Consider the following 144,179-nt stretch of genomic DNA (forward strand, 5'->3'; position numbering starts at 1 on the left):
AGATGTGGTAAATAACTGCTTTCTTCACTTGTAAGTTTTGTCCTGCAGAACAATATCTGTGAGATGTAATGGAAGATATAGCCTTAAATGTTCATGGCCTTTGTCAAACCTTCTTAACAGTGAAATAAAAGGCCACAGGACTTCACTTCTTATAAGTGGAGCAGTTTTTAGCTTCTTCCACCCAGTATCCATCCCAAAGGATCCAGTACATGGTCCTTGATAGTAAAAGGAATCAAGTGAGACCAAGAGTTTAAGAAAAGAAGCCTCTAAATATGCTATTTGATACTAAGCTAATACACAATTTGGTGTCTCCTCAATGCAGCTTCAGGCACTTTAGTGTCTATCTTTAACATCAACTGTGTAAAACTATAAATGAAACTATATGAAGCATATAAAACTATATGAAGAATTTAGCACGGTAACTCTGAAAAACAGCTGTACTTCATTCACAACATCTAGCATAATATGTCCTTGAGAAAACTGGGTGAGTCAGGCAGTTTATTACTGTTTTCTAGCAGTGCTGTTTTAATTGACTGCCATATTTTGAAAGGTAATATTTTTTGAGGGGATTGTTCATACACTTTCTTTCAAATACTTTGTCTAATGGTCATGCAAAAAATAAGATTTCCAAGTAGGCAACCCACTATTTTTTATCATATGTGACAACACTTTGTCATTTACAGTTTTCTGCTGTTTCAGTGCTGTGCTATTTTCATCATTTATTAGAGAAACCAAGCATTTTCTCCCTAGATCTGAAAGAGCTCAGTCTCAACTTGTGCAATGCCCTCTTTTCACTGAGTGCCCCATAGTTTTGTTACAGAACCAGCACACTGAGCACCTAAAAACTTAATTTAGAGATGTACAGTAGCATTAGTGCATTAGTTAAAACATTTCCTGTGTTTTATATAAGTAAAACCATGAAAGAGGAAAAAGAACAAAGGACATCAGAGGAAAGTAAGTCACTGAAGTACAACAGAATCAATTGCTTTTTACTCTGCTGTAAGTAATGAAGTGGCTCACAGGATCCTTCAACTTTAACTAATGGAAGGAGAATCTATTGTATTTACTGATAACTGTTTGCCGAAATTCAGGGTTTTTTTCCCTCCTAAAAACATTATTTTGATCCGTAACAGGGAGGAAATGTGAAGTATCTCAAGTATGTTTGGGTGAGATCACACATTTTTCAGCATGAAAGAAATTGAGAAGACTGTAATCTGAAAATGGCTTGGAGATCATACCTATGGATCTATTTGCACTTAGACTAATATTTGTATTTTCTTCTTGAAGCATGACTTCTGGAAAACAAGAGGCAAAGATGTTACAAAAAAACACTTCCAGACACTGGAGATCTGTCTGAAGATCCTGTTATCAAAGAAATACAACTCTGCATTACATATGTAGCTGGCAATAAAATATTTTTTATTAAGTGTGTTTTGTGTTGCAGCAGGGCTGACTGGCCAGCATGGTTATGCTTTCGTTGGCTCATAACTTCCATAAGATTATGTTTGACACTAAGTCTGAAAAAGTGTTACAAAAACAGTTCATTTGAATGAGAGTGTCAGAACTTAGTGGTACTAACATCTCGCTGTATGAAAGTTTTTGTTTAGAAAATGGAAAAATTAATTTAGGGGAGGAAAGGACAATATTGCTTGACAATAAAACAAACCATAGCTCCTCTGCTATTTAATATTTAGGAGAATGTTTTACCTTCAAATGATGCAAGATGCCTGTGTAAAATTCAAGAGGCATGGCAGATCACAAAATTTAGCAAGAGTTTCCTATCTGCAATATGCTATGGCAATCTGCCCTCAAAAGTCTAATAACCTCTTTCAAAAGACTTCTGTGATTGTGCAAGCTGCACACAACTTATTGCTAATTCTTTTTCTTCAGGGTAATAATGATGATACTTGAAGAAGGTTCTTGTTATAAAATCAAATGGAAAAGCATTTGAACAGTCAAAACACTGCTGTGGGTATCAAACATGTGTGATACACCCTGTTTCCCAGGACAGATGTTGCCTAGACTAACCACACAGTGATGCTGGTTTGTTGACTGAGACACCATTGTCCTGATTCAGACCAATTTACAAAATGGAAACACAGCTTCTTCATCCAGACCATTTGGTCATAATGTGTCACAGGCAGCATTTTGTTATGATGAACACACACCATTACAGTGCTCCTGAAATCCCTATTTATATCACCACTAGAGGCTTACTCCCCTTTGCTATTCCCATAGCATTCTATTCATGCTGCCAAACCACCCCTCCAAGGCCCTGCAGCACTTTAAAGCTTGTTTTGCAGGCTTACGTGCAGTCCACGCAGGAGGGGTGGGGAATGTTTATGTACAAGCAAGTGCTTGTGTCATCAGTGTGAGTAACTTTGGAAAGTGAGTGCCATAGCTAGCTCATGTTCCTTTTAAGAGACATGTCATCATGCCTCTTAAAAGTAATATTACATGTGAAGACATTGAGAAATAGTGAACTTTAATGTGCTGTCTCAAAGTTCTAATTGACCTCAACATTTTTGATCACATAAGTAGACACTACATGCATAAGAAAACATATAAAATGAGAATTTATCTTGTTTTCTACCTGCTAGCTTCAAAATGTAAATGCAAAACATTCGTCTTCACAGAAGTTACAGAAAGGCCAATATGATTCAGTTTAAAACTTACTATACATCTCATTTGAAAGATTACTGTTTTTCTGTGAATTGCAAAACAAAATACCTATCTGCTTCTAGAAGAATTATTTCTTGAAATAAAATATTTAATGCCAGAAATGGTGTTTAGTTTGATGTCCTCATGCAGAGAATGATGAACACAAAGTACACGGTAAAAAGCCTAGAAACCTTATGGTACTGAGGCTAAAATAATTTTCAGGGGGGAATATCTAGATTTAAAAGTTGGTCATTTCGTGTAACTTGAAAATGAGCATCATATGAAAACAAATGATGCATATTTATTTATTAAGGCTTATGACAATTGAGTTTCATAAAAACACATAAAATAAAATTCCTTTTTAAAAGTACAAAACCCAACAGCCAAATAAAGAATTATGTACAAAATAGAATAATCAGGTAGAATATTCTTAATCCAGAGGACATGGGAAGCATGGAGGATATGAAGAATGTAAAGTATTTGTAGGTGACAAATGTGTGTGTCTACAAATAATGTAGACATTATGAACCTACTAATTCAGACCTGTGATGCCTACATTCACCTTTGAAGCAAAATCATTTAAGCAGAAAGTATTTCAGCATTAGGAAGCCATGAATTTAGTTTGCAGAAATCTGTTTAAATGATGAATTGTTTGGGCCACTGGCTTCTTTTATATCCATGTATTTCATTCAGCTGCGTACAAATCTCAATGCCAAAAAAAATCCAAATTGTCTGCCACCCTTCACTTTTCCTAAAAATGTTGACAGTCATAATAATGATGGTATTTATTGAAATACTTTACTAATTCTGATAATTCAGTATCTGATTCCTGTGTTCTCTGGTAGGATGAAGAGCTAATTCTCTGCTGTTACTCTGACTGCACTATTAAACTATCAGAAAGGTGCTCTGAAAAAGCAGCCAGCAGTGCCCATGTTATCCCATACTGTCCCAACAGTAACAAGGGAAGAATGTGCTAGCATCAAGATAAGTAAATTAAGAGGTAGCCTTCTACCAGGGGATACCAGCTAGGAGTTGATTCAAACTGGTAGAAAATAAATGATAGTTCCTAGGTAATTTATCAAAGTGCTTGAGAGTCAGAACACCTGAGTATTGAAAGTTTAAATCACAAGTGATCACAGCTCCATGGTACAGTCCTCAGGTTCATCTTCATTTGGGCATGGAACAGAACTTTTGGGGAAAACATTATAGTCACACTCAAAGTCTCTGTGCTTTGCTAAAAAAAGCAAAGTAACAGCTCCCAGTGCTTTGTGCTGTGCATCAACACTAAGAAAACCATCCCTCTGAATATATTTTAAAATTATTTTAGCTCAATCTTGCACCTTTCTCAAGTAGGAATTTTGTACCTTATTAGAGGAATGACTCTTACACATCATAAGACTTTGGCAAACAAACCTTGGATATTGCTGCTTTATTTTGGTAAAGTACCATTCTGTTTGGTAAATCATACGTGAACAGACCATTATATTTGATGGTAAACTGTTTCCAGGTTGATTTTGAAAAAATTAAATATGCATAGTGGATTACAAGCTTTTCTCAGTACTCCTTTCTTCTGTAGGCACTTCATCTCTTAATTGTAACAGATTTCCATTCCTGACAATAACTTTGCATGACAGTAAAATATTATTTTGGATTTCAAAAAGCCGCCATAAAAGATAATATCTTTTTCTCCTAAAGGCCTTGAATTCTGAAGATTAGCTTTAATTTTTGAAAAGCAAAGAATCCCTTATCCTACTACTGCACATTGAGGGAACAGTGCTATGAAACTCCTGTGCCAACTATTTGAATTACAGAGTGAAAAGCAGCATCTGGGGAGTCAGGGCACGAGCAGGCTCCTCTCTCTGCCTGCCAGCAAGCTTGGCAGTGCAGCTGCACCAGCACAGAGGGATATTTGTGTGCTAAATCTAAACCTGCTGTAGGATTCATTCCCTGATCTTCCAGTACCACAGGTGGCTTCTCAGGGCAGTCTACAGCCACTATAATATAATATACCCAGGATGTTTGGCAAAATCTCCTGGTTGTCCTCCAATGCTTTCTTTTTTTCACATTTGTTTCCCTGTGTAGAGTACAACTTCAGAGCCCTTAAGACTTAGACATCTGAGAATGTTCTGATAGTCTATTTGGATTCTTTTCCAGAAACACTTTATGTTCATGACTCCTCTTTAAACTAAGTTATCAACACTGGTACTTGGTGAGATTTCCATTTTCTGGATAAGACAACTGAGGTGGAAAAGCCACACCATCTTATCTTCACTTCAGGACATTAAAAAGGCAGAAAAAATTAAAGCAAAATAATAGCTTCTCTCTCTCTCTGCTTCAACATCTATAGCAATTGAGGAGTTATGCATCTACCTGAGACTCCAGACCTGCTCTCCTGAGCTTCCTCCATCTGCAGAGGTCATTCCCTTCAGACTGCAAGTGACCCAAGGAAAGCACTTGCCAAGAACTTCTGCTGGCCCCAGAGCAGGGGGACAGAGGGTATCAAGGCAATCCTTACATCAGACTGGCTGGGCAGGGTGAGGTGAAGGTAATGTTTTACTCATGTCCAGCTTGGTGCCCCATTTCCACAGTGGCCAGCAGCACGTGGTAATTAGGGAAAGAATTTAGAAGAAGTCAAGTATGAAAGGACATTTTGCTGATATTTCCTCTGAGCTTTAGGCAGTCTGTGGCATAGGGATTTCCAGAAACCAGAGTTTGCATTTGAATTCTTTGGCTTATTGGGTCTTGATGGGCTTGCTATGAATTTTTCTAATTACTTTTTGAACCATTCCTAGTTTTGTCATACACAAAATTCTGTGGTAATGAATTCTGTGATTCAGTTATGTTGTGTAGCAAAATGCTCCCTTTTAAAAAATCTTCATAGTAATTTCATTAGGTGCCCCTACTTGTCTAATCATGAGAAATGTGAATAGTTTTTTCTATAGCTGATCTATTATTTTTTGATCTATTTTCTGCTTACCTATATTCTATTTTTTTCTCTGCTTTCCTAGAAAGCAGGAGCTCAACACCTTCGTTGCTTTTCGCAATACATTTTTTGAATACATTGCATCTTTTTTTGAGGCAGTGTGATCAGCAGTACAATCTATATTCATTTGAATATAGTGAAACTATATTTTTTCTAATAATTCATATTTATTTTGCCTTTTTGATGTTTATTGACTGATATTTTCATATATCTCTAGTGGATAGCTCACATAAAGCTCATCACTGTGTATGTAGATACATGTTTAGGCACTTAGAAGAAGACTTGTTTTTACTCTGCATTTCTCAACAGTGAATTTACCTTGCTACTTTATGTTTTGTATTATGAAACAATTTTTAACTCTTTTCAGCATATTTTACTTTTCCACATAATTTTGTACCATCAGCAAACTCCATCACCTTCTTATTCTCTCCTTAAACTAATCATGCAGTAAGTTCAAAAGCATGCATCTCTGTTGGGCTACATTGAGAATCTTTCTTCCTCTGCTGTGAAGTCTGGGCTTTTGCTTACTGTACTTTAAAGGGTATTAAATGATGAGCCATCTTGTCCTACAACAGCTTCATTTCCTTGCTGCAGGACTTTGTAGAAAACTTCCTGAAAGTACAAGTACACTGCTATCAACAGATTGTTCTTATCCACATGATTGCTGGCTCCTATAGAAAGCTATAGATTTGCCAACCACGATGAAAACAGTTGTTGTTTTTTTCTGTTTTACTTACTCCAGATTTCTTCTTACTTTATTATTACAATTTAATTTCTTCATGAAGTGTTGAGTAACTCCAAAGCTCCTTTAATACCACAGAGTCCATCAAAGCTTTCTGTGAATAAAAACAAACAAACAAACAAAAAAGGAAAGTTACTTATAAAACAAGCCTAAATTCTTAAAAGGTTGTGGTGCTGGGCTTTTTCAGAATTGCTTTACTGATCCTGTCCTGGCTTCAATAGGACAGAGCTCATTTTCTTAGTAGCTGGTACAGTGCTGTGTTTTGAATTCAGTATGAGAATGATGATGACACACTGATGTTTTGGTTGTTGCTGAACACTGCTTACTCGGAGTCAAGAACTTTTCACTAACTCATGCTCTGCCGGTGAGGAGGTGCAGAAAAACTGGAAGGGACCATAGCCAGGGCAGCTGACCTAAACTGGCCAGAGGGATATCCCATACCCTAGAATGTCATGCCAAGTGTATGGACTGGGGGAGCTACCTGAAGGGGGCTGATCAGTGCTCGGGAAGGGGGTCTGCAGGTAGTGAGCAATTGCATTGTGCACCGCTTCTCTTTCCTGGGTTTCACATTTCCCCCTCCTTCTCCTTTTTATTATAATTATTATTAGTAGTCGTTCATTATTATTTTTACTTTGTTTCAGTCATTTAACTGTTCTTATCTCAATCCATGAGTTCTATTTCCTGATTCCCCTCCCCATCCCATTGGTGGAGAGGGGAAGGGAAAGTTCAAGAGAGGATCCTTTCTTTCTAGTGGTACAAAGTCTGGTGCATGTGCCTCAGGGATGGTAGAGACTGTCTCCACCTGTCAATCTCCTCCTCAGAGCCCCAGATTCTTTTTAACCTTTCTATCCCCTCTATAGCTCTGCTTTAGCTCTGCTGGAGCAGCCTTGGGGGCTTCTTCAATGACACTGAGACACCAGCCATACCCAAGGCAGAACTTCAACAACAGATTAGTAGGAGCTCAAGCTCCAGTTCCAAAAACTGAATTTTTCCTTTGTATTTAATACAATAATAGATCAAGGATAGACAATAGTTATTTTTCCCTTCTCACTGAGGTTTGCTGACCTTACTAAGGTTCATGACTAAACTAGAATGCTAGATATATTTCCAACATAGCATAATTTATTAATATTAAGACCTATAGTTGGAAAAAATAAGCTTTTGACTTCTGAGAAATACATCAGCCTGGTTCCTTGATAAAAAGCATGTCACTAGTGCTTCTCCCTTAAACCCTGTCAGTCAAATTACTTACAAATTCCAAGTCTTGATCCTGAAGCATTGGCATAAAAAACCTTGACAGATAACCATTAATTACCTATGAAAAGAACTGTTCTTTTGAGATTTTGTACACAGTATATGTTCACAATATTTCATCCTTGGATGAAAAACAAGGGAATAGAAGGCAAGACATGCCTTTAGTAATTTAAATGAAGTCTACAGAAGATCCCATCTAAACAAATAGAAGGAAATTAATAAGAGACAAGTAGGCAAGTAGGATCTGTAAAGCTGTGTATGTGCACAGGTTCTCAGTGGTGTGTACAGCCTTGCAGCTTAATGCAGCTGAACACAAGAGAGACAGCATACTGCAAATCATTTCAGGGCAAATTGTGACAGTAATCAAAGCCAAGATAATAAAATGTGGGAGAGACGCAGGAGTTAAGATAGGAAATCTCAGGGGAAAAAACTACTGAATAAAGGAAAAAGTTTCTTAATTCAGAGATAATACAGTAATGGACAGCCTTCAAATTATTTAGCTAGCTAGAAGCAATGGATTTGATTTTTGAGGATAAATTGTAGTAATTATCTCAAAAAGGACAGTGAATAACCATCCACAAGTTTTCTACATGATATTATGGGAGCAAATGAATCAGGCATATGCTTGTGATGTGGTGCCAGTGGGGGAGGGGAGAGACACCAGATGTTCCTTAAGAAGCAAGATTTAACAGGAAAGAAAAAGCAGAACTTCCTCCTAGTAAGATTAACATACTTCTTCTGTGTTTTCATTCAAAAGAAAATTTCAAGAATGTCCTGCACAAATTTAGGTGGCTCAGGAAAAGGTATGTACAAAAGGCTTTCATGTGCTTACTTTACTTAAGGGAAACAACCACAATAAAAACAGGTAGCAGAGATTGGAACAGAATTCAGTCTTTTTTTAACTAATCCTTAATCCTAGAATGCACTGCCTAAGCAGGAGCAAGTAAAATAGAAAATCAGTAACTGTTATTAGAAAAAAAAAAATTCCAATCAGAAGCATCAGCTGTTGCCATTAGCCTTATTCAGGTTTAAGATAAATTCTAATGATATTCTGGACCCATTTTTCTAGTAAATATCCGTGTACTTTAAATGGCATTTCTACACAGAACCAACTGCTCATCACTGCTCTTAAGCCTGTGTTTTCCAGGTGTCTGAGAAGAATAACTTTGTTCTAGTGAATTGAAAGAATCTTGTATCTTAGATACCTTCAGGTCTAAAGGTTGCAATGAAAACACATAACCTATTACTAAAAGCCATAATGCTTTCTGAACTGGAAACTCATTTGGTGCCAACCTAACATAATGAGACTATGCGACAAGCAGTTAGTTATTTCTTCAAAAAGACAGAACCAGTTCATTATATCACTTTAAAGACATTAATTTGAAGATTATTAGAGTTATAACCCCAAGGACTTTGGATTTCTAAAGTATGTGGCTTTTCCTATAAACATGAGGAATACAGCTGGTTATGAGGTGGTGAGATATCGATCACAAAACATTTTTCATGTTTTTAAAGTACTGAATCAAGGCTTTCATTTGAAATCTGACTTGTGTTATGATTGCTTAGTCTTCAAAAATGGTATAGAACCAGACTGAACGTTAACAGCTGTACTCTACCAGAGGGACATTCTATTTTATCATGAACCAGTCAGTCAATGTAAAAAGTGAATTGGAATCTGGCTCTATTGTTTCTGAGTAAGTACAAGCAACCTCCTTACAGGAATACAGTGCATTAACAACTTGATAAGCATTTAGTGAGTGTTAAGGAAAAAAATAGTTGCACTTATATGGCAAAAAAAAAAAAGTTAATACTGTTTGCTTATGATGCAAATACCTGATGCATAATCAATTTTCTGTACACCTTTCATAAGCAATTATTTATCATTTGCATAATTTATGCCTCTGTGGAGGATGAGATTAGCTGGTAAATACTACGGAGTCATCAATTATATTGTCAGTGTTTTCCACATTCAGTTGCAAAACACATGATGAAAGGAAAAAAATGTCAGTGAGTTGATGACACAAAGACAGAAGACATGTCTACTGAAAACTGACTCTGTTCAGCAAGTGCCATAACTAGTGAACATCCTTAAACTGCAATGGGTGTCTCTATGAACATGCATTCATATCACCTTGGGTCCAAATTCAACTTCTTACAACTCCCCGAAACAGAATGTTCTGTTTATAATAAGCCACTGCTGACCAGATAAATATGAACTGAAGACCTGGAGGTCATTTCATGTTTATTTGATAAGGTAGTCTATATAAAGAACTGTGTAATTGCAGCTGAAACTAAAGGTCTGCTGTGAACATGAAGAAGTCCCCATCTGATATGCATTTGTTCTCAAAGCCACGTTTGAAAACTTCCATGTTGATATCACTGATATTCAAACAAATGTTGACATGTTACTGTGGAATGAATAATTTCAACATCCAAACATAAGTATACTTTGGGAAAATAAGAAAAATACATATATAGTCTTAGAATATTCATTTTTGTAATGCCAGTTCTTTCACTGTTTTATAAAAAAAAATCATAAATACAAATTGGACGGTGACTATGATTCTATAATTTTACAGAGAAGCTGTGTAACTGCAGGCAACAAAGCTTGTTATTTACCTGAATCTCTGAAAATTCAGACCACATGCAGCTGAAACTGGGGACATCCAGAAGTGTCAAAAATTGTGGTGTGTTTTTGAAATCTGATAAAATTATTTTGCAAGATGAGGTTAAATGGAGTAAAATACCCTTAATTTATACTCACTTCTGCTGGGTTTCATATGCTTAGTATGCATTCCTGTAACTATGCTATGTATGCCAGTACAGGACACTTGTGAATTGATTAACATTTTTCATTTATATGTGTTACAGTAATGCCCCAGATTTGATTGAACATTTTATTTGCATGGTGTTTCTGTCATTGCTGTCTAAATTTAAATTACTGTATGAAGATATTTGAAATCTGGCTAGAAAAACAAAAATTGCTTTGCCCTTAAAGGTGAAATGGACTTGGGCTGTTCTAATTATAGTCTCTCTTGGAGTAGATTAGATACCAAACAAACAAACAAACAAAATCATAATATTTATGTATTCAACTTATTGGTAAGAAGACAAAATCACACAGTGAATGTTACAGTGCTTAGTTATTATGAAATTAGACATATGGAGCAGTCCATCTTTTGATGCTAAAATATATTGTAAGGGTAGCTGAGAAGCCCAAGGTCCAAATGTTCTCCTCAGCCTGGAGAAACTTCCCATCTAGATGTGGTACAGCTTCTTAAGAAATTAAAACTTTTTTGAGCCATATTTGAAATACTAACATAGCAGGCATTTGATTCCGTTTTCTACTAAGAAAACAGCTCTCCTACAAGAGATGCTCTTGCAGCTTCCTGGTTTTTTCAGTGTTGTTTCAAGAGTAATTGTATACAAAAAAATAACCTATACTTGATGTATCCCAGTTCAGAATCAGGGACTGCCAAATTCCCTTGTTGCCCATGTTTATTCTGTCTTGTCCCTTCAGAGTGACATTTTCTGCTGAACAGTGAACAGCATCAGTGGTCAAGATAGAGAATGTAATTTCAATCTTACAGGGAGCTGTAAAATCAGAATTTTATCCCTACCTGCTGAAGTCTGAAATTCCAGCTTTGCCATTTCTGAAGCTAGTATGCAGATGTGAGTTTCTTTCTTGTTGAGTGCCTAATCTGAAAAGAGAACGTGGTACTGTGAAACCTTATGAACAGCCAAACCTAGCCCACAGTTTTCTGTGAGGAACCAGTTTCAAACACACCCATTTACTTAGTGTCACCTACTGGTTATCTCTTTTTGACTTCTCCCAAATTTATACTGACACTGAATTGCCCTATGGAATAATTTGAACATTCTTAATCACAAAAATAGATCTGTGCAAATGTTTTTTTTGCTTCTAGAACTGTGTACTTCCATTCTTCATCATTCCAATTAGTTTGCTCCTAGGGAAATAGGCCTGAGAATGTGGGAGTTCTGCATGCCCGAGTTCTGGTCCCTCCTTCAGGGACTGCACGTGCATTCTGCATTCTGTTCAATTTTTACTGAAACAGCATTGGAAACAGAGCACAGTATGTTTTTCTGTGAATTAAGAGTTTACCTTTTTCACAAGGAAACAAAACCCCAAACAAATCCTGAATTATTTTACAAAAACAGGTTTCATTAAAAATTAAGAAAAAGGTTAAGCTTTTAAGAAGGTCTAATTAAAATTCTTATTTTTGCCAATTGTGGGGTTTGCAACACACAAATGGTAGTGTCTTGACCAGAGGTAGTAGTTTAGAATACTTAACAAAGGCATGCAGCATCCTCATAGTGTTACATGGCAGTCAGTGCCTCCAGAATGACTAAGGAAGCTTAAATGGGCCATTTGGTTCAAGCTGCCAGAATTACATACTTGCCTAGAGGCTGTTTATATACAAATGAACGCTGACTAATTGCCAAATGACTGACACCAAGACTGTTGCCTCCAAAAGCATGTACAAACCTCCTTTCTCACAAAATGGAGTGAGGGGTTTGTGTTGCTGCCTGCTGCACTTCTGCCTGCAGCTTGGTTGCACTGCAAATTTGGCAAGACAAATTTATTGAAAGAGGCCCATATCCTGTACACCAGGCACGTGAACTGGCCCAGCCCTAAGGAAGCTGAACAGCATCTGTTGGCATTTTGCTGGACTAGTAGCTACAATTTGCACTTATTTTCAGAAGCAACAAATCTGTCCCTGAAGAAGTTATATCGCTACCACTTGCTATGTTTTAATCTTTTTATTCTCATATGAAATACTTTTATATATAACTATATGCGCAGACTTTGGAAATACTCTTATCCCATTGTATCCTTTTCTATCTGACCAAAATGGATCCTTGGTCTCTTTCCCATCTTTTAGGATGCAGCTCAATCAGGAGCACTACCTGCTCTGGTTTAGGATTTGGAGATGTAGCTACAAGACCAGGTTGTGCAACAGATTAGCATAATGTGTTATGAAATATTACATCATAAATGCAGACATATTCTGTCAGACACTTCTGCCTCAATTGAATGTAAATTTGTGTATAATACCAATATGAAAGCATTTAGTTAATTTTTACTAAACTAAAAGGTACTTTTAAATTGATCAGCTTTACAACAAAGTTCATGTTCACAGTTCACCTGCCAAATGAATCCTTGTGCTTACACTTGCAGCATGGAAACAGAAACAAGCAATTAAAAGCAAGTAGGACCAGTTCCTTTTTTTTGGAGGAACAGTTTTAAATGGCTGAGTTACAGAGACACTCTTTTCTCCACTGATACCACAGGCCAGAAGATAAACCCAGAAGAGATCCTTGTTGCACATTCAGAGATCAAACACAGATTTATTAGTCCTGCTCAGCAAAATCTGGGCTGTTTCCAGACATTTTGAGGACAGAAAGGTAGAATGATCTGTAAAGGTGCTCAAGATCAATGTAAATGTAAAAAAAAAAAAATAGCATTTAGAATCCAAATTTAGATTGGATGTTAGGGAAAATTTCTTCATCAAAAGGGTTATCAAGCCTTGGAACAGGCTGCTTATGGAAGTGGTAGATTTACCAGCCCTGGAGGGTGAGGAATTTAGGGACATAGTTTAGTGGTGGACTTGGCAGTGCTGGGTTAACAGTTAGACTTGATGATCTGAAGGGTCTTTTCTGGTTCTATAAATATAAACCTGAAAGAGAAAACAAACAAACAAACAAAAAAAGGACTATTTCAAACCACAGAAGAAATACATGCGATCAATACAATAGCAGAGGTGTGTATGTGGCTGGAATACTAGTGGGAAACTGATCTGGAAGTTTCAAATGTGCTGATCGTCACATTTGCAAACCCATTTCTCGTGCAAAGGTGTAATAGATTTTGTCTAAAGTATAATCAGCAGGGCAAAAGACCAATCATAACTTTTTCATGGCAGAAATCCTGTCACATAAAATGAAAACTAATTACAGTGCTTAGGGCAAGACATATCTGGTTGACAGAATTGTTTGCATTCTAAACATCTAGTGGTACTTAGACCATGCAGTGACTCTGCAGTTCCAGATTTATTCACTAGTCTTGGAACTGACAGATTACTCATCCATTTCTACCGGCAGATCTTGGGGAAAGGAAGGAGGAGCTAAGTCTGTCAAAATTTTCTTGTTCTCTTTCAGCGAAAGGTTTTATTTGAAAAAAAGTCTTGAACATCATTATCTCCTGAGCAAGAACTGATTTGAGTAGTAGAAAGGTTGATTTGAGTGTACTGTTTAAATCAAGTAACCCTCAGAAATCAGCACTCTAAAATGCTGACGTTAAACTCTGATTTAATTGAGCAGCTGCTACAAGTGAATAGGAGTTGAAATAACTCAGCACTTTGTTCGACTGTTCTGCATGTACACAATAGATTTGGCTCAACAAGAGCATTTTTTATTAAACAATGCCTTCATCTGCAGATAGATGCAGCATATAATTGCATTGTATCATATCAGAATATAAGCACGTTAGCTTATAGCTCTATGTTCTCAAGGTCTATGGCACAAGTATAAATATCATTATATGGCTGTTCTTTCAGCCTCAATACATGCAGAACATGTCGTAAGGGAGATCTTAGTAATGAGATTCGGTGCCTTAGGTATTTCGTTTTCTGTGAAATTGTTGGATCATGTTTCGATTAGTTTTTTCTTTCCAAAACTTAAGACGTTTCAAGAATTATGGGGATGAAGAATGCAAATTAATACCACAAATCAAACGTCTTTTTAAAAAAGAAAGTAAAAGTGCATACCTAGTAAGTTTCGCTAGAAGTCTAAGGTGACCTAGTGGGTTCAAAGGTTGAACTGTGTCGATGTCGGGTATGGATGCTGGCAAACACCCGAAGGAGGGCAGGGGACACGGTGCTGGCTGGCACAAGCAAGGACGATGGCATCCCACGGCAGGGACACTCGGGAGAGAGGCAGGGCTCGAGCACAGAGCAGCAAAACCACACAGTGTCAGTGGCTGTGCTGTTCTACACTTACAGCGCAAAACATCTTCATATCCACGACTGCGAAAAGTGTTAACACTAAGAGATTGCCTTGATTTTCACGCTCGGGAATGCTGAGACAGGAAAGCTGGAAGTTCATAGAAAGCGTTGCAGCACGTGGTTGTAAAGCACCGAGCTTCCACGAAACACAGCCAACACCCCGAACCGTGGCTGAGTCCATAAAGACGTACAGGTGGCCGTGAGGCTGCCCGAGGCCAGAAGGAAGCGGTGTCCCGGCTGTCCCGGGTGTCCCGGCGACATGCGCTCGGCCCCGGCCCGGCCCCGCCCCGCGGCGGCGCGGCCCCTTTAAAAGGGGGCGGGGCCGCGCCAAAGTTTGCCCAAGTTGCGGCGGGGGCCGGCGGCGCGCGGGTCCCGGCCCGGCCATGGCGCCCCCCGGCCGGTAGCGCCGCCATGGACTCGCTGACCGCCCTCACCGGCAAGGGCGGCCGCCTGCTCCGCGGCACCGCCAGCCGCCTCTGGGGCGCCGTGCCCGGCGGCTTCCTCCACGGCCGCTGCCAGGATGGCCGGAGCCGCGGGGAGCCGGGCCCGGCCAAGCCGACGCCAGGTACCGCTGGGGAAGGGGCCGAGGGTGGCCGGGGGGGCAATGGGCGGCCCGGGCCTCCTCGGGCAGCGGGCTCGGCCCCTCGCCCCCTCCGAGCCTTCTTGGGGCGTGGAGCTTCGGGGGCGAGCGGGAGCAGCAGGGGGAGAGGGTCCGTTCTCAGCCGGCAGCTCGCAGCCGAGCCGGCCAGGGGGATGGAGAGCGGCTGGTGCCCCGCTCCCGGGGCGGCTCCAGCGGGACGCGGCGGGGGAAGGAGGCGCGGGGCGGGCGGGGAAGAGCCGGCGCATGGGCCGGGGCCGGGCACTGCCGGGGCCGAGTCTAACAGCGGGAAACCGACTGAGCGTCTTCCTAGTATTTGTGACACAACTCCTACGCTTCCTTTGCTAACTTCCCTCTCCCGGTGTTTTTACAGACCAGGGTGTAGAAAAGCACCTGGAGCACGAGCTCCTCGACTAGAGATGTCCTTTGTGTACGAGTTTGTTTCTGCCTCTCAGGTGCTCCTGAGGAACGGGCAGCATTACTGGGAAGTAGACTCGGGGATGCTAAGGATACAGGTAGCACCTCTGCCGCTCAGTGGCCAAACTGGTCAGTTAGGAGACAGGAGGTGACTCCTTGTCCTGTGCCTGGGAGTAAGAGGGCTGCCGTTGTCACCCCTGCTCTTGATGCTGCCGTTGTCACCCCTGCTCTTGATGCTGCTGTTTGGGCTGTTGGTATAGGCATTGTTAAGTATCGGATGTGAGCACTTGTATTGGCAAAAAAACCCCATGAAAACTGGAGGGGTGATCAGTGAATGGACACACACTTGTTTATGCAGAAGAGGAACATGCAGTGAGAACTCTAGAGAGGAAATGCTATTGTTTGGGAGTTGAAAACAAGTCATGACATAACTAGTAAGAGCAGCATGATCTAATGATTGCTTGGAAGGAAAAAGGCATGAAGTTTAGTTTGTGGAATTGTTTTGTAATAAATAAAGAGGGGTATATACAATGAATAGTAAGCGCTGTCCTTTTTTCCCTGTTTTGAGAAGCTGTGTGAGGTGGATGAATGAATGTTTGTTATAGTCTTTAGATGAGGTTGAAACCAGGTCTCTTCTGAAATTAAATATTTAAATACATTAAGTTTTTCTTACTATATGTTATTTTGGAAGAGTAAAATAGTTGTTTTCCCTGAAGGTGATTTGCAGAAAGAAGGGAAACTAGGTCTTCTACTCAGTGTAACAGGCAAGGTAATAGGAATGCCCATACAGCCAGGCAGATGCAGATGGTGTTTTCTTGTGTGCATTAGGTCACACTTCTTGCACAGAAAGGATAATTGGCAACTGGCTATATTTACACTGCCACTCTTTATTTATTTTATGTCCCTCCCTGCCGCATATGCAGGGAGAGAAAGGGACAGTAACTTGTTTTTCAGCAGTGAAATGAAGTACCTTGAATAGGCCTCTGCAAACAGTTAAAGGCTTTTTGACAAAGATTACTTACACTCTTGTGGAACTAAAATGGCAGTAAAATGCTTTAGCATTTTCTGGTCTTTTCACCTCTTACGAGGCCTTGTGTTCAACTGTTAGTATAAAGCATCTCCTGTGATACATGGAATTTCTTAGAGAGAAACCCTCTACTTCCCCTCTTCACCCCCCCCACCTTTCTTCTGGGAGAAGGGATTAACTTAGACTGCGTTGTAATGTTCTGGGGTTTTTTTCCTCTAGCTTTGAGCGGCAAATGTATTTTCTCAGATGCTTTCATAATGTAATGCTTAAAATTTGTGCTAATGACAAGTTCTAGAATTCAGGGTGAGGTTCTGTGTATATGGACTTTAATGTGCCTTTGTCCTCCCTGGGCAAAGCGTGCACAAGGCAAGTAGACCTTGGCCCTCCCATGCTGCCTTCCCCTTCACAGGGTTTCTGTCAGTTATGGGCAGAAACAAATTCTTGTGACTGTGAAATTCTTCTGTCAAGTGTTTTGCTGGCTTTCACAAACTACCTGTGCCCTGGTAATTGGTGCTGTGGAAGCTGTAACAATGATTACAATGCTTCATTTGAAATCAAACTTCTGTATTAATTAGAGATGGGTCCCCTGGCATTAGCTTAAGACTTAATGGAGATTCTAAACGCTTAGTCTCTGCAGTGTTCTGGATCTAGGCCTACCTATTGCTGTAGTTTTCCTTCGCCATTTAGGACTTTCAGTGGTGGTTTGGTTTATTTTGTGCATGTTTTTGTTTGTTGTTGGTTTTGTTTTTGTTTTTGCGTGGTTCAGTTGTGATCGTGCATTACTTGTTAAGAGACTAGTTCTTCGTAAATGCCTTAAAACCATGTTTGAACTTCTCTGGAACAAAACCCAACCTTCTTTAGCTTGTACAATGAAGTATCTTAATGCAATTAATGCAATATTAGTAATTTTACCTTTACTGTTCTCATGCTCATCTTTTTGAACAGTTGAACAGCTTCTCTATCACGTTTCCAAGTTCAGGGAGGCAAGTCTATTCAAATGCTGTGCTTTAAATCACTTATTTGGATACATTCAGAACAATCTCTAGTATTTCTTAGTAGGGAGAAAGGCTGCACTGGAAGACTGAATAGTGCCATAGGAGGCTATAAACCTGTTTATCTGGTTTACACTATGTCAGCAGCCTAGTCAGTGAAAAAACTTCATAAAGATTTTCTGTCTTTTAATGGTTGTGATAGAAGATAAAAATGCAAATATAATCAGAAAGTCGAGAGAAAGCATCTGGCTTTAGTAAAGACTCTGTGTCAGTGTGTAAAGTTAGTCTCGCTTTAAAAAAGGTCTGTAGGCTTTGAAATATAACTTCTGATATAATCTATTGATAATTTATAGGAAGAGCTAGTATGTATGTATTCAAGCCTGGATTTACCTAGAAACTTTAGCTAGAACAGTGTCACTTTCTTGTTTGTTATGTACTGTAGGTGTTAGCATGCTGAAGTTGCCTGTCGTTTTAGTTGCTTTAAGATGCAACTCGAGGCTTTAGGGAATGTGTGATTAAGAACTATCTTTTCTACAGAATTAACTTGAATGTTCAGTTTAATTTGAGTCTCATTTATACAGACCTTTTACTTAAATGAGCCAACAGCACATCCCATAGTTGAGTCTGCTGTTTGCTTTGCTCTGTAAGGAGAGTGTGACCAGCAGTGAGTGACATATTTTTGCATCTTTTCCATGATACTGCTGAAGCTATACATTGAATGTACACTTTGGTTTGTGTACCCCTGTTAAAGAGACCTGAGGGACTACGGGGGTCCAACCAATGTATTTAGGGGCACAGGACATATGACCTGAGAGGAGGGGTTGAAGGAGCTGGTCCTTAGTGATGTAGAGGGAGTCTGACTCAATCTAATTATGGCCTGCATCTACCTAGAGGGACACACTCTTCTCAATGAAAAGAGATCAAGGAGGAGCAGCAGCCACCAGTTTTGGCATAGGATGTTGAAATTGGACAATGGAAAAATACTTCACATGGAGTGGTCCATCACTGGGATAGCTTTAAGCTGACCTGATTTGATGTTGATAATAATTCTACTTCAAACTGGAGGCTGGAGTAAATGTATTCAAGAGGCTTCTCTTCTGGATAACCCTTTGATTCTGTGAGGAACTTTCATACCTGGAGTCTTATGCTTCTTCCCTCCTACATATTTCCACCTCACTTCTCTCTGTGGTCACTTCATGGAGGGATAAGATATGCTGCACAGGTAGTGCTGACTTCCTACAGTGTGTCTCATTAAGTACAGAAGTTAAATAAAAATCAGTGATTCAGACACTCCTCTCAACCAGTCTGTCAGGGAAGTTCTTCTAGCTGCTTTCTATTGAAACTTTTGTTGTTGTTGTTGTTTTTCTCCCTCAGGTTCAACTTGATTGTTCAGTTCTGAACCCTGTGGCCTGTGGGCTTATTTACATTTCTTTCATACCAGCTTTGGAGTCTTGATTGGTAAGGCGACCATACCCAGTATATCCAGTAAACTGTGTGGCTTGTCAGTCCTCTGTACGATAGTCACGGTAGCAACAGTACATTAGAAAGATAAATATACAGTGTCAACTTATAATACATTTCTCAAGTCCTGCTGTAAAAGTTAGTATCTTTCTTTGTAAAAGTCTGTCTTAGAGTAAAGCAAGTATAAGAATAAGGCAGATTGTTTTTCCTTTCATCCTTATTCAGTGCCTCATTTTTAAGAAATTGCCAGGTGTATGATAAAATAGCGAAGAGGATTCAGGCTGGGGAGATGCACTTCTGTGAGTTTTCTTGTACACACTGTTCCGGATGAAGCACATATGAAATGTACCAACACCCTTTACAAAGGCACTAATGCTTCGCTTTCATGTCTGAAAATAATTCGGTTGGTACAGGCATAAGAAGCAAATGTGATCTTGGAATGTATCAGGCTGGTGACTCAGTCATCTTGTGATATGTTAATGTATGCACAGGCTCTTGTTCAGGCTTCTGTGCTACTAGTGTGCAGGATTTCTTGAGTATTCCCTTGGTACATGTGATGTTAAATGATCTTTTACTTCAGGTTCTGCTCTGTACTATTGCATCGTTCCCTGCTTTTATTCCTCCAAGCTTTGGAACTTCAGAATTCATTGTGTATTCTTTTGCCCAGCCTTTGCTTTGTCTTTCTGAATTTGTCTTCTGATGTGCAACTGAACTGTGTTAAAATCTACTCCATTGGGATCTCATTAATATATCACTCCATTCTCCTGATTTCTAGTTTTTTCTTCTCTTTACTGAGTTTTTTTACATATTTTACAATTCTTTATCCAGTTTTTGCTGTTAAACAGGATTCTGATGTATCAAGTGTTTAACTGAAGTTTAGTTTATAACCTAATCTAGCAGATGACTGAAACATATTTTTTCTCTGGTATTCTGGTATCCTTTGACTGTATTGCCTTTTTGTTCTAATGTGCCACATTGGTTGTGTTTTTATCTTAATTTTTATGGCCAATTTAAATTCCTAGAATGCAAACAGTTTAAAAGGTGATATTTTATTGAGAACCTGCATACTCATGGCAGCATTTCAGGTCTCTGCATGTATGAATAATAAGCTTCTGTTCATCAATAAGCAGCATGCCTTGTGTTTTATGTATAAATCTCTCTGGCTTTGTTTGGTGGGGTGGCCTTATGTATCTGTGTTGCCTGCCAGAAAAATGGAAGGAGTCATAGTTACAGATAACTCAAATTGCAACCAAGATCATTTAGCTCCACTAAAGTAGCAGAGATAATGACTTCAGGTTAGGTTTCTCAGTACTTTATTCCACTTTGGAAATGTCCACAGATGGAAACTGCACAGCTGGACTGGTCACTTAGGGCTTTTTGCCTTCTGTCTACTCAGAAGTGTGCTTATTTCTTTGTCTGTTGCCTTTTGTTCTACTATGTCACTGAAGAAGCTGGTTCTGTCATCTTGACGCCTCTAGGAAAGCTATGGCTGCTGTTACAGTCCTTCAAAACCACCACTGCTTCAGACTGGAGAGGCTCTGTTTTCCTGGCCTCTTCTCACAGCCCCCAGCTACCTTGGTGTCCCTTCACTGAAATAGTTTTGTTTATCTGTGCCCCCCTTATAATGAAGAGGGGCAGGGAGAGGGACACTAAAGCCAAAAGCAATTGGAGTGCAAGGATAATAGATATGCTCTGTCTGATAACCTCTGTTTGTAGTAATGCAGCTGAGGATGCTGTTGGCCCTCCTTGTTTCCAGGTCATGCTTCTGGCTCCTTCCTACCAAGACCCTTTGGGTGGTTTTTTTCAGCAGAGCTGCTTCTTGGCTGAGCAGCACCAACTGTACAACAGCAAGGGCTCTTCCTTCCTGTGCAGAAAACTGTTGTCGTGCTGAATTCCTTAAGGTTACTTTCAGCTTGCTCTCCAACTGTCCAGGTCCCACTGGACAGCGATCCTGCCATCTATGTTGACTAGTACCCCCAGTTTATCTGCAAACCTAAGACAATAAACTTGTACAGTAAGATGTTTACTAAGGCTCTGTAAATGACTCCACATCCACAGCAGTTCCCTTTGCATGTGGGCGGAGCAGTTGTAGTGCACAAGTCAGCAGGATAAGCTGACTGATTTTGAACTCTTAGAAGGGATAGATATCATGGGCTTAAGTGTGATAAGGCAAAGTGAAAATTCTTGAAGATGTGCAAGGCTGTAACTTGATATTGCTGCTTGATGGTCAAACTGCTTGTGTGGTATTGAGTAGACTTGAGTAAGTACAACTAATTAGGCTTAAATATTTGAAAGGGGTGGAGAGTTGTTACTGGAGAAGTTAACTTGCTGTATCAATAGTGAGACAAGATTTTTGCGAGTTTCCATTGGAAGATGTATTTGCACTGCAGTAAGATTGTACAGAAGGCAGAAAATGTAGTTGGGTAGTTTTTAATGTATTAAAGTATATACATGTATATTGCAAATGGAACAGGAAAGGAAGTTTATTGTTGGTTAACACATACGTGGCATAATCTGAAAATTTGGTAAAGTACTTCTGTTCACTTTGTGAAATCTTATTTTAGAAGAAAGCCCATGTGATGCACATACCAGTAGTGTCATGCACAGAGAGCTTTGTCTTTGAGACATTTGAAGAAGTGTCCTAAGTTTGTCTTCAGTTGTTTTTATTCCTGAAATCATAAATTTAATTATTACTCCTACATGCTCTGCATCTGACTGGATAGCTGGATAGCAGTGTCGTGTGTTAGGGGGATCACAAAATGAACTTGGATTGATGCTGTTGCAGGAAAAAGCTATTTTGATGTGTTTGAAGTGCTAATGCACTGTTAGCAAGGTCTCAGATTCATTGAGCTTGGGGGTTTGCTTGAGAAAAATGTGAACAAAAGCATCATATGAAGAGCAATGATAAGGATCAAGAGTTTGAAGAGCATGACTTGGAAAGACAATCACAGAATAAATAGCAGTTGCTTAGCAAGAAGAGACTGAAGGAGGCATTGACATTGCCTTGGTCTGAAAATCTACCTTTTGGGCCTAAAAAAACCTGCAGACTACAAGTATTTTGTAGGCTACTGTTAGGGCCTCTGTTTCTGGTTCCTAAGACATTGGAACCTAACTGAAAATAATATTCCTGTAATTATCGTAAGCATATCTAACTGCAGTAGGGGGAGAAGGGTTAATGAGATGGTTGTTGACTGAAATGGAGTCCCTGCTGTTAGGAGAGTCAGGACACCAGGTCTTATGGTATATAAAGATTTCCTACTTTAATCTCTTTCAGTTCTTTATGAGTAGATTATAATGATCTAATTGTTAGTGAGCAGAGCTAATCTAATAAAGATGTAATATCTGTGCTTCCTGTTTTATCAGTTAGTGAGTTGTTTCCACATACTGCTAAATAAAAATGTATTTGAAAATATTTCAGACTGCTTTTCTTATTTTGATTAATTACCCCATATGTGCTGCACAAGATCCTGTGAAAAACTGTCCTAGACAAGAATTTGACAAAGTTGCTGCCTTTTCCTTTTTTTAACACCTGTGAATCTGTTGTACAAATGTGTGTTGGGGGGTGAGAGGGTAGATGAATAATCTTGTTCTTAACTTCTTGGTCATAATAAGTTCATTTATTAATTTTAAACAATTTGCAATAATCATGGACTTGTCCAGCTTCTTTGCTTTTTCTTACAGGATTCTTGTTTGGTTTATTAATTGATTTGTCTGGGAAAAATTACTTTTGTTACTTTTGTTCTATTGAAAGTAATAGAATAGCTGCTGAGAAACGTTGCAGGTTGAGATTTAATCTTATTGTGCTGACGTGAAGGATAAAGGAAAGTGCATATGTTTTGCTCTATGCAGAGCTTGGAAAACCTCCTAAGCAGTTCTTAGCTTGTATCCTTATGTTTACCAGCTTTTAGTGCCAGAAGTCCAAAGAATGTGCTATAACTATCAATAAACAGCAAACTGACGGTCTACAATTAAACTCAGATGACATAATAAGAAATGAGAAATGCCACTCTTGTTATAATAATTTGAGCTAGCCCTGCCACAAGAATATTTTCAGTTAAGCAAAATTCAGTGGCACAGGGTCATATTGAGGCAGTTAATAGAAGCCCTGCTATAAATGTTGGAATTTGACTTTAGTTGTTTTCATTTGAATGCCACTGACTATTTCATGTTTTAATGTCAAAGCTGCCTTATTGAAAACTGCATCTTCCTAAAACATGATGTTCATAAACTGACTTTTCCTATCATGTATAAGTATGTTGGAGCAGTAAGTCCTCCTCTCTCTGTTGAATGATTATATGTAATTGTTCTTATGCTACAGTCATTTAACTGCAAGATTCTGAGCCCATGCTTTCAGACTAAGCATTGGTCTAGTGTCATTTTGAACACTGTGTTCTATGTCTTTCTAATTCTAGTCTTTTAAATCCTAGCTGAAATATTTTCCTGTCGTTTGTGGATCATTGCATGCACTTTTTCACTTCAGTGTTTCAAGCTGTTGTGGAAGCCAATCCAGTCCTGTGAAAAGGTAGTTGAGAATTAAAGCATGAATCCTGATGTTACAAAAATTCTTGTCCTCTCTGTCTTAAACAGCCCAGTTAAGAGCTCTGATAGCATAGCACCTCAGATCTCATGTTAAACAAGTTACTTGATTCTTCAGGTTGTGTTCAGTGTGGTCAGTGGTCTCAGGTTTTTCTTGGTGTGGGCTGAGAGCATCAGCCTTTGTTATTCTCACTGGCTTTCTGCTGGGAAATGGAGGAAGGGTTCTGTGTAACTTAACAAAATTAGCTCCTGTGCAACAGTTACCTGGAAAGTAAGTAAAGTGAAAGCATCAGACTGATTCTTGTTGGGTGTAAGGACTTTTCAGACCACTGCATTCTATGTTGGCAATTGTTTCTGCTTGCATGTGCTTCCTAGAATACCAGGGGTGCTGGAATGGCTGAAAGATGCATTTACTTTGCCCTCAAAAATGAATAGCCTGCTCATTTAGTAAGAGATAGAGGTTTTGTAGTGTGTCATCAGGGGGGTTGAATTCGTGTTTCTACTACTCTGACCTATTTTCACAGCTGAAATACATCCTAGTTTTCTTTCTGAGAGGTTAGGTCAAAACTGATGTGTTTGGTTTGAACAGACAGCTCGAGTGCTTGGGCTGTGGGCAGAGGTGTGGATTTTGATAGCTTGGCCAGCTGGGTAGTGAGCACACATGGAGCTCAGTGTTGCCTGCCTCCATCTCTTGTTGACTCAGGAGACTTAACATCGTGTCAGGTTATGAAACACTTGAATCCTGTATCCATATAGTGAGGGGGAGGTAATGGTTTCACAGACTGAAGAAGTGGAAGTGGGCACTGATAGGAAGGGTAGCATTTACTGCCTTAGCTATGGGATGGGAGGACATCAAAAAAATGCTAACTGTAAACTCCTGGGAAAACTTGTGGTGGGAGTTTTCCTGGCTTTCCTACAAGGTGCCTTCCCTGCCCCTACCCTCTGTTTGATCTTACTTTCCTGAACTTACTAGAGTTCTTTCAAATACCTGAAGATGGTGGAGGGTGTAGAATGGAAACCATATGAGACGTGACTGGGGTCACTTGATCTGTCCAGCTTGCAGAAGAGGAGACCTCAAAGTGATCCAAAGCTTCTTCAAGAAGGGAAATGGGAGACAGTGGCACTGATCTCCTCTCTTTGACCAGTGATAGGGCCTGAGGGCCATGTCGAGGGAGGTTTAGGCTGGGTATTAAGAAAAACTTCCTCAAGCAGAGACTGACTGGGCACTGGGACAGTCACCCCAAGGAAGTGGTTGCAGCACCAAGACTGCCAGAGTTTGGCCAATGCTGTCAGGCACATATAATACTTGGTGTTGTCCTGGGCATGGCCAGGAGTTTGATGCAGTGATCTTGTGAGTCTCGTCCAACTCTGGATATTTTATGATGATTATGTGATTCTAAGTGTAAAGCAGCAGGTTCTTTTGCTGTGAAGAACAAATAATTTCCCATTTTTATTTCTGGCATAAGGAATAGAAGTGGGTATTTGTGCAAGATGTCATTCTGCTGCTCAGTTATTGGAGAGGGAGAAGATAATTTATCTTGACCTCTTAAGTCATACCTGTCTGCAACCTCTTCAGACACTTGAACCAGTAAGAAGGAAAAGTTAAATAGGGATTGAGGAAAATGCCCCACAAACTAAATTGGGCTATATACAATGGAAGTGTGTGTACATATTTGTAGTATGGGGCTTCTTTTACTTTCCTCCCCCTCATTAGATGGAAATAGAAGACATCTTGTTCTGAAAGAAGGGTTCACCATTTGTAGATTAAGGCATGTATGGGATCCTCGATGAGGTCAGTCTGTTTTCAGTTGCATTCTTGGACTTTTTCTTAGGATTATTTGACTCAGACTGCTCCTGGAAGAAAATGACTAGAGTATTGGCAAAGCTTTGATAAGGTCTGAAACACTTGGAACTGTTACAGTCAAGCAACTGTTAGGTTTTCAGTAGGTTGCTGAGCTGGCACCTGTTGTGCTGCAAGTTTAAGTAAAACCTTTGGTAACAAAATATTTGACCTAGATGAGGAGAACATGGCTGCTGCAAAGCCTGCGAACAAACTTCTGGTGTTTTTATTGTTACTGAGTTGGCTTTATTTCCCTCAGACATTTGTAGTATGTTTAAACTCTAAGAATATAATCAGAAATTAATGTTTCTTCCAGCTAAGTTTTAAAAAGCTGCTATTAGTAAATAAGATGTTCTAATATATTGAATGAAGATAGCAGTGTGCAGAATTAACATATAGGTTTTTAAAATTGCTAGAAACTTTTTAGAAGTAGGTTTAGTCTTGCATGTCATTCATAGCTATAAAAACTTAGCATAATTATTACCACTGATGGATCAATTTTAGGTATGGGCGCATTCTTCCTCAGGCTTTTTTCAATATATAAGAAAGGATGAATTAGACCAGAGTTTGTCTTTTTTATCTATAAAAAAGTACCACAGGAGATTATTTATGTTGGATCTGCTAGAAATCACTACTTTGTCCTGTGCAACTTGTCCTATTTAGCAAATGTAAAATATTTCTGAAGTAGGTTTCTTCTGGTTTTTTTTGAGCTTTGTTTCCTCTTTTTTTAGCAGAACTTGCTGTGTAATTTACATTGTGTTTTCCCTGCCCTCTATATCTTTATACTTTTGACTGTCCATATAGAAATTTAGAAGTGGGTGTATGAAAGTTGTGCTAACACTTGTCTAGTTTCTTTTCCAGTGTTGCAGTCGTGACACTAATTAAATTAATAGTTCTCTAAAGATGCTGTTGGTTTATAGCATGTTTCCTTAGTACTTCAGGTGAGGCTTAAATAGATTACACTGTTTTCTATTATCAATGTAGCCATGCTAAAATATTTTTTAAAAATACGTTTTGAAACATTTAATGCCTCTTGCTTCTGTTTGATTTGGCTTGCAATATTTTAGCAAATTATGGTAATGAGTTTGAATGTATCAAAATGGGCATATAGTCAGTCTCATTGTAGCATGAAAACTTAATGCCTCATTCATTAAGCATTTTGAGTTCCTTAATAGTAGATATTTAACTGCTGAAGGTGGAGGTCGTGTGGTGAATGAGATTCATCTAACAAATCCATGTGTGTGTATACATGCAGGTATTTAAACACTCACATTTCTAGAGAAGTATGTGCTTTTTGTTGAACTGTATCACTACACTGGTGCATAGTGATTATCATAAATATCAAGCCAGTTAGTATAAAATAGTCTATACTTTAGTTACAAGTGGTTGTTTTCTTGGCCTGTGAAACAAGTCATAAAATAGTGCCCTAAAAAAACAAACATGGTTATTTGTGTTATTTATGTAGAATCTTTTGTGCTTATTTGCTAGCTCTGTGTTTGCTACAGACAGTGTAATTATGAATTTAATGCTATTTATTTTATAAAAAAAGCTTTCAATACTTATCAAACAGCGACAAAAATCTTCAGTGATTAGATAAAGCACACAGGAACTCTAGATCATCTCCCCTCAGATGAAAGCAGACAGGGTATGATACAAAATCAATTAAACACATCAGTTCCAGAAGTGTTGCTTGCCTAATGGAGTCAATGTCCTATTTAGTCTTCATTAATCGCTTCCTGGATAGCAGCAGGTACTTTTGCAGTTAGTTGGTCTCCAGTTATCAGTTGTTTGTATTGGTCAAATTCTTAAAGCATTGCAGAGGAATGAAGTCCCTATTTTAGCAGCTGGTGTCTGTTGGAATCAGCAGGAGTAAGCTGTGTAACTGGTGGATTAGATGTCTGCCCACGGGGCTGTAGTCAGCAGCCTGTGACAGTATTGAGAGAGGAAAATGAATTTAACACACGCATTGCCTCAATTTTTTTCAGATGCTGGCCAGAAGAAGACCCCAGACAAGAAAGATGGGCGACGAATGTCTTTTCAAAAACCTAGAGGGACTCTTGAATATTCTGTAAGTTACTGCTTTATTGTTAGAATGTTACTGCAAAGCAGGTGCAGGCTAAAAAGTTGCGTTACAAAATATAAGCAAAACTAATGTGTATTGCCTTTAATGTTAGAATCCTATGTATCTGATAGTTTAGTTTGACAGTCATTAAATCAGGGAATTAGCTGGTAGTACTAATGCTGTCTTTTCCCTTTAAATGCTTTTTTTTTTTTTTTTTTTTTTTTTTTTTTTTTTTTTTTTTTTTTTGCTTAGAAATCCCAAGCTAATCAAGCTGTTGACTGGTTCTCTTTTGGGTAACTAGTAAGAACAAATAACAATAGTTATATAATTATGTGCACATTCTTTGCTTTTGGCATTATTAATAAACCCCTGCTGTCAGGGGAAGTAACAGAATAAAGTTAGGAAAGGACGCTGTATCTTGATACTGACTTTCTGGTATTCTTCTAATAATTGCTGTAGATCTGTGCCTTTTACTGTATAACTGTTTCTGCTTCAGTATGTGAAAATGGAGACTTTCTCTCCCTGTTCTGTTCTTGAAATGACCCTCAAACTGTGCTGCAGTCAGCTTTCACATTTGTGGTTACTAAGGGAAACAGAAGTGGGAAGTATCTGTCTTGTGTTATGTACTGGAAATACAATTAAACCTATAAATAATGCTTACAGAGTTTGTTAAAACAGGGAAAGTCTGCCATAGTTATCTTTGAATGCTTTTGAAGCTGGACATGATAAATAAAAATGAGAACTTCTTTATGCAAAGTCTTCACCTGACCTCTTGGTGTTCTCTTGTTCCAGGAATAAGAGACACGGGGAAGACTTAACTCTGTTACATTAAGCCAAGCTGTGATTATTGCTTAAGTATTGAGAAGGCTGTGATAGTCTTTTGGAGAGAGACAGAGTATGTGTGTAGTGGATCAGGAATCATTTCGTTATCATATCTTTTATTGGAATTTGAATATAATTCTAGCCTGCTCTGAAGACTTCCTCGAAGCTGAAATTCAAAACAAATTCTTGCTGCTTAGGTTCTATCAGTTGAAGAATGTTAATGTAAGTGTGGCTGTTGTTGTTATATTAACCCCATTTGATCTGAAATACTGAGAAAAAAACAGTCAGGTATAGCTCTGTATTACTGGCATCCATACTCAGTGAATTCTGTAATTTGCCTCTTGCCACCATGTGAGTGCTTTTACTTTGGTACTAGCATTTCAGGCAAAGTAAAAGCAACAAGCTTTCAGTTTTTTAATTTGGTGTGTGTTTGTCAGGTTGCCATGTACTTTGGCAGGTTTTTGTGTTCCAGTAGGTGGAGTTTTAGATCCAAAAATAGCTTTCTTAATATGTACTGAAGTATGCATCACTTCCTTGTGAGTCAAAAAGATGATTCACAGGAATCAAAGGCTTTTTGTCCTTAAACTTAGCCCACCTTCTAAAGGAGCCTGTTGCATGGAACATGGTGCATTTCAGCTTCACAAATACTGTGTTCTTTCAGGTCATGCTGTACATTTCACTCATGAAGTACCTGAGTAGCATCATGGTTAATGTTGGGTTAATGTTTTGTGCATATATTTTAATATAATGTGTAGTTATAACCTTTGGGAACTGAGCTCATGCTCACTGTAAGAGGGCTCTGGTAGCTGTTATGGTAATTTGCTACTGTTGTTACTTCACTATATGTGAAGAGGTGCACTTGTGTGGTTTCTGACTTAGCATTGTGACAGGAAGTAGGACTGAAGCATGTGTACACACGCATATACCTACATGTGTTGCTTCTTTGAGAAGTAGGAGCGAATGAAGGCAGAAGCCAGACTCCCTCTCACCTTCTAGCATTGTTGAAATTAGTGGGGATTTTTGCCTATTTAATATAATAATTTGGTACGTTAGTTTTTCCAGTAGCTACATGGTTTTTAGGAAGGAAGGTCATATTTGTGAAGTTCAGAGTGAGTTGCCATTTCACTTGTGCAAACTGTGGGATTTTAGTATGGAGTAGATTTCACACGATAACTTTTTAGGAAAAAAAATTACTATGGGACAAATAATAAAAAAAAATTTACTTTAAAGCTAAAGACAGAGTGCAGTTAATGATCAAGATTTTAATGTAAAATTCCCAAGGCATGAAAACTTGAACCTGCTGTTCTGTATGTAGCAGCAGCAGAAGAATTCAACATATATGGTACTAATTAATGGAAGTAAGTCCTGAACTTCTTCGAAATGTTACAGAAAAAATGGGTTCATTTTTGCTAATACTGCTTAGACAGGGAACAGATATCTTTTAATAGTTTCTTTTTCTCAGTGTCAGTCAGCATATTAGATGCAAATTGATAGTCTTATTTCAGAATTCACAGTTGCTGCTGAAGCCGTATGTTTTCCCCTTCAGCCTTTTGTATTCCATGTTATAGGAGCACAACTGGTGCCTTCCTGTAGGTGTCAGAAGAGCCAGCTATGGGTGAATAATGGAGCATGAGCATAGTATTGCCTACTGATCACCAGTGATTGCAGCATGCTAGCAGTCTTGTGACTTCAGTGAAAGCCTTCTTACTGCTCTTATTTTTGAGGAGAAGATAGAAATAACTGTGGCTATTTACAGAGAGGTTTGATTTTTGTTTAAAAATGCATTTGTAAGTAAGCAGTTGAAATGGATGATCTAGTTAATCAGTGTTGGAGGCTCTAATGTAAGACTTCCCTTCATCTCTGGGGATTGAAGGCTGTGCTCTTCTGAAGTAGTGAATAAGTACTTAATAAACAGATCATGTTGTCCAGGTTATTGGAAAGAGCCCAATATCTATTCCTGAGGGTTAAAGAAGCCTTTAGTAGACCATAGCCTCAAGACTGAGTTTTCAGCCTGTATATAGAGAGTGCTGAGGGTTCTCTTCTGGTGCCACTAGTTCTATTGCCATTGTGAGCTTTTACGTGCTATTTAGAAAGCTATACACTTAGGAATTTTGTTTTTTTATTTCTTGGCACTTCTATTTCAAACCTAAGGAGTGTGTTCTTTTTTGGCTGACACTTTTCTTTGAGCATGCCATTGCCATAATCTTTTAAGTTGTTTTAGGGAATATGGGAAATGTAGATAATAATGGTGATGTTACTTTATCTGTTGCCTTTTACTGATTATTTTTAAAGTTGGCTGTGATATTTACAAGGTTTGTTTTACTGGTGTTGCATATTATATAAAATAGGTGTGGTATCAATTAATTAATGTAGTCATAACTGGTATTTCTAAAGGCTTGGGTACAGTGCCAAGTTGTTACTTACTCCCTTTTGTTCTCACCTTTTTTTTTTTTTTTTAGTCTTCCCATCTGTTTAATTTGTTAGTTTTTTTCAATGCCCTTAAAATATTGTTTGATTGTTTTCTGACTCTTGGACATCTAGTGCTGAAATAAAAAGAACTTTTTTCTGTACTCTGATTTATATGTATTTGATGTTTAATTTTTAATGGAGGAATCAATGAATTGACAGTTGAGATGCAATTACAGTAAAGTTCATTAAAATACCAGTAGACAATTTGGTTTAAAATAAAGTTATTTAAAACCTATTCTAGCTGTTGATCTGAGGGAAATGAAGGTGGTTTGAACCAGAGACAGTAGTGGCTGAAGTTCTGTCTGCTGTATACATAACTGTACCTGGGAAACATGGCTGTATTCTCAATGAAGATTTAATATTCAAATATTCATATAAGATTTTTAACATTCAGAATAGTATTTAAGTAGCTAATTCCATGTATAGAAAGTTTTTTTTCTGAAAGAGAAGGAATAACTTCTTGCTTTCTCTTACAGTAGTGGAATGATAGGGGAAAAGCTGGGGGATCCATGGTGTGTGGTGGCACTATTCAAAACATATTAGTTCTGTGCTTTTCTGCTAAGTTATTATTTGATATTTTGCCTGTTCAGATGCTGCTTTTTAGAATATTAGAGGCTGTGAGAACTGGAAAATAGGCCTTTGAATCTAGGAGGATACTTCAGGAAGTCTCTATTACGTGAGCAGTGTCTGTTTTGAGAAGATATCTCTGCTGGTCCCTGAAGACCCATGTAGTGTGGAAATTTCCCTGTGCAAACTTGACAGCTGAATAAAAAGGAAGCTTATACTTGCCATTGTGTTTACCATAAGTGAGATAAGTTGCTAAGCTATCTCACAAGATGTTTTTATTTCAGAAGGCTGTAAAGAGTAAATGCACTAAAAGGGATTAAGCTTTGTGGTTTGAATGCTTTTCATTTGTTTTATATCATAAGTTAGTCTAAAATCTCAATTGCTTCAGTCATAAAGTGATGCATAAGAAATACCCAGCAGGTAACTGCTGTCCCTCAAGGTACATGAGAGCATACTTAGGCAAAATGTTTGAATTTCACTTTACAGTTTGTTTTAGAAAACTTTCTGTATTATGTAGAGCCTCTGATGGAAACATTACTGTTAAATGATTTGGTGATTAGTTTTGTTATGGTCTGTTAAGCACATAGTATATATCTGGTCCCATTACAGTTCTGTTTTGATTTCTGCATTAGTACCAGTTAAATGTGGCTTATGAAAATAGTTGTATTTTTTTGTATATCTGTCATCATACAGTACAGAATAACTGGGATCTACTGCTGGAACTACTACTACAGTAGTCTTCCATACTGGAAATACTAGTGTAGAGAGATGTTTGCTGCTTTGTATAGTTTATTGGCTTCCTGTACAAATAATTCTTATAATAGGCTTCAAATCCTGTCTTAAAAAAAAATTGCCTTTTCTTTGGCAATACTTACATCTTTTTTCTTAGTGAATCTAGGTTGACAAGTGCACCTTTATATGGAAAAGAATTCTCTAACTCTGCTTACATTTAGCTGCAGATGTATCTTAGCTTATATAGCTTCATGTTGTCTTAACTGATAAAATATTTTTTTTCCTGGTACAGTGTTCATGAGGCCTTGTGCCATCATGCAGTAAATCTTTTGGTTGTTTGTTTCCTTGTATCACTATTATTCCTAAGGCTATGAATTCTTTATTCTTAAACAGTCTTTCTGTATAATACTTTTTTCCTTTTGCTTTCATCTGGTAGCTCATTTTGAATACACTTTGGGAGATGGAGGTCTCCAAAAAATCTGAGCTCAGAAAAAAACTTTCCTTAGTTTGGAATCACTTTCTCAAAATGCTTATGCTCCATCTGCTGTCATAGTAGTCAGCCTGCTTTGCTTCAGCGTTTTTGCATTTTTACAGTGATGGATTTTAATTGAAAGTCAGAGTCTAACAGAAGCTTATTTCAATAGTAAAAGGGTATGTTTATAGAGAGAACTCTTCAGCTTTTCTGTTGGTGAGGAGTGGAGAAAAGCAGTTGAAGAGGGGGAATGAATTCTGTGAACCCAGTCAATGGTGTATTGCACGGTAGTATCCAGCAGTGAATTTGTAGATCAGAAGTTCTGGTGCAACAGCTGAGCCTACAGCTCAAAATGTGTGACTGGTGCTTCTGGCCACCTGGAAACATAGTGGGAAGGCAGGTACTTTTACATGGGGTTGCAATAGACTAATATTTAGGGGGTAGGTATGTTTTTTGTAGTGGGTTTATCGTTTTGGTTTTTTTTTGAGGGGTTGGGCAGTTAGAAGAAATTAAGATATTAAAGTTCATCAGAGTCTTGGTAAATCTACACATGCTAAAATATGTTAGACACTATTTGAACTAACTGCTTACAGATTTGTTTTGTTTGTTTTTGGTTTTTTTTTCCCAATTGATACAGGTGGAATCAAAAGATACTTTAAACAGTATTGCCTTGAAATTTGATACAACACCCAATGAACTGGTTCAATTAAATAAGCTTTTCTCGAGAGCAGTCGTTCCTGGACAGGTACTATTACACTATATGTGTTACTTATACAACAAAGTCCTCTTTTACTGTATTTCCCATTCCTACCAGAGTGCTAGAGTACTTCTCGTACTGATTTTCTTATTGGCTTTGTCTAAGAGTTTTTCCTTTTTCTCTAGTCCATTCCATGTGCCTATGAAATAATTGCCTAAAAGGAAACATATAAGGAAGCTTCCTGTGTCCTTGATTTAAGATCAGAGGGCTTTTAAAACTAGATGTACTTAATGGTACAATAATAACACTTTGCAAATATTGCAGGCTGTTTACCAACTCTAGCTCAGCAGATACATTCAGGATACAGCATTCCGTGCTTTATTACATTACAAACAACATTCCATGACCGCATATTACTGCCTGCAATTCTGTTTTAGTAAATTGAATAATGTTTCTGTTCTGCTCTGGAAATTTTGTTTTTACCAGCGGTATATGAATTACCATTCAATTAATATAGGTCCATTATTGCCTTTTTTCCCCTCCTGTTTTTGCCTTCAATTTTCACTTCTTGAAAGCGAGGCCTGGAAACAAGTGTTAGGTAAACTGTAGTATAAGCCACTGGCCATTTGATATTTGCTCTTTCTTTGATAAAGTTATGTGTTCATTTTTGATTTCTGCAGAACTTTCTCTAGACAGGTTGAATGCCTACCATGGCAGAAATAATGTGTTAAAGGTGTGAATATGTTCAGTTGAAATTTTTTTAATATATTCAGTGAGTCTATTTCCTCACTGCTCAGATAGTAGAGTCATTGCAAGAGAAATAATTGGACACATCTTCCTTGGACACTCTTATTTATAGCATGCTGTATACTTTTAATGCTTTCTAGCTGAACATCTTCCTTGGTTATGTCTGAAAATCAAATCAAAATTATATCAATATAGCTTTTAAAAACTTGAAATGCTAAAATTTCAAGTAGTGGTGGTTTTTTTTTTTCCCTTCAACTCAATTCTTTAAAAACCAATGGGAGCAGGAATGGTTCTGTGTAGCTTATTTTGAGAAACCATAGTAAACATACCTTAACTGGTGGGAAATCTAAAGTAAATCTGAAAACATAAATAACTTCTAACTGCATTATATCTTCTTTGTAGATTTTGTATGTTCCTGACCCAGACTACATTTCTAGTGTGGACAGCTCCCCCTCTCTAAGTCCTGTAAGTCCCCTATCACCTACATCTTCGGAAGCAGAGCTTGACAAGGCTGCAGTAAATGTAGGTATACTTATTGTCCTTACAATTAACTTTCCCTGACAAGATAAATGTTAGAGATACTATGCTTTCTTCTTAAATTATCTTTTTGTTTTGGGGAGAAAGTATTAGCTTAGAGTTGAAAGTAAAATAGTTCCTTTTCAAAGGTAAAGATTTATAAATATGAGATTTTAATCTTTGTAAATTATAGCTTTCAATGTGAAAACTTGATTTGAAGGCAAATTACTTGTAGCAAAATACTGTCATTGCACACTGAGATTTTAATTAGTTACTGTTGGATTTCTGTATTTGTTAACATTTCAGAGCTTGTTAAGCATTTGTCTGTAATCTTACTGATAGTTTTTGTAGAAAAGATGTATTGGCAGGAATGCTCAGGTTCCCCCTGCTTGCTCTAGAGTGTGGGAGCAGCTTCTCTAGTTCAATGTTGTGCAGTGAAGTTCACAAAGAAAAGGGGGTTTCTGTGGAGGACTAATACAGAACTAATTGTAGCTGACTTTTAATCAGTAGTTCTGCATTTTTAGACTTTCAAAATGCTAAGAATGTTTAGCCATCCACATTGCACTGTAATTCAGATTAAATGTAGATTTTTGGGTAGGAGCTGGCTTTGTGAAAGCATATCTTTGCAGGAATACTAGTTTGCTGTCAGCAGCATTCCATAGGGAGCAGTCCAATCAGGAAGATTCAGTATTTGACCCTGAGCTTCTCTGCAGTTCTTGCAACTATGTTCTTATTTGGATGCTTCTTCATGCATCACCACTGTTCTTGTCCCAGTTACTATCTTCTCCTCTCAAATAAGAAATTTTCTTAGTAGCATATTTTGACAGTACTCAGTCAAGCTGTCAAACATCTATTCCAGAATTGTGTGCTCAAAATTCATGAAGGTTTGAAACAAAGCATTTATTTATTTACCTCTATTACTTGGTCCAGATGGGTTTAAATAAAAAGGTTTTGCTTTGTTGCTGAACAGGTTCCCAAACTGCATTGCGGAGTCCGATGGCCCTTCTACTGAAAATTACTGTTTGTTTTTGATACCTTTTTTGTCTTTGTATGCCAGTTCTTATGTCTGCTGTCATTTGTGCTGAATAATTTATCTTATGTTTGATGGCAAATTGAGGGTGGTGTCGCACAGTAAGCAGACTTGGCTGCAAGAATACATTCTTGTATCATATATCTTGGATCCTTATCAGTCTCAGAAACATGTAACTACCCATGTAACATACATTGTGAGAAGTTACTCCAGGGAAAAATTACCAACTTTGCTCTTGAAAAACAGAGCTTTTCCTACGGATTCCATGCCAGAAATATAGCTAATTCTTTTTGTCAATTATTTTGTGTATCTCTTAGCAGATAGTAGATAAGGAGATACTTGTAATTTGTTTGAAGACTTTTTGACCGTATGCTCATATTGGAGATAAAACTTGCAAATGAAAGCACTAAAGTGAAAAACCTCCTCTGCAAAAGAGGTGTAGTCAGTCCTGTGTTAGCAACAATTGGAATGTTGAATTTCATGTAACTGACACTTTATTTTGTGCCTAAGATTTTGTGCATCTTGTTACATGTCATGGATTGTTAAGCAGTTCTTAAATGCTTCAATGAAAGTCAGATTAACAATGAGACAATATATAATAGTGGTTATTTTGTTTCTGAGGCTTTTCAAAGTACATCTAAGGAAAAAAAAATATTTGTCAAAAAAATCAAGGAATAGAAATCACAGTGTGGACTGTGGGCGTTTGGTTTTGTTTTCAGTCTCTCCAGCAACACAAAAGGAGCTCAGCTTCTCTGTGAGCACTTAAGGCTGGAGGATTTTGTTGTTCATCATAGCACCTGTCTTTCATGTTTTTCTTCTCTTTTTGCTGATTGCTATCATTATGAAGAGAAGAAATACAAGTATACATTCTCTAATGCTCTCTTGATACCTGTCTTCTTTGATTGTCCTGCAGTTTTGACTGCACATTTGCAGTTTAAATTTGAACATGCTTCAAGGTAAAGATGTGTTCCTCTGTGTATATAATGTAAAGGAGTCTTCTCTCTGCGCTGGTCAATAGAATTAGAATTTCTTGCTACAATTTAATAAGAAGGCTAAAAAATATCTGAATGCCTGTTCAGTCAAAAATAACCTGCCATGTTCTCTTCTTGTTCCTCTGTTTTATTGAACATTGGAGCAGCTTAACACAGCTGTGTGGCTTGGTACAAGCCCGCATGTAGCTGATATAAAATCTGCATAACCTTGTTCAAGTTGGGGTGGTTTTGGTAGGTTTTTGCTTGTTGGTTTTTGGATTTTTTGTTTTGTATTTTGTTTATTTCTTAATTTTGCTACACTTAAGGTAAGATTTTAGTGGTTTTAATTATTGTAAATTTCAATAATTTTGTTGCTGTCAGTGTGCATGTAAGAACTAGCCTAGATTTGAAGATTTTCTGTTGCTACAGAGTTTTGGAAAGATTTCTTCATTCAGCAGTCTTAGGCACATATTTGAGAAGATCCTATATGCTTTGCTACCTATAAAATTTAAAATCCACTTCAAAACAAGAGTGTCATCATTAAATTGGAATGTCTACTATTGTGATAGTGCATTCCCTCTCTGCCGCTTCCTTTCCTAATCCATACTGGGATCTGAGTTTGTGTCATGTGGCAGTATGATAACTAGCTGGTTTATTCAGAGTGGGCTTGGATATAGCTGAGCACTTTCAGAGCCACTTGCTGATGTATGTGTCACAAGAGTGACCCTATAGTTTTTGGTAGGAAGGCATATGTAGAAGGAGAATTAATCTCTAGGAGGTTTATTTCCTAATTATACCTTGATTAGCTTTTTCAGCAGAATTCAGTTTTGTTTTGTGTATTGCTTTGGGGTTTTTTTGGTTGATCTATAATAAAGGTTGAAAGATTCTAGCAAAGGCTAAAGTAGTGCTAGAGAGATGATGAACTGAAACACTTGTGCATAATGTTCCTAGGTATGGCTAAAGGCATTTATATGCAATCTGTACTAGTGACTAGAACTGAACAGGAATAGCAGAAAACCAAAGGGAATGTGGAGTTCCTGTTTTCTAAAAATAGTAGTATTTTATTAGTAACAAAAAAATTGCAATTATGTATGAAATTGAAGTCTTTAGATGTGGGTGAAGCTCCAAAACAGGGTTTCTGTGCCCATAAAATAGGCTTTGGTGAAGTCTGTCTGTTTGTTTAGTTCGAAAACAAATGTTTTTTTGTTGTCTGTGCTGTCCTTGGTAGGGTTCCATGTTCACTACTTAGTTGGATATAGTAGACAGTGAGGTAGATAGCTCTTTCTGTTATTTTGCTGGGGAAATAATGAAGGAAATCCTCTGAAATCCAGGAATGTGAATGACAAACATGATTGGAAACAGCCGGAGAGTTTACCAAGGCTATATCATACCTGACAGAACTGATTGCATTCTGTCAGGAAGTGACAAGCTCAGCGGATGAGGGAAGAGCAATGCATGTTTGTTACCGTGACTAGAGCCAGGCCCTTGACACTGTTCCTTGTTAAAATACTGGAAAAACTTGAACTGGATGGGAAGAGTAGAACATGGGCCTGAAAAATTGCCGGGATCATTGTGTTCAAACTTATTCAGCATTTGTGTCTGATTTTTTTTTTTTTTTTTTTTCAGATCTTATGTAGAATCATTGAATAGGTTGGGTTGGAAGGGACCTTAAAGATACCCAGTTCCAGCCCCTCTTCCATAGGCAGGAACACCTTCCACTAGACCAGGATACTCAGCTCCCCATCCAGCCTGGCCTTGAGCTCTGTTTGCTGTGGTGATGGTCAGTTTCAAATCCTTGAAAGTCACTATTGGGGCAGTTATTTTATAATCTGCTCATGAGATTATGGTCAAATTACACAGCAGAAAGTCTCCAGAAGTGGATATTGAGAAAAGAATGTTAAGTTCTTTGTTTCTTTCTATTTTTTTTCAGGATTCAGATGGAGTCCAACAGAAGGAGTCAGCTGTTTCACCAGCGCATGCATGTGTTCGTCCTTCAAGAGTGGTATCATCTACCTCCGAAGAGGAGGAAGCATTTACAGAGAAATTTCTAAAAATTAATTGCAAGTACATAACTAATGGCAAGGTACTGAAACATTGGGGTTTTACTGCTATTGTGCAGGATGTAATAATAAAGCATGTTCAAAGTATAAACATAGAGTAGACTTTAGGTAGGGATGAATAGATGAATCAACTCATGTGCATATTCCTGTATAAATATACTCATTTTTTTACTCACTGTTTCCTTTGAATTCTCCAGGCATCTTGTTCAGGACATGATGCAAGCAGTTGATATGTGACAGACATCCCTGATGCTGTACTGTTACATAATTCTTGTATGTTGAGGGCATGAGGTCTGTTTGTTCCTTAAGATAGTATCTCTCATAAGTCATTTTCTTTACTTAGAGTAGAGAAAAACCTGCCTTAAACTGTACTAGGAAATGTGCAGTTGCGTAGCTTTGCTTCCTTTCTAAAATCTTTTTAAAACAGATCAGGGCAAGCAGAAGAAACCTGATTCTGCAAACAAATTCTGTATTGTTTGTTTTTTTTTCTTTGAAGCAGTTACAGTTCTCTCAATAGCATCATTGCGCAAAATTACTCCAAGTTAGGAGTAACTTAATTGACCTCTGTTCAGTTCATAAGTGCATAAGTCCTGCGCAGACTTCTAGGGACTAAGGTAAAGTGTTTTGATACTATCTCAGAACACTTGACCAAAAATTCAAAATTTATTTCTCCCCTACCTCACAGAAAAATTACTATTAGACACTTTGTCTATGAAAAATGCCTTCAGTCAATGAATGCAGTAAAATTCAAAGTACTTGTAATACTTCCTCCTTTGCCTGAAATTCAGGTGTGTATGTAGAGCTATCAATGTTTTTGTTCAGCAATAGGTTTACAAATAAGGTACACTAATGATAAACAGATTAAGAATCTCCTAGAACTGCAATTTTTGTTTTTTTGTCTGATGGAGAAAGGGTTGCAAATCTGTGTGTCTAGGCTTGAAGCCTTTTGACAATGTGTGTATTGAACTACTTGTTAGAAGTTGATGAGGCAAAAGCTGCTTTGTTTTTTGATGAGGCAAAAAAAGCTTCGTTTTTTACTTTGTTCTACTTTGCAGGTAATTTTCTTCGCTTACTGTATTGTCTGTAGGTGAATTTTTTAGGTTGATCCTAGGTACATGCTTATTTACCAGTGTTAAGTGCTGTTATACAGAGGAATTGAGACCTGTGAGCCTTTGTTAGAAAGTGGATGTACTGGAAAAATCTGGGGTTAAAATTTGCAGCATATTATTCATCTGCTGTAATTTCTCCTCAGAATATTACAGGGATTATTAATAGCATCTGTCTTTGATTTGCAGCATTACAGCCTATATTCTGTTTCTAAAAAGTTTTATAACCCATTGCAGTGTCTATCCATAGTTGGGGAGGTGGGTGGGAGAAAAATGTATTCAGACTTGCTCAGACCGGAGTGTGAGATCTTTTAAGTTTAGCATGTAATTTATAAGAATGTCCTCTTGAATATTGTCTTGCTCCTTAATATATTTTCTCATGATGCAGAATAATAAACTTCCAAAACCTTTCTGGAGGAAGCTAAAAAGATTCATCCTCTGCTTCTGAAAGTGATTATTGAAATTCATAGTTAGCCATTCTTTACGGCTTCAGCTCTGAAGTCCATCATCACTGAGTGCTGCTTGTAAACTGAAATTTAGTGAAAGCCTTTTTTCAGTTTGTCTATGCAAGAAGGCTTTCATTAGCATAAGATAGTCACGAGTGTGACTAAATCCACCTCCAATCATACACAGAAAAGGCAGTCTTAAAAAAATGGGACTATCTGAAGAAGCAGAGAGGAATTCTCTGAGGAGCAGTGGTTGGAACCCAGCATGCTTGCTCTGTTCATTGTACTTGCTCCGTGTTAACTGGTTCTGGCTGCTGATAGAGGCCTGTTGAGTGCAGTAAGGGACAGGGTTATGTGAATGCCACATTTTGTACAGACAATAAATCAGTGCAATCTGTATGCTGCAGTCACATCTTGACTCACTGCTTCCTGCATGTGTAGTTGTGCCCTGCCTTACAGCTGCACTGTTGGCTTCTGCTGTAGAAAAGTGTGCTGCTCTGGGTTTTTTTCACTCTTTGTACTGTTCCTCGAGGTGAAAAAGTACCCTGCTTGATTGTAACTGAAACTAGTCAGGAAGGTTTGGAATTCTTTTACTTTTGCTAACTTAGTTATCTGTTTTGGAATGTAGTAGTTAAAGAAAAATTACTAATGCTGAGACTTGAAAAAACCCAAACCACTAACCTGGAAATGAAAGCACAGAAAGCACATATTTATTATTCATTAAGTGGAAAGGACACTGAGGTTCAAAACTTCTACAAGAAACAAAACATAAAATAAATGTTAATTTCATTATAAAAGCTTAATAAATCATAAATTAAAGTTTTTATTCAACCTTGTGTGTGCAAGAATTAATGGAGTTCTTTAGAGTACTTATCTTTGAAAATGTCTTGTTTGGAGTCCTTTCAAACTTTCTTAGTGCTTCACTGAACTGCCTAATCTTAATGTGTGGCCTTACCAGTGTGATACTTTAGCTCTAAGCCTCCCTTTACATTTATATTTATAAGGATTGTTCAGATTTCCATCTCATGTACTGCATGGGAGTTAGAGCTTCCATTTCCTGAAGTGTAAAGAGTTTTAATGGTAAGAAGACAAAACTGATTCAGGACTTAATACCTGCATGTGCAGTTTAATCTACTTTCAATATGTATGTGTTTATGTATCTGGATTAATATTTTCTGGACCAGCTTTAAGACCCAAGGGACCTATTTTTTTAAAAACCTAGGATGTCCACATGGCTTTTAGTAAGAGTGGCTTTTCCTTTTGAGGATCTTAAATCTGAACTTCATCTGAACAGAATTTTACTTCATGTCTTTTAAAGTCTGTTATGTAGCGGAAACTTGACTTGTCTAAGTGCTGTTTTGGGGAGTTTTGGTCCAGAACCAGAACTTCCTGTTAACAGTATCATGTTGAACTACTTAGTAGCTACATGCAGAGTCTAATTTGTATTTCATTTTCATAGACAGTATTTTTAGTATTTTTCTCTCAACAACTACTTAGTAATTATGGTCCAAGAGACACAAGTAATTGGCTATTTTGTGGAGGATGTCCTAAAAATCTTTTTTCCAAAGATTCTATAGAAAGCTGTTTATAGATGTTCATTTTTTCCTTTTTTTCCTCAAGGACTAGGATATTAGGAGATTAGAGCAAACATCAGTATACTGGAGTCATGTAGCAGTTGGTAGTGTGCATGCCATTGTCCAGTGCTTTTACTTGGACTTGTACTCTCATTTGCAGACCTCACTCTTTAACAATGCTGTTAGCACAAATAATTAATGTGGCTATTTTGAAAAACTGAATTTGTCAAAAAATAAAGTCAAAGAGCTGTTTCTGAAATGTTAAGTGAGTATTTGATTTATTTTAAATGGATCTGGGCTGAAGACCCAATGTAATAATTCACAAAGGAGAAGCTGGATTCATCTTCTTGTCTTAATAATGGTAGACAAGGGAATAGAAAGGGCTTTGTTTTTCATAAACAAGCCCCCTTGATATTCTTCACTTTGAAGAATATATTCATACTGAAAAATTAAGTAGCCCTACCAGGTCAGAGAAGGAGCTTTTGGAGCTTTTTTCCTGCTCCAAAAGCAAGGAACCAAAAAAATTAGATGGGAAGCAGACTAGGTTCTCAGTCATCTTTGGTGCCTGTAAGATAGCAGGGGCAGTTAGCTTGTTGGAAGTAACTTATCCAGAGCAGCATTACAGAATCATTTAGGTTGGAAAACACCTCTAAGGTTGAGTCCAGTCTTTCCCTGATCACCGTATTGTCAATTAGGCCATGGCACTAAGTGTCACATCCAATCATGTTTTGGAATCTCCAGGGATGGTGACTCCATGTGCAGCCCATTCCAATGCTTAACAATCCTTTTTGTGAGGAAACTCTTCCTGATGCCCAGCCTAAAATTCCTCTGGCACACCTTGAGGCCATTTCCACTGATCCTGTCCCTGGATACCTGGGAGAAGAGGCCAATGCCCACCAGGCTACAACCTTTTCTCATGTAGTTGTAGAGAATAATAAGGTCCACCCTGAGCATCCTCTTCTCCAGGCTGAACAAGCCCAGATCCCTCTGCTGCTGTTCACAGGACTTCAGTCTCTAGACCACTCACCAGCTTGATTGGCTTTTATGGACTTGCTCCAGCATCTTGATGTGCTTCCTGAATTGAGGGACCCAGAACTGAGCATAGTGTTTGACATGTGGCCTCACCAGTGCTGAGTACAGTGACAATCACTGCCTGGTCCTGCCAGCCACACTAATCATACAGAGATGCTCTAGGTTTTTTTTCTGGTGTCACTGTCATTACCCATTCCTGGGTATTTTATGAGACAACTGTGGCATCTGCTGCCCTAGTGCATAACTGTATGAGTAACCAGCCAAGTTGTTTTAGAACCTTAAATGATACTAAAGTGCTCGGGAGTTCATCATTGTGTACTCTGATACATCAGTTGTCTGTATATTTTAGGAGTGCTGACATAGAAATCTGTCTGATACTTGCTTAATAGCAAGCCAACAAGGAAGTGAAGTTTCAGGTACATAAAGAAGCACTTCTCATCTTGACTTATGCAAAGCTGTGGTGTTCGCTCTCAAAGGCTAAATTTGCTGCAGTTTCCATCTCTCAGGGAAGTCTAGCATAATGCAATGAGCCATTCTTAACCAATTGGCTAAAGTGCTCCCACTTGTATGTTTTGTTCCCATGTTATCCTTTTTTTTTTCCTCCCAGAATAGCACTTGGTTTCTGTCCACACTAGAAACAATATCTATTGAGTAATAAGTTTTAAGGAAGCTTTTACTCCTGCAAAGAAGTTAGAAGGTAGTAAATACAGAAGGTATTTGTCCTGTAAGAGTCACAGAAATTGTAAGAGAAAGTGTCAGAAATGTTGGCTTGTCTGAAAAAGTGATTAAAATCTGCAGCCAAACCAAATGTTTATTTAACTGGCTCTTACCTGAGCATTACTTAGCTATCTGGCTAAACATTTGATGATCCTTTAAAGTAATAATGAAAAGTGACAGAAATATTAATGCTAATTAGTGTATTAATAAGAATTTAATTTTTATTAATTTGGAGCAGCAGTTCTCTAGAAGAGTGTCCTGAAGTGTTCATGTTACTGTGGATCATGTCTTGTAACTTGTGAGCCAGAAGTGCTGCAATGTTTTGTAAATAGATAAGATGGAAATAGGTCATATCTTGTAAAGACGCTGTAAATCCATTGTTTTGAAGATCTCTATAATCTTTCACTTCCTTATAGTGATAGCAAGTAAAGTGTTTGATCAGCTATACAGATAAGTCTGATAGGTCTGGGTGTTTAATTCTCAATTTCTATTTCTGTAGTAAATTTTACATGGAAACATATTTTCCAATTAATTTTCATGTTGAATGCCTGCCTACCTATTGGTGTTGAGTGTTTTTTCTAAGGTCAAGATAAGCTTTTATTATTTCTAGCAGTGTCTTTGAGGTTGCAGAGGTAGGCTTTAGGAGGTTTTGTATGTGCTAAGGCTATGTCAATGTACCATTGGGATTCTTTGCCATTAGATGGATTGTCAGTCTTCTCTAGGAAGCTTCTGTTTACAGTAGGATATCTCAAGCTTTTTATGTAGTGAGCAGCCTCACACATGCACAGATTTTTGTCCTTAATGTGATGGTTCCTTAAGATATTAACAAGCCTGGCTTGTGGGCTTTGGGAGGGGCACGTTGGTGTTTTCTGAAGTGCTAAAACTGAGTTTGAAACAAGACAATTGAAATGAGTGGTTGTAGGTTCTTCATACGTATTATTATGATGATGTGACTCTTCAGATAAGCAATGTCAAACATATGAAGCTATTTTTCTTTAATCAATTTTGCCTGTGCTGTCAGCTGAAGCAGTCTTATCTGTGCTCTTGGAAGCAAGTTATAAAGCATTGGAGCTTGTTGACGTGAATGATATCTCAGTTTTGAGAGCATACCCCTTGACAGAAAAATAAAATCTTTATTGCCTCAAAAGCTTTAGCTCTTCCTGTGTACTTAATTTATCAGGAAGGTCCATGAGATACTGAACAAATGAAGACAATATTATTCTAGAAATTAAGAGCTCTCTAATGAACTCAACCACCTTTTTTTTCTTTCTGAGTAATACGTAATTGTGGAACTTGGTGTTGACCACGTAAATCCTTCAGATAGAGCAGTCATACAGCCTCACTATTTTTTCTTCAGCCTGGCTGTTTGAAGATCCACATGCAGTATATGGGCAGCGAAAGAATAGAATAGGATATTTGGTTGGAAGGGATCTACAATGATCATCTAATCCAACTGCTATCAAGGCCATGACAATTTCTGGGTCAGATCTAGAGAGTATTAATAAAATTCCATTTTCATGACTATTAATGAAAGAGCTCAGATGTAGAAAAGATGTTCCTTTTTTGTTTTAGTTATGTACTCAATTTACAGAAGTTATGTTTGTTTAAAGAGAAGCAGTTGTTCTTCTCATAGACTCAGTGACTTCTGCAGTCATGTTAAATTTGTTTCTAGACTACACAGATGTAAAAAATTGTTGACTTTTCTTGGCAGCTGTCCTCTTGGAGGACAACCTTGAAAGTCTATTTCCACAATACAGTGCAAGAAAAGAAATGCCCATAACAGTCTTGTTTCAGTACTTTAAAATCTTGGAAATAATGTAATGTCTTCTGCTGACTTCAAAGTCTTCAGCACAGGTATTGCTCTCTAAGAGATGTACATAAAATCTGATTAAGCCCTGAACAACTAAGAGACTCAAATACAGATGCTTGGGCTGCTTTTGAGACGTATCTTCATTTTTCCATATTAGAAATAGCCTTGCTCATTGTTGTAGATGTTAATATTTTTGTTTTGGTTTGTGTTTTTTATAATTTGTACTTTTCTTTTTAGTCATTGGGATCTTTGTTTTCCTACTGTGAAGATCATCAGCCATAACTTGGTAACAAAATTTCTTGAGTTAGGAAGAACTGTATCCGTGTTTGCACTGTGCTAATGTCTTCTTGAAACAAAATTGAAAACAATCTCCTCCAATACACACTGTTTGTAGTAGTTGTGAATATTTTATCAGTAAGATAAATATTTAATTCCGTCAACAGCACGTGACCTGAGTTCTTGCATGGAAGTTTGGAATGTCTGTCCAGATTTATAAAGTCTTTGGGAGTCAAGATCTGTTACTGAAGTATTTTTTAGCTCAAACTCTACTATTCTAAGAGTTAAATGAATTTCTGTAGCAGGCAATTGTTGTTTGCATGTGTTTCTAACTTTTGTTCAAAAAATGTTCAGCATATTGTAAATTAACTTCATTTTTTATACTTGTGTTTTATAAGAACCCTACAATTCATAGTATGAATATCAACTTCAAAGCTTTTCATATTCAAATTTTAAACTCTGCTTGCATTCATATACTGCAGTAGTATCATTGTGATTAAAACCATCCAAAGTTTCGTCATTGATAATCTTAAGTATTTTTTATTCTAATTTCTTCCTGTAAGTGTTTGTCCAATCAATGTGTCAATTAAGTTAGAAGGACTTGAATCAACCTCTCTGTTACTTTTGTGTAAAGCAATTAAGGTAAATGACAGGTTTTGAAGGTCTCTCTAAAATACTAGAAAGTGAGAGAGAAAAGAGTCAAGTTTTAGACAAAAAATGCTTTCAAACTTACCAATTTAGCCCTTATCTGGGAAGGATGTCTCCTTATCTCAGAGGAGCTGTTTAGTGTATTCTTCAGTGTGTAAGGACTTCTCTTACTTTACTAAAACCAGTTATTCTTTAGTTGTGAGGAATAAAACGGTTTTCTTTTTGGAAAGCAGGTGGTTTCCCAGAAAATGTTAGCTTCTTGTGTTTAACGGTGTCTTAGTAACATAACAGGTTGCTTAAATATAAATAAAAAATGGCTTTAATTTAAAAAAAAATTGAAAACATCTTTTTCCTACTGAAAAATGAAGAGTAAGCTGGAATTTGAAGGAGGAAAATTACCACTTCTTTTCCCTCTCATTTTAGGGTACGGTCAATGGTGTGCTGCTAGTGACGCCAAATAATATAATGTTTGATCCTCATAAAATGGATCCTCTGGTCCAAGAGAATGGCTGTGAAGAATATGGCATCATGTGTCCAATGGAAGAAGTGATGTCAGCTGCTCTGTATAAGGAAATTGTGGACAGCAAAATTAAGGAGTCATTAAGCATGTAAGATAGAACAGTATTTGTAAAGCTTTGAGTAAATCTGAGCTGTAACCATGTTATTGACTATACAAAACTAGCAAGCCAGCATTTTCCTTCTTTTTCCTGTTAGGAAAGAATATAAAAGATTGGCTTGGAAAGAACCTATGGAAAGTTTACCTTTAGTTCTCACATCCTGTATATGAGAGAGGATAAATCTTCTTTTATATACATGGGTTCTAATTTTCTCCTGTTGTGTCTTGTAAAGATCTGTGGTGGTACATCGTTTCCTCTGCCCCTTCCCCACTATGGAAACAGTAACAGGTGTTGTTTGGTTCTTCAGTAATTTAAAAACTGATGTTCACAGTAATAAAATGCAGCTTTGACAATTTTAGGTATAAATTTTTATTGTTTAGCATTTTTCCCTTGCTTCTAAATCTGGTTGCTCTATCAAATGGTTTAAACTGGTTTTCCAAGATTTATGTATATTAGCATGGGCCTAGGAGTATATTTTTCTCCTTTTGTGGCTAGGGGAGAGACTGCATGGTCACCTTTAGGTGTAGGCTTTTTTTTTTTTTTTTTTTTTTGGAGTAAACAGTGAATTTGGATTGGTGAGCTCTAAGCACTGGTGTTTATTGCAGCAGGCATTTAAAATCAACTTTGAAGAGCGTTATGAAAAATTTTTCTTCTATTCTGTTTTTTATGCTGAGCTTTTATATTGTCATCATAAAAAGATAAATTTTTTTGAAAACCAAAAAGGATTAGAAAAAATCATGCCACCTTTACCTATCACAGCCCATAAAGCTCAAACATTTGCAGACTGCCTCAATTATCTAGCTGCAGGGAACTGGGCTTCTTTAACCAAGAGAATGTAGAGCTATTTACTTGATATGTGACACTATTACCTACTTAAAATAGCTGCATTTTTTAAGATACTTAATAATGCTTATAAATGCCCTCTTACAGCTCATATAGGTAGTACCCTAAGCACCTCTTTCTTGATAATCTTAACTAGATGGACACTCAGAAGTAGTAACTTGCCTCATACCATTTTTAAGCTCAGTTTTGGCATAAACCTGAGAGTGAATTGGTGTCTCGGTATGATCTTGTTTGCTGCCCGATGTCACATGTCTATTGAAAGGGCAGCTGAAGTACATGTTGCTATAGTGCTACTTTTGGGGGTTTGGATGAACAATGATGATGCCTTCGGGATGATTTCTTTCTGGAAATTTATTTTCCAGACTGAGTTTTAAAAAGTTGCTCACAGTTCCTGTTTCAGTTGATGCACAGTAGCAAGAATTAGGTGATTCTATGCTGGGATCATGATATTGCAGTTGCAAAACAAGTATTTTTCTAAAATGTTTAGTTTGTTAATGACTTTATAATGCCATTGATTTTTGTGCTCCTGTAGCACATGCATTTTCTATTTTGTTTATAATATGAATGGAATGGAATGGAATGAAAATGTGTCTGCTAATAAAAGGTCACACTCTGCATTCAGAGGCCTGCATGTTCCATTTGATTTATCTTTCTTGTCAGCTTTATAAACTAGTGGATGGAGCTAGCTGCTAGCACTTTCTTCAGTCCCTGTACTTCTTTGCATTAGCCAAGTATGTGGCATATTTGTAAATCTGGGGGAAAACAAAAATCAAATATTTTAAGCCTGTAAACAGAAGTCCTAGCAACTTCAGCTATATCTGACAAGACCCAAGTGTCTTGTGGTATTTGATACTTAAATCATGTTTTCGCACTGTTTTTTTTTTTTCCCTACATATTCCCCTGTTTTAGTTAACCTTCTTCCACTCTCCCAGTTTTGCCAATTGTCAAACCTGCTTAAACTTGGGAAAGCACTCTTATGTTTCAATATTCAGACTGTTGATATGGAAAATGGTCATAAGCCCAATGGATGCTTTGGTTCTTAAAACTGAAATTTTGTGCTGTAGGGTTTCTAAATATAAGCCACAATCTATGCTGCAACTGGACGAAAAAATGTCTGACTACAAAGAGAAGTTTTACGGATTTCATGAACCTTGCATTGTGCTTGTATAAGAGCACCTATAATGAGCATAATCCTGAAAATTTAAAGAAATAGCCTAGTCTAATGGGTAATGAATTCTAAAGCTGAATCCACATGCTTTGTAAGCAAAATTACACTGTCAGCTAAAGCTTATTACAAGTTTTATGGTAACACTTAGATAAGAGGGTGCATATGCTTTGCAAACACTTTGCTGAGTTTTAGCAGCATGTCAGTAATATGATGTAACTGAATATAAAGTGTTGTGAGACTGTGGAATGAATTTGTCCTTAAAAACTGATTAATGTACAAACTTTTTAAAAGCATTTAGTACTAGGCAATGGAAGAGTTGGCGTGCTTCTGATAGCAAAGAAGTTGACGTTGAGAACTCTAGTCAAGAGTGCATTTCAATATGAGAATATTTTGTGATGGCTGTGTACTGCCCAGAGTTTTTTGATAACAGGGAAAAGCTTGAGTTATGTAGGTCTACTTGAGCATGTTTATAGTACCTTTCTAGTCTTCTTCTAAAAGTCATAGACTTGGTAGTTAGTTTATTTTGAAAGGCATGTTTAAGCAAGATTATTTCCTTGGGGTAAAATACATTTTTATGCTTGCTCTTTTTTTGCTGATAACACTGTTACCAGCATCTTCAGTTGTATCAAGTAATTTGGGATTGATTTTGCCAAATAGTGGTATCTTCAAAGTTAGGTACTTGCCAGAGACACTAAACACTGTTTCAGGTATTTTCTGTGGGCAGAATAGTGAGACATAAATTGATAGTTCCTGCTGTTCTGCATTTACTGTCTTTGATATCTGAGGTTAAACCAGATAATTTCTGCCATTCAGCTCTTACCTCTGAGCTAGGTGTCAGCTTCCTAGTAGGGTGGGACATGTCTTTACAATTGTACTGACCTGTTGGGGAGACAAAACTTAAGACTGTGGATGATTTTTACCTTTAGGGATTATGGTTGTGTTGTTTTTTGTTGTATTTACTTTGGCTTTTATTTTATTTTTACACTTCAAGTGTCCCTCACAATCTTGTTAGTTTCATAGGAGAGTTTCTTGTGAAAGTCATGTCATAAGCTTGGGAAGTCCCAGCTATGTTACACTGGCAAAAGATCAGACATGTTTGCCATTATGCGATCACATTTTATGTTTGTTATTACTAATTGTTACTAATGCTCTGGATTAAGTTGGTTTTTAGGGTGTTTATTTAAGAGCTTGATCAAAAAGCATAGTGAAGGAAAGAGCTTGATACTTTAGAGGTACCTCTTTTAACAACATCCTTATTTTGCTCAACAGAGATGTAGAACAGCTGTCAGTAAGAGAATTTGGCCATTCCAAGAAAGCTGCGAAGAGCAATACAGATGACACGGATTCCAGGGTTCGGGACACGGGCAATGACAGTGCTAGTACTGCCCCAAGAAGCACAGAGGAGTCTCTCTCAGAAGATGTATTCACAGAATCAGAACTCTCTCCAATACGTGAGGAACTTGTTTCCTCAGATGAGCTTCGACAAGATAAATCTTCTGGAGCGTCATCAGAATCTGTCCAAACAATAAACCAGACTAGTGCTGAATGTTTAACAGTCATTTCAGACTCAAATGAAGCTGCCAGTGACTTAAAGCCCAGTGCTGAAGTGGTTGGAGATGTTAAACCATTTGGAACCCACTTAGGTTCAGAACATGCTAAAAGGTCTATAAAAGGGGGACAAGAACCTGGTGAAAATACTGCAGATGTCCTCCAGCAGTCTTTACAAAGATCACAGGGTAGTGAGGAGCACAGCAAGGAGACAGAAGTCGCCAAGGATCACAGTTCCTCAGTAGGAAAAAAAGCAGATAATGAGATGGAAGAGGAATGTCTGGGTTGCGAAGATACTGCAGATACCACAGACTCTAAAAAGCAAGAGACACCTAGCAAAAGAAAAGCAGTAGGAGAGCAAAGTCAAGACTCAACTTCAGAGGCAGAAGTTGAAGAACTCCGCAAGCTCTGGAAGACTCACACTATGCAACAAACAAAGCAACAAAGAGAAAACATGCACCAGGATTCACAAAAAGAAATCAGTCAGAAAGCTGTATGTGTAGGAGATGGGCGGTCAGAAGGTGAGTGAATGGGTATTTATGGATATAGTATTAACCTTCAGATTTGTAGTGTATCACCCTCCAGTTTAATAGAAGTTTTGGATTTTTTTCATTCTGTACAACATCTCTGTGTGCTGGTTGTATTATCTTGATTTATAATCTTCAATGAAGGTAATCTTAAATTATCTTTATTAGCTTGAAGATACTCCAAAGTGAATTTCTGCATAAACTATTGGAGAAAACATTGCTTAGGAAACTGAAAACATTAATAACTTTGTAATTCTTCCTCAATGAAATTATATTTATGGTCATATTAAATCACAGTATCTTTGTAGGAGACTTGCTAAAAAATGTGCTTTAGCTATCAGTTAGCTGTTGCTTAAATTTTGATCCCAGTGTACATGTGTGTGACTGAATTTTAGGGAATTAATTTAATGTTGTTTGTGATACGTCTGCTTTGTCATGAAGTTTTATGGTGTGAGCCACAAACACTGGAGTTTTAACGCTGGGTTTGATGCTTTCAGAATGTTCTTTCACTTGTGTCTTGTCATACTTTGATGCTGACTAGAACAAGGTTAAGAATCCAGAAATCTTAGTTCAGGACAAATAAGGGCTAGATGGTAGGAAACTAGTGCTGTGGATACAGGGAAGGGCTAGGTTTTATTTCTTGAGCACCTTGATTCTTGTGCAAAGATCAGAGTCTGGGATTATTAGTTGGAAGTTATACTTAAAAGTCTGTTAAAGTTTTTATTGTAGAGAAATATGTGCTTCTCGATGAATTTGATTTGGCTTTCTAAAAAACTTGCAGATTATTTTCTGATGTCTTCCCATCTGACTAATGGAGATAACTGAACTATTTGTTTTAATTGTGCCATATTTGGGAGATTAGAATAGAATCTATTAGTGTGTGACAGGCATTAAAGCGAAGTGCATTTGAAGGTTAAATTCATTATGTTAATTATTAAGGTTGAAATTATATTGAATTGAATTCAGTTGTATAGAATACATTCTTTGATTAACAGAAATTCATCTACACTTAAAAATCTTATATAATAGTTTTTGCTTGTTAAATTTTTTGGGGTTTTTTTGGTTGGTTGGGTTGGGGTTTTTTCATTCTTCTTTTAATGACACAGCTGAATTTTGAAATTTGAAGTAGATTAATACTTGAAGCATTCTGTGCCAAGTTTCTTTTATGCCCTAAATATTAGAAGTAGTCCTCTGACAAATGTCATCTAGCAGTATTTGCTGGTTGTGACTTTTAAAAAATTCAGGTACTAGGTGTTCGTTGGCACAATTGCAGCTCTTCTTACAAATGAATATTTGTAACTCAGTTGCATGAAATACATTAGTCTTGGATTTTTGTTAGAGTGTATCATTGAATGACTACAGGTTATTCACGTGTTGTGATCTGTATATTTATAGAGTAAATACATATATAACCAAAAAAGTGTCTGCATACAATCCTACAGGAGAATGATGCCTAGAAACTTCATATGCACGTAGTGCTGCTGCCTCACTCAAGGTTAATGGGGTAAAGTACAGTGAAAAATACATAAGAAGCACAAGATCCTTTTTTGGAGATTTCTACCAATTCAATCTAACTTCAGTAGGAATTATTACGTTTGTTATTCTTGCATACTGTATTAGCAGAATGCAAATAAATGAGTAAATTATGAAGTAATATTTCTCAACCTAGATAGATTTGGTGAAGCTTCTACAGGCACAATTAAACAGAGCCAAAATAAAAGATTTGTTGTAAAGCTCTTGGAAACAATCAGACTGAATATGACATCTGTTAGCAGTAGGTCACTAAAAATGCCAGGTCATTTGAAATATAGTAAGCATTTTCAAATAGCCTTTCTCAAAATAAACTCTGAAGTAGTCATACTATGAGTCTTGGATCAATAACTTATCTAGACAGTCTTTGTCTCTTTTATGTAGCAGGAACTTAGCTGAATTTTTTCTCTTTCGGGGTAGTTTTGAGACCTACTTTTTTTGAATTTTGCAGAGGTCAGATGTTTGTGTTTGGAGTTAATTATCTGAATGTTGAGCAGGTGATGCAATGCAAGTAGATACTTATGAGTAGACTAGAATAACTGAAAAGGTCTTGCTTGTGTCTTTTATTGCCCAAGCTTCTGTTTTTACGGACACCTTTGTTAACCACTGGACTGAAATAAAGCTAGATGTGGTTGATACTTTGGAGAAGTTGTAACAATCTATAATTCCATGTGTGTATAAACAAGCTAAAATATAATTAATGATAACATGTCAAAATATTTGCTGCTTATCTTAATATTGGCAGAGATTGAAAGGAAAGACAAGAAGCGAGACACAGTAGCCATTGCTGAAATCTCATTAATTCTGTATCAAATATACAGGAAGATATTGGAGAATTCACAAAAAGGCATCTGAAATAGTCTTTTTGAAACTTGGAGCAGGGCTCAATTTATCTTATCTAATAGCTGGAACCTTAATCCCACTTCTCTGAGCTCAGGGAAGTCCTAATCTGCTGCCTCTGAAGGACCAAAATCACAAATAGCAAATTGTTTAAAGAGTATTTATCTATTACTACCGCAGAGTTTGCATGTTAGTCCTATGAAACAGATTTTTTTGTTTATTTTTGTTTCTTTTTGGTGTTTTTTTCAATCTGACAATTTACCTTAGAGCTTCCAAATAATGCATGTTATTACAGCTAACTTAGTATACTGTATGGTACAGATGTAATTCTAAAATGTTGACTGAAAACATGACTGAAAATGAGTAGGCACATGTTTAAATAGTTACTAGAAAAATAGTCGTTTGTGGAACAGTGCTGTTCTAAACTTCATGGTGAAGATCTCATTGAGAAAACATAGTTGCAATGTTTATAGAGCAAGAAGGTGATGTTTTCTGTGCCTAGTGGATCTGGTCTGCATAAACACTGAAGGAGAACTTCAGCTGTGAAGAAAAGGTGTGTCCTGGGAAGCTGAAACTTAGTTGTATGTACATGTAATACCAGAGCTAAGATAAACCCTTCAGTGTCATAACTGATCATAATAACTCTTCAATTTACATTTTCCTTTCTTGCTTTAAAAAAAAGTCTCTTGTGGCTGGAGAATTGGACAAATAATCTAGTAAAGAAACAATTTTAAGAAGGCTTCTTCCTTTGCCTTGTGCTGACTTGACAATTTGGACCTCGAGGGTAATCATATAATTCTATTAGCTCAATTAAATACACTACCAGAGAGAAAAATCCTGTACTGCAACATCCAGTATACTTCATCCTGAGGTGGTGTTCTTACCACTAAGGTGTTTGATATAGCTAGAAAATTAAAATTAATCTTAATCCTGTATCAGTAGGGCCAGAATGTTTCCCTTGTAAATTACAAGCAACTAACAGCTCTGACACGGGTGAATCAAGCCAAAACACATATTTAACACAATATCATTTTCATGTATGTGGGATAGGTGTTTAATAGTGGGAGGGTGCTGGTTCAATGTTGGGAGTATGCATCAAGAATACCTTCTGAATACTTACAAGCATGGATGAAATGCTGTAGTAATGTTGTCTGTAGCTGGAAGCAGAAATGAATTTTAGAATTATTTAGTGTGTTGTACTCTGAAGTTAATTCTGCTGATGTGATTTTTGTAACAAAAAGGGCAGGTTATTATTACTACTTATCTTACCCCATCTCCCATTACTTATATAAAAGTCCTGTATCCCTCAATTGCCTAATATAAAATTGGTTAATTATTTTGTGAAGCTCTTTAGTACATTGTGGATAGCTTACTTTGTCTTTATTAATAGGTTCTTCTGTTGTGAAAGAAAAGAGACGGCATCGTTCTCATAAGTTTCTGTGTCTCAGGGTTGGAAAACCCATGAGGAAAACATTTGTTTCTCAAGCAAGTGCAACAATGCAACAGTATGCACAAAGGGACAAAAAACATGAGTACTGGTTTGCTGTTCCACAAGAAAGGTAAGAAATGGGTAAACTTTAAATCACCAACTGACAGTAGGTGTTTGAGCTTTTTATTTTTTTTCTGCACCATTCAAAATTTTGCAGTGACTGTATCTCTCTAAATAATCACAAAAAAGGATCAGTGTCTGAGAATGCTGTTGATTGACTTGTATTATATTTGCCACTGGAGTACCTCATTACCTTACTGGCTTTTTATTGATTTTCTTCAGTTACTTGTAAGTTTGGCAAGTAATTTCTTATTATATCATTTAGACTTTTGTTTGTAGCAAGTAAATAATGAAAGAAAGATTCAAGTGCTATCTGGTGGAGTCAGTAAGTTCTGCAGCAAAATTTCTGTCATTATCTGTGCTTCCTATTATTTGAAACTTTCTAAAACTCCTCTCTGAGTTCAGAAGAGCTCGCTGGGGTTCTTTTGTCTTATCTTTGTGTATGGAACATAAAATCTTTCCATGAATCAACTTAAGCATGTCTGCTGGAAAAATACCTAAATTTGTTGAACTCATTCAAAGATCTGAGATGTTCATGCTCACTCACTGGTACAGTCTTGTATTCAGAAATTATCTTTGCTGCTCTGACTTCTTTTCAGCCTGAAAGTGGTTTTTAGGGGTGTTACATCCTTGTCATAGAGCTGCGGGAAAAGAAAGAAACAAAAAACTATCAATTATCTGGTATAAGTACCTACCCACCATGGTCAAGTCACTTTTCCATCTTTCCTTTTCAGCTGAATAGCATAGAATGTCTGGTTGGGGCACTGCAGTTGAGGACAGATATGGATCAATTGGAGAGTCCAGAGGAAAACAGCAAGACTGTTTAATGCCTAGAAAGTGTAGCATATAAAGAAAATTAGAAGTGAGTGGGGTTCTTTAATTTAAAGGGAAAAGGTTGATTGCAGGCACAAAATTATTTTATACTGAAGTTGGATGGAACAAGAAATGCAGGGTTGTGGGTTTTTTTTCATGTCCACTGTGCATGGAAATGTGTGATGGGCTGAAATTGCATCCAAGTGTTATACTTATCCAATAGGTAGAATTGAGTCAGGCAGTGCATCACTAACCTGCTTTTAAAAATCACCCCTGCTACCTCTTCAGTGGTAGAGAGAATGCGGAGTTTTGAGTCAAAGTTTGTCCCACTAATTCTGCTGCTGTTAAACCTGTCTGGACCAGGAGTTCTCTTGTGGTTACAATCAACTCCAATCTGCTCGTTGTAGTAGTATCATATTTAATTTGAAAAATATAAATGCTTCATATATGGCAGTGATATCTAGATTAGTTCATGAAAATGATTACTGTCTCTTTGGTTCATTTTCTAATGTAGCAAGCACTTTACTTTGGCATAAAGCAGAATTGATCACCTATTTTTGAAGAAATGGTTCTTATTTTGCAGTCTGTAGTGATCTCCTTGGAAATTATTTCATCTGTGAAGGGTGTCTCTCTCTAACTGAATGGGGCAGTATAATATCAGTATCAGTACTTTACTCATTTGACGTGTGTCCTATGTTTTTTGTAAAGAAAAAGCTATGTCCTCTTAGTGGGGTGTTCATTTTCTTATTTTGGTATTAGTCTTGCTGAGTTGTAGTCTGCATAGGTGAAAATACTTAGCGCCACTCCCTTAATCTTTGTCACCGAGTAGTAAGAGAGAAAAGTAGGTATCTGACAAACCAGCTTTATTTTAATATTCTTAGTCTCAAAGGAGCCAGTCTGGGAAGGTGTGTCTTAGAGTTCCTTAAGAATCAAGTTTCATGTACTTTTTTTTAACTGCTGTAATTATATATAACTCAAAGTTCTTGAAAAATTAAAATCGGGACCTAAAACTTTCATACTTGTATGACAATGTAAAATTGATGCTTCATTCAGTGCATGAGGAGTCTGCAACTTTTTTTGTTTGCACTTCTGTGATAGAATTGACCTAACCTTATGTTTCCAGAATGTTTTATTCTTTCCTACTGCCAGAGAGATTTGTTCCCCACTTTTTTTCCCTTTTATCATTGTTATTCACAAACCTCAGCCTTAACAAGGGTGACTTTAGGTAACTGACCCTGTTCAGACACTGTTACTACAAACCTGTGTGTGGCATTCTTTTAGGTGGAGGCACATGAAAAACATAACTACACTTCTGAGAAACTTTGCAGTTCTGTATCTCTTGCTGTTCAAGTGTTCAGTTTTTCAAGGATTATTAAGGAAGGAAGAAAAAAGGCTCAAATATTATTCTTCATGCTAATATGGTCCGCAGATATAGCAAATATCTGAAGACATAAGGAGTATCCAAACTCTTGTAGCCAGAGCCATGAAGCTCTAGCTCTGAATCTCTTTTCCACAATCAAGAGATGCTAGTGGATGCATTGAAAGTCCTTTTCCTGAATGCTCTGTCTGTGCACTTGCAGCAAATACAGGATAGACTGACATCTGTTAGGATTGCAAATAACTTCCTCCTGTGAATTTGGGTGATTTTGCTCTTCTAAACTGGAGAACAGTGCTGTTTGTGGCACATTATGTAAAAGGATGTAACTTTGAATCTTGGTACTTACTATAGGTGGAATAGTCTGTATTTTATGGTTTATATATATATATATATATATGTGCATGTTTTTAGCTGTATATCCCCACATCTGTAGTACTTCCCACAGTTTATATAATTCTCATTAAGTCTTGGAAGTGCTCAGCTGTTCTTCAGGAGTGAGGAAAACAGATATGCAGACATTTTTTAATTCTAATTTTGTTTGATTTTATGTAATTCTTTCTAAATAAAATAAAAAAAAGTCTTAGTGTTTTGTTTTGGGAGTTACTTCAATTTTAAGCAGATGTCCAATGGGACAGAAGTGGTTGAAAGACCATACTTCTATATGAAATCACAGTTAATCCATTGCCCACTTGTTTCCTGTTTGTTTTTTTTTTCTCCAGAGTCAGCTTCATATATTTGAAAATTAAAAAACAAACAAACAAAAAAAAAGCAAAAAACAAAATAACCTAGCTAGTTTTTTCAATTATGTTTCTAGTATCTAGTAAAATATGAAATAGTATTTTTGTTTTAACTTAATATTATTAGACGTGACCGAAAAGATCACAAACTTACCTTATTTTGCTTTTGTGTGTTGTGATTTGTCTTTTCTAGGACAGATCACTTGTATGTCTTCTTTATCCAGTGGAGTCCAGAAATATATGCAGAAGATACTGGGGAGTCTCTTCGGGAACCTGGATTTATAGTGGTAAAAAAGAAGGAAGAGCCTGAAACTAGTGAAGAATCAAGTACTGAAGATGCTGCTAAAGAATGGGAGGTAAGGAAGAACAGTATCAAAGATTTTTTTTATACATTCACAAGAATATATTAAAATATTATTAAATATTTTCCAAGAGGAAAATTAGGATTTTATCCACTTTATTAGAATTATTATCATGATCATGGCTGTTCAATTTATGCCATCCTAATGCTTTGCTCTAACATCAGATCAGGGCAACATTTCACAATTCCAAATCATTTTTATGTGGAGCAAATTGTAATTTAAAACTCTTAAGGAAAAGAATGTGAATACAGCAACAAAGTTGGAATTTTGGTGAAGCAGACTTAATTTTCAGTCTCAACTTGTTTTCTTATTTTGATTATTCCTGTATCTAGAGTGTTTAGTATTTATTGACAAGACTCTAAAAAAGGGATGGGACAACAAAAGCAGAAAGGAACATCTATTAATGACCTCTTTTTCAATAATTTAGTGGTTACTTTCTCAGTTGTAATTTATTCATGCATTAAAATGCTGAATTTATTTTAGAAATATATTGTAACTGGGACTATCTCTTCTTTTTTTTAATAATAAGTGCATTTCTCTCATGTGAATCTGTGTCCACTGTGTTTCTATGGACACATCTTTACACGTCTACGTGGTTTTGTTTTGTAGTGTACATGCAGTTAAAGCACTTGTAGTCTTGTACAGTCAAGTGTTGGTCGAAAGTTTGATTCTTGTCGTATATATCTTGTAGAAGTATCCTATCAGCACTGTCTAATTGAGTCTTGGGGCAGCAATTGCAGTCTCTGACTGTAAGATTTCATTTTGTTTTTCTTCCCCCTACCCCTACCCTGCAGTGGAACATGTTGAAATTAAGGAAGTCTACACTGTTTTATGTAGAGCATAAAAGAAATTTTAAAGAACTGCAATAGTCTAGCTACAGGTTTTCTGCTTAGCTCCAAAACTTAGAGCCATAGAACTCTGAATTCAGAGTTGAAATGTAGCTAGTTGAAGTATTAGGCCGTGGTTGCAAAACATTCCCTGCAACTGAGTGATACTGCATGAAGCATTTTTGCTTTGAGACATTGAAATTAGTATCATAAAAACATAATCTCTTTCATGTGTGTATTTTCAGCATATATATTGCTTGAGTTTTTACCAGCAATGTATTTTGGTGTTAATTCTTGCTCAAGTTTTAAAACTTGGCCTTTTGGGGCATGGAGATCAGTGGATAGTGATCTATATTATGGTTTAAAGCATAGTATATCTCTTTTAGTGAGCTCTTCAGTAATTTAGCACCTTAATATAACTGCAGAATAATTTCCATAGAATATACTGAAAATGGTTTTTTTCCATGATGGAATGTGGTTGGTTTTAGAACCTATTTCTGAAAGTAGTTGAGGCAATATATTTTATGCAAGGATTAAAATCTAAGTTATTTACCACAGAATGAGACCACACCTTAAGGTTGTATTTAGGTCTTTTCTGTAAATGGTTGCAGGAAACATTTTGAAAATATTGTTATTTCTATGTGTTATGTGAAACTGTTGAACTTGGTTCTCTTAATATTATCAAATAATAATTTTCTAGATTTGCATGTTAATGTGATTAGTGAGATGGATAACATTATAAAAAAATGTTTTGCAAGTACAAGAAACATGCTAATGTTGTCTTTTTTGCATTTTAATTTGAGTGCTGTGACTTCCATGACTGACTTGTAGCACAAATCTGAAACTCTTAAACTGTCTAATTAGAAATGCTTGACAGTACTGGATAGTTTGAGCTGTCATTACATAAAACTATTTTAGTTGCTTTTAGCATGTATGCTAGAAAACATGAGTAAATGTGGGGAATTGTAGCCCTTATTACAGACATCATACGCATTATTTCCACTGAATTTGGGTTGTCATTTCAATCAATATACTACCTTCAATGCAACCAGCTTTTCTTCTGTCAGTTTTTGCTCCGGGGAAATCTAAAATAGCAGATGAACTGTATTTTTCTGGGTATTTGGCTGAAAAACAGGCTGCCTTTTTCAGATCACAAGGATGGGAAAACTCTGGGTGAGAGGGAAGTGGAAACGCATGACAAAGTACTGTTGATCTACCAAAGGATGAAGGTAGTGGAGTACCTTTCTTTTCCAAAACGTGTTCTCCCTGCTGTCATTGTACAGTATCTTAAAACTAGAAGAACAGGGAAGAGGATTAATGGGTAACCCAGGTGGTGCTTTGAAACAGCTTTGATTTCTTTGCTAGTTCTGTTAAAACATTCAGGTGCAGCTGCAACTTTTTATCAATAGACTTTGAGAAACTGTATGTTAGTTTAGTGGGAAAGAAATGGGAGGAAGTAATAAGCAAAGGCAAAGATCAGTAACATGAAACAAGTAGTAGGTGTTGGTTTATTAAGTTTATTAGTAAGTAGGACCAAACTCTTACTCAAACTTCAGTTTTTGTCTGCTTGCTTCTACCTTGATCAAATACGGCATTGTACATAGTGTCAGGAAAAAAACGTCCAGCCAATCCTTTAGCTTTCTCTTTTTGTGTTGCACCCTTGATAGATAACTGATTTACTAGAAATAACTGAATGTACTGCTGTCTAACTGTAGGGTTAGTAAAGGTGGCTAATTCAGGGTTAGAGTTTGAAGCAATCTATCTGAAGCACCTTGTAGCTGCAGTTACTGGTGTTGTTGCTTAGTGTGGGTCTTCCAGAGAGGACTCTGCCTGTGTCATTTGCAAAGATTTATGAAAAGGATACTTTTTTACTTAAGATCAGTTCATGCTAAAGACTTGTCTGTGGTATCCACTAGAAGCGAATAGGCAGTAACTTTATTTAATATGCTAAGAAATGAAACTGTGATGCTAAGTTCTCAGTTGTGTTATCCCCATCTATTTGTCTCAAGTATCTCTTATCTTTTTCTTTAGTGAATGGGCTTACACCAAGGAAGAGGCTGTTTTGAGTCATGTGGGATTGTTGGGGTGGTTTATTTTTGTTGTCTTGGCTGTGTTTTGTGGTTGTTTCCTGTTGGTTTTTTTACCATCTATACTGAGCTACAAGGTATATTTATCATGGTATTTTTTTAGTTGCTCTAAGTTCAAATGCTAATGGCTTTCTATATTTGTTAGTACAAATGATGAATACTGTTGTGTTAATAAACAAAATTGTTCTAAGCATATTCTCTACTTGCATCTAAACGTGGCAAGACTTGACAGCAAGCTGATGCCTTCTGTTGTGCAGTGTCTCAGAAGCAATTTCCATTGGTACTTACGGTCCAATCTTGTTTCCTTTTTAAGTTCAAGTTGTGTGTATAGTAGGCTCCTATTTAAACCTGAAATCTGTTAAGGAAACAGTTGAATTGCTCAACCTTAGAGTAATTCTTGTTTAGTGTTGATTTTTCCTTTCCCTTCCCTGTTATCTGTTCTCGTTGCCATTATTCAATATTGAGTTATACTTAATGTCCATATAAATGTAAATACTCATTCACAAGATGTTTGAAAACAGGAAATTTCTTGTCTTAGGACCCACAAACTGGTCTTAAAGTACTTGGAAGCTCATCAGTTTCATTTTTTTCATTAACTTGTTCATTTTGGAAGAAATAATGAAAATTTGTTTGATTTAAAACTGTCTAGAAGTTAATTTCCAAACTGAAGCTTGAGTTGATAGATAATTGCAAATATTTTTCCTAGACCTGATAGGTCATGTTCTGGACTTGCATTTCATAGTAGTTATCTTTGTTTTTGCCTGTTGAATGTCTGTTGAGAACACGGATACAACGCTTCTGGAAAGCAGTAACTCGCTTGTCCAGCTGAATTTCAATTAGCACTTAAGATGTGGTTTGAAAATGCCTGCTAGATCAAACCATTAATTGCAATTGAAGTTCTGTCTTCCGGAAATGTTATTTGACTTGGACACTCAGAAATCTAACATTCTTCCGAAGCTGTAACTTCTGGAGTGTCTCAGAATTCTATTTCTGTGTATTTATGGAAATGTGAAAGTCACGAACAATGTTTGTCTCCTGGTCAGATAAGCACCTATGTCCAATATCCCAGTCTTGAAACCTTTTTCAGATGTTAAGTTCTGTATTGGATCTGAACTGGAACCTACATTCTGTATTGAAGTGGATACTGCAGTTTTAGAATGCACTGCTGTCTTAAATTTTTGTGTTCTTAATCATGTTCCTTCTATAAGTTTGCTTCCATTCTCTACTGTGTATTTCAGTGCTTGGATGCTGGTGCAACATCTGCTTGTTGTGTCTTACATTTTAAAATGTGATATGAACATAATGCTGTATGACAAGCTGGATAACACTGGATCAGCAGAGAGAAGAGAAAGCCTGGAACTTGTAGGCTTCTTGAATGAAACATTGCACAGGATGTGTAAGGATGTACCGTGCTAAGTCTTCAGAATAAGAATATTTTTTCCAATATGTTTCTAGAAAGGCTGTCTATGATAATGAATTGGATATACAAGCAAGATGGTTTAGTTGGTTTTCACATCGTGTGTTGTCAGTTAAGAGATTGGATGTGTCACTGTGCATGTGTTGCTGTGCATTACCACAGAATGTTTAATAGGCTTTGCTCTTGTACTGGAGGATGAGTCTCTTCAATTCTAGCAGTCATGTGCTATACTAGAAATGTTTCTGTCAATTTGTTTGTGGTTGGAAAAGGACTCTGTCTATTTACATAATCCAGTGCTCTTTGCAGAGATTGGTAACTTTCATTCTAGCTTTTGCAATTAACTTGAGTGGTATTGTACTGTCTCTCAACTTCATGCATTAGGGTATTTCTTGATTTGCTGTACTACTTAATCTATTTTTGATCTGTTGTCACTACTTAATTGAATCTATTTATAACTTGTAAGTGGGAATTCAGAGGTTTTGATGATTTGGAGCTGTCCTGTAGTTGGGATAATGAATGTGCAGTTGTAATTGATGACTATTTCACATATCTAATAGAGGGATCTGGGATGGTCCCTCTGCTAAGAGTTAAAGCAGAGCCATTCAGCTAAAAAGCTTATGCCTTTGACATTCTTAATGGCTTTCAGCATACCTTTGAAAATCCCCAGGAAAACTTTGAGATGGAAAAATACTTCCTTTCCCCCCCCCCTCCCCTTTCCCCAAGTTGCTGACAGGAAACAAAGGATGGCTTCTCAAATTAGACTTCCTTTCTTATGGAAACTTTCTCAGCCAACTAAGAAGTTGTGCCAGTCCATGTTGTAGTGACACTACAGGAGATAGCTCTTCGTCATGTTTGTGTTTCTTGTAACTGTAAAGGGAAAAGGGGTCAGACCTTACTTAGCTGTAACCCCATGTTAGCTTCACTTGCAACGTTTTTTACAAAGACACGCTTGTTCTAGAAGATAGAGTAGTCATTTTATATAGAAGCCATACCTGATTTTTAATTTTTATTTCAACGGCGTTCTGATGTCATTACGCCTGAACTTGACACTTATGTGGAATCAACAACAAGTTGTAAATAAACTGAGTAAATATGTTCCCCTGCCTGTCCTGTTATCCCGCTCGGCTAAACTTTGTCTCTTAAGAGGGATGGAGCATGGGAAATATATTGTCTACTGATGTAACCTTACTCAGAAAGCATGAATATTTAGTGTGGGGATTGTAGAATTCTGTGTCATGACTTTTCTGTTGCTGTGGTTGGTAGCAGGACATTGTTAGTGACTATGGAACAAAATAGTTCCATCTTACCCAGCTGCAAAAACCTTTTTCACATCCGGTGTCCAGTCTTCCTAATGAAGTTGAGGGTTACTATCCTTACTGCCCTGTTTCAGTGTTATGTAATCTTGTCATGTGATAATTTGAAATCTGGTATGACAAAAGGTCTAATCCAGGTAATTGGTTTGGAATAGAAATGACATTCTGTAAGTTGTACCTTTATTTGTTGTCATTCCTTTTTCTCTGCTTACTACTGAAGTATTTTTGAGGTGGTTAATTTATTAGAAGAAACAGCATTGGGAGGTAAAATTACTGAAAGGATTATGCACGTGGATTGTGTAGAGATCTTTATCTTGGTTGTAAATTGACAACGACAATATTATCATTCAGTGTAATTAGATACATTCTGTTGCTCTATTGTCTATGTAAGAAATAGGTGGATGCTCTTAAGTGTTTGCTGCTGTTCTGCACAGGGGTCCTGTGTGAGCTGGTGCTCCTCACTAGTATCTTTTATTAAGAGCACTGATGGCAAGGCCAACATTAATTACAACAAGATATGAGATTCTGATCCCAGTTAACAGATCAGTACTGTAATCCCCAAATGCATGAAAAAAGTAAAACGGCAGTTTATTCATCTTTAACTAAGTGTTGCTTAGTTGTCAGATTTCTCATGTGGGCTTCTTTCTGTGGCTGGGGTGGAGATCTACCACAAGTGACAAGTTTTGCAACTTTCCTGGGTGTGCTGTGTCTTGGTGCTGCTCAGGTTCTCCCACCCTCCCTCTGCAGCAGATGTTCCCAGCTGAGGGCAGCTGCCAGCTCATGGGGGCTGCTGCTGCTGCTGCAGACCTGAGCAGCAAAACACGGTCAGGGCATCTCATAATGTTACTTGTGCATTCATTCCTCTTCAACTTTGCAGCTGTAATTAAATGGAAAAACTGAGTTGTCAGATTGAAGAGAATTTTATTGCTCTCTTTTCTTTTGAGCAAGTTTTCAAAATCCTTTTGAGAAGGTCTGGGAAAAGTAATTTTTATTCAGAGAGAAGCCTGAAACTTCTAACTGAATTGTTAGAATTGTTTAAGATTAAATGTTACAGGACAAAAAAGGGTTTGATTCATCAGATTCTATTCTTCCTTCCCAGCTTTGGAGAAACAATGCGTTGGCTCTTGTTAGGGAAGGGAGGTTTTTTTTCTTTCTCTGAAGGGCAGGGAAAAGATGACTGATAAAGTAGGCTGTGGAAGAGTTAGTTGTATCACTAGCTTTTGCTTTCTTCCTTAAATGTTTTGTTTCCAGAGAAAGTTTGAAATATTTTTGCTGCATATTCTCCATTCCTTTAAGATTCCCCAGACTTGGCAGAGAAGGGGGTGATGTCTGTAGCTTGTTATATTTTTATGTTGATGGTAATTCCCATTTGAAACAAGTTTTAAGGGTGTCTGGTTTTTGTTCTTGTTTTAGCCCGTAGTATTAGTTGACTTGTTATTGAAAAATAAAAGCAAGCAAAAAAACCTCAAGCGCATAAATAGGCATATGGCTTATTATTGTAATCATACACCATTTGACTATATACTTAGTCAAATCATTGTTACATGTTTGAATTTCTTAAATACTATCTTCAATGTTCCAGTGATAAAAATGTTTTCACTTGCCACCTTAATAGTTCTGATAAGTTAGAACACTTTTACTTTTAGAGATGCCAGCTCCCAAAAAAGTTTTTACTGAAAATAAAAACATTTTATCCATTGGAATGTTAGACTCCAGTGCAAGGTGTTCCAATACATAGCTTGCAGTAAAATACAAGTTTTGATCCTGGTTTTCTCTGCTTGGTTGTCTTGGCTTTTAGATCACAGTGCAAGAGCCTGAGTGAACAATGATTTAATGTTCTGTTACTGTCCCTCACACTTTCGTTAAACTGTGTGAAAGTTTACTACTTTCACACAGAATTTGGAGCATGGGTGCTCTGGAGACTTTTTGGTGGTTGTTGTTTGTTTTAGGGGATGTTGGAGGGGGGAAGGGAGGCGTTTAATTTTGAGTGTGGGTTATAAAGACTGCAAGTGCTACTACATGAAGATTCTTACTGGGCTGTCATGCTTTTTACTATTGCACATGCCTGTTTAAATAAACATCCCTAAGGGAGAGAATAATCATGACTCCAAAAATACTTTACTGAGACTAGCGTTTAACCCATACAGCAAATTTAGCTTATAAATAAAGGATTCATTTTCTTCTTGTAGCTTACAAACTGAAAAGGCTGAAATGCTCACAGTTTCCAAATGCTTTAAATAGGTCCCCCCCAAATCCTTTTTTTCTTATTTTAATATTTTAAATCTTCACTGACCACTCTTCTGTTTCTGGACCCTAAGAAATGACTGACAGGGTTTATATAAGGTGGTCAGCATAAGGAAGGCAAACTATTAGTTTAATATTGAATGCAAGCATTTTACCAGTAGAAATTGTTTATGAACCATTACCTTGTAACAGAATACTGCAAGCAGTTCTTGGGGATTATTTTTGTGTTCTTCAACATTGTGTATGAAAAATTAAGTTCTGTATCTTTAAATATTTTTGCCTTTTAACAAACTAGTGCTCTGCAGCCGCCCTTGAGCACAGGAAGCCTTCCTCCTTGTGTATCGTCATCGTTTGCGATACATCCCCCTGCTGAACACTCCCTCATTTGCTCCCTGCCTTGTCAGTCAAATGTGAGCGTCCAGCAAACTATCCTGTCACGGCATTGTGGGGCTCTGCCTGTGCCTGGAACTGACAGCAGGTACAGAGAATGCTTCCAAACAGCCTTCAACCGTGGTTTTTGTTTCATTTCTTTTTTTAGTCTCATTTTATTTTTGGAAGGGAAATGTCTCGTCTCTGGTATGGGAAGAAGGGAAGAAAGCACCAGCCAGTTAATCGTAAATGCACTCTGGTAATTTTAAGTGTAGTATGTTCATGTCTGTTATTGCGGTCTTTAAATTTTGTGGTGCAGGAGCAGTTTCTGGAAGTTTAAATTTTTAATGTGCAAACAGGATGCTAAGTCACAAATTTTGATTGTTTTTGGAACATAACCTAATTACTGGTATTCCATTGGCATTAGATGAGAGAAACTACTTTGAGCATTAGGGGGTTCAGCAGTTTTAAGGTGGGTTTTTTTACTTTCTTTTCCCTTGGAGTAATGCGGTTTTTGTTAACAAAAAAAAAGATGCTTTATGGCGAAGTACCAAGAACAAGAGTTTGCATGGACATACAATTAGAAGTGTAAATTTCCTGTCTTACAATTACCTTCTCAGAAGTCAGTCAACCGTATAAAGGTTGCTAATACTTCTAAATTCATGGACACGAGTACTGTAGTCCCATTCTCATGTTTATAGTGGAGCAAAAAACATGGGCTTTGCAGTTTATTAGATTTATGAGAGGAACTGGGTTTTTTTCAGTGTTGTTTTCTGCAAACAGGCTTTTTGTAGTACTGTTTAATACGTAGTAGTATCTAAGGGAAAAGGTTTGCAGTGAGACTTGCAAAACATCTTCAGGATAGCAAAGAAGTGATCTTGATGATATATTGTGCTTTTTACCTGCTGGTAAATTTGGAAGATAGTTTTCATTTAAACTCTCCTTGTGATAGGAGAGTCTAATTCTTAAGAATTACATCTTAATGGGTTTTCAAGCATGCTTCTTTCAAGATGCTGTTGAGTTGGGGTTTTATTTTTTCTTTATTAACAGGTTTTTGTTCTTTGTCTTCTATGTATTTTTTAATCTTTATTTTTAGCCAGGATACTTGCAAAATATGAAATTGACTTGTTGCAACAAATGGTTCTATAAAATGTGTGATCCTAAATAAGAGCCTAATACTTAAAAAATGTGTTGTTAACTTTCCGCTGTTGTAGTGGAGTAGAATGGATATATAATACCTAAGTGAACTGAAATGTTATGCTAGCATACCCTGTAGCAGTGTGAAAACCATCTGAAGCTCAGTTTACAAAGAATGTGGTTTTTATCATGTATATATAGATAAATAGCTATAACTTGCACAGAAGTTTAAAAAAGTATTAGTATCCCTTGTTACAGTAGCTTCCCTTAGGATCAATACTGAACTTTAGCCAGAGTCTATGTTATTAAAAACAATAGCTATCAGCTTTTAAGGTCAATTTGAACTAAAAAAGATTCTGTGAGAATAAGAATCAACTTTGCTGTGAGAGAGGTAGTGAGCAGATCATTTTAACATGCAAAAAATCAAATTGGAAAGAGGGTACAAAAGTATCTGCAGATGGGGTTATTTTTAAAATATTGCTATGTTGATAAGCTCTTTTCTTCAAGCTGGGATTTTTTCTTCAATTAATCTTCATAAAGCTAATGTGCAAGTGTTATCTTTTTAGAGAAAGGAAGGAGTATTGGTCTAATTATTTCTGTTACACAAGACCAGTGGCAAGAATATTGAAGAGACTGGCAGTATATAAAGTATACATGTTTCTGACTGAATCTCATTAATGTTTGTTCTGAATTTGAAGGAAGGCTCATCTGACATGAAATAACAGTTGCTGGCCTAAATTAAGTGATACAATAAAAGAAAAATGCTAGATTGAAGCAACTTAGTTGCCTTAGATTGTTTACATGAATGGCCTTTGTTACTTTCCTGATGATACTGTTAATTTGAGCTGAGCCTTGAAAGGGTTTGGTACTTTCCCAGGGTAAGAAATCAAAATTTTGATGACTAATTGGTGTATTATGCTCCCACTTTAAAAAGCCAGTAATGTCAGCCTCCCACATTTTAGTAAATGTTTGGTATTCACTGTCTCTATTTTATGGCAATACAAGGGATGCCAGTAAGTTTTTAGAATGTCAAGAATGCAGGCAATGGTTCTTCCTGTTAAAGCATTTCAGACAAAAGACATCAGACAATGCAAGGGAACAAAAGGTGGATTGCCTTCTTTGGGAATGCTTGGCTGTGCTTTGCACAGCTTGGATAGGGGGCATGGCCAAAGGGGACAAAAACCAATGAAAACTGCTCTTGGCTTTTATATTCTCGAGTTACTAGCATGCAAAGAGAATTAAAATGTTGGTTTTAATGGCTTGATTTGTTTGAGACTTGCACAGCTTCTGACATTCGAGTTACTGGTTAACTTTATTTGGTAAGCTAATGCCTGTATTACTTTGGCAGTTATGAAGGTGTAATAATAGGGGCTTACATGTGAAAGATGAGAAATTAGTATTTCTCTGTGGATGTCAGAATTGCAAGGCTGCATCAATTCATTAATGCTACTGAAATATTTTCAAATCAGTTTTCCATATTAAGCTTTTAGAGTAATAGAGTGAACTAATTATATAATTTCAATAATAAAAAAGCAGAGTGAAATCCAGTGCTTTCTTATACAGGTCACTTGGCTTAGAACCTTTCTGTGATGACAGATATTTGCCATACCTATTGTCCCAGGTAATTTGGGGGTTTATGTATCATGTTTGTGCTTTTGCCATGACCAGAACAAGTCCAGAGGAGGGCCAGTAAATTGATCCAAGGGCCCCGTGTTTTGGTATCAGCTGGGCACCTCTGCTAGGACTACAGGCTGAAAGAATTGGCACTGTTCAGCCTGGAGGAGAGAAGGCTCTGGGGAGGTCTTATGTGGCACCTTGAAGAGCCTACTGGGGCTCTCTTGTAAGAGAGCTGGAGGGGCATTTTTCCCAAGGGTGTGTTGTGATAGGACAAAGGGGAATTGCCTTAATCTGAAGGAGGAAAGGTATAGATTAGGTACTATGAGAGTGGTGAGGCACCGGAGTAGATTTCTCAGAATTTATGGAATTCCCATTCCTCAAAGAGTTCAAGGCCAGGCTGGATGGGGTTGGAGTAACCTGGTATACTGGAAGGTTCCATACCCATGATTGGTGGGAGGGGGTTGGCACTGTGTGATCTGTAAGGTCTGTTCCAACCTGAACTATTCAATGATTATAGTTCTTCCATTTAATTATTTGGTGTTTTATTGTTTGCATTTTTAATAATTATGAAGTGTTAGTCTACTTGGACAAAGTCAGCGTAGCAGAGGAGTTTTTGAAAAGGTTGATTGATTAGAAGTTAAAGGAATAAAATGAGTAGTAAAGGGTTATATTTTTCCTGTATGTTTTCAATGATCTGTGGAATCTGAAGTTGATCCTTAATTGACTTTCTCTGCTTAAAGCAGGACACAACTATTTTCATACTGGGCTGTTATTCAGTATTTCTAGGCCTGCTTAATGCTTTCTTGTCATACCTTAGAGGATCTTTTCAGGGCAGTATAAGAACCAAGATGTAACCTTGCTCATTCTGCCTTCTCCTGTAGTGGTGGCTTGAACTCAAGTACCAGGTGCTGTGGTTTCAGCAGTTGAACCTCTGGTTTTTCTGCTTGCAAGTGCTGAAACTTCCTTAAATATTTTTGCAAGGGAGCTGGGTTTTATTGGTCATGGTGCTACAGATCTTTTTTTATTTGGGCAAAATTAGTTGTCTGGCCTGCCTCGTTAAGAAAGTTATTTTCTTAAATGTAATTCTTAATTCCTTGCACAAACACCCTAAACTGTTTAATGTTTTGCATGTTAAATTTAGTTATCTTGCTGGCATTATCATATGTCTCATATGAGTGTTTTCTCATATCTTTAAAAAAATAGCTTGTTATTAAGGTCTACAGACTTGATGTAATACTTTGTGTGCTTCAGGCTTTGATTGCATTCTTTTCAAGTTCATTTATTCTGGTTATTGCAGATACTTCAGTTTATCTTCAGTGTATGTTAATTACAGCTTGGTACGGTTGCTATGGGCTTAGAGCGCTTTGAGGCAGGTATTTAACAGCTCATTCTGCAAAGCTGTGGGGACAATATTGGTCACAGGGAGAATGCTGCTGTCATGTGACCTACTCAGCATTTCTGTCCCTGCTCTGGAAAACACCCTGGTGTGCACAACAGTTTGGAGAGGGACAGCTTAAAAATACTGAGAGAAAGAACCATGGTGGCAGTCAAAACAGCAGACTGCTGTCATTCTATGGTCCTTCTCTGCATAAAATGGCCAGCTGCCATCCCTTCTTGTCCTTGCTACCGGTAGAGTGACAGGGAGCAGAATTGACTCAAAACCACACAAAACACAATATTAATAGCTTTGCAGCCACATGCTTTGAAAATTTATCAAATTAGATTAGTCTTAAGGTTTGGGTTTTTTCAAATGATACCTTACAACTGTTTATCTGGTGTGGTATACCCCAGGAATTAATGCATTTTTGTGATATAATCAATATGTCCCAAACAGTCATATTTGATGTGATGGACCAGACTACTTCAATATTGTCTTCTATCCAGCAATCTAATATTTTCTGGAGGAAACTAAATTTGTCTGAAAAATAGTGTTTTCTCTTAAAGTGTTCATAGCAGCATTCAGTTCGCATAGGCACCTTTTTATTGGAAAGGATTCTAAAGTAACTTTGTAAGAAAACTGCATTGGGCTTTTATTCTTCAATTAAATATCCCGAAATATTTTTGAATCTCAAGAATTAATGTTCATTACGTTTACAGTTCATCTGAGTTTACACCTATGTGTTAAGATTCAAACTAAAATTGTTCAGTTTGTGTTTTCTTAATACTTGGTTGTTTTTTATTCTGTGTTGGTAGGGAGGTTATCTATAACTTACGATTGAAAGCCATTTCTGCCTTAAGCTTTATCTGTTCTTAACTTCCAGAAGCACTGTTCAGCTCTGATAAGACCCTCCCATTCTTGGAGGAGACAGTTTCAGCTACTTAGCTCTGAATGCTTAGCTGTGTTAGTTTTGAGGGCAGCAATGAAAGCTCCTCCCTGTTAGCAAACAGGCATGGGGGGGCAGGGGGGAGGGTGTCACTTGTGGCTTTGTTCAACTCAGAAATCCCTCACTGGTGTAAAAACCTATTTTTACATCTGCCTAATCTACCTATAGCAGGATGATATGAGCAGTGGCTGAAAGGGCTGATCAAACATGAAAAAAATTTAACTGCATTGTCATGTGTGTTGTTGAAGGACAAGAAATGTTCCATATTTGGATTTTTGTCTTCACTTTTATTCACTACAAGGGGCCAGCATAGCTTGTGAAAGTTAGGTACTTTTGACATATCTAGAAAAAGTTTAGAAACATGAATTTCTCCAAAAGGAGAATCCCTGGCTTCTTGATTGAATCATCAGTATGCAAACCCTCAACTTACAGCATTAAGTACTAAAACTGTTGGGTGTTTTGCTAAGTGGTTAACTGCATATACATGGTGTGGAGAGTCAAAGGTTAAAGAGTCATGACATCAGTCATACAATTCATCCCATGTTTTTTCACCAGTGCTGCCAATATGAATACAATGGGTAGTATTAGATCTCTGAGGATATATTCCATGTCTTTTTAAACTTGGGATCACAGTATAAGCAGAGTTGGAAAGAACCACAAGGATCATCAGTCCAGCTCCCAGCCCTGCACAGCACCATCCCCAAAAGTCACACCATTTGCCTGAGAAAATTGTTCAGACATGTCTTGAACTCTTTCAGGCTTGGTCCTGTGACCACTTCCCTGGGGAGACTGTTCCAGTGTCCAGCCACCTTCTGATACCACCTTTTTCCAATATCCAAACTAAACCTCCCCTGACACAGCTTCAGGCCATTCCCTTGGGTCCTGTCACTGCTCACCACAGAGCAGGGATCAGTTCCTGCCCCTCCTTTTCCCTTCATGAGGAAGCTGTAACTGCAGTGATGTCTCTCCTCAGATTCCGCCAGGCTGAACAGACCAAGTGACCTCAGCCTCTCCTCATAGATCTTCCCCTCAAAACCCTTCAGCATCTTCGTTGCTCTCATTTGGGTGTTCTCTAATAGTTTAATATCTTTCTTGTACTGTGTCACCCAAAACTGCCCCAGTACTGGAGGTGGAGGTGCCTCAGAGCAGAGCAGGACAATCCCTCCCTTGCCTGGCTGTGATGCTGTGCCTGATGTCCCCAGGACAGGGCTGGTCCTCCTGGCTGCCAGGGCACTGCTGACTTGTATCCAACTTTCCATGGCCCAGGACCCCCAGGGCCCTTTCCATGGCACTCAGTCTCTCATTCCCCAGTCTGTACCTACATCCTGGGTTGTTGCATCCCAGGAGCAGAATCCTGCACTGTCCCTTGTTGTTACATGTGGTTGGTGATTGCCTAGTCCTCTGGTTTGCTGAGGTCTCTCTGCAGGGCCTCCCTGCCTTCAAGAGAATCAACAGATCCTCCCAGTGCTGTATCATCTGCAGTAGATAGTTTCAAGTCCCTAAGCAGAACCTTTTTTGTCCTAAAATACACTAACAATCCAGGCTGCAAACATTACTTGTTTTGCTCTATTCCAACCAGTGCCCAGATTAACCTTAAGAAGTTAAGCTGTTTTTACCTTTTCCTACGTGCTTTTTAAAGCAGAAAACAACTAGAGAGAGAACAGTGTCCTTCAGGAACATTTCCCAATCCTCAAAAATTAGCTTTGGTTATCCAGGAAACTGGATGCTGATACAGCATAGTAAAGAGAGCATAGAAAATAAAGCGCGTAGAAAACTCATATGGGTAGACCTTCACCTCCATACTTCAATGGAAGAATTTTATTTTAAGCAAGCATTTTGTACGGAAAACTACAGTCCAGTATCATGAATAGGAGTCTGCATCTACCTTTTATTAATGAACGTCTTGCTTTCTAGGTATTTCTCATACTGTATAGAAGACTGTTCTGCGTTTGAGAATCAAAGTTCAATGTAGAATAAGGTAGAAGTAGGTGACCAAAAAAGCAGCTGATGGATGGGGGAGTTGCCAAGGGAGTAGGGCAGGCAATGGAAGGAAAACAGTGGTTTATTTAGCATGGTGAAGTAGACTAGAAGATTAATAGGACTACAAGGAAGGAACATGAGGATATCTTGATGGAAGAGGAAATACTGTAAGCAGACTATTGATTGAACCAGGCTATAAGGAAGAATAAACTAATATTACTACTAACATTTCAAAACAGTGTTTTTGAGCCTGGCAGTGACAAAATGTTGTCTGTTTGCAAGATATATCTCAATTCCTGAATGAATTGAAGGTAGTTGCTAGTAAGCTTAGACATATGTGACTTCGAGATTCTGTAGCTCATTTAATCAAGAAGTACATAGTCCTGTCCACTGCAAAGCAAGAATAAAGCATGTTGGCCTAAACCACGGACATTATATAGAAGGGCAGGTGCTGCATCTGGTGAAGTATCTTAACATAATCCTTTGAAGCCTAGTTCAGTGATGAGTGGATAAATTTGAGACTGTATCCTGGTTTACTCACAGAACTTAGTATGAACTGTGTATTTAGTATGGACTGTATACTTAAAATAAATTCAGGGTTTGAGAGCGTGGGTCCTTTTCCTTTAAATTTCCTGTGGCTAGTTTGACATTCTATGACATGCTATTTATGATGTTTGTCATTGCATACCAATGGTCTGACATTATGCAGGCTTTTGTTCTCAAAACAAATGGAATGTAACAGTGTGCAACAAGTTCAGCATGCCAAGAAGCTATTATATTGTATACACTTGGATAGGTATTCGTGTCTCTCTCAAGCAAGAAAAATAAGGCATTGCCATGGCCTATGAAAAGGTTGATCTGAGCTAAAAAGCTGATAAGCAATTCACAGGTGCAAGACAAGTATGCATTTGAGAGGTTGAAGACAAGATGGCAGTGCCCATAAAACTGTCTATATTTCCACTATATGAAACAACAACTATATAATGTTGTCAGGAATTTTGAGATTTTTTTTTTTCCCCCTCAGGAATCTCCTTGAGTTACCACATATTTACAGCCTGTTGTAAGTTACCTGCTGCCTCACATGTGGTAGGGTGTATCTTAAAGAAGCAATAAAGCTAAAGGGTCTTCACATTGCTGCTTTTCAGGATTATGTTCATAGGTTGCTGTTGTGAACAGTGTAAATTTGCAATGAAGTGTCACAGTAAATGAAAGGATAAAACTACACTGTCGCATGTTTGAGTGGAATACTGTTAAAGCTTTATATATAGCTATTTGACTCTGAGAATGCACAAGCCAATAATGCAATTTACAACAATATTCATGATCTGTTTTAAGAGAACAGTAGAAAAATAATGGAAATAAATCGAGTGCTAGTAATTACAGATTATTCAGTAATAAAGCTGGATGTCACAAGTATTCCTTTTTCCTTGCCTTGCAGTTGCATGGGGTAGAGTGAAACATCGCTGCTCAAGAGCCAATCATGCATGAGTGAGGGCTCTGTACTCAGGACAGTGGCGAGTATCTGGCCAAACTCCTTGTAGTAGGGACAGGTAGATGGGGAGCTGCTGGACTTGTGGTTGTCTTCCTTTGCACTGTGGTAGGCTCTAGAAGTTTTTAATATGCTCTTACTACATGGGACATCCATTTAATCTCTCCACCAGCTGTTTTAAGATGCTTTCATACCAATGATGATTTTGAGTTGTTCTCAAAATCACATTATTTGCTCTAGTTACATCAAAATGACTGTTGTAGTCCTTTAGCCAGCTTGTTGCACCAGAGCAGCATGTTCTAGAGCTTTCTGACTAAAGACTTTCTGGCCGTATACCTCCTGCCAAAGTGGAGATGCCATTTGAAGTGAATGCATTGACAGATGAGCAACTCCAAAAGCTTTGGAGGGGAATAGAAAGTCCAGGATAAAGAAATTGTTGGGTGGTATTGGGATGTTATTAAACTGTAGTCCTGCTGCATTGTCTTTATCTTCACTGCCAGACACAAGAGTTAGAGCTTACTGAGAAGCCTGAGATTTGCTTCTAGTCCTCATTTAGGAAAGCAAACCAGGTTCACAGGATTCATTGAGTGTAAAGAATGTTTGAGAGGACCTTGGGCTGAGGAGTTTGGGTTAAGGCATGTAACTCAGATTGACTTTTCATTTAGCATCTTGATACTGGAAACTTTATGCACTCCTACATCAGTTCTTTATTCATCCTAGATCAGTGAGATATCTGACTGCTAGTGCCCGTAGTGTTTATTTTGTAATCTTGCTGTGTTTACTCATATGTGTAAAATCACCTACATGTGCACTGTCCTTGCAGAAACAAAAACATCTTTTGGCCCTTCTTGTTTGTTGTCATTGCGCATTTTCCTTTCATTACTCTCCTCCAGTTTTTTCTTTCATACCTTTTTACTTTTCTTCTACTGTCAGTGGAATTATTGTCTTCCTGTCTCCATATTCAGGTAGTGTCAGTGGCTGAGTATCACCGCAGGATCGATGCTCTAAATAGCGAAGAACTGCGCACACTCTGCAGACGTCTCCAGGTGCCCTCTTCAGTAGTTTAAACCCCATCTCCAGATACTAAAACATCTTTCTTTGTAGTGTCTTGGACCAGGGCAAGTCCTGCACTCAGTGGGTTTGTCTTGTCTACAGCACTACAAGGATCCAGCAGAAAATTCCTTTGTTTTGGTTGTATTTAATTGTGCAATTCTATGATGGAATCAATAATTTTGTGATGGAATTACAACTTCCACCTTTTTCTCATGGGAATTTTCTGTTAGAATTTGAAAATTTGTTCTCAGTACTGCTTGACTTGCAGTGTTGCGTTTTAACTTCTACTTTAGACTGGTGTGTTGTGTTAGAAGCTTCCCTAAAAAGAATGCAAAACAGGTGAAGAATCCAAAACCTTGTTGCATGGGTGTTTAATTTTATATAGGAATCTTTCATCAAGAATCTCACAGTACATGGCAAGTATGACACTTCACAACTTCTCTGAAATAGGTGAGTATTTTTCCCATTATAAAAGTAGGTAACTGAGGCAGTTCAACATGGCAAAGGTCATACATATAGACACAAAACAGTACATTGAGATCAGTTTGAATTTTTGAAGGTCTGTGGATATGGATTGAAACCAATATTTGCATTCTCTTTAGGTGTTCCATAGTTGTTTGAGAGTTACAAAATTGTTAGCTGCTGTGCACATCATACACGCCTTACTGGTAGAAGCATAGCTTATATTCCCTTAGAAGCATTGAGTATTTTGTTTTTCTCTAGTACTTAGCTGCTGAAAGTTTAATTTTTTTTCTGTTTTTTTATTTGATCTTGGCTTTTTAAATATATTACTTAATTACACATAAGTAAACATTTTCTTAGCTCTGATATTTCTGTTTGTTTAATAATCAGTAATTAATCACTTTGAAATGTTTTGTAAATAGTACAGTTACATAGATCTATAATGAGCATGAACCTTGAACCCAAAAGCTGCACTGTTATAGGAAAGTCAGAAATCTTGCCCCAAAAAAAAATAATTCCTGCTTGAGAACAGAGCTATTCTGTTCAGGCAAGTGGTGGTGGAGAATCCCTGTATTAATATTCTGGAGGTCTAGGAGCTCTTTCCAAAAACCTTTCACCTGATATGCTCAAACTGAAGGTTTAGGCTGACTAGAAAAATCTGATGTGATGGACTATGAACTCTGCTCTGAGGCCATTTTAGAGTTGTGGTCTCAAATGTGGTGTTGACTGTGTGTCATTTACCAATTGTGGAAGCCCCTGGAATCTGAATATCAATCAGTCTGCTCTGTCCAACTTTGATGGGAAATAAATACGAAAATTTTGAAGCTAGAGTGCTTTGTCTCAGATTCTTTTGAGCAGATACTCTTTGACTGCTTCTACAAAGCAGTGTTATTCCTAGAAGAAAACTGCTTTACATTAATAATAAGGAAAAAAAAAATCTATCCAAAAAAAGTACCCCAATCCCCCAAAAGCTCTAAACCAAGAAACTCAGTTCCTCACACCACTTGAATCCAAATTATTCAGACCATATATATATGTATCAGTATATCAAGACCATCATGTTTTGCATGGTGATCTTTAATCAGAATTAAAGAATAACAAGTGAAAAAACTTTCTGCTCTATAGTTGAACAGTGCTGAACTTCTCTGGAGCTGAAGCAGTAATATGATGGATGTAAAGCATTTAAGGTGCAAAATACTTGGACTATGAAATAACATTTTGGAGATAGCACTCTGTAAAGCAGCCTGCAAGTTATGTTTTTCTACATGAAAACAACAATTATATGGATAATTGCATTTTTGTTGTGTTATGGAAATTAGTGTTTAGTCTATGTTAGAATTATTTTACCTTCCATTGAAAAAAGGAAAGCTTCGAATTTTTTCTTGCTTGATACTCAGTTTAAGCACACCTTTTCTTGGGTTTAGAATTAATTTTGTAATGGAGTTACTTTATGAATATACTTTGATATGTTGACTTTATAAACCTGTTTTTAAGTAACAAGAGTTTGTGATAGGAACTTTTTTTCATAGTTCTTGAGGGAGATGAACGAGGTGTCCTTTTTTTTCCTCAGGTGGCTGTATTTTTTTTTAAATATTCCTATCTGTATTTCAGAATTTTCTTTGATTTGGCTTTTTTTTGAATTAACTAAGGAAGTTCACAAAAGCTTGGCAAGGTTTACCATGGTGATATTGTGAAATATTGCAGTTGTATCCTGTATGTTTGAAGTATGAGGGATGTGGCAAACTGGATTTGGTGGATATTTTCTTGAAATTTTCAGGATTCAGGTTTTCATTTGGACAGTCTGGCTTTTAGTGAAACTTGGTTTAAGCTGATAAATTTTTCCGATGTACTTAATCTTGTTAAGATTTCTTTTCCTCTCAATATTTTTAGTAAGTCTTGCTGCAGTGGCTTATCTTACTAACTTCCTCACTTTGTCCTACTGCTCTGTCAGATTTCACTGTTCCTAGTGAGTTTCAAATATCCCTGAAGCTGGATTTATAGATGGAAATCTGTTTGGATCGCGGCTATTCTAGTTATCAAAATATGGCACTTTAACTTGGAAGTGCCAGTGAGTGTTGACTGGGGTAAGAAGCTGTTGTGAGCTACATCTGATGGGGAATTTTGTGGCCTCTGCCATCTTCTGCACAGTGAATCTTTGCCAGACCTCAGTGCTCACTATGCAACTTAAGTATGATTGTTGCTTTCCCATTCCATCCTCTCAATTCTTTCTTCTTTGATTCCTGTAAGTACTCCAACAGATCAGCTTATGGTGCAGCACTATTCCTAAGGCTCCATTCAAATGGCTTGCTCAAAATATATGGCAGCAGTCTTCCCAGATGTCTACTGCATGTCTGAAAAATTTCTGAAGAACTCTAAAAGAGTATTAATTCAGAAGCTATTGAGAAATGTCAGTGCTGAAGTTTTAAATTCCTTTCCTCTCTGATTTTTTAAATTACACTTAGAATTCTATGTCATTAAAATTCAAGAACTTTTTAAGGTATCTTCTGAAAAGGATTTGAAGCCCTGCAGCTGTGTATGAGAATTGTTTGTTGTTTTAACATAAAACCATAGCTTTCTTCTGAGTAGATGTCTCCAAGTTATTGTTATATAGCTGTGTACCAGTTTTCTATGAGAAACAGTGGAAATCTGTCTGATCAAATCTATTGGATTTCTAAACTTCCAAAGGATTTGCATAATTGATAACTGCATGACTTTAAACCAGTGAAGTTTTATCTTGTCTGCTAATAGGATGGCATATACTTATTTTCTTGCTATTCTTTTCGTAGATAACAACAAGAGAAGACACCAATTCAAAACAGGCAACAAATATCAAAACAGACCTGGAGCCTGAAGCATTCCGGCCAAATCTTAGTGATCCAAGTGAATTACTACAGCCAGAACAAATTGAAAAGGTATGGACATAGATATATCACTTTTTACTCTTGCACATTAATTTATCACAAAAGCTATGGCTGTAGTGTAAAACACACCAGTAAAAAGACCTTTTGTGATATTAAATGGAAGAAAATAAACTGCATATATTAGAAAAGATGGCTAAGACCACAGAGTCTAGCTGTTACCTCAGCACTGCCAAGTCCATCACTAAACCCCTTCCCTAAGTGCCACATCTTATGCCGCCTTGAAATATTTCAACAGGGATGGTAATTCAGCCACTTCCCTGGGTACCCTGTTCCAATGCTTGACAGCTCTTTCACTGAAGAAATTATTCCTAAGATCCAATCCAGACCTCTGGTGGCTCAACTTGAGAACATTTTCTTTTCTTGTTTTGGGAGAAAAGACTGACTGTTACAACCTACTTTCAGGTAGTTTTAGGGAGTGATGAGGTCCCTCAGAGCCTCCTTTTCCTCAGGCTTAACCCCTGCTCCCTCAGTCCTCTCCAGACCCTTCACCAGCTTCAATGCCCTTCTTTGGACCCACACCAGCATCTCAATGTTTTTCTTTTATTGAGGGGCCCAGAACAGCGCACGGTACTCAAGGTGTGGCCTCACGAGTGCTCAGTACAGGAGAACAAATCATGATTCCATTCTTGGCCACCTGGGCACACACTCTTATGTGCAGCTGTCTGTAAAGCAGCACCCTTAGGTCCTTTTCCTCTTTCCAGGTGCTGTTCTCCCTGTAGTGCTACAGGGGCTTTTTGTGACACAAGTGCAGGACCTGCCACTTAGCCTTATTGAACCTTGTACTGTTGGCTGTGGCCCAGCAATCCAGCCTCTCCGGATCCCTCTGCAGAGCCTACATACCCTCCAGCAGATCAACACTTTTGCCCAGCTTGTTGTAATCTGCAAACAGACTAAGGATGCACTTCATCCTCTCATCCAGTTCATTAGTAAAAACATGAAACAAGACTGGCCCTAGTCCTGAGCCCTGGGGAATACCACAAGTGACTGGCCACAAAGTGGATTTAACTTTAACCACCATTCACCACCATACTCTGGGCCTGATCATCCAGCCAGTTTTTTTACCCAGCAGACAGTGCACTTGTCTAAGCCATGAGCAGCCAGTTTTCTCCAGGAGAGTGCTGTAGGAAATATTGTCAAAGGCTTTACTGAAGTCCAGGTGGACAATATTCACAGCCTTTCCCTCATCAACTGAGCAGGTCACCTTGTCATAGGGAAATCAGGTTTGCTAAGCAGGACCTACCTCTCATGAGCCCACCCTGGCTGGGCCTGATCCCCTGGTTTTCCTGTAAGTGCTGTGAGATGGCACTCAGGGTAACCCGTTTCATGACTTTCCTAGGCACTCAGGTCTGACAGGCCTGTAGTTCCTGGAATCCTCCCTACAGCCCATCTTGTAAATAAATGGACGCCACATTTGCTAACCAGAACATCCCCAGTTGTCCTGGAATACTGGTTAATGGTGGGAAGTGGCTCAGTGAGCATGTCTGCCAGCTTTGTCTCTTTGAGTGGATCCCATCTGGCACCATACACAAGTGTTGAAGCAGAGGACGATTCGTAGATAAAATATTGCTTTTTTTCATATCTTCATTTTGAATAGAATATACCATATATTCAGATGGACTCTTGTCTGTCTTTACCCTACTTTCATTCTTTCTTGAAAACATCAGTGAAAATGCTGCAGTTCTTGCTGTCCAGTCCAAAGTGATTTCATTACAAATGTGTTAATTGAAGTTTTGGATTAAAAAGCACAAGAACAGGGCAACAAGCAGCGTTTACATTTCAGCTTTTTACCTGCTGACTTGTGTGATCTACCTACTCAATACTAAGACATTGGTGGGACGTGAAATATTGTTATGCAAGAATAATTATAAACCTTTAAGAGACCTTAACAAATGCATGTTCTTTAGCTGATAAATCATTCTTCTTTATGTTACTAGTAGAGGAAGGAAAAGAAACCTACTTGAGTGACCAAAAGCAGAAAATACACATGTGAAACCAAGGTTTAGTTCTTAGGTTTTAAGGCCATGTAAAAATGGTTGAGCAGAATATAATCTGCTTTCATTTATGTGCAATACATTCTTAAATATAAGACATATATTAAATAAAGGGTTGTAATCTTCCTGTTAATAGCTCACAAAGTCTCTTCCACCACGGACTATTGGCTACCCATGGACTCTTGTCTACAGTACTGCAAAGCATGGCATGAGCTTGAAGACTTTGTATCGGACAATGATGGGATTAGACACACCTGTGCTGTTGGTCATCAAAGACAGTGATGGACAGGTAGGAAAATATTTGCGTGGCAGTAGGGGACCCATCAAGAAAAATGTTTGAGGAGTATAAAGGAATAGCTGATGCTTCAGTCCATCATAGGAGATAAAATTGTATGTATCAAGCAAGTTACCCTTTTCTGTATTAAGTACATTTTCTCCTTAGAAATGTTTCACTCTTCAGCACTTGTCCAATGTACTACATGTCTAGGAACTATTTTAATGATGTTAGCTGTTGTAATGCAAGAGTCTGGTAATAGCCAATTAATTTAATTTAAATTTATTTAATGAACTTAGAAACTGTATTTCTCATGTTTTAAAACTTCCCTGTGCTGGAAGGTGTTGAGTTGGAATGTTGTTAGCTGTGGCTAGTGCTTTTTGGTATATTCTGTGGCTGCAGCCAACCTCTTTCAAGAACTGCACTGCCTTTGTTACATTATTAACTTGTTCTTTGAGCCTCTGCAGTTGTGCTTGGTTTTTCTTTTACTAGGTTATGAATTTCAGGAAGTGGCTTGCATCTCACCATTTGAATAGCAAACATCCTCTCTTGAATAACCTAGTAACAGGTGAACACTGCAGGCAGTGTGAAACTTCTTGATTCTTTTTCTGCAACTCCTGTGTTTGCTTGTGGAAACATGTTACTGCTGTCATGAAAAATTGCCAGAACCACCATAAAAAAACACCACTGTAGCATTCTGTCCACTTACCTCCCCCAGTTTGGTAACCACAGTTTTTATTTTCAGGAAGCGTGGTCTCATTCAGGGGATCTGTAAACAGTAAATGAAGGGTATCTTTTCTTATTCAAGTAACAACTTGATTTTTTCACTGTTTCCTACCCCAGGGATCCCTAAAAAGAGAGATCCCCTCTAACTCTCCACTAGTAGCACACTCTTTCCCAGAAGTTCTTTACAAAGATTTTTCTTCATTTACCTTTTAATATTGGAGACAAAAACTATTGAATTGATTTGAGATGTCTCAGCAGACTCATCAGTCTCATAAATGTACTTAGGTGACTTCTCTAATTCACTTATTAGCTTCTCAGGATAAATTAGCAAGATATACCTGCTTCCTATACCTACTGATTATCTGTCCTAGAAAAAAATGTCCTTTTTCCCATGGGGCTGTCCTGCCACTGTTATGTAGTATTGTCTGTTGCTGAAGGAATTAATTCATACACTTTCTGTGTATGAGCATCTTGGCTTGTATGTTCAAAAAGTATCACGGTTGCCCTGTCAAAACATGGAGTTCCTAGATAGAACATATTTATTTTTTTTGTGAAATAAACCTTGGTGAATCTCAGCTTACGGCCTTATTCCTAGTAATACGTATGAAAGCATGCCTTGGAATTCTGGGTCAAGTAGTCACTGAACTGAGTTTTCGAGCATATGCCAAATCTTACCTAGGTTCCACACAAGAGTGGGAGAAATCCATGTCTATTCAGTGAGCAGCATATGCAGGAAGAATGGTTCAGATGAGTTTTACATGCTCAGTCCTTCAACAATGTAGTGGGAGTGGTGTTTTCAGTAGCTCTCTCGTGTTATTGATGACAAACGTCTGCATTTGACAGCAGAAAATTAATTTACACTATCCATTCAAAACATATGGAAATTCAGCACGGTCTTTCTCTTCTTCATGCAAGGATCTGCAATCATGAAAAATAAGACAATGGTAACCAGCTATGCTCTTTGATAATTAGTATATGTAATTTATTTATTCGTGAAGCTACTGATTTTTTTTGAAGAAATTAATTTGTTTTTAATGTCTTGTATCTTCCTGGCAGATAGTCCTTTAAAATTGCTTTCCAGGACTGAAAAACTCTTAAGTACTTTATAGGATAATATGTCCAGGAATAGTCCACTAGCAGTATGCTAAGATAAATTCTGCATATGCCCTCCAAAAATGTGTTTTAAGAGACCAGGTGGTTATTCCTACCCTACGCTCCAAGATCACTGCCCATTTTCTAAGATTCTAGTTCAGAGAAATCCTAAATGAGATTCAGCCATTTTGAAAAATGACAGAATTATGACCAGATAGTTTATTGACGTTTGCTGAGCATACCTGCTCAGTCCTCTTTGCTATTCATTGTTCTGCTCACTTTGTATCTTCAATGTTTATGAAAGATACTGGAATTGCCATATCCTTGGTTGAGGCACTTTTCTTTTAAACTAGAATGAATTTCTTTCCTGGGCTGCTTCCCCTGAGATATGTTTCTTTGTTGTCCCTGTTTATGAAGACTTTTTTTTATGTTGATAATAGGTTGAGTAAGGAGCTAGTGTGCCTTGTAACATTGCATAATGTTCCATTAAAGGCTCCTAACCCTCACCCTATTGAATTTTCAAAAACATTTTCCAATCTTGCTTTCTTTTTCAGATCAATTAATAATTTTATTTAAATAGCTGTTTAAAAAAACAGAGGAAAAAAACCTAGCAAAACCACTGAACTTTTGCAAACTTTTACAAAAGCTGAGCAATGCCTAGTTGGAATTTAGAATCTAAAGCCACCTAAATTGTCTGCTCCAGTCAATTCTAGGAGATTCTTTAATAAAGATGTCCATGAAATCTATACTTGGGTCATTACAATTGTTATGGATTGTGTGTCTACTGGTATGTGCTTTTGTAAGTGAACCTGATAGCCATTTAAAATTAAATTGGCACTTGATTCCTGAACATAAGTCACTAAAGTAGTGGTCTAGAAATGGGATTAATGCACTTAACCACTTCAAGGACTGTCTAGTTTTACAAAAGGTTATTCTTCAGATTGTATTCACCACAGAAGTGTGAGACATGGAACCTAGGACATGGGAATTTTAGTTATCCACCCTAACAACTAGCCACAAAAATCAGATCTCATGGAAAAATCCTAGGGACATCACTTCTCAAGAACTAAAATAACTGTTGGTAAGCAAATTGCACTTCTTCTGTAAAGTCTTATTCTTCAATTGTTTCTTTAGCAAAGAGGTGATTTTGCAAGACTCAGATTGAAGCATATAGAACATAGAGAGATTATCAAATCCTGATTCCTGAGGGTAATCAAAAGCTCAACTGGACAAAACTGAGTCAACCTAATAGCTTCAGAATCAGTTCTCCATTGAGTAGGGAATTATATGGGAGACTGTCTGAGGTTCTTAATAGCTTAATTTATTCCATAATTAGAAGTAAAGCTTCAGAGTCTCTAAAGTAAAATAGGTAAGGTTTTCTACATAGTTAGAATGTACTAGTTTTGTGTTTTACTGGGTATACAGATAACATCCCTCCGAGGATCCAAGACAAACACTGGAATAAAAGTGTTGTGTGGGAAGTTTACACCTGTGTCGAGGCTGAACTGAGATAGTTTAGGTTTGACAAAGCTGTTTGTTACTTTAACATAAGGTTAATTCCTCTCAAGGAATGTCTGTTGTTAATGACATCTTACATTTACTTCTTTTTTACGTACATTTGTTTACTAGATTTAGTGTGAGCCCTAAGGATGTTTATCTGAAGGCATGTCATAACTACTTAAATGTAGTTTAGCTATCAGAACTGCTGCAGAGTTATTCAAAGAATGACTTGAGCCCTTAAAAGAAGCTAGGTTACAGAGACTCAAATAGTTAGAGGACTAAGAAATAATTGCAAGGGTTCCCATTGCTTGAAAACATGCTTGTTGCTATTTAAATATGGAATATTATGTATTTCACCAGTCCATTTTGTTATATTCATTGATGAAACTAAATTTGAATTCAGTATGGATTTTTATGCTAAAAATGCTGTATTTAAGTTTACTTATCTGCATATCCCAAGTACAGTCTAAGGTCACAAAATGTTTGCCAGAGTAAAGTTAACAGCCAGTTTTCTGAAGTCTAGTCTACAGATCCAGATGCTTGAAATAACATAAGGGAAAGTGTCTCATCTATCCTGCTTTTTAGAGTTTACATGTGCAAAGACAGTATGAAATAGGCATAAATTACTACAGCAATTATAAGTTCTTTCTGACTCATCTTTAAATTCTAACCTTAACCGTTACATGTAGTGGAACTACAGGCAGTAAAGATCAGCTGAACATTAAATACTGTCTTGAAGTTGAAATTCCCATGAGTCCATCTAACCGTAATGGGCTAAAAAAGAAAAGCGTAACAAACTGTAGGTATTGATAACAATAGAGACTCATCTCAAGCCTTGAATTAAAAATATATAGCGAGGGGAAATGGCATGCTCTGGAAACAAGCAGGAAAACACACAATTCATTTATTTTGGCCTGATTTCTCCAATAGCAAAAATATAGTGGTTTCTTTCTGTCTTAAGCACGTTCTTGACATTGAGACCCTGGAATAATAAAGAAATCTTCCCAGTGGTGGATCCTAGATGTTGAATGAAATAATACCTCTGCAAAAAAAGTTTGGGCCAGTTTTCCTGTGAACTTGCATTAAAATAAGTCTATGGAAACATGCATCTCAGTTCGTGGATCTTCACGTCTTTAGACTGAATTTGCTCTTTAACAGTTTGTCTGAATCTGATACAGGTATCTGAAAAGTGAGCCCCTTTAGCTGATTCTGAAACTTCATTTCATCCCCTTGTCAAGTGAGTTTAAAAATTGCTCTAGAGAATCAGATTTTTAGATTATAAGCATTGATCACATATATGTTTAAAGGTAATTCTTTCCACTGTTGTAAACGAACCACTTTTACATGAGTAAAATATATTATCAGTATAGTGACATTTTGTTCTTAAGAAAGGTAATAAAAAGAAATAAAGTAGTAGCAATATGAGGAAGTTTCTCTAAGTACTGTGACTAAAGAAAATGTGGTATATGAGTCCTACTTGTCTGCTCTTTATCAGTGGAACCAAAGCAATGACTTCTCAAATGTGTAGTATTACCTGCATCAAATTGTTTGTTGTGCATACTTTTTAAAAATTAATAAGAGTTTATTGCAAGAGAATTCTTGAATTCAACAAAATGTGAGCTCATTCTGGCTCATGTCCAGCTTTTCATCCATAAGAATTCCTAAGTTATTCTCTTCAGGGCTGCTCTCAATGAGTTGATCTCCAGGTCTATAATTAAGTTGGAGATTGCCCTGACCCAGGTACGGGACCTTGCACTTGGATTTGCTGAACTTCATGAGGTTCACACAGGACAAGTTCTCAAATTTGTTCACGTCCCTCTGGAGGGCATCCTGTCCTTCTGTTAAAATTTGTCTCTGTTTGTAAGACAGGGTAACCAGGGTTTACCTGATATCTGGACTGGAATTAGTAAATTGCATGGAAAATACCTCTGCTTCAGCTGGGAACTTGATGAAAATAGCCTTGTGAAGTGAAATAGGAGTTACGTGAGAAATTTTAAATATGTACACAATGCTTTTGAGAGTTTTGAGTTCAGTTTTTATATATTCAATTTTTTTTCTTACTATGCTCACTTATTTTTGAGGAGGAGTGCTCTTACGTTCTGTTGTACCAGAAAGCACAATATCCTATCTCAATATGCTCAGAATCATGGTACAGTGAAATTCATGGAGTGAATTTCAAATTGACAGTATTTATAACCTGATTTATTAGTTACTATCATTAGATTCTTGAATTCTGTGTAGTTTCTCTGAAGTTTTTCTTGCTCTGATGTATTTTTGATACAGGTTTTTGGTGCACTAGCATCTGAACCGTTTAAAGTGAGTGATGGCTTTTATGGCACTGGGGAGACCTTTATGTTCACTTTTTCTCCAGATTTTGAGGTAAGTAGTAATGACTTTGTATGCTTTTGCTCCCTTCCACACCACCACTGCAAGTGCATGACCTTAAAATACTTAAGGAATAAATTTGACTGTAAATCTGAAAAATGTTACAAGTTGGCCCAAAGAAAGTCATCACATTAATTTTTTCATGGAATCTTTAAGTGCCTGGTGAGTCGGTTTGCATTACAAAAATTGGTAGTGTTTGCATTCAACCTGACTCTTTAATTATACCGAAGATTTTTCTACTGTTTAAATTCTTCCAGGTGTCTTTCTGAAAATTCACAAACTACATCCTTTTGAGGGGCATGTTTTCTTGGTATTTTTAATTCTGTAGGAGTTTTGGTGCTCAAAGATGACCTGGTTTGAATGAAAGCTATTTTAATTAGCTTAAGACCTCAGAGAATTTTTTGTCTGCAGCTATCTGTGTCCTGAATTTTCTGTGTCAACTTTATTAAACTGGCCTCTAGCCACCTACAGACTGTCTTTACTGATGGTTGGTTTCCCTTTTGCCCAAAAGAAAAGTTCAGGTATTTTTACTTGCTAGTCTGTTTTTGTTTTTTGTTTTTTTTTTTCTTCTTAGGTTTTTAAGTGGACAGGAGACAACATGTTCTTCATTAAAGGAGACATGGACTCTCTTGCTTTTGGTGGAGGAGGGTAAGTTACAATTAGAATCTGTTAAAAATACTTGTCTGGGCACCTTTGAAAAGAAAAATTGGAGTTGACTTCAGTTTGGTAGCTCAGGACTCAACAGTTACCAGCCAAGAAACTTTAATATTTAGCTTCCAATGCTGACAAAACTTAAACAGGAGGTCTGTCTTCCCCACAGTGTGACATAAAGTGTCAGCCCTTCAATGCCTTCCATGCTTGACTTCTGTGTGTGTCTTCCTGTATTCAAAAGATATGATTGTGGAAAAATGTAAATGTGAAAATTGTGTAACTAGAAGAGGCCTGAATTGAAACTGAACCATCCCAAAACATGCCAGGGTCTGAAGAAATCATACGTCATCTTGTTGTGTTTTTTCCCACCCATGCATATGCTTCTGGAATGTTTTCCTTATTTGTTATCAGCATTCTCTTTAGATATAAAAGCGCTATTTGTCATCTCATTAATAAAAATGAAGAGGCTGAAAACCAAGGAATTCTAATTAGCTTATTTCCGAGTCTCTGCAAAAGGGAATCTCCCAAATTAATAATAAATAGTAAAAAAAAAATTAAATCAATGTAGCATAAATTTATTAACAGCAATGAGGTACTTTTGTGTTAAAGTAATTATTTAATTCCTTATAATTTCTAAATCTTGAATGAAAAGTACATTGATAGATTCAATGCTTACTGTTTTTTGCTTTAATACATTGTCTTGCAGAGGAGAGTTTGCTCTTTGGCTTGATGGTGATCTCTACCACGGAAGAAGTCATTCATGCAAAACATTTGGGAATCACACTCTTTCTAAGCGAGAAGACTTCACTATTCAAGACATAGAAATATGGGCTTTTGAATAAGTATTTCGCTATTTCTACAGGTTATTGTCCCAAACCTGACATGAATCAGTGCAGCTTAAAAATCCCTAGGAGCAATATAATGTATTTTACTTATCTGGTTTTTTTGGTTTTTTTTTTCTAATTTTTCAGTGTGGCCGTTAGTTTTTATTTTTAAATAGCTCTTTCATGCTCTTGCATCTGTAATATACTATCATACTTTTTCTAAGCTGTAGACTCTTTTACAAAATATTGATCTTGTGGACTAAAAGTTAACATTAGTTACTTTGCATCTTGTGGCCTGCAAAATTTTCTTATCTGTATTACTGTTGCCTCCCAGGTTTCCCACACACACCTTTCCTGCAATCCTGCTAGGGGGCTGCTTCATTGAATATTATTTTTGTATTCAAATTATGTCTATGAATGAAGTTGCCCTCTGTGAACCTCTGAGAAAGCTGCGTGTGGGTATTTGGCAGCAGCACTGCAGAGCTTGGTCCAGACCCATGATGGGTTATTCAAGTGGTGCCACAAATGGGTGAGAAGCTGAGCATTCCTTCTTAATGCATCCCAGTACACACCTGCTGTAGTTAGAAGATATCCAAAGTCACCAGTGCCACTTGTCTTGTTTCTTGTTCATGTGTAGAAAAAAGTCAGTTAATATGTGTTGTAGCTGCATGCTGATTGTATTTAAAGAGTGCTTTGCACATGCTGTTAATGATCCGCAGGTTTGGGACAAATACTGACAATATTGAGCTAAGTGGCAAAGACTACAAAATAGCAAGTGAATGTAAGAATATGATAGTTCCAAAAAATTAAAAGGCTAAAGCAAGTAAAACTCAGTGAACAATTTGTAGCTATAGTGGGGCATTAAAAGTACAGAAACAGATGCATCTTTCTTCAACATAAAGTGTCAGATATATACTGTTATACTGTTGTAGCCGTGTAGCACATCAGCTCCAAGAATATAGCTTATTCCTGTCCAAAGAAAAATATTATTTGTGATGTTTTTGAGTGGGTCTATGTTGTAAATTTACAATTAGCACCAGCTCTGATTAAAATGACATCATGTATCATAGGTAGACAATATTGTAATTCAGTAGACTTGTGGAATATGCAAATTTACTGTCATGTGACCTCAAAAAATAAATGACAGGCTAGAATACAGTTCCAGTAGCTCTTGTCCACTTTTGTAGGAAACTTGATAAGCCATTGTGGCAATAACAGATCTCAAAACTGTTTGTTTCAAAGCTTTTATTCTATGTTCTGCAAAAAAAAAAACCAAAAAACAAAAAAAAAAACAAAAAACAAAAAAATTGCTGTTAAGTGTGACAGTGACTGACTTTGTGCTGAAATTTCAGCTATTTCAGACAAACATTGTATATTTTCTTGTAAATTAATGTTTAAAGTAGTTTTGTTATTATAGAAAAGTGTTGATCGACGGGTTGCTTATAGCACTTTAAATTATTCTAGAAATGGAATAAAAGCCAAGTGGGTTGGCTTACATAGATGTAGTTGTATATTTCAAAATATTTACATTTCTGGAAAGTTAAAAAAACTTATTTGAAGACAGCTTATTGCTATGGTAACAAGAAAGGGCAGATGTTTCTTCTATAATATGCTAATGCTCAATATGAATAGAAAAACAGGGCTTTGTTTCCTGTCTCTATGTATATCTCTTTATCCTTATTAGAACTTAGTACAATGTGTAGAGTAAATGTTTACAAAAAAAGGAACTGTAAATAAATTGAAATGGCTTTTCTCCCCTTTGGTCTTCCACAGCAGTATTATTGTCTTCGTGGAGTTACAACTGATTATTACAACAAAAAAAAAATCCTGTGATGGATTTCCAGTACTATAAGCTCACAGTGATGTATAGCAAATAAATCTAAATATATGTAAAAATAAAATTGAGTTGGAGTTTATTTAGAAGGTGGAGTTTGTGGAAGCACAAATGCCATTTTTTGCTGTTCATTTAACAACTGAATGTATAGGATGCATTTTCTCATCTTTTTTGGCATTTCTGAGACTTTTTAAAGCCCAGTGGGAAACAATGGGAATGAAATAGATCTTTGACCATTTTGAAGAGGGAGAGGGGCAAAGTCTGAGATCATCCTTGCTGACAAAATCATTATTTCAACTGCAGAGTCTCTATCCTGAGCTCATATTGCAAATAAAGCATATTTTAGTTTTTTTAGAGGGTGGTGTGAAGAATTTTAAGAATTATACTTTTAAGAATTAAATGAAAGCGCACAAATATCTTTAGTCGCTGAATGTTTCCAAGTGTTGGACCAGCCTCCGAAAAGCAAATAGGAAGCAAAAAAGTGGAAGTCAAAGATGGTGTTTAGTAAGCAGTACAGTAGCAATCATGCTTCCAAAGTGCTAAGTTAGTTAAGGAATAGAAGGACATTTGATGTAAAGCATAAGTGACTGTGGCAACACTTGGTGAAGCAACTGGCTGTGTAAGGGATCTGTAGAAAGTAGCATATGTCTATTTAAACAAGACGATGAATTTTATTACCAGAAGTAATTTCTGTATGACACACATAAAAGGCACTGTCCTGATGTCCCCTCTGCCTTCAATTCATTATCCTTTTTCTGCAGTACAATTCATTTCCATCTTCCTGGCACGGTTTGTTTCTGTGATTGTAAAGCATTGGGGTTTGACATTCACTGAAGACTTATGAGACCCATTATCTGGAGTTTGCTGCCAGAAGACTGTGTCTCAGCACACAGTACTTGGATGGATTCACTGAGTAATTTGATGTTTTATTTGGGTACCTGGGATCCAAACGTGGCATTCTGCAAGTAAGATCTCTTGGCTCTAAATCCTGTCTGTATTAGTTACGGCTTTTGTGCAATCTGCAAAAAGGTCATAATTTATGACATACTGCTTGTGCTTGCATCTTCCCACTCACCTGTTTATATTGCATTAGAGTTATTTCTTTGGTACAGAAATTAGAATGTCTGCATAAAATTTGCGCTTGGAAGATGAGTAAGAACACTGGCTATTCCTTCAGCTCCAAATAAAAAAATAATGATCTTGCATTGTGCATTGACTATTTGAATGTTAAATCTCACTTTTATGTTCTCACTTAATAAAAGGACAGATGTCATGAGGATATTTTACTGTTGTCACTGCAGTTTGGAGCTCAATTAAGGGAACAAACCTCCTCTTAAGAGTACATGCTACTGAAATAATAGAGCACTACACTGTGCTTCTGGAGCCGAGAAAGGAATTGTCCAGCTGATGGAGTGGTGTACACTTGGTGTTGTATATGCAAACCAAGTGCAAGCCACTCCTGCTGGCTGTCTCACTGCAGAAATGCCAGTGCCAGCTCTGCTTTCCACTGTCCTGCTTACCTTACAAGCTTTGCAATCGTAGTTTTTCTCTTGTGATAATTACACTGCTGATAGTACATGTGCTGTTGAATGCTGAACTCCTTTGTGCCCTGAAGTGTCAGCAGTGGCTTTGTTGGGGTATAGCAGCTGAAATGGCTGTGAGAAGAGGGCCTGCTAGTATCTCTCCTGTGATTGAACATATCACTATGGATAGTATGCTCTTCACTACACCTGATTTTATTTCAATAGCCTTCCCCTGTTTTAAAAACTAGCTGTAATACTGACCCTTGACTGTACAGAAACACTTACAAAGAAGGAATTTTTGCTGTGGAGGGGGGAGCTGATTTCTACTGGGTGGGATGCATGTCTAGTGAACCTTCCAGTCACTTCAAGCCACTGCAGAAACTGTGGCAAGATTTGCAAAAATACAAAAGTGTGTATAAGTCAAATTTATTTCTTCTGGTACAAATCCCATGCTGTCACTTAAGCTTGATAGCTGTATTAGAATATGAAAAATGTATGTAAGCTCCTACAGAAGAAGATAGAATTTTTTCACTACCAAGGATGTACAAAAGCAACACTAGCTTCAGACAAGAGAGTGCAGGAGCTCTGTTTCTAGTAGAGAAGTGAAACATGAAAACAAAAAAAGTTGTGAGTAAATACAGTATTTAAGAAAATAATGTGCAACCATAAGCTACCATGAGAGTAGCTGAGAGTTGCTTATTGTCTCAAAGGTTAAGGGGTTTATTTTCAGAGCAAGTCAGAACTAGGAAAGCAGGTCTTTTATAAACATTTACAGAGAATGCTTTAATCAAGCAGATTTTGGGCTTTATCTTCTCTCTGCTTAGAATATTTAAATTTGGCAGAAGTTATGCTAGTTTCAGAGGAATGTAACACAGTATAGTAGAAGAGTTAGGGTGGGTAATTCAGGGAGTATTTTTGTTTGGTTGTTTTTTTAATGAGGTCAGATTTATTATCTCCCACACCATGGATAAATTTGTCACACAACTTAATGTAAAAAAATGTTATAAAGCATGTAACCTACATGAAATGCTTCCATGTACCATAACTTATATAATAGTTAATATTTCTTTTTGACAAAAATGGTAGATTCATTTCTGGAATTAGAAGACTTTTGCATGATACTGCCTACTCAAAGATAAATAGTCGAGGGTAGTATGAGCAAAAATGCTAGTTATGTCATGTGGTTTTCTCATCCAATTGGAAATAAAATAGTTTGAGGGGAAGAATAGGAAAAAGATGGGGATTTGGTTTATTTTTGCATATGTTTTAACCCTGTGGTGACTGAATGGGAGGCTTAAGTTCCCTGTAGTGAGCTGCCAATCTGTGATTACATTGTTACAGCTGCTGTGCTTTCCTGTGGTAGGATGAGAATTCTCAGGAGCAGAAATACACAATTCACTTTACACATGCCTTTAGTGTTTATTCTTTGTACAGGTGTTTTGTATAAGGTCTGTTACCATGTACTCTGAAGTTTTTTCCTGGTGCTTTGGATGGAGAAACCTTCACAGGATATATTTTAACAGCCTATGAAAAGGAGAACATGCGATGTTTTACTTTTCTGAATGTGCACACATATTTGTTTTTTGGTGTGTGGGAGAATAACCCAAGAAATAATTAAGGGGTTTATTTATAGTTCATATATTCCTTTAACAACAAAATTTTGTCAAGACAATTAAGACAGCTATAAAAGGTCATTGTATAAAGATGTAAAGAATAAGTTAAGAATATGCAGATAAAAATTACACTAAGACATCAGTTTTTGTGGGGTAACTTGAGTAGTCTGAGATCTCAAGAAAGCATTACATTCAATTCAACTGATTCCATCTTACAAATAATTTTCTCTTCCATAGAGTCACGTAACTATGCCTCAAATATCAATGATTTACATAGATTTAGAATAGATGTAGTAGTCAGTTCTTGTATCATTAAGTTATAAAACATTTGGTTTATTTGTACATTGCAGCTTCAAACTGGAGTACCTGTACCCCTAATAAGACATCAATATTTGTTTTATCAGAGACAAGATGTTAATACACCTCTTACTTCCATAAGAAGATATTTGCTCTTTCAGTTTGAAAGAATCTTAGGGGGGGGGGGGGAAACACTTTTTTCATTACTTGCCCAGGCATCTGCTCTGAAACAAATTCTTTTGATGTGAAGCAGACACATTTTACTAGGACAGTTATTTTTACAGTAGTAGAGAAATTGATCTCACAAATCGACTAAGGAGAGCAGACACCTTACAAACATCTCAGATTTGTGAAAATACAATTTTATGTCCTAGAAGCATTAGTTCATTAGCATTTAGTCCTCTTCAGCCTCACCTGGATGGAAATAAGTTATGCCCAGGACATTAGAATGGCAAATGCTGTGAAAATAGGTCAGTATTTTTGTGTAATGTGAAACAACATTTTCCTCAAAGTTATGAATGCTATTTCTGTCTTTTCTCACAGAGCTGCATTTCAATGTAAGATGATGACAGTAGTCACTTTTTTGCTGTATGCAAAAGTACAAGTACCTGGCTAGTTTTTAAATGTTACTTATTATTTATAAGAACAGTCTCTACATAATCAGATGAGACATCGAGACATTGCGCAATTCTGCATAGAAGATATTTTTAAAGTAGCTATCTAATCAAAACTTTTTTACTCATCACATTCCAACCTCCATAAGTTTAAATATGAAACAATCTAAAAAATTAGTTATAGAAATACAATAAATATATAAAACCCCATTTATAAAAAGGATTTTATGTGATATGTAAGAGAAAGGTGTGTCAACAGTTGTATCAGCAAGATAATACTGCAGTAATAGTTACATTCTTTGCTTGTAAAGAAAACAAATGTGGTGTCCTTGATCTGCATTATGATAATTCTCCTTGTATTTAAATCAATTAATTAGGAAGTGCATGCACAGGATCATTTTTCAGATCAAAAACTTTGTCTGAAAACTTTTATATTGTCATTCAGCTTCTCATCTGGCATGTTTCATATTCCTGATATTCCAGTTTAAACAGATTGGGACTATCTTAATGTAACAAGAAGTAGAAATTGGAATTAATCTGTATCTATTTATGTTGCTATGGGCTTTTATCACCAGCCGCTTATATTCCATATAGATTTTTCTCCTTATTTTTCTTGTAGTAATTAATTGTCCTGCAGGCACTTCTGGTACAAAATGAAGTCCATTTGGATGTTTGGGTTGTCACACACTAGTTAAAAAATACATATTTCAAAAAATGCTCTCTTGTATATAGTAAACAGGGGAATCTTATAGTCGAAATGTGCAAATGCTAATGCAAAGGAGGAGAGAAGTTTTCTAGAAGCTGTTCTGGTTATAGCCTAACTTATTTTAATAAAGTAATTATGACATTATCATCTCTTCCTTGCCATAACATTTCTCCTTCAAAGTCCACCAGCCCGTGTTTCCTAGCTCTCATCAGAATCCCAACAACCTTATCTGAAATTCGAACGTATCTGTCGAAGAGTTCCCCGAAAGTGACTTGGATCTTGCCGTCAGGCCGTGGCTTGGCCATCGATTCAATGATGAAGCACATGTCCCTGATCTCCCGGTGGATGTGGGCCTCAGCTCTCTTGGCTCTCTCAGCAGTTTTGGTTCCTTCCTTTGGGTGGCCGTATCCTTCATCTCCTTTGTGCAGGCGCGTGGACATGGCCAGCTCGTGGTCAAACTCCTCGCTGAAGGGGTTCAGCTTCTGTGTTATGATGTGCTGGTCTGCCCATTCCTGCCACCTGTCCTTGAGGCTGTGCACAGCGCTGCATTTCCTGCGCGCCTTGCTCTGCGCCTCCTCGCTCAGCCGGCTGGCCCTGAAAGACACACAAACACACCTGAGCCTCGCATCTCCTTTCCTGATGCAGTTCTGCTCTTGATCGGTCTCTGCTGTAACTTGGTTACTGTGGTTTTGGGACGAGCTGGAATCCACCAGGTGGCACGAGTTCACCACTTCTAAATTAGTTCTCTAGGGGCTGTTTGTCCACGTTCAGTTTGCACACAAAGGCAAGTTCTGTGATGACAGCTTTATCCTGTCTACACTGCCACCTTTCAGCCTCGACCTGAGCCTGTTTTGACAAACTTTGCCCCAGAATGACTTAATTCTGTAAGGGAGCAAAACGGTATGTTGTTGATTACCTGCGCTTTCTGTACCTTTGGTCAGTCGTGTAGTTCCCCATTCCTGCCTACTTGGCCAAGCCTGAAATGTGCCTGCCCTGAGGTTAGAGATGCTGATTGCAGTAGGTGTGTGACCTGGCTGAAAACTAGAGGGTATACTGCCTACAAAAATCTGTCCTCTGTAATAGATGTCAATGATTATAGCAACGAAAGGCTAACTGAGTACAGTAGCACTGTCTACACTCTGTATTTGAAGTATGGTTCTGAACAAATATTGAAGTCCAAAATTCACATTCCCATGGCTAGGGCAGAAGACTGAAAGTGTCAAGGACAAAGGATAAGGAAAGACCTTCAGGGATTTTTATTTTTTTTTTCTATTTTTACACGTGTAATAGTTCTGGATGACTCCAGGCAGACACTCTATCCTCTCGTGGCCAATCTCACATGTTGTGGGGGAGCTATAGATAGTCTGAGCTAGTCTTTGTGCTGTCTACGTCCTGTCAATGTGTAGGTACAGAACTCAGCTGGGACTATGCTGTGCTTTGCCTGTGCCAAAGTAATTTGTTTTCTAATATTTTTACTCCCCAAAAGACTGCTCTGAAACCTCCCTAGTAACATCAGCTGAATATTAACACTAGAGAATCAAGATGCACTTAGCAAACAGTATACAGGGGTGAAAAGTTGCAGAAAATTCTGTTCCCCCACTGTTTGGACGTTCCTGTGTTTTCTATGAAGCTTATTGAAACAGAGAACTGGAGTCATAGAAGTGTCCCCTGTTCAGATTGGTGCCCCAGAAAAGTGTCAATATTGGGCAGGGCTATGCTAGGGTGAGAATTGCAAACACCTAGTGCCAGGGATAGAAAAAGACTTAGGAGTGCTGTGCTACTTTATTATTAGCTGTGGAGTTGCCCTAGGATTGGCTTAGCTGTATTGAGGAGCTGTGTTCAAAAAGCTCCAAAATACTCTTCCCTATCAATCTGGTGAAAAAACATTGGAATAATTGAGCATACTGAGTTGCCAAGTAAGTGCACCTTTCTTCTGTGATGTTACTACAGAGCATCCTGAAAGCAGGCAGTGTGTCTGCACCTGTAATTTTGTGTAAGTGACTAACAGGTAGGTCTTGACAGGAAAGCATTAAAATACACTATTGGGGTAAATCTAGACAATTTGGTTTCCTGACAATAAACCAAATGCTCCTCTATATGAGCTATTGTCATACAGGGAAAGGGAAAGCTGTGATCCTTTGTCCCTTTGCCTGAATTGTGCCTTCATTGTCCACAGGAACTGTGGGCACAGGGTTTGGCTGTGCAAAGGAATTTGTCTCCTGAAGCCTATGGCTATCTCAAAGGTCACAGAAACTCTGTGCTAGTACAGTCTGAACTCCAATTGAAGCTCAGATTGCCTCACTAGCTTCTTTTGTGGGAAGCTATGAGTTAAGGCAGGGGAAAAAAAATCCTAAGTGAATCAAAATTGCCTTGAAGAAGTGATGCCATCAGTCTTAGTGGAGTTTTTGAGTAGTTATCATCATGGTGGGCTTATTCCTCAGCCACAGCCAGCTGCTTCCCCTTCTCTTCAGGGACTATGAGCTCTGAGAAAGTCCTAGAGTTTCCCAGGTTGAGTGGAGAGAAGAGGGGAAGTGAGACAGCAGGAGGAGGTGCAGTCTCTGTTACTTGCCTTAATTTAACATTCTAGAATGTATTCCCTCCTTTTTCTACTGAAACTGGTTTTCCTTTCTAGCAGAATATTATTATTGCCTTCCTCATCCAAATCATCTCAGTGGCTGAAAAAACCATCTTATCTATCCTTTTGCTTTTATCATGCCTCACGTGGGCCTGGGGTAAAAACCTTGCTTTTTAAATGCCGCTTGTAATTTAACCATTTCTAGTTGCTGAAGTGCTATTTTTTCCATTATTTAGCTCAATGACGAGTTTAAAATGTGAATTGTGTACACATAGAAGCATTTTTCATGTTTCTCCTGCACCTACACAAAGGATAGTGCATCAAAAGTGAAGGTTTTAAACTTTTACATGCTTTGAGAAGTGTTTTGCATGCAATAATCAACTAAGTTAACCTGATAACCAGAATGATCATCCTAAATGCATTCTGACCTTCTAGGCAAATAATGTCCAGGTTGCATATTCACCCTGGTTCTGTCTTTAGGGGAAAAGTATGAATCCCATTTTAATGATTTGGGTTTCATACCCCTATTGTTGCATCCCTTTTGATCCTAAGCAGAAGCAGAATATCAACAGACCTTCTACTAAGGAAGCAACCTCATTCCAGTAAGCAATGAAGCTGGAAATAATGAAGGTACTGATGAGAAGAAAACAAAATTCTTGCACTGATGCTTTTTTCCTAGAATGTTGAGAGGAAAATGGGAGATATGCTTTAACAACTGCGTGCTTATAGCCTTTTTGAAGAAGATTAAATGATTGAAGAAGATTGAAATGTTCATAAAGGTAGTACAGTACTGGTAGCAGTACTGTAAGTGCAGAAAATTATTTTTGTGTCCAATTTCAGTGGGAAAAAAAAGCTGTAAGTAACATAGAGGGTGTTATTTCAATCATTTGGATCATAGTAAATATGGCTAATCAATCTTTTTTCAAGGTAGCAGCACTAAAATTAGACATGTGAGGGAAACACAAGAAAAGTTTCACAGAAGATACATAGTTGGTCTGTTTCTACTATAGCATTTGAAACTGAGAAATTTGTTTTAATTTAAATTGTTTACAGATAAGTGCTGCAAATGTATCCTTTTTCCACTGTATATTTGGAATCTTTGGTTTGAGGTCCTAACTTCTGTAAAAGGATGGTGTGCAGAATCCTTGCCAAAAGCAGGCACCACAAACTTTGAAGCCTTACATTACTGGGGAGCTTTTTTCACTTGGGCTGTTAACCATTTTCTTCTTACAGGAACTAACTGCTCAGCTGTACAGCAAAGCATCATTCTAATCCCATCTGAATAGCTAAAATAGCTCTGGGGGTGTTTGTTCAGATAGCTGTGCTTAAATGTACTGTATGGCTGAAATCCTTAACTGTGTTAGTCACAGTCTGACACTTATGATAATGTTCGTTAGTAGTGAGATGTAAAACCAAAACAGTGACCATGATAGAGCCTGCCTGCCTGCCTGCCTGTCTACACAGGGATCACCAAGTCAGTTTTGGCATTTTGATCAGTTTTTTGTCATCAACGATCCAGTTTTTAGTTTCTGAAAATGCAATTGAGATATGGGATTAGTTGAGGTCCAAGATACTGTGGAATTTTCCTTTCTTTGAATTGGCGAATTCCAGATTCATGGAAAGCTTCCAAAGAGAAGCAGTGAACCCAACTTTTGCTAAGGAATATGTGTAAGTAATTCCTGCAATATTAATTTGCGATAATATGTGTAAGTAATTCCTGCAATATTAATTTGCGATATTCTTTTCAAATTGCTCCTAAGAATGTTTACAATTTATACTTAGCAAAATAATGAATAAGTATTTGGAAATATTACTTGTCAAATATATTGATTTAGACAACATTTGCTGAAATACATTAATAGTTGAAGGCTCTTAACGAGGTAAGAGTAGTGATTCTGAAGTATGGCATGAAGTATTAAGAGATAAGTAGTTACTTTGATGAACCAGTAAATCCAGTGTGAAAATTAAATATAATTAACATCTCCCAAATATAACTTCCTGACTTTTTGTAGCAGGCACATAGTCCAATGTTGTTGAGGGAGTACTTAAGCACAGAGTGATATCTGAAAGGTCTCCTGAATTTTGATTAATTTCTTCTAAGTAACGAGTAACAGTTTATCCTTGACCACTTCCTACTACCCCACCCCCGTCCCCCACCATTTTCCTCATGGGAAGCTGTACCCCGGTGCCATTTGTGTTGATGCAATGCAGATGCTTTACTCACAGAGATGGGACAGGCCGTTTAATCCTCACAGCCGTCACCTCCCGGTCACTGTCTTCCTGCTCGAGCTTGTCCTCTGCTTCCCCATAGCCACTGTCCTGGGCATCCAGGCTGTCATCACGACACTTAAGCAGCAGCTCTCCTTTGGCCCCATCTTTGTCCTCTTCTTCCATCTTCTCCCAGCCCTTGGTCAGCTCTGATACCACATTTGAACACTTCCTCCTTATAGTTGAAGGTAATTTGCTGCTAAGAAGTTTGTCAATAGCACTTGATTCTTCTTTGAGTTTGGTCATCTCGGAGTTGCTGTTGTTCTCATATCTTTCACTGAGGAGGCTGACATCGCCCCCTCGTTCGTAGGCTTTGCTGACAACTGTTTTGGTCACCTCTTTGCTTTTAATGTTGAACATTTTGAGGTCTTCATCTGATTCCCTTGATTTTTTTTCAGGATTTCTTATTGTCACTGATCCCTTTGCTAAGAATTTTTCATCATCTTTTTCTTGGTCCCTCTTGATGGATGAAATTTGCCATTTTTCAAAGGAACTTTCTTGTACAGGCTGATCTGATGAGGCTTCTGCAGTGGGGACCCATCCAGAGGGCTCTTGCTCTTGCTTTACATGGTGGTCAGATGCCCATTGCTGCCAGCCTCGTGCCAAGCTGAAGACCTGGCTGGCCATTCGGATCTTGTGGACAGCCCTTTTCGCAGGAGCAGTGCTAGGCTTTTCTTCAGGAGCCATGTCTGCTGCCATCCTGGCTTCTCCCCTTCTTATCCTCAGCACCTTCTGAATGGATTTCCTCAAGTGAATAATGCCCTCTGAAGAGGGCCACGCAGATTTAAATAGAAGCAGGAGCAGTTGATGCCCATGGAAAATATGTGAAACACTTCTCACAAAGATATAGTATCCTCACTGTTGCAGAGGTCTTTTTTTAAAATGCGGGGTTACATTTCATCACAGCAGATGAATGATGCATGATGTGAACAGTGTGACACAGACCCATGGTAGAAATAGTGGGAAAGTAACAGCTCCTTTAGACCCCCTCCTGGGACTGCTGAATTCTCAGTTTGCTGGCAAGGGTCTTGTTCTTTTGGAAATGCAGCCCTTGGGTTAGAGATCCTGATCAGAGTGATTGAAAATGCTAAATGTGAAGGGCTGTCAGTGGCTAGGAATTTTGGCCAGAGTGGACACTCCTCATCATCACAAGAAAACAGTGGCCTTTGTCATGGAGTGTGAAGCCAGATGCAAATTATGACTGAGAAATTTTTAGAGGTATTTCCTAAAAAGGTACTGGGTGACTTTATCGTATTGCTCATGTGTCCAAGGAAATAGAGGTTTGTTAATTTTTAAAAAGGTATTTATGTGTTCTCTTCCCAGTCATTATCTATTAATGTCTCTCTCTTTATAATGTACCTTCAGGGGGGCCTGGGAACACGATCATGTTTGGTGTCAGCACTAGGGAAGAGGGAATCTCTGTGTCTGGGGATCAGTATAGTAAGTCTGACTTGATCAGATGGATGAATGATCTCCAAGTTTTAGGGTTTTGAGAAAATAAAATATAACCGTTTTAATTTCTCACTGCTTTTCAAGAGAATTATATACATCATAATTGTTTACTGGGTACAATATAGAAAAAATTCATTTTTCTAGGAAACCTTATGATTTGTTCACTCCAGAGGACTTCCTAAAGTGTATTCATATTCAAATTTGTGAAATTGTTTAGTGAATTGAGTGAATATTAACATTTTTGCATGGTAATAAATATTTTTTATATTAGAATATATATTTCTGAGATACAGTCCTTGTGATCTCTTATTTCTTAGAATTATGTTTCCTAAATAGGAATGGAAAATGTCATTGCTTTTTCAGTCCATCATACCTTGCAGATTACCAGATGACCCATGGCACTTGCCATGTGGTACTCTGAGGCACATTGAACTTCAAGGAATTCTGTTGGCTTTGTTGGTGTTACATCAGAGATAAATATGGACTCTCATACTCTGCCTTTTTTTTTTATCTTCTCTCTGTTAAAGGCTGGGCTGTTGGAAGTAGGTCAGATCATATTTAGCTCTTGATTAATGCTTTAAGACTACATACCTTTGACTTCCATGTAGAATTCCTCATTAATCTGTGGAGTAATTTCCTCTTCAAAACTGATGACATAAGTTAGTGTTGCTATTAGATATTTACTCATGCTTTTATTTTGGAAAGAAATGTGTCACCTCTGTGTACTGTACAATCTCAGCTATTGCCCACTGCGTCATAGCTGTGAGATGACATTGTGAGCTTTACCCATACAACTTGATTAAGGAGCATATGTCACCAAACATTTATTTTGGGGTCATTTTGAGGCTAATCAGGAATGGGACCTTCTTGTGCTTAGAATTCACGCATGCCTATGCATCCATGCATGCATGCAGGGGAGTGTATGCTCCCTAAAATACAAGAGGCAAGTGAAAGAAAATAATGCACATGCAGAATAGGAATATTACACCAGTTCATTATGTCATTCTGTGTGGTTTCTGGAGTGTAAGGGTGGCTGAGGGTTTTAGAATGAGCTGAAAGCTAAATACAGATAAGGGGTAAGGCCAAGGATGGTCTGCAGTGACACAAATGAATGTGGAAGGACAATCCTGAAGCATACGGCCAATAGAGACCTTTGTTATCAGGCAGGGTCAGCTCCACCCCCATGTGTCCTGGATCCTGTTTTACCTGCTCTTAAAGATTACCAGTAGTAGATGCTCCCCACTGTCTAGGCAATCTATTCTACTGGTTAACTGGCTGTATTTTGCAATCAAAGGCCTCTTCTCAGTTTATTACTGTAAATACTCTTGAAGTTCTTGAACACTTTTACTCTCATCTAATATTTGCAAGTAATTGTATTGAAATTCATGGCACTGAAAAATAATTGCATTCCTGAGAAATGTTTAGAAATTACAGTGCATTTTAAATAAGTTGTTAATAAAGAGACTTCTGGTTTTTTTTCCTAACAGACTTGACCTTGGTATACTGGTCATAGTCCTACAGACTTAATGTTTACATAGCTTAGATAAATAACAGTGATAGGTTACAGACTAATGAAAAGCACCAAGATTACATATCTAAACTACTATTTAATCCATATCGCACAACAATATGTTAAACAAATGTTTAGTTAAAATCAATCACTCTTATATTAAGATGAAGTGTTATCACAGACTTGTCCAAAGTGCCAGTGAAACTTTGTTTTAATTATTCTGAGGATAAGTATCTTTATAATGCTTAATTTTTGGATGTACAATGATGGTGCCTTGAATGTGTTGAATGTTATCTCATTTTATATGGTGGTGCTGCCAGCAATAAGTTAATTATGAGTATAAATTTTGTCCAAATCATCCAGTGATATTCATACTTTGTGTGTTGTTTACTTTGCAAATGTTTTATTGCAGTAAGACTAGAATTTATTACTTCATTATTTTAAAGTTTTATTTTTAATGAGATAATCAGCCAAGGTTACATTTCTGCTTGTAATTTCCCTACTGTGACTTCCACAAGCCCATAGCCAGCCCTAAAGGTACAGGCTGTTTTAGGCAGGCTGGACCTGAACCACATTTTTCTATGTGTCTTCCATACATCACAAGGTCACAAAACATACTCTAAATGCTCAGCAAGGCTAAGTGAGGGTGACTGTCACACGCTTTCACAAGTTCAGAAACTGTCCTTGAGGTCAGAGTGGAGGGACCATTTCTTGCAGAAGATTTATAGGAGAAAAGATAATTGGAGAAAGCATTAACTTTGATGAGCAAGATTGACACATGCTGAAGTTGTAAACTCCCTTTGTCCTTAACTCTGGCTGCTTACACTTCTGGGATTTATTCTCTTTGACACCTTTTGATAAGTCTGCACATGTCCCTAAGATCTTGCTGCATTTCACATAATACCTCTGACTTCCTGAATCCAAAGTTGAGAAGGACCAGCTGAGGGGTTGCCAGTGTCAGAGGTAAAAGATTTTGGGATTTTTTTGCTGTGTGATGGTTTGGGTTTGTTTTCCCCCTGGATGAATTTTTCTCTGTATAGTTATTAATTATTTTAAAAGCTTTAATTTTCTCTTTGCTGTTGAATGTTAACAGTCTCTGGGAGACCAGTATGCCATCTTTTTGTTTTTTCTAATTTTGTTTAAGGATAATTAACTTTAAAAGTAGAACTGATCCTTCATACATTATTTTACCCTGTCAGACATTGACATAAGTTATTCAATGTTTTTGATTCCACGGAATTTAATTTTGTAAGGAAGGAATTTACCAATTGTAAGTGTATGAAAGATACTGTCTTCCTCCCCAGAGTTAGTGCTGAATAATGAGAACAAGATGTGTTTTTTTTTCCTTAAGTATAACCAGCTGCCATTATCAGGAATCTCAGGAATTCTTTTCAGCATGACAAGTGTCTTAACATCATACGTTGCCAGTTATCACAGGAAAATTGTAAAAAGACTTAGAGTTTGAGATTTCCTTATTTTTAGGGTTTCCATCAAACAAATTCATTCTAACAACAGCAGTGAGCAACTGTGCCTCATTCAGTGTGCAGTTTCATGGACAATCCATGTCCATGACATGGACAAGTCTGAGCTGCAAGAAATAGATGCTCCTGAGCCTTTGAATTGGGTTGTGTCCAGCCATTAACTGGAAGAAGTTTATGCATTCATTCTTGCAGTTTCTTATACTTGCATCTGTCCACAGCCTTTTTTGTTTAGCTGAAATTGTGTTGTACTGAGAAATTATCCCTGTGTAATTATATGGAATTTTGAGTCTGCATTTGATTATGTGTCATCAGGATTCAACTATATGAGAGATCAGTGCTTATCCATGACCTATCATGGCAGCACTGCTTTGTGAAGGAAATAAACCCAGCAAACTGTCAAGAAAACCCTGGTCAGGACCAAGGCTGAAAGACACTTAGCTGTGGATGGGTAATGGGGAGAGGGATGATGCACTATCCAGTAGCAGCAGCTGAAGTGAGGGAGTTGTGGAGTGCAGCCTCAAAGCTCCTCTCCCTCCAGGTGAGATAGATTTAAATGCAAGGCACCAAGTAATAGAAAACAGCCCTGTAGTTTCTCAACTGGCTCAGGATGAGAATTCAGCATAATTTTTCACTGAAGTCTGATAAAGAGAGCTGGCTGTTACAGCTGATAGAAACCCAATTCAGGATGAGTTTACGTGCATCCATGTATCTTCAAGTTCCTATCCAAGCCCTGCTACTCAAGTGACAAATCACAAAAAGTGATGCTTCGCTGTCTTGAATATTTTATTCCTCTAAAGTTGTCTTCACATTTCAAAGATGAAAATTAAGACTGGGATGTGGAGCCTTAAAGCACTTTGGTACCCTTTTCCTACTTTTGCATATAAAGCCCAAAGTCAGATGGAGTTTTGGAGTCAGATGCTTGCAAGAAATCCATACAAATTTAATCAAATCTATACAGGAAATCAAAGCAGAGGTAAGAACACATGCTTTTAGTCCCATTTTACCTTCGAACATAAATACATCTCATTTGAATATCTATAGTAAATGAACAGAAACAAGTAACAAGCAATAATGAAGCAATTTTGTTTAAAAGTGTAAGCAAATGCATTAAATCATTTGCATCAGGCATTTAGTTCTACATGCATTATGAAGGAATTTCTGAAGATTATTTAAACAAGATAGCCTTTGAAATAAATCCACAAATATGTTACTATTCAAGTTTATATTGATCATATCTATTTGTCAGTGAATGGTTATCCTTTTCTGATGAAGAAAATTATGTAATATTATAAGTAATTTAATTTTGTGATTCTAACCTGATTATGTATCCTAGTTTAAAGTTTACCTAGAAATAGTCTTATGGCTTTGAGACTATGGCTTTTTTTGCTGCTATTGAAATCTGAGAAGAACACTGGATACAAGGAATTTAAAGTCTTCACATAACTTTGCAATACAAGACGGACGGGAGGCATACCAAGAAAGGAGAACTTGAAATCAGACACCTGGATGTAATGTGAGAGATGATAAATGTATTTTACACATCCACAAGGAAGAAATCGCAGGTAAAAAAAATAAAAATAAAAGCACAGTTCTGTATAGTCAAAATTTGTTACAAACAAGAGATAGGCATAATCACATCAGTGTCCTCCAGGTATTGGAGGCAGTGCTTCCATACATTGTGGCTTTTAGTTTTCAGGGTAATATTAACCATATGTTTTTGCTAATGGGTGTTTCTCAGATTTCAAGGTGACAAATGTGAGAAGAAAATAGAATTTTCACAATTAAAAAAAAAAAAAGTCCTGTCAGGGACAGTGTCCAGTTATTTAGAGCAGTACAAATCAGACTGAATGAACCACTTTATATGTGCTTGCTTTATCAATAGTCTGTTTAAAGTGCATCTTCTTCCAGGTATCACTGTGTGTGTACCACCTGGTTCTCCTGTACTGTCTTCACAGTCTACAGAATTTATTAACCTTTTAAAATCTGTCAATAAAAAGTATAAAACATGAACAGTTGTGCTTTTGATGTGTATAGTGGACCTACCAAGGGTTTTTGGAAGGATCACTGAAAATTTACATTTAGCTTATAGTAGAGCCGCTGGTTACTGTCTTTACATTATAAGTACTGTGACTTAAAAAAAAATAAACTTAGTTTCTGAAATTGTCTTGTGAGAGTGGAGTAGAAAACAGACTGCAAATTTTAGGAAATATGTTTGAATTCAAAAAACTCTACACAAAAAAAAAAAAAACCCCAAAAAAACCAAAAAAACAGAAAAATTGAGTCTGTAAATAATATAAATGCAATATTTCATTATTCGTCTTAAAATGTAATTCAGAACCAGTCTCAGAACTCAGGAAACAAGTCTCAAGTGTAATTTTGTTTTTTTTTTTATTGTGAAATTCTTTTTAATATTCACCGAGGGAAATACTGCATTTCTGTTTTAATATATCAATTGGCTAAAGCAATTAGCATAGTTTCAGTGCCTCTGTCAAAATCGTGCTCAGCTCTTTTGTTATTCCATATCCTGACACAAAGGATTATTTGAAACAATTGACGTTACAGCTTAGATTTGGACGTATCTAAGGTAAAAAGCAGAAATCCTCTTGACTAGTTCACTGGGGCTTTGCTCGCAGTGTGGGGGATCTCATTTTCAAGGTGGTAGCAGCGTGCTGAAGCTGTAACCTGTGGCTGTGATCGCTGACCTTTGGTAAGGCAGCAGAATTCCCGCGGGAGCCCTTGGCCGTGCCCGCTATCACATTCCTCTGCCGCAGCCGGGACAGATCCTTATTTCTTGGTTCTCCCGTAGCCCCCGCTGCTCTGGCAGCGCGAAGCTGTGCTGTTAGCACAGGCTTTGTTTGCTGTCTTGAACTCGGTGCGACTCTGCTGGCCGGCCTGCGAGAGGAGCGATGCTCCCTGCCGCTGCTCCCCTGAACACCGCTGACTTCAGGTGTCAAGAAGTCAGCGGTGGGAATTGCTGGAAAATCATGTGATATTTACGGTGCCATATGGATGTTTCCATGGCTGGTGACTAAGTTTCAATTGCCAAGGAAGCTGGCAATGAAGATCTGAGAAGCCCAATGATGGCCTAGTTTTCATCAGAAACATGTAAGCCACATTTGACTAAATTCCTATCTCATTTTAAAACTGTGCTACAGGCATCTGCCTTACTTCTTACATGATGTGACAGTAATTAATGGGCCATGATTATGGGGTAAAATTCTTTACAAAAAGAAGGTAAGGGTAGAGGAGTGGGAGCTTGAAGTCATTACTTAAAACTGCCCCTAATTTGATTTGCAGTATGGGAACAAGCTATGCGTTCCTCTTGGATACAAGGATACCTAATTGCTGGTAGCAGCACCCAAACTGGAGTGAACTGTTCTGCGAGGCAGTGACAAGTAGCTACTCATGTTTGTCATCAACTTGATCTTCTAACTGTGTGGCTACCTCATGCTTCAGCAGAGGGACAGCTGTGCCTGTTAATCCAGTGAATGACTTAGTGACTCAAAGTACAGATCAGTGTACTAACAGTGATTTTGAGGGAAAAATCAACTTCCTCATCCCCTTTGCAAGACTGAACCAAGCCAATATCCCTCATAATGGTATCAGCCATTTCAGCGCAGAAAATTTGAGGAGGTGGTAAATTTTCAAGGGTGGTTTTTTGATATTTGAAATTATGTGCAGGTCAGCTTGAAGTGTTTTGCTTCTCTGGCAAGTAAACTGATTATAGCTCTCATTGGACTGGAGACCTGGACCTTCCTAGCTCTTTCCCTATATCACTAGTCACTGCTGAATTAATCCAGTCTTGTATATACCAGGAAATTTGTAGGCTTGGAATTTCAGTGAACACTAACAAATTCAGTATTATCACAGAGCTCCAGAGTGCTTCCTCAACTTTTCTAGCTCTTTTCTTGAAATAAAGGAGGAACACATGTTTACATTTGAAGACTATCATGGTACTCATGATACTTGACTGGATATAGTAATTTTGGGCCAATTGCATTTTTTTTTCTCTGTGGAACCTGTTAAGGTTTGTGGCAGAGATCAATGGATCTGTCCCCGAGGGCTTAACAGGTTTCCCAATATAATAACAATGTCAGTATAGTCATATATCATATAAGAGTAATATGAAATTACTGCAGTGTATCAGTATTATTCTTTATTTTCCTCTTGGTAGTTCTCTTCAGACAGTGATTTATATAGTTCTGGGTTTACTCAGGAAAGAAGGAGAAAGTGATTGTGAGGTTTTGAATGGTAGGAGAGATGTAATAAAGACAAAATCTTCTTGTCATACCTTTGAAACCCGTGGGAATCACATGAGAAGCATTTCAGTGAGTGGAACCCACAGGCAAAGGCTGGTACGAGGCAAAGTACTGAGCAGGGGTATGTACTTCTTTCAGACCTCTCCTATTTTGTGAGTTGAATAATAAAAATGATACAGTTTACTCAAACTCCAGGGATACAGTATTCCACACAATTTGCAGCTTAGGAAGAATCCTTCCCAGGAAGTGTATCTGCTGCATATACACTGAAAGGGCAATTAAAAGAGTTGGGTGTAGGAAGAGCATTTCTCATTGTCATTGTTTAGGAGCTACTTGTTAGGTACTTCAAGGGTCCTTTCTCCTGACATTCCGTGGGGGAAGCCTTGCTGTGATGAGCCCTTAGGGCAGCTCCTGCTCATCCACCACTCCAGTGGAGTGCACAGTGCTCTCATGAAGCATACCATGCTCGTGTTCCCATGGAGTGCACAGTGCTCCCGTGGGGTGTACGTTGTTCCTATGGAGGGTGCAGTGCTCCCATAGAGTGTATGTTGTTCCTATGGGGTGTGCAGTGCTCCCGTGGGGTGTACATTGTTCCTATGGAATGCACAGTGCTCCCATGGGGTGTACATTGTTCCTATGGGGTGTGCAGTGCTCCCATGGGGTGTACATTGTTCCTATGGAGGGTGCAGTGCTCCCATGGGGTGTACATTGTTCCTATGGGGTGTGCAGTGCTCCTGTGGGGTGTACATTGTTCCTATGGAGGGTGCAGTGCTCCCATGGGGTGTACATTGTTCCTATGGGGTGTGCAGTGCTCCTGTGGGGTGTACATTGTTCCTATGGAGGGTGCAGTGCTCCCATGGGGTGTACATTGTTCATATGGAGGGTGCAGTGCTCCCATGGGGTGTACATTGTTCCTATGGAGGGTGCAGTGCTCCCATGGGGTGTACATTGTTCATATGGAGGGTGCAGTGCTCCCATGGGGTGTACATTGTTCCTATGGAGTGCACAGTGCTCCCATGGGGTGTACATTGTTCCTGTGGAGTGTGCAGTGCTCCTGTGGGTTGTACATTGTTCCTATGGAATGCACAGTGCTCCCATGGGGTGTACATTGTTTGTATGGGGTGTGCAGTGCTCCTGTGGGGTGTACATTGTTCCTATGGAATGCACAGTGCTCCCATGGGGTGTACATTGTTCCTATGGAGTGTGCAGTGCTCCCATGGGGTGTACATTGTTCCTATGGGGTGTGCAGTGCTCCCATGGGGTGTACATTGTTCCTATGGAGTGCACAGTGCTCCCGTGGGGTGTACATTGTTCCTATGGAGTGTGCAGTGCTCCCATGGGGTGCACAGTAGTCTCATGGAATGCACAATGCTCCCATGCAGGGTGTAGTGCTGCCATGGAAAAGCTATGGAAAAATTCACTTGTTATTGGGATGGGAAGACATGCAGAAGTGTGGATGCTGAAGGGCATGGAATTGAATTCAAGGTTCCTGGCTGCCTAGGCTAAATGTGCAGAGTTAAATGATGGCTGTGATGAATGCACATATCACATATTAACACAAAGGTAAATAGGCACTGTGTAATCTCCCAAATCTGAATATATGATCAGTGTTTCTTTGAGTGTTGGATGGATTTTCCCTGTGGAACACATGATACATCTTACTATATAAATTTTAGGAAGGTGTTCTTCCTTCTCATTTGGCAACTGCTAACTTTAATGTGTTTGAGAATAACAATGGCAGCAGTTTTAAAAGTACCTCTATGACACTGAAAATCAGAGAAACATCAATGTATCACAAGTTAATTCACATTAACCTGCAAAGATATTTCTAAAGCTAACTCCTACCCACTCCATTCTAACAAAAAGTTGTCTGTTTTTACTGTCATGAATAGTCCTGAGCATTTGCCACAGACCATTTATATGCATGCCTAACTCTAGAAGGACTTTAATCACAGAATCAGAATCACAGAATAACAAAATGTGCCAGGTTGGAAGAGACTGAAGTGGGTCATCTGGTCCAACATCCCTGCTCAAGCAGGGTGATCCTGGGGTACATGCCACAGGATTGCATCCTGAAGGTTCTTGGATATTTCCAGGGAGGCAGCCTCTACAACTTCTCTGGGCAAAATATTTCATCAAAATAAAACTCTTCATCCAAGGTTGCTCATGTACTTCTGTAAATGAAAACAGTAGTAGTAGCTACTATTGGAGAAAATTTGTAAGAAGCATGTGAAGCTCTGAAGCAATACCCAGCAAATATCTCTGCCTAATTGACGTTGACTTTGTGTTGGAAGTTTTGCATCCTATGTGGGTCTAGGACAGAACAAGAAGTAAATGACCTTGTGACTGTTTTAACTTTGAGACTGTTTTAACTTTGAACATGACACCAAGGGTTGCAGAACAAATAACAGGATTAAGATACCAGCATTGATCCAGAGCTTCCTTACTGAATCAGACAGAAATGTTCTCCTATTAATGAGTAGTGTGGGCAATTTCTGTGTTATCACAGAGCTATCACCTCCCTCTGTTTGCACACTGGTATCATCTATCTATGCTCATGTTTCATACCTTCCTACAGCTTAGCTCTTTTCTATATTTCAGCTGCTTTCTGAACGAGGGAATTTTCATTGCTTAGGTAGGACTAGTTCATGTAACTCCATGACTGCAATAAATCTCAAGTGTCACTTCAAACACATAATTTTTAGTTCTCTTGATGACATTTTGGATGGTAAATGAATTCCCAGTTTAAATTTTACAGCACTTCTGTCCCACATCCGTATTATTAGACCATTAAGGCACCTCAAAATCATAATCTCTTCTAAGTGTGACTGCCTTTAAAAAAAGACGCTGACCTCCAAACCAATGTAAATAGATCATTTGTGGAAATAAATAAATTAGTGTTGGAGCCAGACTTGTCCTGAATTCTTCTGTGAGTGGAGACTTGGACATAACTGAGAGATCAAGAGTCATGAGGTTAATGAGGTCATGCTGCCAGGGCCTGGTCTGCGTTTAACATAACATGAAAGACTCAGCTCTGATCCTGACTGGCATGGTCACTTAACAGCAACACCTTCCTGCCACCAATCTGTTGGGAAACCTGAACCCACCCTGGGTCAGGCATCTTCTTCTGTGTGACACATGTTCCTCTGCACGTGAAACTGCTTCACCACCTCACTCCATGGCTTTTGCACATGTGCTTGTCAAGAAGAAAGAGTGACTAATAAAGCTTCTCCTTTTAAAATATGGGTGGACTGTTGAACCCACCTAAAAAGATTGCCAAAATAGTAGCAAACAGTGTTTGATAACTCTTACTAACTGTCCACTAAGTTGTTAGTGAGCTCTATTTGAACAATACTAAATGCTGTGTTTTACATTGCACATTAAGAAGAGCTCTTATAATCAACAGCTCTTATCTGAATAATGGGTATGGTGCATCTCCTGCTGCTGAATGCTTTATGACAGCTGACCAGTATCACTACAGACAGCTGCTATCAACACTTTTTTATTGTTGATGTTCTCAGGGTACTGTGTGATAACAAACCTCAGATAAAAAGAATAATGTTTTGTTGCAGAACGTTTTCGTCCCTGTGCACTGAACAAGGAGAAGTTCCTGTGACAAAATTCCTGGATGGAGAGAGGTGCCTGGGGCAGGGGAGAGCAGGTCTCCAGAAGCACAGCTTTTTTAAACTTTTGTACAGTAGTACTCCTAATACTGTACTTCAACAAAAGAAGTGTTTTGCTTGCCACAAAGCATATTACAGTTTACTAGAAAATTTCGTGTGGACCACCTTCTCTATTAGAATATAAAGTTATAGAAAACCCAAAAGTCTATTGAAAAGAGTTCAGTCTCAACAAAGTTCTGACAAAACATCAGGAATTTAAAAAAAAAAATCATCTTTTGTTGCAACATAAAACCTTTCACTTTCACCCTCTGAAACCCAAAGAGTTTGCAAACAAAACAGAAAACAATTTGTAAAAATGGAAAACTTTTCCCTTTTAAAATATGAAAATGGAAAATATTGCAGTTAATTTTTCAGTGTGTAATATTAAATGTAACCTCACACTGTAAGCCTTACTTCTGCAATGAAAGAAAATAAAACAGTTTTTGTTGGGTTTCTTGGTTAAATAAATGCTTCTGATTCCTTCACTATTTTTCATTTGGAAGGAAAGCAGGGGACTTTATTTTTTGCTGCATTTAAAAAATAAAGTTACTTATTTCTCACACATGTATGCTTTGTGAGCACTGCCAGCTGCTGAACTAAGCTACTGCAGTCCTTGTCAGAACTCCTATCCTCATCTTGACTGTCATTACCACCCTGACCAGATTTTGTCTTCCCCAAAATAAAACTGAGGAGATTTGCAACACCTTCAGTCAGCAGTTTCCAGGGTCTGAGACTTCAGCAGTTCTGTAGTTTCCCAGAAATGCTGAAAATAACCTCTTTGTGTGTTACTATAATGACATGTAGGAGGACTTCATCTCCACACAGTTCTCTCTCCAGACATTTTCATCTCAACTTGGGCTAGACTCCTATGACTTCAAGTACTTGTTACACTGAAATTAGGCTGTTCAATAATTCTGTGGACTATGATTTCTTTTGAATTTTTCTTCTCACTGGCTGCACAAGTGGGTTTGTCACCAAACACAAGTAAGTTTTAGAGTAATTTAAACTTAATAACATTCTGTGTATGAGTGCTATAATTGTTAATTTAGATTTTACAAAGTGCTATGGTCATACTTTATCTTGATTTTTGCTTTATTGCACCTCAATGGCTCCATCTTTGTTCACTGGTATTTCCATTTGACAGAGGGGCTGTTCTGCAATATTAATTTGAATAGAGCTGATAGCATAAAAAGTTGAAAAACAGAGTCAGCATCAAAGATGAAAGGATTCTGCTTTTGTTTTGTTTTGTTTTGTTTTGTTTTGTTTTGTTTTGTTTTGTTTAAATAGAGCCTTGGGCTTAAAATTTCCGATCAAACACTTTAAACTGGATTGTAAATGCTAAATATCAACACATTTATTAACTGCATTTTACTATAAAAAAAACTCTTTTAAAGTCTTCCAAATACACAGAACATTTTAAAAAAAAGAGTGACTGTGCGTGGTGTGACATATTGAAAGACTATCTTAATGGCATTTTGACCCAAACCTTGTGATGCTGTTCCATGATCTTTTAACTAATGTGATAATCATGGAAAACTGCTGCCAGATTTGATTAAAATAAGCAGCACATCACTCAGGGAGAACTTTCTTATTCCTACAGCTAAGGCACCATAGCATGGCCAATACTGACCAAATGCCAGCTAGCACTGCCATGGGCTGTCAAACCTCTCATTCTCCAGCAACCACAAACAAAATGCTAAGATTTTTGCTAGTTTCTGTAATTGAAGGTAACACTGGATCATTCACAACATGGATTCAGGTCATGACTAGGAATGGAAATAATTTTGGAGTCAGTGATGGATGGTCCCCTGTCGGTAATAGATGCTGGGCAGGAATTGATCCTCAGTTCTTAGACCTCTCTGCAGACCACAAAAAAACACTCAGGCCTTGAGAAGTGTACTAAAATCTGATAGATTCTTCTTGGGGGTCCCCAAAAGGTTAAGAAAGGAATGTCTGCCACTAGACCTTGTCTTCTTCCTCCAGCCATATTCTGTAAGTCTATCAAAACTCGTGGGAAGCTGTGTGGGAAATGGAGGCTGTCTGGATGTCAGCTGCTGCAGGCTGTGAAGGCCATGGCTGCTGTCAGCTGTCTTGTTATCATTCCCTCTCTTTTTGTGGCTTTCTCATTGTTGACTGGCGAAGGCAATACACAAAGGCTCCTTAAACAATCCAAGTGTTCTTTCTCAGCCTTACTAAAACCTTGTCTTCCAGCCTAATGGATACAAAATTGTCCTCAGTTAAGATTATATGCTTATTTAGGAGCCAGATGACATCAATGAATGCAGATGAAACCGTATTTAGGAAGGTTCAGCCAGGAGAAAACAGTACAACTTATCTTACCAACACCAGATGTTTTCACAAGCACCTCACAAGTCTGCTTTTCTCCATAGTGGTTTTCCACAAAAAAGAAGCCAGATTGGAGAGCTTGTTCTTATTGTGGAAAGAGTAAAATTAATTGGGTTTTTTTTTGTTTGTAAATTCTTGCATAAAGCTCTAGTGTGAAGATAGTCCTTGATAAAAACAATTTCCTGGGTACAAGGAAGCTTCCAATTGTAATAATTATATATGGGAGGCAGAAGTCTTTACTGGGGCCATTCTCTGAAATAAAATTCCACAAGGGCAAGAATAAACCTGGTCACCTTCCTCAGCAAATGACTGTTCATATATTACTGTTCCTCATACAGCACCTGCTTACCTAAACTGCTTCTCTAAGCAACTCAGAGCAGCCTTTAAAGTTTAAAAGTCACATCTCAAGGAAGCATGATCAGTTTGGCAGAACAGTCTCAGGCAATATTGGTTTGCAGCTGAGAGCAGAACTTTGCCAACAAGGAATCACCCAGGGCTGGTACAAAAATGGAAAACTGCTTCTTCATAGGAAAGGCACTTGATGTTTATTTTGCTGGAGGCAGAGGATGGATTCAGACCATGCTGTGTTCCTGAAACAGGAGCCTGGGCAGACCTGGGCACAGATGTGATACCTTAATGATAATTTGTTGCTGCTCTACCTCTGACAAGGGGCTGAAGCCAGTGGCTGGAACAATCTGCTGCTCTGTGTCAGTGGTTCCTGTCTCAGCATGGAGAATGCCAGCCTTTATAGTCCTTACATCTTGAAATCATACTGAGACTACAGGATTGAAGACCGAGGGAATTTTGCATCAACAGCATGTTCAAATCCTAACTGGTATTACTTGAATAGCTTCTTAGCCACAGACTGATTCTTAGAACTGCTTTTTTTATTTCTTTAAAGTATTTTTTTCCCAATAGCTTCATTTCCCTCCCATAACTAAGTCTGATCTTTGCTGTGATCAGATTTGCTCTCCTTCCTCTAATTTGCACAGAGGAAGGGCACAGAAAAAAATAACTTTTCTTGAAAGAAGGTTCACACTATAATAATGAGGATCTTGCACCTTTTGCAGCACTCATTTCTTCCTACTGTCTCCTTGTAAGCATAATCAAAAAGAGCATGACAGTAAAGTGTCACAGCCATACACTATTGCACAGGAGGTATTAGCTGCTCCCCTTGAGCATCCTCGATAACACTGGACCATTCATATGAAAATAGAACCACTTGTTCCTTTGCTATGGCAGTTTTCATTATGCTTTCCTGAATTTAATCATGTGACAGTGGCTAGCAGTTACAGAGGGGACATTTCACCTGAATCTGTCAGTTGATGTTGTCAGCCCTCAACCAGCCTACTGGAGGATGCCCTAGAGACAGGGAGAGACTCCTGTGGCTGAGGGGGATGGTGTAATATAGTTCACATTAAGTACATCCACAGGAATGTGCTGAGGAAAAGGGCAGCAAATGTGCCAGATCACTCTAAAATCATTCTTAATGTGAAATGAGGCTAGAAAATAAGTTTAATTTACAAAATGCGGAGAGGAACTCTTAAATCAATCTAGAGACAAAGAGGTTGGAAGCACAATAAATGGCTCAATAAATACCTGGTAATTCATTGCAATTTCAGGCTTTTGTTTATTTTTTTCAGTTAGCAGAGTTGAGCACTGAAGAACACAGACACAAATCATTTTGGATGACACAGCTGTCTGATTCTTAAACAAGTCACATTCTCTCCAGGTAAACATTATTGGTATATGGAGGACATGTACAACCACTGTCCTGTTGTAATATTCTTTTGGTGTGGGTCCAATAGGCTAGAAAGTCTAGTGGTTCATTAAATATAGAGAATGTGATTCTGTGCAGAAAGAAGTCTCTGCTATCATTTAAACAGCAGGTAGGAGAGGGGTCTGCTAATTTTCTTCTGAGTTCCTTCACTTTTGGGAAATAAAGAAGCATTTCTGAATGCTTTTAATCAGCTATTGCTCTTTGAACCCCTAGAAATATTTCAGCTAGCAAACTATGCCAGTTGCCTGATTAGAACTCAGGTAAAGGGGAAGATAATTCATTTGTGGTTTATATTTAATATAAATGAAAACCTCAGAAATGTCACACCGCAAACAGTGCCACTCTGTGCAAACAGTGCTGCCAAGCTTTTCACCCGACTATGGTGGGCTCAGCAGGGGCTTCGTTGGGATGTTGCCTGTCAGGAGCTCTGTGGTTGCAGGAGCCATGGTTGGGTTGAGCTCGTGCTGCAGGCTGGGCACGGCTCACCTTCCCCTCTCTGTGACACACAGGCTCTGTGCAGGGCAAGAGAGGTGTGCAGGAGGCTGTGCTGGGGCACGGCGTGGGACCTTCACTGCGTTCTCTGGCCATGAGCTTTCATGTCTCACCGATGGCTGCCATCATCCCTGTGCACAGATGGAGGGGCTTTTTCTAAAAAGAGGTGCCAGTGCTCACTTCTGCTGATGGCTACTTGGCCCAGCTTGTTCAAGGCTGCCTTGGCCAGCCACGCTTAAGGAGAAGTGTGAAGTCTTCTGCCTGTTTCTCTCTTAGAAACAGTCAAAATAGTTTTGCCACATATTGCTAACTGCAGCAATCAATTCAACTGGATGATAAAAGCAACAGCAGCCACTACCAGCATCAGTCTTATATTTTCTGCAAAAGTTAGAAAGATTAAGTATTTGATCTTTGAGATTATCGATGTGTGACTGCCCATTTTTTTTTCCTTCTCTCTGCATATCCTTATAACTATTGGGAGTAATTTTCAATTCCCCTTTATTATTCCCCTATATCTTCTTTCCTAAATGCATTGTAGTTTAATGTCCTCAGATGTTGCCAGGGAAACTGAATTTTGAACCCTGCTTGTCAAACAAATCAAGAAGCAATTATTTTTGAAGTATTTCTATAAACCTGGATCAAAGATGATCACATGCTTTTTAAGGGAGTATTGCTAGCACATTTTTGTAACAATTACTCAGCATTTCCAGTGACGACTTCCTGTATTGTAACTCCTGCTGTTCAGAAGGATGTTTCCTTTAGGTGCTTTACTTGGTTAGTCCCAGGGAACCTGGCCCAGCTGTTTCCAAGCAGAGGGAGCAAAACAAGTTTTAGACATATTCAACTAAACCTTGCAGCTGCTTCCTCTCTACTGTGAAAGATGAAATTTTCCAGGGAAAGAAAACTCTGGCAGTAGATGTTTGCAGGGAGGAAAAAGACATTTTTCTCTCCTGGAATTTGGGCCACATTTGAGCTAGCACCTTTCCCAGGTGAAGTTGCAGCTATCCCTGTATCACATAGCTTCTCTCTGCTTGGTGTGGTGACAAGCCACATTGTCTTAGCATTCAGGGAAACTCAAATGCAGTGGATGCAGGAGGGCTCTGCTGAGGTGGGCATGCTAAACTGCCACCAAAGTTGGCTGCAGCCTGTGTGATGTCTCAGGGTTGTTCCCAAGACACTTCTGGAATGTGCAACTCCCCCTGAGGTCAGTGAGTATTTTCAGTTTGTGGCCAGGCACCTGCACTTTGCCATTCTGGCTGCTCAATGTTGTCCAGAAGTATCAGGCTGTTTCCAGCTTGTAATGTTGCTATCTATAGAGCCTTCAACTCCCCTAACACTAAAAAGAAATTTTAAATCAGTATTACCTTACACTTCAAATAGCTATCTCAGAAAAAGGGATCTAACACACCCTGTGACATACCTTTAAATAAAAACAATGTGCACTGTTTTCTCAAGAACCTTCTTATACTTTATGTTATTTATGTTACCTCCACAAGGAATTATTTTTCATCAAGACACTGTCTGTCAATGAAAGTCATTATACACTCAGAACTTCAATCAGTGAGTGGAGCCACTAAATTCTATAGGTATTATATTTTTACTATTTTGTAATGAAAAATGATTCTGTAAACCTGGGAATGAGGGCAAGAAATATGCATGAACTGGCATATGGGTTGGTGTAAGGCAGAACTTTACCACTGCAATGATACAAGATGTGGTACAGCTTTCACTGCCCTGATTACAGGATACACACAAAACCTGACTGGCTCACCAACACCCTGGAAAATCTAAAGAAAAGTGATGTGACACAACTCGTACTCTAGTCCTTCTTACACTTCTTGAAGAGCTGCTGGAAGATCTTATTATAATACCCTCTCCTAAACCAGAAAATGTATCTGAAAATGACAGGTCAAAATCTTTTTAAGATCCCCAACATTTTTATTTGTGTTTGCAACCCATAACTTTGTTACCAAAATGGCTTTCTTCTTTCATTTTTCTCACCTTTTTTTTTTCAAGATGTAACATTAGCTGTATATATGTTCATAAAGTAATATATTTCAAGTGCTGGAGATCCAACTTATTACTAAATTTCCCATTTTTGTTTAAAGTGGCTACACCAATGCATTGCCAAACTTCTCTATAGAAGAAAAAAAAAATAAAATAAAGACCCAGTAAGGATTGTATCCTGGGCTGTATCACAAGAGGTATGACCAGAAGGTCAGGGGAGGTGATTCTCTCCTTGTCTGCCTTTGTTAAACCCCACCTGAAGTATTGTGTCCCACTGGGCTCCCTTGCACTAGAAAGACATTAACCTGTTGGAATTAGTCCAGAGGAGGGTCATGAAGATGATCCAAAGGCTGGAACACCTCTCCTGTGAAGACAGGCTGGAAGAGCTGGGGCTGTTCAGCTGGAGAAGAGAAGGCTCTGGGGAGACCTTAGAGCACCTTCCAGTGCCTAAAGAGGGCTACAGGAAATCCAGAGAGGGACTTTTTGCAGAGATATTTAGTGATAGGTCAAGGAGAAATGGCCTTAAACTGAAGCAGGACAGATTTATATTGGATATTAGGAAGAAAATTTTTTAGTATGAGGGTGGCGAGGCACTGACACGCTTTGACCAGAGAAGTTGTGGAATCCCCATCCCTGGAGTTGTTCAAGAGCAGGTCAAATGCGGCTCTGAGCACCTTAGTCTAGTGGAATGTTCCCTGCCTGTGGCAGGGGAGTTGGAACTAGATGATCTTTAAGGTCCCATCCAATCCAGGTAATTCTATGATTCTCTCAAAGGGTCTGACTCAATTTGGAAGAAACATTGCTGGAAATAATGTAATGCATTTTCACCTGTCTAATTCCCTGGTAGTACACTGCAGCTGCTGATGGATGGCAACACTACTTCATGGCGCTGAGGCCCCCATGGGATCCCTGTCTTGTTGGAATAAAAGGGATCCATTAGGTGTTTGTAGGAACAAGGGCTGAGGTGCAGGACCCGTGCAGAAGGCTGATGATGGACAGTTAATCCTCAAGTGTGGTAACTGCTAAGTGTGTCTAGCCAGACTTCTCAGGGCTTTTTTGAGGAAGACAGATATTTAAATAAAGACTTTGATATACAAACGAGCTGTCAAAGGACAAGTTACGATGGTAAATTCTCTATGGTAACAGTCTTCCTGTGCTTTTCAGCTACCGGGCACTCTTCAAGAGATGAAAAATAAACTAATTTGCATCTCAATTGAGAAATAAGTAACTTTCAATGAATTAGGTCACATTTGCCATGCGGTACACAGGGGCACATTGACTGGGAGATAAAGAGGAGGGTCGCAGCGGCTCCGGCGTTGAGTAGAGCAGCCGGCGCATCCCTGTGCCTTCCTCCGCCGGAGCGGACTCCGCCGCTGTGCCGGAGAAAGCCCTGCAGGTTCGCGGTAAATTCCCCGGCAGCGAGCTGTGCAGCACTGTGACCGTGAGCACTGCGAGAGAGCAGGGACAGGGACAGGGACAGGGACAGGGACAGGGACAGGGACAGGGACAGGGACACGGGCAGGGACACGGGCAGGGACAGGGACAGGGACAGGGACAGGGACAGGGACAGGGACAGGGACACGGGCAGGGACACGGGCAGGGACAGGGACAGGGACAGGGACAGGGACAGGGACACGGGCAGGGACAGGGACAGGGACAGGGACAGGGACAGGGACACGGGCAGGGACAGGGACAGGGACAGGGACAGGGACAGGGACACGGGCAGGGACAGGGACACGGGCAGGGACAGGGGCAGGGATACGGTCAGGGACACGGGCAGGGACACGGGCAGGGACAGGGACACGGGCAGGGACAGGGGCAGGGACACGGGCAGGGACAGGGACAGGGACAGGGACAGGGACACGGGCAGGGACAGGGACACGGGCAGGGACAGGGGCAGGGATACGGTCAGGGACACGGGCAGGGACAGGGACACGGGCAGGGACAGGGGCAGGGACATGGACCTGCTCCCACCAGAGCCAGCCGGAGTGAAGGGACCTGGAGCTTCTTTGAGATCAGCACTCACTTAAAAAGTCATGGGTGTGAAATATTCCATAGTGTTTCGTGTCATTGTAGAAACACACCATGATATCAATAGAAACAAAAATACTGAACTCAAAGTAAAGCATGGACATGAGACACAGGAAAATGTAATGATTTAGTTATATTTGTTTAAATCACTTTGCTGTGTATTGTTAACTTTTGTTTTTACGTATCTTTTATTATTTTGCCACTATAATTATGTATTGTATCCACTTTTTATGTATAAAGAAATCGCGGGCTTTTGGGAACATGAACAGGTTTGTTACTGCTGTTAGCTGCTTGCTAGGAGTGACAACATGATCGAGCCTTGTCCAGACCTGGTGGGGGCTTATAGCCACTGCTGCTTGAGTGCTAGCCAAGATGTTCGGGCTTGCTCCGACTTGTACCCCAGCACGGTGGGCATGACACAGCCCAACAAGAAGCTGCCTGTAAAAGGGGCAGGACGGACGTCCCCAGTGCTGCTTACCTGTTCCATATCAACGAATTAATGAATTGCCTTATTGGTTAACCTACCCGATTGTGGTGAGGAAATTTATGACATCGGTTTTTATGTTTTGTTTTGGGGTTTGGTTGTGGGTTGTTTTTTTCTTTGGATTTTTTTGGTTTTTTTTGGTTTTTTTGTTTGTTTGTTATTTTTTAATTTTTTTTTTATTTATCAGTAAACAAGTATTTTTAAATTTCTATCAGCGAGGAGATTCTGCCGCTCCTGGGGTCGGTGTGCTTCTGTCCCATTCCCAGATTTCTGCTGACACCTGCTGGCCTCCCGCTGGCGGGAAGCTCAGAATGCTGGGGGACATCTGGGTGGGAAAGAGGGACAGCTCTCTTCTTGGAGCTTCTGCCTTCTAGGGTCTGTGCTGCCGACTGCTGAACTTCAGAGGAGAATTAGATATTTAGAACAAATATTTATCATGCTAAGCCTACATTATGCCATGATCATGGCATAAGAGGAATATCTCCCCACTGCACCTGGGAGGACTGTAAATATGATCCTTATGTACTTCAGTATTTCCTTAGGCTCTTCTGAAAATGGGACAGGCCAAGCTGGTGACAATGGAGCAGAGATCCACTTCACACCCTCTGGGGGCTGGCTCACTGCAGCGTGAGGCATCCCACAACCTACTCAAGAAGACAAGAGTTTCAGCTGAGCAGAATTTGTACAGTGTAAATGGACTCATCATATATTTCAAAATGAAGAAGCAGTGCTGGCAATTTGGCATCTTCTATGAAAGAACATTATGAAACATTAATTGTTAGATACCCTTCAGAGTTTCTGACTTTTCAGGGACACTCAGTGCAATGCTGGGGTTAAATAGATATCAGGCTGGAGAATCTAGTATTTATTTTCTAGCAAGCCAGAGTTATACAAAGACCTAATTTTCTGTTACCTTGCCTGAAATACACTCACTAATTTAGTGGGCTAAAACCAATGTGAAATGTAGATAACTTTACATTTCTCTAAATGATGGTGCAGCCAAGGTAGTAGGAGACACAGTCTAAAAGTATGAGCATAGGGTTTCATGTCCTTCTCTGCAAGTGAATGTCCTGTAATCTGAACTGAAAGAAGTGGTTTTGGGTTTTTTTTCCCCTCCCCTTTTATTTTGCAGTTTCAAACATCAAAGTTTGCAGTTTAACCCCAGCAAGCAACCATGTATTACAGAGCCACTGACTCACTCCCTTACCAAGAGAAACTGGAGAGAGAATCAGAAGGGTAACAATTACAAAACCCTTGAATTGAAATAAAGATACTTTAATAGAGAAAGCAAAAGTTGCACACCAAAGCAAAACAAACCCAGGAATTTATTCACTCCTTTCCAGAGGCAGTCAGGTGTCCAGCTATCCCCAGGAGAGCAGGACCCCATCACATATAACAGTGCCTTAGGAAAACAAACTCCATCACATCCCTCCTGTCTTTTTGTCTTCACTTTATATACTGAGCATGATATCACACTGTCTGGAGTATCCTTTTGGTCACTTTGGGTCTCCTGTTCTGGCTGTTTCTCCTCCCAGTCTCCCATGCACCCTCAACGGCAGGACAAAAGCAGAAAAGGCTTTGGCCCTATGTAAGCTCTGCTCAGCAGTAAAAAACCCATCTCCATGTTATGATGCCCAAATCCAAATCGAAGCCCTATGCCAGCTACTGTGAAGAAAATTAATTTTAGCTCAGTCTAAACCGGCAGTAATACAAACCAGTTACTGCTACTTGCTGGAATTAGATAAATGGAATATTGAATTAAACAATGCTGCTCCTCACAAACCATGCTGTTCTGTGTGAGATGCTGTTTTTGGAGTGAATAATGGTGAAAATCTCAGGGTTGCTTTAGTTTATTTCTGTGTTACAGTAGCACCTGCATTGTCAGAGTGCAAGGGACAGCTTTCACTGAGGAATAGCTGAGCAGAAGGAAAGAAGAGCTGCCATCTTGTGTGGGGAACTGAGACTGCACTAAACAAGGCTACAACTCTAAGACTTATAAAAAATTATTATACCTTTGGGAATTCATTAAGTAAAGATGGTTTCACATTACCTCCATACTTTTTATTAATTTTTAACTAATAAAAACAAATCACTTCAACCAGGAGGGCTGTTTTTCTCACTTCAGCAGCACTGCAAACTCACTGGGAGGATGCCAAGGCAGTGGGAGCAGTGACCCATCCATTCTCTCTACCAGAGATTCTCAGCAGAGAATTCTTCTCAGCAGAGTGGACTGGACACAGAACAGGAAATCTTACAGCCAGGAGCAGCAGCCCTGTACACAGGAAATTTCTTTGTGACCTTTTGTATAAAAAATAGAGTAACCACAACCAAGTTTATGATGTGCTACATGGTGTTGTTGAATCAGACAGCAAGCCGAGCCTCTCCAAGCCTCTTGGTTCCTATAGGATCTGTGTTCAGTGCTTTTGTTTTGTTGCTGGATGTTGATACTTAGCGCAAACAGGCAAAGAAATGACCTTGTCAATACTAGAAGCAGAGCAGTGTTATTCCAGCTTCTATTTTCCAATTCTCTCCAAACTCCTAAACCAAGATCAAACATGGGACCCACAGTAGCAAAATATGAGTAGACCCAAATGGACAATATTGTATGCAAAACCCTCACCTGCTCTCCCTCTGACTGCCCTGGCAAGGAAAGTGGGATGATCTGTTTCTGGAGACTGTATGGGCAGCTGGCAGTGTCTGGCATCATGTCATCCACAAAGTAATTGAACCCTTGTGAATCAGGGGCTGCATACCCCGTCTCTGCCAGTGATCAAATGTAGAATGACACCTATAGAGGCTATCCCAGATGTGCTGTTTAGAATTTATGAGATCCATACAGATCTCAGATGACAGATGATCATCACGATTATCATTGCCCTTTTGTTTGGCTTAGGATCTTCCTGCTGCATCATATGAAAATTAAGCTGGTGTCTTTTACAGCTACTAGGATGCAGCAGGAAGTACAAAAAACTCCTTGCTTCAGCTTTTGCCTTTTGAGAGTTACCAGTGGTAACCAAACTCAGGAACATGATGACCTTGAGGTAAAACTGAGTGTATACAACACCTAGGTAGAACAGTTCCCCAGGAGTGTAGAGGTGAACAATAATGGAGTGTCTTACCATGGCCTTACACCAAATAACTAGGGATGTGCTAGAATTTTATGTAAACTCAAAATCAGCCCTTTGACTGTCCTTTCATAGGTCACTAAGAAAGACCAGAAAGGAGCCACTGTCACAGTTTGTCTGGCCTTACTTTCCTCAGTAAGAGTTTGGATTTTTTGCCTTTTTTTCCTAGTAACTGGTAAGCAGATCTTACCAGCTCTTACTTCCTACCCCTGCATTTCCCTGTAATCCTCTTGAGACCCAGCACTGTTTCACTTATAGCAGGTAACTATCTTCAGTAAACCCGACATGTATTAATGGGAATAGTAGTCATCATCTACCTCTATGCTGTAAAAAAATATGCATATATATCTACTCTGATTAGATTTTAAAAGAGAACTCTGTTTTCCTAGATAGAAAACAGTTCATTGTACACAGTCTCTGTGCTCTAGCAAGACTCTACACAAGCTTCCATAAAATCTATTTATTCTTTCTATTCAGCACTTTCCAGCATTCAAATGTCTTTTCAGACACAACTGTCTCTGATGTCTCTCATGTCATCCATACCTTATGAAACGGTACAGACACAGCTTCTGGTGCAGGTAAAAGCCTTTGCATTGCGTGTCCTGTTTAGATTATAACATTTGAGAACAACTAGCCATTTTATGATTGCCTAGCAGTGTCTCACTGCCTCTCATTTTACACTGTGACACTGTGCCAATTTATACCCAAAATTTTCACTAATCATTTTGTACATAGGCATGTACCTGGAATTCCATCCTATTCCCACTCTTGGTCCTTACGGCCCTCTCCTGCCAGTGATCCCCAGTCTATTTTGCATGCTGTTTTGATCTCCCTCTAGTGTTGCTTTCCAACTATGTGTCATCAGCAAGCCCTACAAGCATGCTACTTTTTGTGACAAAATATCCAATGAAACTCCTCCCCAAACCAAGCCGCGCCGGCCTGAGCTGTAGCTCCTTTCTCTTCTCTCAACCTGATACTTCACCTTTCAACACTACCCACAGCTGTTTTCAGCTTTTCATAATTTTTTTAGTGCTTCAGTTTTTCATGTTTTATCTATTAATACCTCATGCAATAGACTATCATATTCACCTAAGTCTGGATAGAGCAGATTGCCAAGAAAGTCAGCAAAGACAGACACATTCTTGATTTGACATAGCCTGTCATTAACGAACTGATATAATTAACCCCCTAATAGACAACTCCATTTATATATACAGCTTATCAAACATTTTTGGGCTAAGAGAGAACACAATCAGACACAAATATGGGGGGAAGGAAATGAGGTCTGTATTTGTATGTACTGTTTTCTGCTTTTTAAGCTTGCATAATAGACTTTAGCTCTTCTTTATCACCATTTGATAAATATATTAAGAAAACTTCTGGAATGTGATTTCATGTTCCCATTCCCTTGGTGTTATATGACCGAAACCAATGTCTCAGTTTCCTAATTTGAACACACAGACTACATTACCCTGAGTGTGGTCATTAAAGAAATATTTCAAGCTGGAACATTAATACTGACTGTGTCATTAAGACATTTTCTTTACTGCCTCTTCCTGATCTGTTTTTTTGCTACCACAGAGAAGCTCTCAGCACACAGACAAACAAAAACCTGAGCGACATCTGTGCATTATCCCACTTGCCTGTGCTTAGGCTTATATGCACGAATCAAGGAACACTCTAATTGCAATCCTAACCACATACCAGAAACACCCATGCCTTCAAATGTGAAGTATGTGTAATCAAGTTCCAGCTATTTAAATTCAGTTCTAGAAGCAGATGTAGCCAGGCTGTCTTAGTTTATAGAAGGCCAGTAACCAATCAAGATAACTTCACTTACATGTCTCAAAAAGAAAAAGGAAAATGACTCACCTAAATGTGTCTTCTTGTGAAATTTCCTCTATGGATCAGAGAAGCTCAGATGTCTGGAACAATTTACAGTTATAAACTCTATCCTGAACTTCTTTTACTTGTTGTAATCTGTGACAAGTTTTCAATTATTTCAATATGGCTTTGATTTTATCACATCTGCTACTTGGCAAAAAGATGATAGGATAAAAAACCCAGCAAAACTTGCTGCACTGTAGAAACCAGTAAACAGAAATGCACGTAAACAGAAAACATTACCAAAATATGGTGGAATAAAAGTTACTATGTCATAGTTAAAGTAGGAAATGTTAAAATAAAGACTGAGGCAAGGTAGAAGGATCGAGAATATCTATGTAATTGCTAGGACAGTGACAATATATGGGGTGGTAATTTTTTGGCCAGTCTTTTAGGGTGGTGATAACACTGCAGTTTCCATCTTTCCCTTGCAATTTTTTCCCCCCCAGGACTAAGTTCTGAATGTGCTTTAGAAAGCACTTGATTTCTAAAAAATTTTGTTGGGAAAAGGGACAGGTATCTCAGTAGGACAGTTTTATCACTATTAAAAGTCACCCAAACTCCTGATCATAGTGGAATGACAGCTGATGGAGTTCACTTCCCTAAGATTAATTTGTGTGTCCATATCAAACAGTGGCTAACTGAAGAGTTACCTTGTTGAGTAGAGGAATGTTTCATACCTAATCCAGTTTAATTATCTCCTTGATATTCTGGGTTCTGCAGAAGTAAATAAGTACAGTCACACTATGTTACATTTAGTACTGTATCAAAATATTCCTGAGGCAGTTTGGTAAAAAATTCATTTAGAATAAGCCTTATAATAACAATCCAAAGATAAAGTTTCCTTTTGGTGAGTTTGATATTTGGCTTTGAAGTTACCTTTAAGATGGAATCGATGAAATCTTCAGCATGTACTAAGGTCACTAAATCATGCAGGTTTTATTTTCAAAGAACATGAACATTTGTGATATTCTTAGCCAGCTCAGTTGGTAGAGGCTCAGCAATTCAAGTGCTCTCTCCATTTAGTCCCTGATATGCTCTACTACAATGAAGCAAATTGCTGTGTTTCCTTACAGCAGGGGAGCACAAGTATGTACTGAGTGTTCCGGGTCAGAGGCAGTGATGTTGAGTAACTTAGTTGCTAATGAGATAAAATGGGAAGATGAAACCTCTTTGCATTTCTGTTTGCTTTATTTATGTCTTTATACACAGAGCGTAGGCTGATACTGCATAGAGATCTCTGGAAAGGCTTGCCACACTTTCAGCAGAACTATCAATCTTACCTTTGTGAGATCATAATATTTCTGTGGCATAAATCAGGACTATTAATTTCTACTCCAGATTGTATTACCTACATCCTACCAAACTTGGGATTTGAATGTAGGTCCTTGTTTGGCAGTAAAAAATTCTGTTCTTTGGCTACAGAGTTGGCCCTTTTTAAGCATAGTTTTGAAAATATAAATGCAGTGAACCATGTTACCCAGGGAATCAAAATAACATGCAATCCTAATTTATTGTGTTCAGTGATTAAACAAATAATTTTTTCCTTATGTTTTCAAACGGTCATCCATTAGTTCTTTCAAGATTGAATCTATGGTACCCTTCTAAATAGCTGCAGAAAAGCCTTTCATTAATTATCACACACAATGTTATTATTGCATGTACACTGCTGGCTGCAAAAATAATTCTTTGTGTTTCTTTGTTGTAATTTATTGCTTCTATCTTGGCATAAAATCTACTCACTTGAGCCTTATGAGTCTCTCCAGCAGTGCCACCATGTACAGAGTTCTGTCCACACACAGAACCACAGAATCACAGAACCACAGAATCATAGAACCACAGAACCACAGAATCACAGAATCATAGAATCACAGAACCACAGAATCACAGAATCACTAAACCACAGAATCACAGAATCACTGAACCACAGAATCACAGAATCACAGAATCATAGAATCACAGAACCACAGAATCACAGAATCACTGAACCACAGAACCACAGAATCACAGAATCACAGAATCACTGAACCACAGAATCACAGAATCATAGAATCACAGAACCACAGAACCACAGAATCACAGAATCACTGAACCACAGAACCACAGAATCACAGAATCACAGGTTAACAATCTGAGTTGGAAAAGTCCATCAAGGATCACTGAGTCCAGCTCCTGGCCCTGCACAGCATTATCCCCAAGAGTCAGACCAGGTGCCCAGAAGCCCAAATAGTTCATGAACTCTGTCAGGATTGATGTTCTGGTCACTTCCTTGGGGAGCCTGTTCAATGCTCAGCCTCACAGTGGGGGAAGAACCTTCTACTAAAATTCAACCTAAACCTCCAGCCTAAAGCTGACACAACCTCAGGCCATTCCCTTGGCTCCTGTCAGTGGTCACCACAAAGAAGAGGTCAATGTCTGCCCATCCTTTTTCCCTCAGGAGGAAGCTCTAGATTGCAATGAGGTCTGACCAGACCAAGTGACCTCAGCCACTCCTCACAGAGCTTCCCCTCAAGCTTTTTCACCATCTTTGTTGTCCTCTTTTGGGTGCTCTCTAGTTTTTCTTATTTTGTGGCACCCAAAGCTGCCCCCAGCACTGGAGGTGAGGCTGCCCCAGCTCAGAGCAGAGCAGGACAATCCCTCCCTTGCCTGGCTGGTGATGCTGTGCCTGATGCCCCCAGGACAGGGCTTTGTGGGTATGTTTCTGCCAGTTGAATAGCATCTCTCTTCCTTCAGAAATCACTTGAATCTACAGGAGAGTGGGGTATGCACAGAATAAGGAGAACATAATTGCATTGTGCTTTAAGTTTAGAGCTCAGTGTCTGTGCTACTGTCAGTACACTTGACAGTCTATAAAGCAGTGCAATGTGGTCCATCTTTTCTAGGTTTCCCTACTTATTTATGATCTTAATTTTTACTTCCCTACATTTCTGGTGTCACCTTTTTGGCAAAAAAAAGTAATTCTAGGTTAATTAATATCTTTAATAACAGTAAGGAAATGTTAGAAATCATTGTTAATTAACATGGACTATATCAAGACTAAAAAAAAATGGAAAGTGTTTTGAAGGTGAGGTCCTCATGGGCATTTTTAAAAGCTTTGATTCCTGAAAATTCAGATGGAGTGGTAATTCCTGCTTAGGAATTGTATTTGGGTAGTTTTCTTTTATTTTTTTTCCCATTACAAGAAAGAGAAGGATAATTTGTGGAGCTCAGTGCTTGGCCTTGCTAAAAATAATTAAAAAAAAGGGTGAGAGTTGCATAAGGAAACAGTTTGGGATACAAAATGCTGATCTCTCAAGGGGGACATAATTTAGGACATGCAGTTTATTAAAAGTAAAAAAAAAAATAAAAAAATAGGGCAAATCTTGGATTACCAGAGGGCTGAAACTGGCCAAGTTTCTATGGCCTGCCTGGAGAATGGCAGATGTGGGAGCTTCTGGGAAAGGAAACTTATGATCCTAGGGCTTGAGGCCATGGAGTTTGTTTACATAGACTGGTAAATTTATTTTGAAGGAAGGATACACAAAAACCAGAATTTGAAAAGAAGTTCTTCCTTACTTCTTTCTTCAAATGCACATGAGAAGGAAGTGAAGAGCTTTGAAGCTAGGATTTAGTGCCATACACACACCTATCTGGTTCCTCTGAGTGCATGGGATGGGCTTTGTGCCTTTGGCTCCCATGCTGCAAGCCCAGGGTTCTCTACTCTTACACTAGGGTGAGGGCTATGGTGTTTTTGTGTTTGAGCTCTGTTCATCTAGAAGATCAATCAGATTATTCTTGCTAATGTTTTCCTGGAAGATAATCTATTGGTTTAGCAGAATAAGGAGTCACTTTAAAGAATATGCAATTTACTCTTACCACAGCATAAAATGACAAAGTGGGGGTTTTTTAAGTCTAGAATTATAAAAGAGGACATGAATACCTACCTGAATGGAGCTGTTCCCTTCTCTGAGCTGGATGCCAGTTTTTTACACAGCTGCTTCTGAAGATTTTTATGGCTAAAAGAAGACTTTTATTTCCAGATTTTAGCTAAGACATATGAACTAGTTTAATAATACTCAGAAAACAAATGTTGCTACCAAAGTAGCAACACTAAATGCAAAATTTTGATTTTTTTTTCTAAAAACCTGGTATCCGGTTGTATCTTTTTCTGCATTCCTGCTTGCATTTCTCCCCATTAATTCATTACTGAATTAATATAGCCTATGCCTATAGTGAACTGCCTAGCAGACAGTTCTCAGCACACTGATGTATTGGTCTAAGGAAGCTGAAATCTATCACAGGGGAAGGCGAGCTGGATCTGATTTAAATTCACATTCAATTTCTTAAGAATACATGAAAAAAGAAAACAAGGAGAGGTAGGGTGGTAAAGTGACTAAGACTTTAAAAAGTATTCTTGACATTTTGGAATAATGATCATTGGCACTAATGCCTAAAATCTTATAAGCCACTGCCTTATGTGGATTAAAGAAGTAGGAAATCCAGCTCCCTCTTAGGCAGAGTACTTTGTAGTGCTATCTTGGTTCTGTGGATTAAGATGGATTTCAATAGGCTTTCATTTCCTAACAAATCTATGACCACCAGTGCCCTTTATGGCTCTCCCAGTGCACACTCTGACCACCTGAGAAGGCGAGAAAACACATCTTTCTTCTTGTTAGGTGGATCCAGCACTTGCAACTAGAAGTATCACTTTTATTTGGCTCTTATCTACTCATATAATTTATCATAATATAGATTAGAAACAGGGAATAGAGGCAATGTGAATCAAGGTTAGTCTGGAGTCCTTGGCAAGGCAGAGGAACAGATATGAGCAGATTTGCTTCCTTTAGCACTTTCTCATCCTTTGCTCTGGCTTTCAAGACACACATTTCTGTGCTGTGAGATGCACCTGCCTTTTGTGAACTTTGAAAAAGCTTTCAATAGCTTCGGAATTATTAACACTGTGGAAGAATGACATCCTTGCTTGAGATCAAACTACTCTGGCAATGGGGGAGTACTTCCAGTGTCAGCCAGGCTGTCATCCCTCCTAGCAGGCTGCTGTGCAAACACTGGCAGGAGCACAGTCAGCCCCCAGATTAGCAAGGACAGAGAGCTCCATTCACAACACTAAATTTCTCGCCATGTGTAGGAGAACTGTATAGACACAGGAAATCTGACAGGGGAGAGACAGATATCTTTAAAGTGAGAAGATAGCAAATCTGTGACAGAAGGTGATAAATCTGTATGAAATTATTAACTCTTCCGGGTATTGAGTCCTGAATTGTCAAAGTTATTCTCTGAAGAGCCTGTAAGATGTTTGGCAGCTGACACTCCTGGCTGGGAAAGTGGTTTTTCTCCTCCCCAAAAGGAAGGCAGTGGGTGCTGAGTGGGAGGCAGGCTGATGAGGCTGTGCTCCCAAGGGGAGGCTGCAAACAGCTTTCATGGTGCTGAGGCTTGTATGATCATGTGCTGGAGCCCAGTGTTGCTCCCAAACATCTGATACTGGGGATGGTAAACCAAGGCAGCAGTCACTGTAAAGAATGAGGTTCTGTAGTAGTCATGGCAGAGACTCTGGTTTAGGAAACCCTCTCCTTCTACCTACTTGTTCCCATACTCAGTCACAGCTCTCATTCCATACCCCAGTTCACTCTCCCTTCATTTGTGCTGCTAAAATTGCTGTTGAACAAAATGTAAATCTGACCTCTATACTAGGATATCTCCTTTAAAACTTTTGCAGTTAGCTTTTCCACTTGCCAAGTGCACTTACAGCCTGCTTGCACAAGTTAACGTTAAAAAAAAAATCTGATTTATATTATTTTCATCCTCTCTTCACTCCCAGCTGTTAGTTCTGTACCTGCCTGAATTCCCACTCCTTTACTTATGCCTGCTGAAAAAAACAATACATTGTCAATCTGGATCATAAAATGGTCAAACAAATGTTATATCCTGCTGGCATCATGGGAGTAGAATAGCAAGAATGACCATTAAAGGAGATCTGGAGACTGAAATGGTTTAATCTACACCCAACACAACAGCTTGTGTGACTTTAGTCAGAGAAATAACATAGTCACACCTGAAATGCAATTATTTTTTTTTTGTAGGAGTGTGTTACAGAAGGCGATGCAAGAAATTAGCTGGTCTAATAGAGACAGCCCTTCACACTGAGCAGAAGGAACTAGCAAAAAGGGAGTAACAGGATTTGTTTTTCTTAAATGTTGAAAAAACAGATTGTTTTTCCTCTGTTCTACTTCAAATTTGCAACAAAGATCTTGCTCTGAGGTTTGAAATAGAATCCCATGGGACTTAATGAGTGTCAAGAATGGCCCTCAGATGTGGACAAAATTCTTGTGACCCAGAGCTGAAAAGGAAGAAATTACCAGAAATTAGTAGATTTCCCTCTCAAGTAAAATATGAAGAGTCACTTATTAGTGAATTATGAAATAAGAAATTTTCTGACTAGAAATCCATGGTGGATATAGACTGTGTTTGCAATGCTTGTTTGTAGTTTCAGTTATGCTGTGGTTTAAGGTTGTTGTGTCCATGTTGGGAAAGATTCAATCATTTTTATGGAAGTTATTCACCAACTTGGATGTGCAAGTAACTTAGAGAATTTACTGTATTTTTAGTATAATACTTTAGAACAGGAAATTTTGTGACCAATCTGATGTTTAAAAATCAGTAGTTAAGGTGTGAAAATCATGTTTCTGCAATTGTAGGTTTTTTGGTGGGTGAACAAAGAGATGGGACTTCCTTTCATTTACCTGCAGAGCCTTTGATTTATGAAGCATATTATTTCATATTTCACGATGGACCTTTGACAATTCTTTTCATTGTGTTAACACGTGACTCTAAACAGAGCACTTGCCTTTAAATAATTTGGTATGTTAATAATAACTTCATCTGGAAAAGCTGGGGGAATTAGGAAAATCAAGAGTCTATTGCTTAAAGATGAGCAAGAGCAAACACACTCAGCTCTGCTTTCTGAAAGGGCTTTCTTAAAGACATAGTTATGAGAGGCCTAAAATAATATCCTCAAATAAAGATCATCTTCCTTCTCCGAGTTGGCTTTGGTCAGTAAGAATGGAGACAAGAGTTTCAGGTTTTTGACTTCGTGGTATTTGGAAGAGTTGCTTACTGGCCATGGCCATTATCATGTTTTGATTTTACTTAGAACTTTTGCTAAACTCCATATGGATAAGCTCTTTTGTGTCACTGACCACTGAAAATAATTTGAGTTTAGTTAGAATTTTTTTTTTCTGAAGGTTCAAAAGTTTTTCTGCTCTTCTTTTTGATCCACAGTATATCTTTACAATGCTAGACAGCTAGATGATGGTTGGATGAATGAGGGACCTAGAAAGACATCTTCTGTCAGAATCTCGTATTGAATTTTTTCTCCCATATGCTGGTAGTGGCACAACTGAAGCCATAGCAATAGAAGCAACTGGATACTCCACATCCTGGCTGAGAAAGTGCACCCTGATCATGCTGCCCAGGAGGAATCCCATAATCTTTAAGGGAAAGTAGCCATGTTTCTATATATTCAGTGTTCATGTGTTCACTTACATATGAAAGCATAAATAAATACTCTGAGCATCACTGGAAGTCTCAGCAAGCATCAGCACAACAAAACCCCAAGTCTCTTGACCCAAAGGAGCAGTTAGACTTATCTTTTATTCTTGGTGGCTACTGCTTGGGACTTGGAATTGGGCTGGATGCCCTGTGGTGCAGCTTTCGCAAGGCAGAAACAACTGTCTCCTTTCTCTTGACATTGGGTTAGTGGATGGGTTCAGCTGAGGAGGTTGGGCAACCACCCAAATTGGAGCAGAGATATAATAAATATTAGCCCAGTACTCTCGTGGGACATCCACAGAATTTAAAATTGGCTTCCTTGATTGGTCTCAGAGCCTGACAGAGCTTGGCAGACCCATCTATTTTCTCAGGGATTAAGTGAACATGGCTTGGATTATCTCCTTAAATATTTTCTTTCTTTTTGGTGAAGTATAGAAATTGGGGAATGACTTAAAGAAAACAAAAAGGTAAAGAAAATGGAAAGTTTGCATCCTGAATCCATATTTATTGTAGAAGAAAGGGATAGGAAAGATCTCAAAAGGTCACCTACTTAGTTTTCCTATCCCCAGGCAGGATTAATGACACATGAAGTGGAGTTCCCACGCTGCGATGCTCTGCTGATACATGAATCCCTTAAAAGTGAATGTGGTAGTGCTGCACAGTTACAGCATTCTGGGGCAAATCTTCAACACACAGGAAATACTTTTTTTAGAAAATCATTTGGAATAGAGTTGCTGAGCCTTCAGCCAAGGGAGGGAAGCTTGACTGAGGCTGTTCAGCCTTGAAGGATAGAGAGAGCAGCTCAGTGCTGGATGCATCAGCATGAATCTCCTGTTGTTCAGCTGGGCTTTCTGCCTGTCACAGCTTTCCTGGCTTGTCTCTCTTATCTAGAGCTGTAGCTACGGACCATGGGTTACTCATCCACTCTGGCTAAATTTGTCCATGTCCATTATCTGGCACTGAATCCTGGAGTGGATTAGGATCACTGTCATTACTGTACTCTGCTACCTCTCACATTTAAGTGGTCATTTGCAGGACAGCTGCCTATTGACGGCAGCAGTGCCCCATTCAAACTCCAAAAACGTGCACAAGAGAGAGAAAAGAAGATTGTTTGGGAAGCTGAAACATATTCAGAGACCATTTTAATAACTTAATAGAAAAGGTAGCTGAATCCCTGGGCCTGGGTACATTCCTTGTTGCAACTGAATTAATTCAGTAGTTTTAGTCCTCACTCTATAGATGCAGCCCCTCCCTGTCCCTTCTTGAAGAATTCCTTTATATGTTATCTATCTGCATGAAGTCATCTTTTTATTCTGACCCTCTTCGCTTGTGGCTTTTTACTTGAGGTATAGAACAACTTTCTCCATGAGTTTTACACAATTTGATCTATGCCTTTGCGTCCAGTTTGCCATAAGGCTCAGATGACCTGTGCTATGAAGAGATTCATGCAAGCAGTTTTTGCAGATGGTATAATTGAGTGCTGGTCACTTGAATGCTGATAACTTCCTGCTGTGATCTTTCATCTGTTCATAGTGCCTGCTTTGGAAACATCCTTAGTCCTATAATCTGCATTTCCCTCAGGGTTGCTAGGGCAAGGACAACACGGGTGAAGTGAAAACCTGTATTTTTTAGAGACATGTGGGCTGCCTTTTTTAGTCAGGTGAATAGGACAGAGCAGGAATTGAGAAAGACATATTTTATGGGATAAGGATGTGGAATGAATTCTCCATCTGATGGAAGGATGTAGGAGGTGATAGGGTAATAGCAAGCCTTGTGGCTAGACAGCAATTAATATCACCCACTTAGAGGGATGGCCAAGAAAGCAGTCTGTGCAGTACTGGAGATAACATACAGAGCTGCTAGACCATCAGGGTGCTGATGGCCAGTGTTGATGCAAGAGTGAAACTTGGGCTTTTATGTAAAGAAACAGGCTGTGTTATATGTATTCTATGCATTCTATGTTATCATGTGCCCTCCGTACACAGGATGGCATTAGGACAGATCTCTTACTGAAATAAAGAAGCTGCCCAAAAAAGACCTTTTGAAAAATAGCTGTGCTGTGCCTGAAAACCTTACCTCTTCTCAGGAAAATAAGGTATCTTATGGACATTCAAGCTTTTTTGTATCTGCTGAAAGAGGCAGATGAGTGACAAGAGACACTTCTAATATCTTGTCTTGGCCTATAAAGGCAAATATTTCCCTTGGAAAAAAACCTGAAAGCTGAAGCTTTCATCCCTTTGAAGAGACCATCCACAAGGAATCAATTTATGAAGGCATAGTACACTGTGTCAGTACCTTAATATGACTTTAGGATTGAAGATGTAGATTCATGACCTTAGCTTTTGATAGTGACTATTTTAGTGAGTATTTTGTGAAGAAATACAAGGTAGCTGTGCCCATGACTATTGTCATTGTCATGTCTTGCCTTCCATAGTGCAGAGCTGGGTTTCCATACCTGTTGCAGGAGTAGAAAGAGCTATGCCAAGAGATGATGCCTGTTACATACTTTTCCTGTGAGACAAAACTAACAGAAGCAGAGCTGATTTTGACTAGTGCTTGAATGATCCTGAAATTGTGTCCTTTAGCAAGGAGTTTTTTCACTGGCCCTTTCCATAGCTTCATATCATGATTAACCAGAGCCTTTGGGTGACCTGCTCTCCCACATAGTTTAACATGGTGGTTTTCAGAAGACAAGTTATCCTCCAAGAACTGCAGTAAGTCTGCTATTAGAAAACACTGTAATTAATGGATGCCAAAATGCTAACATTGAAATGTTGCATATAATAATTCTTTTTTTCTGAATTTCTGAACCACAGCAGACTGCAACAGGTCCTTAAGGTAGTAAAGTATTTGTGGGCATATAAAGAGAAGTTCTTTCCTAAATCTCATATCAGCTGATTTAGAGGTAGAAATCTGCATTTAAATAAAATATTATCATTTTTTGAGCGTAAAGGTAGAAAATCTGCAAGCTTGTGCATGGTCCTTCTGACACTGCCATAAATTGCCAGGGAATTCAGGCACTCAGAAAAGGCATCACAGTTCTCATACTGGCCCACTTCCTGGTTTGCTTCTCTTGTATCACCACACGACCTGCAGAGACCTGTCACTTTCTAGATACTCAAACAAATACATAATGAATATGGCTTCATTTAACAATTGAGATCTTTACCTCTGCAAGTTAGCAATTTTTCAGTACCTTCAGAAGAATTGTGTGCTGACTGAAAACCTTAAGAGGGAGAAATAGATTTATTTTATATGTGTCCAGAATGTGAACATATGGTACAGATAAATGTGTTTAACATAGAAAGTATGGTTATATTAAAATCTGACCCACACTTTAATGATGATATTGTAATCTATCTAGCCCAGGTTGCATGTAAATGTATGGATAAAATTTCATTACTAAAACAACTACCTGAAGTTTGGTCTGGGACTGTGAATTATATTTTTGGAGTAACTAAAAATATCACCAACACACCACTGAACCTACCTTTTGATGCAGACACAAGGAAAATGTTTTTAATGTTTTTGTCTTTTAGACAGATTGGTTGTATTTCAACAAGAAATGTTAGGAAAGCAAAATTGAAAATTAGTTATTACAGAAAGGAAAGTGAATAATTACAAAAAGAAAGATAATAAACAACTAAATTATGGCTGGAAACCTCTATGATGAGCTTCATATCAAATAACACTACCAGTTTGCCTTTAAAAAAATATTCTACAGAGTTTCAGGGAAAATTGCAAAATCGCCACCTTAACCCAGTTGATTAGAGTCTTTAGCTGCCAACAGAAAATTAATTTGTATTATTCTTGCAGTTCTAGGATTGACTCAAATGAGAATACCATACCATATGTGTTTCAAAGCCCTCTGTTGCAGAGGTCTAAATAGACCACAAGAAGTCTACCAAGTTCTTCTCCTCAAAGGTTCCCCTCCCTTCTTCCACTAGTTATCCCTTTGGTCACCCTTCATCATAGTTCAGTCATAGTAGAGATGGGAAAAGGGAAATGACCTTGGCATTAGTCAGTGATTTAAAGAAATACCAGCACAGGAACTAGATGCCTGTATTCCACAAAGGGCTCCCAGCCTAAATCCCAGATCCTTCAATCCTTCAGCTTAATATGGGAAATATAATTTCACCTATGTGGAGCCACTTGAGTACATTGGCACATGCAAAGAGAAAGAAATCAGTGGTCTGGAAAAGATTTTCTCTGCTGGAAAACGTGTAATAAGATGCTGCCAATAGCTCAGCTGCATAAGCACTGGGAGCACAGTCCTGAATATCTGCTGAAAGCACAAAAACCTTTTTTGTTCTGGTTCCTTGGCACTCATATAGCTAAGCTCCTGCAGAAATCTAGGTATGAGATGTCAGAGGAGAGAATAGGACTGATCTACTTGGTGCTTTGAATGCAACCTTTGCCTCCTGATTAAAAGTCTTTGGGTTTCTATCAGGTTTGGATTCCTTCTGTCCACTAAAATCCCCACAAACTAGGCTTGTAGTGAAAATTTCACTATGAGGCAACTTTCACCTCTGTAAACCCAGTCTTGAGAGTTAAGTGTAAGCTAGAGTTGAACAGGCAAACCCTGAGCCACAGACCAAAAATATGATTTTTGTGGATGTTTCTTCATTTGCTCCTGTTTTTTTGGGGGACTGAGGCTCATTATATACTCAACTACTGGAAGGTATGGCTGAGAATCTTGAATTAAGAAATTGCTTTGTCCCCTATCCCAACTGAGGGAGTTCTCAGCAGTGGTGACTGAAGTAAAATGTGACCAAACAGTTTGGGAATTGGAAAATACATAAACTAAACACTTCATAATGACAGCTGCACACTTTTTCTAGAAAAGTTATACTATAGGTGAGCCAGGCTATACTGGTAAATAGGTGATTTTTGCCACAGAGAATATATGAAAACCACAGGACGTTTCCAGGCGGAAATCTTCCAAACTCATCCATAACTGTCTCTCACAAAATATTTTAATGCAAAGTTTGAGAATGATACACTGTATACATTTCAATATGCATCTTCTTATAGGCTAATTAGGCTAACTTTATTTTTCAACACTCCTGGGTTCACTAGGAAATGGATGCCTGCATTCCCTTGAAGACCTGATTTTTGCTGCCTTAATGACATCTTCACAGACTGAGAAGAAAGATATTAATTTTATGTGTGAAAAATTAAATTGTTAGCTAGATTTGCAGATTTTCTTTTCATATCAGGCAGACCTTAATTTTTATCACTAATCTGAGTTTTGGAAGCCAATAAAAAGGAAAAAATTGTGAAAAACTTACAGCTATGATATTGGAGTAGTGTGTAACACAAATTGCTTTGGAGGTGAGAGTATTTAAATTTTTGCCGGTTTTTATCTGTTTCTTTTTTTTTTTGTTTTTGTTTTTGCTTTGCCAAAATCTTTAGACATAACAGTTATAGTGTAAGATCATATAATTTCATGCTCTGGGATCAAATAATTGCTTTCCTACTGTTGTGATGGCAATAAGCAGTTTCTTGTAATTGAATACATGTCATGTGGAATAATGGATTTATTGTTTTTATTTTTTGGAATGAGAATATAACTTTTCAAAACTGAAATTTTTGAACTGACTAATTAAAACAGAAAAGGAAGGCAACCTGGGCGGGACTGAGATGTCCCTGACTTGCCTGGAAAAATTCTCTGTTATGTTTCTGTGTCAGGAATCAGCCTGTAGATGTCCCCCAACACACATTGTGCTACATCCAGTGTTCGGTTCTGTTGGAAGCAGCCATCATATTTATAAATTACCAACAGCCCAAGTTAAGGAGAGACAGAGAGATGAAAAGCTGCTCGGGAATGTCTCTTCTGTGGGAGGACAGTTGAGGTAATGACAGACTGAAGAACATCTCAGACCAAGAGAAACACAAGCTAAATGAGAGCTGATAAAAAGAGATAGAAATGAGTCTTACAGAAAACTGAAGACATCAGAAAAATTGAGCCAATAATGCCACACTTCACTGTGACTCTAGATATGGAAATGACAAATTTTCCTCTGGCTTAGTGATCCAGGACTGACCTTAGCATTGCAAATGCATGATGACATGAATGCTGCATGTCCATGAAGTGACAGATTTGTCTTTGACAAAACCAGCAGGTTATGGGAAGAAAATACAGAGTCCAGTCCAAAATCATCCTGATGAACTGAGGATTTTTGGTGACCTTTACCTATGATTAGCTGATGAATTAACTTCTGAATAGTGCTTGCATCAGTGAGGGACCTGACCCTGCCTTGATAACTTAAGTGGAGCTGGATAAACCCTGCATATCATTTGTAACAATGGTGGAATCTTAAAGACTTGGTTTGACCAATTTGCAGCCTATTGTCTTCAATAAATACATGATTTCTTCTCACAGAAGACTTTGATAAATGTTTTCTATTTGTATCAATACTCATATTCACAGCCACCAAGCGCATTTGTCGAAGAGTATCCATTTCTCACAGTTTATTACTTGGTCTCCTGTCATTTTGGTCACTAATCTTCTGTTTTCAAAACTATCCAGGGAGGACCTGAAATAATATAGAGTAACTTTTCCCTCAGCACAAATAATGAAGAGTCAAAGCAGACAGTGAGTGACTTTTAGCTGGGAAATTTCACAGCACTTAGATTCTAACCTCCTGCTGTTCTAACATGGATCACAGCACAGTAAGAAATGGAAAGCTAGGAACATCCAACTTGCATATGAGCTTTCAGGTTTACCTGTGTCCCCAGTGACAGTTCTGTAACCAAGCCTGAAAGCTCCAGCAATGGACTCTCCCAGGCCTCCCTCCAGGTAAGCTATTCTGATATTTTATTATTTCATTTTTTTACTGACTTCCTCAATCTTTTTTCCTTCATTTTATTTTCCACTTGTTTTTTTTTTTTTTTTGGGGGGGGGCATAGCTAATAACAACGTCTCCAATTAAATAATTATTTCTATTGTATCAATGATCTGCGTACTGGAGGACTACTCTGCTCCTCTATCTCACTTCCATCCTCTTCTTCCTTAAGCGGCACAATTCTGTTTCTTTCATCCCTTTCTCAGTGAAGATATTTTCAAGACATTATTTACCACTTCCCTCTAGAGTTTTTCCAGGTGCTATACATTTTTCAGGAAGGAACAATGTGATATTACCTTGTGATTAGCTTGCTATTTGTCAAAACACACATAATTGTTTTGGCAGAGCTGCTAGATATTTTCTTGGCTAGTTTTCCCCATTATTTCTGCCTAAATTTAAATGTTTTGGTGACAAATAAAAATAACTGATATGCTAAATACAATTCTCAATATTTTTCCATCCACCTTTAAGTATTTTGTTTTCACACAACCTCTGAGATTGTTCAATCAATGACATTTTTCTGCATAATGGTGGAAAAACGTCCTTAAAGAAAATAAGTACATGAGTATAAAGATTTGACTCAATGATGGTCTTTCCCAACCCTAATGTTTCTATGTTTCTAATGTTCTTTATTTCAGTAGTATTTTGAACACTGTTAGGGAGGGATCTTAGTTGACTGTTACTCATCTGCTACTAATCAGAATGACATTCCCAAAGCCACACCACAAGCATTTTGATGTAACTAATACAGTACAGAGATGGAAATTGCATTCTGACCAACAGGGGAAAAAAAATGAAGTCCTGGAATAACTAAAATACTCACTCAAGAAACATGTAAAACGTGATACAGTAAAGTATTTCTAAAAATCAATTTTCCATGGATAAACAGTAAATTTTCTTCTTCTATACTGCTTATTATATAAAAGACATGTTTAAAAATTTATTTATAGTAGTTTTTAAAGGAATTTACAAAAAAAATGACAGAAAGAAGTGTGTGTCAGATCATATATCTGTAATACAGTTCTGCAGTAAGCAGTTTTTCCTTCCATGGATGATCTAAGGTAAATACATTTCTTCTAGTATATTGCTTCTGGCTGGTAAGAGGATGTGTAATTTAGCTCTTTTACTTGTAGACTGAGCCCCAGCCCAAAGGAATGTAAAAAAATTGCATCTAAGCTTTCAAGAAACAAGTTGCACACAAGGGACTTGCTGTGAAGGAGCTGTTGAAATGTAAGGTGCTAAGACTTTTGTAACAAGGTAACCACATACACTGAACCTTTAGTATGATTGATTGTGCTCTTGGTTTTTATTTTGCTTTTTGTGGTTTTACTTTTCTCTCTCTCTCTCTCTCTCTCTTTTTTTTTTTTTTTGGCTTTGCAGTGGTGATGTATTTTGCTTTGTTTCTGACACAAACTTGCAGACAAATTGTAGGGGGCAGGAAAGAGACAACTTGAACTGTCGACTGCTTCAGTGACACTGAGGGTACAAGGAACATCTCATATTTCATCAAACCCCCAGCAATCAACTAGGGAGATTGAGGAGAGCAAGTAAGAGCTGGGTCTGGGTAAGCAGCACCATTAGTCAGTGAAAATTATGAGTCAAGTGCTAAGCAGTACTTCTTCTGTAGACCAACCCCATCAAATAATTTTCAGATAAAGCCAGAGCAGGTGTATGAGAGCTGCGCTTGGTTAAGACTGATTATACACATGTTAATCAAGGACACAGGAAAGCTTCATATCAGGCTGATGTGCCTTAGCAAGCCAGCTTACTCAGCAAAGTCAGAAAAGCTGTGATAATTCCCTTAATTTCAGATTTTCACCACATCTTTTGGGTTTTCCTGGTGCTCTTTTACCACACACCCATAGAAAAGTTATTCTCAGTGCCACAGTCAAAGACACATAAATAAACTAAATGAATCCACTTCTTTTGTTGACACTCTAGAGTTGACATATTTCATTCTCATAAGACGGTGGACAAAAAGAAGTAAATGTATCCCTTTTTAACTTTTAAACTACTTATATATATATATATATATTTCTCACTCTATCTGTCAGTTACTCCTTGCTTCCACTTGTTTCTGTCTTTTGCAGGGTGAGAAGTTGACCTCATTGCTCGAAATCTTTTTTCCACTGTTGTGTCAGGACATGAAAGAAGCTAATTTCTTTCTCTGACCTGAGTAATACACAAAAATAACAAATATCTCAATATGCTGAGATCAGACACTAAGGGGAGCTGAGGAGGACAAATGTTGCATCATCAGAACTTTTCTTCTGAATTGTTTTGGAATAAAGGGTTGTTTTCTGGCCTTTTTTCTTCATAATTTAACCAAATTATATTGAACTAGATCTCTTGATATCAAATCTAATTTTTTTGCATTTATTTAGGTACTAATCCAGAAAAACACAGATTTTGCTTTAAAATTATACATGTTTTCTATAGGTAATTTCTATGAGGAAACATCACGTACTTTATTCAGAAAATGATCCTCTCTCTGTAGAATAAAGTGAGGCCAAATTATCTACTTAAGATATATGTGTTTAAATGACATATTTTAAAAATGTACAATCATTATGGAATCAAAATATGGTATTAATTTTAATAGAGTAAATGGACCCAAGGATCACAAAGGTGTTAACCTGATCAATTAATTGTAAAGCAGTTGCAAGTATATCAGATATTTGAATATAGAGACCCTGGATCACCATGGTTAATTCCCCTGATAAATAAACTGGAATATTCATTCTAAAAAAACACACAAACACACACACACACGCACACACACACACACACACACACACACACAAACACACACACAAAGTTTAGATTAGACTGTACTGGAGGAAAAAACACAACAAACCAAAATAAAACATGCGAAGTTCTGAAGCTGAAAGTTTAGGAAACAGCCTGATTGTGTAAAGTCGATTTATTTGGGAGTTTCCTGAGCCTTTCTTTTTGTCAGAG

General features: G+C 38.2%; 2 protein-coding genes across 5 annotated transcripts; one reads left to right on the plus strand and one right to left on the minus strand.

The window, feature by feature from the left end:
- Positions 1–27,258: 27,258 nt before the first annotated feature.
- OXR1 (oxidation resistance 1) lies at positions 27,259–91,983 on the plus strand. 4 transcript variants are annotated; one of them, XM_062491215.1, is made up of 14 exons: positions 27,259–27,601; positions 33,295–33,402; positions 34,504–34,617; positions 38,549–38,701; positions 46,711–46,895; positions 50,185–50,984; positions 54,751–54,919; positions 58,031–58,193; positions 75,969–76,049; positions 79,305–79,430; positions 81,567–81,719; positions 87,306–87,401; positions 87,982–88,055; positions 88,765–91,983. In XM_062491215.1, exons 1-14 carry the CDS (start codon positions 27,482–27,484, stop codon positions 88,898–88,900), a joined length of 2,478 nt encoding a protein of 825 aa, XP_062347199.1. In that variant the 5' UTR covers positions 27,259–27,481; the 3' UTR covers positions 88,901–91,983. The 4 variants fall into 4 exon arrangements, with proteins under 4 accessions (XP_062347199.1, XP_062347208.1, XP_062347216.1 ...); XM_062491224.1 differs by lacking the exon at positions 75,969–76,049; XM_062491232.1 differs by lacking the exons at positions 27,259–27,601; positions 33,295–33,402; positions 34,504–34,617; ... (3 more) ...; positions 54,751–54,919; positions 58,031–58,193 and adding an exon at positions 66,572–66,715 and having other exon boundaries at positions 88,765–91,966.
- Positions 91,984–95,585: 3,602 nt separating this feature from the next.
- Positions 95,586–100,999, minus strand: ABRA (actin binding Rho activating protein). Its single transcript, XM_062503367.1, has 3 exons — positions 100,807–100,999; positions 100,269–100,761; positions 95,586–96,063 (listed from the first exon to the last, which is right to left on the minus strand). The coding sequence occupies exons 1-3, from the start codon at positions 100,997–100,999 to the stop codon at positions 95,586–95,588; spliced, it is 1,164 nt and encodes a 387-aa protein (XP_062359351.1).
- Positions 101,000–144,179: the final 43,180 nt, after the last annotated feature.

Source organism: Cinclus cinclus, chromosome 1, assembly GCF_963662255.1.
Source record: "Cinclus cinclus chromosome 1, bCinCin1.1, whole genome shotgun sequence".
NCBI classification, from domain to species: domain Eukaryota; kingdom Metazoa; phylum Chordata; class Aves; order Passeriformes; family Cinclidae; genus Cinclus; species Cinclus cinclus.

Coding starts and splice junctions, on each gene's coding strand:
- OXR1 (XM_062491215.1), top strand. CDS start 27,482: ATGAATTTAACACACGCATTGCCTCAATTTTTTTCAGATGCTGGCCAG. Junction 46,896..50,184: donor ATTAAGGAGTCATTAAGCAT/GTAAGATAGAAC, acceptor TTTGCTCAACAG/AGATGTAGAACAGCTGTCAG. Junction 54,920..58,030: donor TTTGCTGTTCCACAAGAAAG/GTAAGAAATGGG, acceptor TGTCTTTTCTAG/GACAGATCACTTGTATGTCT.
- ABRA (XM_062503367.1), bottom strand. CDS start 100,999: ATGGCTCCTGAAGAAAAGCCTAGCACTGCTCCTGCGAAAAGGGCTGTC. Junction 100,762..100,806: donor AGATCAGCCTGTACAAGAAA/GTTCCTTTGAAA, acceptor AGAGGGACCAAG/AAAAAGATGATGAAAAATTC. Junction 96,064..100,268: donor AAACGGCCTGTCCCATCTCT/GTGAGTAAAGCA, acceptor TGTGTCTTTCAG/GGCCAGCCGGCTGAGCGAGG.